Source organism: Coptis chinensis, chromosome 1, assembly GCF_015680905.1.
Source record: "Coptis chinensis isolate HL-2020 chromosome 1, ASM1568090v1, whole genome shotgun sequence".
NCBI classification, from domain to species: Eukaryota; Viridiplantae; Streptophyta; class Magnoliopsida; order Ranunculales; family Ranunculaceae; genus Coptis; species Coptis chinensis.
The window spans coordinates 12,893,562-13,037,740 of record NC_141456.1 but is presented as its reverse complement, the minus strand read 5'-3'; the positions used below and the strand labels follow the sequence as shown (position 1 = coordinate 13,037,740).

Genomic DNA, 144,179 nt, shown 5'->3' with positions numbered 1-144,179 from the left:
CCCTTGACTCTCTATCGTTAAGTTCTTTTGCAATCAACTCTTTCGGTTGTTGTTTCGTTAGAGTTAAAGTATTGGCTCGAACATTTGGGCTTCCGGCCGCGTCCATGTGGAGAAGGATACCTTCCATTATCTCTTATTGGAGTTAGAGATCTTTGGCGGTATGCACGATCAGCTCCGACCGGTGATTGTCTTTGTCTATCCCTGTAACCAGCCTGTCTAGGCCGGTAGTCACCCTTGGCCGGGTGGTCGGAATAATTATACCACTTCTCCATGTTTTGTTGATCTTGTCTGGGATGCCCGCCTTCCCAGTCGTGTCGGACATATCTCGGAGGACGGCGGTCTTCCCTGAAATTGCTTCTCAGAGGTAAATCTTCCCTTTGAGATCGGACATGTCTAGGATAGTAGTTATCCCTGCCAATCGATTCTCCCCATAAGTATGGGTAATAGGGTCATTACTCCTAGAGCGTGTAATCGGTTGATTGTGCTTGAGAAATAGCACGTTCGGTGACGACGGCGAAGTGGATCGTCAAGACGGTCCCATACATCTGGAATGGCTGCGTCCGCCCCTTCGTGGTCGCCTTGATGTTGTTGAATTTGCAACATCGTCCACCGCCCTTTGCCTCTTTGCCGGCTTCCTTCTCAAATTCCTATTTAAATTTTTGACTCGTCGTAACTTCGCCTCAACCAACCGTATTAGGGGTGAATTGGCTGTTGCTATCACCTTTTCCGCTAGTTGGCGGAGAGTAATGTCCACGTCCATATCCATGTCAACGGAAGGATCGACATGGATGACGGCGGACCGCATGGAGGATTACCGACTTGTCGATTTTCTTGTTGCAAAGGTGTTAAGGGGTGGCGGCACTTGTACTACCTTTTTGGATGAGGCGGAGGCGGTGGCGGTTCGCGCTGCTATCCGGATGTTGAGAATTGATCCTACTACTAGGAGCAACTTGATTGTTCAACGGTTCATGCATCGGCCGATTTGAATTTCGAGGGTTGCGATTCTTGTTAGTAGGAGGAATATGTTGACTATTTGGTCTTCTGCGTGCTTACCATCTTGATTGTTTCACGTGATAATGAATTTTTTCCCCAATGACGGCACCAATTATGTTTCGCAATAAACCGCTTCAACAACACGAGAGCAATGGGTGACTTAACGCACTAAGAAACAGAGGATTTTGATGTTGGGGAGATGAAACCGAACCAAATAATGGCTGCCACGCATTCCAAGATCTATTCTCTAGGGATCAAGTTTCCACGTAGTTCCTTATGAAAAATAATGTGGTATTTATATAGGTAGAGTAAAGAGTCCTTGTAGCTCAAGTAATCTTGTATCTTGAGTAATTGTGATAGAGTATAACCCGCTAACCGATAACTATCTCTTTGATAAGAAATGAATGACATAAATCAACGTACATTAGTGGCAAGCCATGTGGCTAAGGTTCAGCCTTAGACACATGAGTTAACGCTTTGTACATTGATCCATGATATTGCGAATTGGGCTTTAGCCCTGTTGATTAAATGAATAAAATAGAGACCCCTACTAATGGACGTTTGCCACGTAGGTGGGGGTCGAAACACTGACTATATATATAATAGAACAAACACCTCTGTTATTATGGATGCTTGTCCTCTTAATCCGGATATAATAACGGACACTTACGTGCATTGTACATTGCTTTAAATCATCAATGAGTGAGATTCATTTGTGAATCAACAAACTCGATGGATTGGGTAATGACATTATATGTAAGGTGTGCTATTGATTATAGAAGGAATCCGTGACCCATAGGAAGTCGGGTTGATGATGTCCCCTTGAGGAGCTCATAAGGATTGTCATGTAAACCCTGCAGGTGGATTTAATCCGACATGACAATGAGATTGAGTGGTACTACTCAAGGACATAAGAAGTTGATTAATGTAGTTGTCAGTAACTTGACTTAATCAACGGGCATTCGATATCTTAAATACGGGGAGATCAACGAGTATATAATATGGAGCCCATACACGTAATTTGGGATTAGGGCGGTAGTGCAACAATGGCTTTTAGTGGAATAAATCATTTTTTGACAGACTTGGGCTGTGTGTTCTGGGCGAACATGGGAAGCCCAAGCCCGTCAGGAGGCCCAACCCTAATTTCTCCTCATGGTCCCTGTTGTAGCCTATAAAAAGAAACCCCTCTTTCTTGGCCGATTTAATACTAAGAAAAACTTGGGTTTTGCTCAAGAAAAGAGAGTTCCAAAATCGGTTCTAACTTTGTGAGTGAGAGAGGCCAAGAGAGAAAGAAGGGGCTGGTAGATCGTTGCCCACACAACGTCCATTCCGAAGATAGGAATACAACAGAAGATCAAAAGGTTGCTGATTCGTAGAGTTTGGATTCTCAGAGATATCACAGCTGATCAAAGGTATGATTCCTAACCAAATCGTGAGAACCCTTTATTCCGCTGCGCATGGGTTTTGGCGGTTTGTAGTAAATCATTCGGTGAAACCATAACGGTTCCTACATTACGTGCATTGTACATTGCTTTAAATCATCAATGAGTGAGATTCATTTGTGAATCAACAAACTTGATAGATTGGGTAATGACATTGTATGTAAGGTGTGTTGTTGATTATAGAAGGAATCCGTGACCCGCAGGAAGTCGAGTTGATGATGTCCCCTTGAGGAGCTCATAAGGATTGTCATGTAAACCCTGCAGGTGGATTTAATCTGACATGACAATGAGGTTGAGTGGTATTACTCAAGGACATAAGAGACATAAGAAGTTGATTAATGTGGTTGTTAGTATAACTTGAATTAATCAACGGGCATTCGATATCTTAACATGGGGAGATCAACGAGCATATAATATGGAGCCCATAACTGTACTACATGCAATTTGGGATTAGGGCGGTAGTGCTACAATGACCTTTAGTGGAATAAGTCATTTGTTGACGGACTTGGGTCGTGTGTTCTGGGCAAACATGGGAAGCCCAAGCCCGTCAGGAGACCTAACCCTAATTTCTCCTCATGGTCCCTGTTGTAGCCTATAAAAAGAAACCTTTTCTTCTTGGCCAAAATTATCAGTTTGGTGATTGCTAAAGAGAGGCAAAGAAAGAAAGAAAGGGCTGGTAGATCGTTGCCCACACAACGTCCATTCCAAGGATAGGAATACAACAGAAGATCAAGAGGTTGCTGATTCAAAGAGCTTAGATTCTCAAAGATATCACAGCTGTTCAAAGGTATGATCCTAGCCAAAATCGTGAACACCCTTATTCCGCTGCGCATGGGTTTTCACGGTTTGTAATCGATGACATGCAACCATAACGGTTCCTACACTCCCCTCCTGCAAAACAAAGTTAGGTTTCCTAAACCTAAACATTTAATTCATGCATCTACTTTTAATAACCATGAGAATATACAATCTGACATAATATATCACCACTATTAACTAACATTCATGTCACACCACCATATCCATCATATCACGCTAACCATATTCACATTCCTTCGTAAGAAATTATATGCATCATATCATAATATATCACCAATCATATCCAACAACTCGCTCATACTTAAAGCCAATATTTTTCTTAAAAACCACTCGTTTACTTATGAGAACGAGGAAAATATCACAACTAGGGAGTACATTCATCCCTCGTGAGTATCAACTCACACAAACCACATAAACATTTCTCATAAGAAATCATATACATCATATATGCAATAACTCTATCACACGTAAAATCAATATTTTACTTTGCTTATTAATTATCTCGTTGACTCATTTATTAAAAGACACAGCCTAACCTTTAGTTTCTACTCCATGATTTGCACTACGTACACACATTTGCCAAATCACACATATCCGTGTGCCTCACTCACACCGAGTACCACTACAAGACATATGTCCCAAGCGGGGATTTCTCCTCCAGGAAACATATTTTCATCTTGTAAACTCGAAACTTGTGAGTCACAACCATCTATGGGCTTTCCATACACATACACAAAGCCTCTTTTGGGCATAACAAAATATCAGGTCATTCATGTCTCATTCAATGAATACCTTGGGTCATTCCCGCCACATTCAAGGAATACCAATCATAACACTAACAGGTCATTCATGGCACATTCAATGAATACCTTGGGCCATTCCCGCCACATTCAAGGAATACCCATACCTACATTCCCGTACACTCAAGGAATACAACCCACTTGCAAGGCGAATGCCTTAGTTCCTCTTTAAGGCGGTTTTTCACATGACATCATTAGTCATAAACATTTCTTTTCATCAAAGAGGCGTGGAGAGATCTAAAGATATGGGCAACACATTAAATTTTCACTGGACACTTTTACACCAGATTTTAACACTCAAGAGTTCTCATTTATTATAATATTTTCATTACAAAACAAACATCGTCTCAGACAATAGAATTATTACTAAAGATTCCAAACACAATAACTAATCAACTCACCTCATTATTAATTATATAAATCATAGATATCAAAAGGTTAAATTAGGAATAACACGTTAGTTAAATGTCTCGTGCATACATTTTAAACAACCACAATCACGTACATAATTAAGTACTAACTTTGTACACATATATATAGTCATCAAAATAACTAATAGCTAATAACTAATACATAATATATAATATAGTATAGTGTAGTGGCTGCACTTTTGCTCAAAGCTGCCTATATTTCAAGATTGAAATCAAGCCTTCGTAGTTCTTATCAGCCACATAGTCAAAATCAAAATCCATCAGTGACAATATATATATAATACCACGTCAAATATTTATTAGATAATAACAAACATGTTTATATAAGTTTCGACAACATCCTATTATTGGATTTGTTCACAAACTTCAATATGTCAAAAGTCTAAACAATTAACATTCAAAAAGTCAACGGTCAACAGTCCTAGTCACCAGTCAAAGTCGACCTTAGTCAACTAGTCAAAGGGTTGACTGGTTAACAACAGTCAACCTGCCAAGTCAACAGCAGTCAACCAGTCCTAAACTCATCCAACCAAAAACCCAAAGACTAAGGCCCAAAGTCTTTAGCCTTTCCTAAGCCCAATCTAAATAAACTTAAGCCCATAAGTGAAAATCAAAAATTAAAACACTCAAGCCCACATAAACTGATTTCGGCTCAAGCCCAACAAAAAAATGAGAAAGGAACAGGATCACTGTCTCTTCTTTTTTCTTCACCAGCACACCTCCACCACCGATCAACCACCACAAACCGCCAACGTTACCCTACTCCACTATAAACCCAATGGTTTTACTCCTCCCTAAAAACCCAATCTTTCTATACAATAAAATTTCAATTCCCTCACACTTCAAAAATCGCGTTTTTTACGCCATTAATGACTTTTCAAAGCTTCACCTCAACCCAAAGACCAACAATGGTTATTATCACATCCACACATATAACACAAAAAAATGTAGTTAACAATCAACCCATCCAAAAATCATAGTCTAAAAGTTCTGGACTCAAGTTTCCAACCCCCCCACAGCTATTACTGAACCTTTCCTAAGAAACCTAAACTACTGACAATAAAACTAGCTAAATACTGCAAGTCGATTCTATTCGGCTTTATACCTTACTCATCCAACATATATAAATAAAATATTAAGTCTATGTAAGTAACAGTTCAAAGTAACGAACATTTGCATATCATCGTCTACTTTAGGAGCTTTAGGTTAGTAACTCAAAATATGCGATATGCCTTTGGCTCAACTATATATAACAAGGTTCCACGAAAATCAAAGAATTAGATTACTAACCAGAAGAAATATATGCTAATCCATCAACTAAAATCTTAAAATAAAAAAGGAAAGCTGAAGAATTTGAAAGACCAAAGTCGACTGTCTCGTGAAAAAGACGATCTTCCTCATTCGAAACCTTTTTTTTTTTACTCTCAAACAACAATCACTCATTGATGTTACTCTCCTTTCCGTCTCTTATTTTTTTTTTCTTTTCTTCTCTGGGTAAAAAAAATCTCTACGTGTGAACTCCTTTTTGTTTTAAAACCCCCCAAAAATAGGAATGGGGTTTATCCTCTTTACCCTATCTCTTTCTAATTTTTATCCCTTTTATTTATTTTATTTGTTATTATTATATATTTAATAAAAATGGGAATGAAAAATAGGGTTATTATAATGGCGGTATACACAGCACGTTGGTTAGGGTTTCAATGCATTTGTGGTGTGTCTTGGGGAGTGAAACGGTTCACCCTAAAAGACTTTTTGTGAGAGGTTTGGGGGTACTGGTTCATCACCCTCCTCAAGCTAGTTGCCAAAGTTCTTGCTAAAGCTCTCTTCGAAGCTCTTGCCCAAGTTCTCTAGCGTTATAGGTTTGCTTCTACTTCTTTTCATTTTTTTTTGGTGATATGTAAGCTTAGTATGCTTCTTTTGCTGAAATTTATGTTGTCAACAGAGTTTAGAATGTCGAGAGCAGATGGTGATGATTTTGACTCTTTGGTCCCTCCAATGGGAGGATGAGGGAGACCTCTCCGCTTGTTTTGGAAGAGATGAAGTTCTTGCCACACTGTTCCCGCAATCTGGGTAAACAGAAGGTTGTTTCTTCTGACACTAAGGCCACGAAACGATCTAAAACTGTGGGTCGCTCTGCTTCTGGTTCGCGCAAGCGAACTGGAGGTGTGGTGTTCAGGACCCCGACTTCAAGGGGTGGGGCCGACCTAGGAACTCACGACCGTGCTGTGGCGGGTAAGGGAAAAGTTGTTGCTGGTGGAAGCTCTGAGGCTGGGGCATTGAGGAGGCGAGTTAGCAACCTGGGACCCGACTTCGTTTACACTGGGAAGACGGAGAGGAAGCGTGCAGTGAAACGCACTGACTACAGCTTTGGGTCGGCACCCATAGCGAACTGTCTCCTAGAAGGAATTGTCTTGGAAGGTGACAAAGAAGAGCTGGACGGCCATGACTTGGACAAGACTTTGAAGACCATGGATATGGCATGCTGTTTGGTAAGCTTTTAACCTTCTCTAGTCTTTTCTCTCCTATCGGTGAAAATAACGTCGTTGTTCCATTTGTAGTTTCTTACTGGGTATCATAAATTAAAGCACATGGCCCAAGTTATGGAAGGTGTGGAAAATGACGTGAGCAAGATAAAGCAGGACCTGTTGAGCTTGCAGCTCGCTCGAGAGGCTGAGAGGAAGGAACTGGTTGAATTGAGGAAGCTGCATCAGGACATTGTGTCCGAGAGGTCATTGCTGGTCAGTTTGATGCTTGACGTGCAAGAAAGACTGGGAGCAGTAACTGAGTACGCCAAGCAATGCAAGTCGGTTGCTCGTCATACTCAGCAGGCATATGACAAAGTGTACCAAGATTATGCGTTGCTAGAGGAGACGTACTTTGAAATGAAAGGAGAGCGTGAATGTGGGGCTCTAGGTATAAGTGTGTTTGTTGTACCTAGAGATGCTAGTAACGCTCCGTCTACCAGTGCTACTCCTGCTAATCGAGTTATATATCGTGCCTGCTGAAGATAAGCATGTTACTCCTGATGCTTGACCCTTGCTTCCACATTTCTTCTTCCTTGGTGAGGTTTCTTTAAATGTTTCTCGAATTTTAGAGTTTGTAAGTGGTTGTAAAATAATAGAACTGGTTTCCTAGGCTTGCCTGGGCAGTTCGCTTCTTGAAATGGTTGGGGCTCGACCCAGGTACATTAAGAGCTAATAACCTGGGGAAACCTGAGCAGTTCACTTTATCTATTGCTTTAGTTTTGAGATCGGGATGAACTAGTTTCCATATTAGTGGCAGTTCGGTAGCTTTAAAGAACTGGTTTCCTAAGTGTGTTAAGGCAGTTCATATTTGCACTTAGGCAATGCATGTGTACTTTGAAGTATGATCTTACTTTTGTCTGAATGCTTGTTGCATATACTTTCATAGGAACTTGACCTAGAAATGTATATCCCGTTGTCTAGGAAGACATTAGATGCTATGAAGCTTTTAGTCATTCAGAACGTTTGAGCTCGAGTGATCGTTTAGTCATTTAGAACGTTTGAGCTTTGGAGAGTGTTTGAGTTCGTTTGAATGTGTTTCTCTTAGATAGCGTTCTGCACTTAGTTTACCCTAGAAATATAGGTTTCCAACTAGCGAGAAGTGTTAAGGCTAAGTAGCATGTGAGCTATGTAGCCCTGAGCTCGAGTGAGCGTTTAGTCATTCAGAACGTTTGAGCTTTGAAAAGCGTTTGAGTTCGTTTGAATGTTTTGTTCTTAGAGAGCGTTCTTCACTTAGTTGACCCTAGAAATATAGGTCTCCAACTAGCGAGAAGTGTTAAGGCTGAGTAGCCCTGAGCTCGAGTGAGCGTTTAGTCATTCATAACGTTTGACCTTTGGAGAGCATTTGAGTTCGTTTGAATGTTTTGCTCTTAGAGAGCGTTCTGCACTTAGTTGACCCTAGAAATATAGGTCTCCAACTAGTGAGAAATGTTAATGCTAAGTAGCCTATGAGCTATGTAGCCCTGAGCTCGAGTGGGCATTTTAATGAGGAGAACGTTTAAGCTCTGTAGAACGTTTTAGTTTGTAGACTTGACATCATTGGGATATTGCAGTTCATTGATGATGAATAAAACTATATGGATAATGCTAAGAGACGGAATTCATGGAAATGGAATTTTTATTGATAAAATTTCTTTAACAAGAAAGTATTCCAAGGACATAGAAGTACCTGTCCTTCCTGGGTTTTGATCTAGTATGCCTCACTACCAACGACTCGTTCCACTATATAAAGGTCTTCCCAAGTTAGTGCCAGTTTCAAGTCATCCTTAGTCTTTTTCAAGACTAGGTCGCCTGGTTGGAAACTGCGAGGGTTAACTTGCTTGTTGTATGTCTTCTTCAGAGTTTGTTGGTAAGATGCCACCTGAATAGCTGCTAGGTCACGTCGTTCTTCGAGTAAGTCGACCTCACGAGCAAGAATGGCGTCGTTTTGTCCAGATTCGATGATCTCCAATCGAGTCTTTGTAATTGTTAGCTCAGTAGGGATGATGGCCTCAGTACCGTAACATAGTGAGAATGGTGACTCGCCAGTGCTAGAACGAGTTGTCGTTCTATGAGGCCATAAGATGTTTTCTAGCTGCATTGGCCACTAGCTTTTGTTCTTTTCGATCTTCTTTTTCAAGTTTTCTAGAATTGCTTTGTTACTAGTTTCTGCTTGACCGTTGCTATGAGCGTACTGGGGAGTGGAGAATGCGTGAACGATCTTCCATTTGGCCAAAAATTCATTGACTATTTTTCCTTTGAACTGAGAGACATTGTCCATCACCAATGTGTGGGGGAGGCCAAATCTGGTAATGATGTTGGTCCAAATGAAATTTCTGACATTAGCCTCTTTGACATGTGCCAATGGAATCACTTCCACCCATTTGGTGAAGTAGTCTGTTGTTGCTAGGACGAACCGAAAGCCTGTGCTTTTCTAGTGGAATGAATGGACCCATGATGTCCAAGCCCCACCTGTGAAATGGCCAAGGGCTGGCAATGTTGATCAGTTTGCGAGCTGGCTAAATGATGTTGTGGCCAAATGTTTGGCACTTAATGCGTTTGAGTACATATTTCTTGGCATCGATATGCATTCGTGGCCAGGAGTATCCATGTGAGATTGCTTTGTGAGCCAGAGAGTGATCTCCTGCGTGATTTCGACATTCTCCCTCGTGGATCTCTGTGAAAATTGCCTGACCCTGTTCTGGGCTTATGCACCTCAGATAGGGTCCTCCAGCGGATTTTCTAAAAAGTTTGTCATTTATGAAGCAGTAGCGCCCTGACTAATACTGAACTTGTAGGGCCTTGGCGCGATCTGCTGGTGCCTTGTGGAGCTGGATATAATTTATGATAGATTGCATCCATGTTTAACTCATCTGAGTGTTAGAGAGTGGGCATAGGTCGGTAACTTCTAGGACGTGCTTCTTTTGGTAAGCAGGCCAGTCAACTACTTCGATGAGTAGTTTCCTAGGGTCACAGTTCGGTGTTTGGGTCGCGAGATAGGCCAAGATGTCAGCATGGTGACTCTTTTGAAAGATGGTAATAATTGATCTACAACTTGAAGGTACTTAGAAAGGTTACCTTCATTGGTGGTATACTCGTGGGCGACCTGGTGAACTATACCAATTGTGAATCGCTGAAGACCTTGAGCTCCTGCACATCAAGCTTTAACGCCATACGGAATCCCATGATCAGGGCTTCGTACTCTGCTTCATTGTTGGAGGTCGCAAAATCGATGCGAACTGACTTTTCCACCATAGAGCCATCTGGTGACACTAGGACTACTCCGACTCCGCACTTCCCCCTGGGTTGCTAGCTCCATCCACGAATAGTGACCAAACCGACGGGTCTAGTTGTTTGGCAGTAGTGGCATTGTCTTCTGGTTCCCAGTTTAGGTCATCAACTGGGAAATCTACTAAGAAATTAGCAACAACCAGACCCTTCTGAGAAGTTCTTGAGGTGAATTCAATATGGTGTTCACCGAGTTCTTCTACCCATACTGCCATGCGAGTCGTCTTGTTGGGTTTAAGAAGTATTTTCTTTAGTAGCAGGTCGGTAAGCACTTTGATTGGGTGTGCTTGGAAGTATGGCCTAAACTTTCTTGCTGAATAAAGTAGTGCTAGTACTGCCTTTTCAATGTGGGAGTAGTTCTTTTCGGCTGGCAACAATGTCTTGCTGGTGAAGTAGATCGGTTTCTCTATGTTATGTTCCTCTTTGAAAAGAACTGAACTGATAGCGAAGTCAGAAACAGCTAGGTAGAGCCCCATCATTTCGCCATCAATCTGTTTTGCCATCACCGGTGGTGTTGTCAAATAGTCCTTGAAAGTAGAGAACGCTTGGTGACATTGGTCATTCCATAATAATTGTTCACCTTTCTTGAGAATTTGTAAGAAAGGTCGGCACTTGTCTGATGCTCTCAATATGAATCGGTTTAGGGTGGCCACCATTCCTAACAATTTATGTATTTGCTGCTTTGTTTTTGGGTCAGGCATGTCCAAGGACGCTCGAATCTGATCTGGGTTCGCCTCTATCTCTCGTTGAGATACTTGATACCCCAGAAATTTCCCGGAGGACTCGCCAAAGAGGCATTTCTTTGGGTTGAGTTTCATCTGGGTTCGCCTGAGTCTGGAGAACGCTTGTTCGAGATGATCTAAGTGATCTCCAGATTTCTTGCTTTTTACAACCATGTCGTCTATGTAGACTTCCATGGTGTCTCCTAACATGTCCTTGAACATTTTGGTGACCAATCATTGGTAGGTCGCTCCAACGTTCTTTAGGCCGAATGGGAGGACGTTGTAACAGTAGATGTCATGTTCTGTTACGACCGATGTTTTCTCCTGGTCTTCTTCTGCGAGTGGGATCTGGTTGTAGCCACTGTAGGTATCCATGAATGACATGAGTTCGTGGCCAGTGGTTTGGTCCATGAGTTGGTTGATTCTTGGTAAAGGGAAGCCATCTTTAGGGGTTTCTTTGTTGACATTGGTGAAGTCAACACATAGGCGAACTGTGCCATTCTTTTTTGGGACTGCTACTATGTTAACAATCCATTCGGGGTATTCCACTTCCCTAATGAAGCCTACTTTTTTTAGATTGTCGATCTCATCGTTTATTGCTTTTTTTAACCTAAAAGATAGCTTCCTAGGTCGTTGGTGAACTGGCTTGGCATTAGGGTTAATATTTAACTTGTTGCATGCAATATTGGGATCAATTCCAGGCACATCGATGTACGACCAAACAAAAATATTTTTATTTAATGATAAAAAGCTTACAAGTTGTGCCTTGAGAGTAGGATCAAGGTAAGCTCCTACATAAACGAACTTGGGGTCGTCCTCAGTTCCTAGGTTGACTTTTTCCTTCATCTCGGTCTGAGTAGCCGTTTCAGTGGGCTGAGCGACCTCTGGGGTCTTGGTCTCTTGCGGTGTCTCTTGCACTTGAAGGGGTGGGGCGACCTCTGGGGTCTGCCTTTAGCCTTTCTTTTTCAATGCCTTTAACAAGCTTGATGTACTTCTCCACGCGTGCGTACAATTCGGCCAATGTTTAAGGGTGCTCTTTCATGAGCGACCTGGACAGATCAGTGTTTTTCCTGATCGCATTGGAGAAGGCCAATGTGGCAGACGACTCCTTGAGGCCGCTCTCCATGGACAGTAGCTCTATCTTGAAACATCCTAGGAAGGTGTGAATTGGTTCGTCACTCTTTTGAGAGAATTGGAAGAGTGAGTTGAGGTCGGCAGTCTTACATTTGTTGTGGACGATCGTACTGATTGGCGAACTGGTCAGTGAGCTTCTCGAGGCTGCCGATTGAGTTTGGTCCTAATGAGTAGAACCAGTCGAGAGCTCCATCTTTTAAGCTTGCTGGGAACATACAGGTGGTCGAACTCCTATGCACTATAAAGTGCAAGGCTCTGAATGTAGCGAGCTACGTGATAAACAGGGCACGTGATACCGTTGTACATTGAGAAACGAGGTTGAATGAAATCCTGGGGGGACGATTTATTGAGTACCTCGAGCGTGAACGAGGGATGCTCGGTACGTCTTCAGCATCTTTTGGACGACCTGAGTGGCGACTTTCTTCCCAGTGTTCAGTTCGATCTGCTGGGAGAGGCTGTTGATATGTTGGTTAACCTCATTGATCTCGTCCTCAGCAGTAACCCCATTCGGGTTCTAGGACTCAACCTGGGTTTTGAGAGCAGCATTCTCCTATCGGAGTTGGGTGATGCTGCCATTCATGGCTTCCATCTTGGTAGCCATAGCCTTCAGTTGATCTTGGAGGCTGTCCGTGCTTCGTGGGCTTGAGAATTTGTTCGAAGGTTTTTTGTTTGAAGATTTGTGAACTCAAGAAATCGAGCCACAGATGGCGCCAATGTAAATGATGTTTTTGGTTCTCCTTACAAATGTAGGCTTGATCAAGGGATTGGGATGTTTGGATTGAATTAACCGAGTTCGTATGGATGAACTGCCTATGTATTAAGTTCTCTCTCGGGGGGTGGGGAACTTGAATAAGGTCAGACATAGTTCCTCATCTTCTTTATATAGGCAAGGGGTTGCGCCTCTTGCCCTCGCGCGTCAGGTCAGATCTAGGTTTTCATGTCACTCCCGAGCCATGATGGCGAGTTATTATGAAGCGTGCCTGAAGCTCCGGTCTTGATGGTAGTAATAAAGACATACGTTACCGACTATTGAGATGAGTGAGAGTTTGGGAGATCGTTACCATGAAAGGTCGTTCGTGTGTAGCGAGTTACTATGAAGCGAGCTCGTGTGACGAAGACTCTCGGGTCGGTTGACTACAGATTAGTCAGATCGGTTGCCCTAATTGAGTCGCTATGAAGCGAGCTATGAGGACGAGGATCGGGAGTCGATCTGCATTCATGTTTGTGCTGGACACGTACTTGATATTCATTGGATGTGAATATTACTCCCTCACACACAAGATTAATCTTGTAGTGTGACCGGCCACCAAATGTTCTATATTCACTATGATCATCCTTTAAGGACTTCGAAGACCAACTTTGCATTTGTTATTTATTCCACAAAATGTGAAATTGGGTAACTTTGAGTCTTTGAGCTCCCAACAAGCAATTGTTCTCATACACGATACACCATATTTTAGTTTATTTTTAAGTTCCTTCATGATATATACAAAAAGCATCTTCACAACTCACGAGCAAGAAGGACTAAAATATGCAAGTGGGCTGATATGTAAGAGGGCCCAAATTCCAATATATATCGAGGATATTAATCTTTTTGGTCATGAGTCAAAATATTTTTGTATCGCCGATATAATGATATATATCTAAAAATATTAAAAATATCACCAATATATAATATTATATATCATAAATATCAGAGATATAAGTAAAACATCGGTCAAAAGTCAAACGATATATATCGAAAATATAAGATATATCAGGTTATTAAAGATATATATCCAAAATTGTGATATAGCTTGAAATTGGTTCAATATTCAACACCCATATATCACATATATCCATATCATGTACCTCATTCCCCGATATAATATGCGTTTAAATAAATGCGGGCAAGTAATGGATGTTAGAATAGTTGTATGAACACAACAACTAGAGTAGAACATAAGGAACAGTAGTAGACGAACAGTGAACAACCAAGGCGTGTATTAGACTATCTTTAAGGAAAGATTTCGCCCCTTCCAGTGGTGCAGAAAAACAGCAGTGGTGTCTTCCTCACAGGATTCAATGGTGTACAATAGCTTGACTTGCACTAGAACAAACTACTCTCTAGAACAGCAATATAATACTCTCTAGCGGCTATAATAAGAAGAGAAAAAGAAGTAGGTAGGATGTGAGTTTCTATTTCTCTGAAATACCTCTATATGGACGCATGGTCCTGTATTTATAGAGGTAAGGTGGTCGGCTTCCAGATATGAGAAGGACTCATACTGTTACTCTAAGTCGGTTTCCCAAAAGGAGATAAACATGGAAGAGAAACCAACTCGAAGTAGAACACCCACCGAAACTTGCTGCTGAAGTGAAAGCAAAAACAAGTTTAGGCAATTGGTAAGCCACTACCCACTAGACAGTAAGCCTAAGCCCAAGCCTGAACCCAACCCGACACGACTTGGTGTGGTGCGGGCGTGTGTGTGTGGCTTTGGGTGAGTCCTCCCTCCTAACACAAAAGCATTTGTACCCTAAGGGCACGCCCTTATGGTAGAGGAATGTCTCTTATTTTGAAATAGTGGGGGATTGTTGGAATCTCTTATGTATTTCTAAATACTAGTGTGTGTGTGTGTGCAAAGTGGAGGCGATGAACAAAGGGTGTTCTCTCCACTTTAGTGCATAATAGATAGTCCCACATTGGTAAGCCACTACCCACTAGACAGTAAGCCCAAATTTACCAATTTGGGACTATCTATTATGCACTAAAGTGGAGAGAACACCTTTTGTTCATCTCCTCCACTTTGCACACACACTAGTATTTAGAAATACACAGGAGATTCCAATAATGGATGCCTTCTTTATTAGGCAACAATACTACCCGGATGCATGGCGCAAACAATATCAAGGAATTGAAGAACATGATCACATAGGTCTCTACTCTCTATAAAAACACTGAGAAAGAAAAGTTTGTCATACTTGATGTGTGTGTATTCCACGATATTTCCAATTCCACACAATTTTTCTTACACCAACCTTTCTACAAAAGATAGCAAGTGTTCCCTAAAACAGGCGATTGATGAGGAGAGGGTAAGGGGGAGGGGTGAGAGGGAAAAGCAGGAGTCGCAGTCGGAATCTAAGTCCCAGAGTTGACACGAAATGGTTTTTTATATTAGGAAGGAAAAAAGCTGAGATGAGAATAACAAGAAGAAAGCATATAGAGAGGAGACGAGCTTTTCTAGGACAAGGGAAAGAATATGAACAAAAGAGTGGGAGAAAGGATTACCTAATGGGAGAAATAATGTGTGACAAGAATGCCTAATTTTCATGCCTCTCCCTAGAACAAGTTGTTGGAGAAAGAAAGCTTACATAGAGGTCTTCAGAGATGTTGGAGATCTCTTCTTCGGCTTTTTCAGAGATCCAAAAACTCCCAACTTTTATACTTCCTACTTTTGTTAATGCTTTCTCTATTTTTTTTTCTTTCTTCTTCCTCAGAAAAAAGAAGAAAGTGTTGTTGAGAAAGAAAAGAGCACTTTTCTCTAACTCACTTTCTTCACAGTTCATCGCACACACTCTAATAGGAAAGATATATGACAATAATATATCTTAGAGCATCTCTAGGTGGACGTATCCGTGGTCGCATTCTTCAAATTTGAAGAAATGCGTCGGAATTTTCCGGAATTCCAACTCTAGGTGGTAGGTGTGGTCGCGATAACCCGCTCCGCATTCGCATTCTTGTTCGCAAACTGGAGGTTTGGATGCGGATGCGGAGCGAATAATAGTAATGTCAGCGCCCGATTACTAATGTCGCCCCCAAGTTTTTTGACTTTGACCAACACCACGCCCGATGAAATCGGGCGCCACTAATGTCGTACAAGTTATTTTTTTTTACTTTTTCAATTTGGTGCGACAGTGGGAATGTCGCGTGAGTTTTTTTTTGAACTTGGGGGTTGTAATGTCGCTACGACGATGATATCTTGGCCGCCCGATACTAATGTGTCGCGAGGGTCATCTCCAATGAATTTTGCGACCACGAATTTGCGACCACCTAGAGTTGGTCGAAATTTGCTATCAGATTTTGTGGTAGCATTCTTCAAATTTGAAGAATATGCTACCACCACCTAGAGATGCTCTTAGGAATGATATGATATATACATAATAGGCTAGATTTTATCTTTCCTCTTATATATTATGTTGTAATCTTTCCTCCTATTCACTTATGATTTCTCCTATTATTCTGTAAATGATCCTCCATTGTATTGCTATATAGTGTCTTCTGACAAATGAATAAAGATGATAGTCTCCTCCATCAATGCATTTTCTTTGTTCGCACTACTATTGTAAAACACTCTGACACATATCTATATACTAAAGGGCAACATTCGTCCCACTCCCAATAAAGGACAACAGAGAAAACATTTGCTGACATATTGAAAATGTCAAAAATGTTTCGATATTTTTTGTTTTTCAGCTTGCAAGACAAATACTATCGTGCCAATGCTTCAAATGGGGGCAGAGAGCAAGAAAAGCAATAGAGCATTGAATGTGTGTGGGATTAAAGCGGAGACTTCATTTAGTTACAGTTCAATGTGAAAAATATGAAGGCATCTCTTTATCATGATAAAAAGATACAGCGAAGTAGTGTGACATTTCTTCAAAGTTCGAACACTACCACACAAGATAAAAACTTTGTGGTGTCTTATGTGATGGAAACACAGACAACTCACCATACACATTCTATACCTAATAAGTTTCATCGAATGATGGAAGGTGAATCAGATTCTCATCGTCAGCCATGTTTTGTCCAGCTTGGAAATTGACATTTATGTTGTATTTCTGTGCAAGTCATAATTGGGCAACTATAAGGGGCACCGACAATGCCACCAGCAAACAATCCAATTTGGACTATTTAAGGTTAACTATTATTACCCCAAGCCAATTAGGATTCTCCCACTTCTCTTCCAAATTGACCATTTTTTTGTGTGTATTGGGGGAGAAATCCTAATTTTCCATCTAATAGGAAGAATCCTAATTAGCTCATCTAGTGGGAGTAATACTATTTACTATTTATACAAGTCACTGGTTCAGTTATAAGAACACGAGCAAGAACGTCCAAGGACAGTTATTGTATCTAGTTGATGAAAATTTTCAGGTTGATGATCCTTCTCGTTGTAGTCCCCATGGCAGTGCTAATATGGCCTAACGAAGGAAAAAGTTCTCACTATCCACATTAAGATTTGTCCAGTCCAGTTTGATAGTTTTCTATATGCACTCATGAGATTTTAGGTATACGTCAAATATTGAAGACATGTACATCAAAATTGAACAAGTGACATTTGGACTCAGAAAATTCGATTAGTATTTTGGGGGCTGCACTTATTCAATTTTTGGGATACACGAAATATTCACTTCCTTCTCCAACTTTTGACATGTATCATGTATCATGTATGAGGTCTAAACAGCATGCTGTGACAAACGGAGTTGGGTGAGACGAAGGCTATGTCAATTGTCAAGGAGACAATGAGACAATGAGACAATGAGACGATGAAGGAAGCAGAATGAGAGAGTCAAAATGTGGTGACGGACAGTGGATTTTAGCTCCCTAACCTATAAGGTGAAAAAGACCTACTCAATTTTGGGTACCTTCTATATTTGTGAATATCGACCCATGTTGTACAATGTACTCAACACAAATTTAAGCCCGAACTAATAAATTGATCAATAATTCCGGTTTTAGGCATGATTGACCAATAATTACGGTTTTGTGACAAAAACGGGATGACATTAGCATTTATTATTAATAATTTCTCTATAAAAACATTTTTGGGCTGACGTCAGCAAGTTTTTTTTTTTATTAATACCAATTATGACATTCTCTGATATATATAAAAACATCATTATGCATGTATGATATGCACTGCATGTGTATAACATACATGCAAACATCATTATGCATGTGCATAACGCACATGCAAATACTACTATGCATGTGTATACTACACATGCACACGCCATTATGCATGTGTGCAACAAATATGCAAACACTACTACCACACATGCACACACCAATATGCATGTGTCCAACAAACATACAAACACTACTATACATTTATGATATGCACTGCATATATATATCAACATGCACACACCATTATGCATGTATATAACACACATGCAAACATAATTATGCATGTGTATACATGTGCATAACACATATGCAAACACTACTATACATGTGTATACCACACATGCACACATCATTATACATGTGTGCAACAAACATGCAAACACTACTACACATGCACACACCAGTATGTATGTGTTTAACAAACATGCAAACACTTTTAGGTGATGATACCACAGGTCTGGGGTTCGAACCCCACTACACACAATTGAGTTACCGATCTCTTTAAAAATATGCTTGCCCACACATAATGCAGGTGTTGACTAGCAAAGTCGGTAAAACCTTTCGGTGATGATACCAGAGGTCTGGGGCTCGAACCCTGCCAGCATCAAAGAGTTACTGATTTCATTTAAAACAGGTTTGCCAATAAATAAATAAATAAAAAAAAATAAAAAATAAAAAATAAATAAAAATAAAAACATACAAACACCACTATGCATGTGTACAACATGAAATAAATGAAATTTCTCATGTTAGTCCTAACATAAAATGTGAGTATGCTGAGGTGGTCAAAAACAAAATTGAAAAGTCAAGTGGGATTTTGATTTAACTGAAAAAAACTTAAATGAGGGTAATATCATCTTTCAGCAGTGGTCAACCCGGTTTGTCCTTGAGCCATAATTATCTGCCAACCCAAACTAGAAGCTAAATTAATCTCCATTTCTGTCCTATGGGTCTGCTTGTTTCCAAAACTGCTCGGTGCAAATTTAGAAAATTTTGCCTGTAAACTTTTGTTGAGCAAAATTTTGCATAATAAAGTTTTCCCCAACTTTCCAGGTGCTTGGTTCGCTCTCCGCGCAATTTTTTGTCGTATTCAAAACATTGAAAATAAACTGATAAGAAGAGCTTAGTAAGCTCACACAGGGAGAAATTTTAATTTCTACCCAAATAATTCTCAGGCATTAGTCCCCAAAAGTAGGTACTCAAAAAAAAAAAAAAAAAAAAAAAAAAGGTAGGTATTGGAATTTTACACTAAAGTATTACTTGTCCAAATAAAATCCAATAAACATAAAGTAATCCAGTAATAACTGTTATGAACCAAAAAATCCTTTCCAAAAAGCATAAAAAACAATCCTTTCTAAAAAGCATCAAAAGCAATTACAATCTCACAATTCCCCATTTCGTCCACGCAAGTAATGTAATATGTCTTTTCTACCTTCTTCATCACTCAATATAAATATTTCAGCTTCACTACGATCCTTCATCAGAATTCGAAAAACTGCATTTAAAAATCGCACACTAAAGCCTTCAACACCAAAAACACCATCTCTTAACTGTTTTCCAAATGTCAATGGGTCAACTGTTTCTCTAAGCTTTTCAAGATTTTTATTGATGACTCCTTCTAGAATCTCTATTACCTCGTCTGTATTTCACACTTTCTAAGGAGGTGGTTTTGTAGACGAAAAAGATGGTCTCTTTTTAGTACTTTTGGATGACATGCTATCTTCCACTTCTTCCACATCATTATTCTCACAAATTGCTTGTTGATCGTGTGAATCTTCAATGGTGTTGCTATTGATATCATCCATACCATTAAGTGCAAATGAACCTGGAAACAATCAAATTATAATGGGATATGTAATAAAGTAAATTGGTATTTGAAATGTCAAAAATCAGTCAAGACACCTAAGTAAATTGATGTATGTATGCACACCTAAGTAAATTGATGTATGTATGCAGTTTAAGGAGACTATCACCTGTTGAATGAGACTAGCCCATGACAATTGTAAGCCTCTCAAAGTCCCACTTGATCCCTCTATCTCTAAATGTCTTGAATTTTTTCGACTCTTTCTGCATTTCAAAAATAAAAGTAATGATTTAAAATGAAATGAAATAAATGACCATATATACCATAGAGAATGTTTTCATTGAATGTTTTCAGTTACATGCAACAGTCAGTTACATTAAACAAGGAATGACACGTACACACACACACACACACACAAAACTATACTCAAACAAGTTATCATAGATCAATGAATGACACACACAGAGCTACAAGTTTAAGATACATTCATGCTGCAAGTTTTAAATCAACATATCTAACACTTATAAAATAAATCACTTACCTCATTTTTCATATTCTCTCTCCAATAATCATTTGAAGCCTCCAACTTTTGCTTGGCTGGTATATAGGCGACCACGCTCCTTCCTTTGAGCTCAAGAAAATTTCTATATTCAAGCCTCATCTGTCGTAGTCTATTATCTATGTGACTTTGTTGCACTTCTTCCTCAGCTATCTCCGAAAGAGCAGGTCTCATAGATTTCCACACAAAATCTTGCCATTTGGTCATACCACACCTTTTGCCATCCCTCGTTGCTTCCACTAACGTACCAAGAAACACATTGTCCATTGCAGTGGTCCACCTCATTTTCCCCTTCTTATCTTCGGTTTTCACACTAGATTCACAATCATTTGCCATTCCTGAAACAAACTAAATTAAATTTACATAGAAAAAACAATACAAGACCAAAATAGAACATGACAAACGCCTTGGTTATTAGCCCAACTAGAGTTACTATGAATACACAATATTCGAGCAATTAATACACATCTTAATCAAAACTTATTTAAGTCAGCCACATACCTAAGCTAGTCCTCAAAATATATAAAGATAAAGCAGAATATAGATTCACTTATGCTTGGTTTCTTCTATAATTATTGTAGTCTTGAAACATCCTTCATGCCATGTCAAGCCTAAATTGTACCCATCTATTTCTTGCGTTGCGGCTTGACTGACACATACTATTTGTACTTGGTACTTGATCTACAGCTACAGCTATAGTTGCAACAAGTTCTCGATCAACTTCTTCCAAAATTTCATCATTTGGATCTACCCCCATGATGTGATTATGAAGCACAAAACATGCTAATGTCATCTTAACTTGCATCTTATATGAGTAAAATAAAGAATTCGCAGACAATACAGCTTACCACTTCTTCAAAACACCAAATGCTCTTTCAATTGTGTTTCTAAGATGTGAATGTCGCTTGTTAAATAGTTCTTGCTCAGTCTCTGGAGTACGGCCTACTTGCTCAGAGAGATAGTAGCGGATACTACGATAAGGTGCAAGAAAACCAACGTCATTTGCGTAACCTGCATCTACAAGATAATACCTCCCTACAAGTAAAAAAAGTTTAATCAAGACACTTTAATAAACCTATCCAAGTAAGGGTAACTAAATAATCATAAAACCTCGACAATTGGTGTTACCTGGAGGAACAACGAATGGGTTAGGTCGCACAAGAGCATTATCCAAAACTCTTTGATCATGTGTCGTTCCTTCCCAACCAGCAAATACATACGTGAATTTTAAATCAAAGGAACATGCTGCCAAAACATTTTGTGTAGTTTTTAGTTTCCTCCCTCGAAACTTATCTTGTAATTCAATAGGTACAGTGACTGTTACGTGTGTTCCATCCAACGCTCCAATGCATTCCTTTATATATACCTATATTTATAAGAATTTATTTTTCGAATAAAATGTTAGATGGAACTCAATAATTTTTGTGCTTACCTTGAAATAGTTTGAGAAACGCGGATCATTGGTGATTTGTGAGGGTGTTCCTCTCCCATGTACGGCTTGTAAATGATTAGCCACTAATAGATTATACAAGCGAACCACACAATGTAAAATTTCATTAAATTGACGACTAACTGTTTCCCGAAATCAAAAAAATCTCCATGCCATCACCCTATGCTTTACATTGTGACCAAGTATGTGAAGCAACCGCTCATCACCATCTCCTCCAAATTACAGTTATGGTTCTCCCTTATAGTTCTTTGTTCTCTAATTAATGTACATAACCGCCTAAAAGTATCCAGTCCCATTCATAAATTATCACGACCAGTATCATTGTCATTTAGGACCCAATCCATATACCTTTGTCTATCATCATCTCTGTTAACATGTGGCTCTTGAGGTATATTTAACAAAAAATGAGTTGAGGCTATAGCATTTGCTGCTGCTCACTGCAGCAACTATAACGACATTCTTTATTCGTGCATTCTCATATATAGTCATCCATCTAAGATTCAACAACCAAAAAGCTAAAATATTTAAAGCTGACCGAATAAACATCTATAATCCATCAAACTACACGATAATATACACTAGTCACAGCCAACAACCACCAAATAAAGCATGATTTCATACTATAAACTACAACTAATAAAATATTGGGTGTCCTCTAATGCGCCTAAAAGTAATTAAAAAAATCAAATCTTATAGCTATGCAACACGACACTCGAAACCAGCCACTAGTACTATGAACTATGTTCACAAATTCAAAACCCCCAAATACAAATTTAGTCAAATCAACTAACAATTGATAAATACAACATACAAATCATACCCTAGAGAAAAATGAAAGAGCTTTACCTTGAAAAAAAAAAAACCATATTTACATCCATTAGTGTTGCATATTCAGTCTACTTGTCATTTAGAGTTACAGGCATGGTACTTAGATGATGGGACTGTGATTGGTGACACAGAGCAGGTTGCGACAGCGTTACACATTATCCAGAAGGTCGTCATTAGGGCTTGCCCTTAATGAGACCAAGACAGAGATCTTTTGGCCATCAGTGGACCCACGATGCTCTAACCTTGCTCTTTTTCCTGCTAGTATATCTAGGCCGCAGCTTGGGGTCAGGTTACTTGGAGGAGTTGTCAGCATGGATACATCTTTTATCTCTGGTCTGGTTCATATATAAGCGTGTTGAGAAAAGTCTTAAGCTGCTAGATACACTTGCACAGTTGAAAGACCCGCAATGTGAATTGACTCTTTTACGAGCATGTGTAGGGTTGCCTAAGTTGATTTTCGCTCTACGTACTTGTCCACCCGCGCACTTATTTTAGGAAAGCAGTAGGCATGTTTGACCATGGTCTTCGGTCTGCTATTCAGGGAATTGTTGTTTCTAATGGACCTAGTTTTGGGGATCTCTAGTGGCGTTTGTTGACCCTTCCACTTCGTCTTGGTGGCCTGGTATCTGTTGTGCAGAGGATGTCATCAGATTTTCTTTTGTAGCCTCACAGATTCAGACTGAGAAGCTCCAAAACCACATTCTTAGATATCGTAACACTACGCTTATGGGTGATGTTTTTGATAGTGCCACTGCTGAACTGCATATGCATCTTCCTAATTTTGACCTCAGTAGTCTGACCTCAGAGGTCGCCGCCCCCAACAAGCCACAGAATGTCTTGGCGGAAGCCTACTACGGTAAGATTATTATAGGACTTGAGAGGGAATTTGATTTGTTTGATCGGCAGAAAGCCGTTATTAGTTGCCTACAGTCTGGACATGTCAATGACTTTCTCCTTACTATTCCTATGGATGGTCTTGGACAATGCATGTCACCGGTTGAGTATCGGGCTATCCTTCGCTACCGCCTCATGATCCCTTTGTATACTAATGGTGATCAATGTCCTGTGTGTCTGAAGAGTTGCCTTGATGCTTTTGGAGATCATGCAGCACAATGCAAACACTTTCCAGGGTTTAAATACAGACATGACCATGTACGTGATATTTTGTATGATGCGGTCTGGCGTGCTAGTATACAAGTGAAGAAAGAGACTCCTGTCAATTTCCTCACTGATCCTAGAGAAGGTAGATTGATGCTTCGCCCTGCATATATCTTGATATATAGCTGGTCTGATGAAAAACATGCATGTGTGGATGTCACAGGGGTATCCCCTTTTGTTGGTTTTGGTAATGGAGTTTTTGGAGTAGGACAAGCAGCTAGTAGTGCAGCTACAGCGAAGGTGGAGAAACATGAAAGAGCCTACATGGTTAACCAACACTGCTTCATCCCGTTTGCGTTTGATACATTTGGTTTTTTTAGCTCCAGATGTAGTTGAGTTGTTTAGGAGGATGTAGAAAGTGTTAGACAACAATGTGATGACAGCTGGTTCTCATGAATATGTGCTTAGAAGGATTGGTTTTGCCATTCAAGAGGGGCTAGCCGCTTGACTTCTAATTCGTTTGTTTGATTTATTTTTCATATCAATAAATATATATTGCGACAAATAAAAAATAAATAATAAATAAATAAATCGTAGAGTTAATGGCTGAAAGAGAGAAGCTTCGAACTGCTTCAATGGAGTTTTAGTGGGCGTCGAATTTTAGATCGTGAGAAGTTAGAAAATTGTCGGGAGAGAGAAGTTAAGAAATAGTGGTAAAATTTTCTAAAATAAATATTTGTCACATTTTACATGCGAAACAAGCGGACCCTATGTGTACTCAATAGTCCAGGCCTAGAAAAACAGTGTATATAAGTTGAGTTTCTCAATCAAACCTTACAATACACAATCTTTTGTGGGATTATATTCTCCTAATGTATTCTGAACTAAAAAAATATATCTCAAAGTGTTTTGTATGTAATGCGATGATGTGAGATCTGCGACGCTCAATCAAAGTTTCCTGGAGGTACTAAATTTTAATTTATTTCAGATTATTAGCTCAATTTAATGTGTTCCTACTTTTCCCAGCCGCCCAACAATATTTTTGCATGTTCTCTTTAAATTTACGTATCACTGAATTTTGTTCGTAGAGACAAAACTGTTTAACACTACTAGAGAGTAGAGATCGTATAACGATGATCAAAATTTCTAACCACATAAATTCAACGTTACTCACAATATTCAATGAAAGTTTTCGTAACACTTGTCACTGTTGACCATGCTAGAAAAGTTAGATTACACGCAAGTGATGAGGATGTTCTCGTGCGACCATCAATTCAAATATGGCTTCAAAAAATTCGACCGGGCTAGAATCTGGATGTCATACACTTTTATCACGATTATAATTAAAAGACGAGATCCATGTTAATAATCTTGGCATTGTAATTCATTCTTACTAAAACAGTTCCAGAATAATACATCCTACAGGAGAACGACTATGTTCAAATTGTTCAAATTTTTAGTTATGTTCCATAGAATAGATCATCAAGCAAAACACAACATTAGATCTAGAGCTCCACATCCACATGGAGAAATGATGATAATTGATGTCAAGCTATAACTATATTCTGAAGCTAGGATGCCTTTCTTTTTATAAATTCCGGCCAGTACAGTTTATATTTTGTTAAATGTTGTTTTCTGTTTCTCTCAAATTGTCCTATATATATGATTGAGATAGCTAGCGTCCTAAGTTGATATCTGTGCAAAGCTATCAGATTCTGATCTTATAACTGTCTCTTCACCAATTTTTTTGAATGTGCCATCAGGAGAATTCATAATGGTCCAGAAAGAAAAGTTGCAGGAAGAAAATGTGACGAAGTTTGTAGATAAAGATGAAAGTAGTGTGGATTTATCCTCTTATGTGAAACAGATTGCAGCTATTATATCTTCGGTATGTATAGATGAAAATAGTTTTGCGGATTTATGCTTTGATATTATCTCTTGATATTTTTTTCAGACTCCCCTATGATGATCTCTTTCGATGTAAGAGTGTGTAAAACTTGGTACAAATTTATCAGAGATGATTTCACCAAGTTACAAATGATTAAAGCGCTACGTCAGCCACGATGCCTAATTCTTGAACCGAGAGATGACTATGGTAGGCCCCGAAACTCTCTGTTCCTGGTAGACAGAGACGAATGTAGAGAGATCCCACTGAAACAACAGGAGCTGAAATTTGGAAACAATATTGCAGGTTCTTGCAATGGCTTGCTTTGTATAGGTTCATGCTTAAGGGATAAAACTATAATATACAATCCAATTACAAGAGAAAGCATGGAACTGCCTAAAATGAGCCCCAAGGATTTTGAAAAGCTAGAAACCATTTATGGCTTCGGTTTCGATCACGTCACCAAGAAATACAAGGTGGTGTTTGTATACCGTTTCATTGATATAGATTATTACGGTGCCAAAAAAGCTCCGGTGACAATGGGCGAGATCATTACTGTGGGCGGTTCATGGAGAAAACTAAAGTTTCCATACAAAGTTCAATTTAAATGTAAACCGGAGACAGTATTCCTGGATGGATCCTTCCATTGGAAGATTGATAAGGATCGTCCAACTGGGTCAGAGGCGCGTATTCTTGCCCTTGACATTAGCACTGAGAAGTTTCACACTTACAGTTTTCCTCCTGCTCTTGAGCTTCCTAACTACTACTCTCTGTGTTTAATCAACTTTGCAGGGTCCCTGGCATTCGTTGACACCAAGATTAGATGTAATGAGTCATCTGAAATATGGCGAATTTTCGATCCGAAGACTAACTATAGACGCATTTACAGATATACTTGCAAACCCCTAGGAGCTGTTGGATGGTGGAATCGTTGGAAGGTGTTAAATGTGGCAAGTAATGGATGCGTTCTTTATCAGGCAACAGTACTACCTGGATGGTATGAAGAATATCAAGGAATTGGATAACATGATTGTAAGGGAGTGATATCCTCTTTCAAGAATATCAGGCGCGTACTCAACATGATGGAAAAACCTCACCAACCTGTAGATCAGATCGCGTCCCCAAGATAAGAGAATGTTCCAGAACAGTTCGCGCCAGCACCCGAACTAGGCTATAACGTGACTCAGCTTATCTTCTAGAAGCAATCATGAACAGAGATGCACATATACAAATCACGCCATCAATCATCGACCCAGCCGCCGCAAGCTACTCGCCCGGCACTAATAATCCACATCATCACAAATGGACCTATAAAGACAAAGATTCGCGACGCCTCCTTAATCGAGACCCCTCATTTGTGATACACTTTACACGTGGTGGACGAGGATTCACTCTCAACATTTATAAATACCCCTCCTATGAACTATGTCAGACCTGATTCTTCTCTCCCTCCCAAATCGAGAGCAAGATACGTAGGCAGTTCGCTCCTAAGCCGAACTCAGTCCCAATAATAGCCCTTTTCCAGTTCCCATTCAACTGTGTATGTAAAGGAAAGCTAAATCACGCATTTACATTGGCGCCGTCTGTGGTCTCGATTACTTGAGACATCATATTCATATAAACCAAAAGAACCAAACACCAAAAACCAAATATCTCAAGCCCATCGTCAAAAAGCATGGCAAGCCTCAAGCTCAAGTTCAAGGCCCGCGAAACCGGTTAGTTTAACAACCAAGAGCATTTCCTTGCTCAGTAAGAAAATGCCGCTCTTCGCGGCACAAGTTGACCCTCAACAACAACTAGGGTAACGCCAATGAGAACGACATCAACGGTTAATCGCCAGATTAATGAGTTGTCGCGAACGGATCGACCAAAGGAAGAAACGAAATACAAAAAGACGCTGGCCCCGGATCGTCGTGAAAATGCTCAAGACATCTGCGCCTCCCGTTCACCACAGAGGTAACTTTCGGTTTTTACACTAAAAGAAAAACCCTCTCCTCGGGATTTTGTCCACCCACGCTTCCTAATGTAACGATGGTAGCACATGCCCCGCCAACATGTATCCCGCTACATTCAAAGCCCGCCCTTTACGGCTCGAGTTTGACCATCTTCACCGTCGGCTTCTTTTCCGCCAAATTTCAAAGATGGCCCATTTGATTGGTTCTTTTCACTTTCGAGTCGGATTCGATCAAAACTTTCGAAAGCTTTCATTTTCGATCTATTTGCGAGAATAAAAACCCAAGACGCGGTGAAAAAACGAACTCAATAAACAGACGTAAAAAGCAGATCTGGATTCACTCTTCCAATTATCATTTGGAGAGAATGAAACCATTCGCCAGCCTAGTCGGTTCAAAGCCGAATCGTTATGCATGGAGAGTGGCCTCAAAGAGTCTTTTGCACGGCATTCTCCAACGTCGTCGGTGCGTAATACGACCTCCGTGTCACTGATGAGATTCGCCCGAAACCCCGCCGAGTCGTGTATGCTCGGGTGCCGACAAATATATTAAGCAAAGCAAGAAGGTTTGCGACACCACCGATCTATCGACGACCAAGAAGTCGCGGCAATCTCGGCGACATTCCACCGCCAAAAACGGTCCAAGTCTGAAGCACCCAAATCAGGCAACCGATGGATAACAACAGAGAGTTCAAATTTGTCCGACACGCTCTCCCGCCTACATAACCGAAAAGATCAAGCGAGCCTCATACTTCCGGCCTTTAGCGCATGGCAACCCGCAGACCGACCGACATGCCCCATCTGCGATTCCACAAAGCAAAATGTCACGACCGACGATCTTTGGGGGCTCAAACATTATCTCCAAGATCTCATTGAAGCCGACAGATAAAACAAGATAACCAACATTGTCGACGGGCGTGTGGTTTGCGCCACAAGCTTATGGCCCGGCCGAGTGAGGAGCAGATCTCCACCCCGCAGGAATGCCAAAACATCCAAGCTCACTCCCGCAGCAGAGGGGATTTACATCGACCGTTCCTAAAGATGATCGCCGCCCACAATTTCGTCGATCGATGGACAACGGCGAGAATCCATCCATATGATCACTTTCCCGGATGATTCTATTACTTCTTCCAGAGAAACGATTGGTTTGTCGGTGCTCTTCAAGAAGTCTATCATTTTTCTTCACAAGCAAAGGCACCAGCCCTCCGCGACATTCGGTCGCCATTCGGGGGATATCACCTTCACAGAGGCCTGACCTCACCAAGGTCCGCCTCCTCATAACGATGCGCTTTGTCGCCCACGCCGATCGATGGTGGATCGGTTAAGCAGCCCCGATAGACCACGCGCAGCTCATGCGACATTTTGTTCTACCACACAATTCAGGAGATGAACCTACCCAAGTTAGTCTTCATAGATCCTATCGCTCCTCTTTATGGGTTCAATGGCTCCAGAGCCGAGCCAATCGGTGACATTATACTCCCAGTTTCAGTGGGATCAATAGAGGATAAAGTCAGCTTCAACACGCGTTTCAGCGTCTTGGACATTAAGTCGTCCTACAACGCCATCCTAGGACGGCGTTGGATTCATCAAATGCAGGCCGCATCGCCTACACCGTGATCAAGTCTTCCGTTTTCCAGCCCTGGGGGCATGATGGAGCTCAGAGAGCAACCCAACATCGCCTATCATCAGAATCAAATTCTCTCAACAAACAAGACCGTTGAGGCCCCAATCAAGATAAGAGATGAGCCCACCAGCCTACACTATGGCCAAAGACACGGTCACCGGTCGAGGCAACGCAAATGCGCCGCGACTAACTCTGGAGGCTCCAACAAGAAGGCCTATCCATCCGAACAGACTCGAAAGTCGCAAAGGCAGCCACTCACTCACACTCGTCCAAGACACCGTGAGATCGCCCCAGAACCCGATTGCTCCCATTGTTCGGACTACGTAGATCGCCCCACCAGATCCCCTACCGCCAAAACAGCTTCTGCAGCATAATCCAGCTTCTGTTGTCATAACCACAGAAGTCATCCCAGACTCTGTGGTCATAACCACAGAAAACGCTCCAACTCCTGCAGCAACTCCAATCACTCATCAGACCAACAACGCATCCAGAGCTCAACCCCCCAGAGGACGCTCTCCCAACACAAGCTATGGCACCAACTAAAGAGAGGCAACGAGTGAATCTAGGAACAGAAGACGACCCTAAGTTCGTCTATGTAGGGGCTAACCTCAACCCCACACTCAAAGCCCAGCTTATAAACTTTTTGTCCATGAATAAAGATGTTTTCGGCTTTTGGTCGTGATATTGACGCGTGCGGTATAGATCCTAGCGTTGTCTGCCATAAGTTGAACGTCAACCCTAGTGCCAAACCAGTTCGACAGCGACCTAGGAGACTATCACTACGGTTCCAAAAAGCAATCAACGATGAGGTCGATAAACTCAAGCAAGTCGGGTTCATCCGAAAGGTCGACTACCCAGATTGGATCGCTAACATAGTGGCGGTTCCACAAAAGAATGGCACGGTCCGCCTCTGCGTTGACTTCACCAATGTCAACCAAGAAACACCCAAAGACAGCTTCCCGTTATCAAGGATTGACCGACTTGTGGACCAGACCTGCGGCCACGAGCTCCTCTCCTTCATGGATGCTTGTAGTGGGTACAACCAAATACCACTTGTTGAGGAAGATCAAGAGAAAACATCCTTCATTACCGAATAAGGGGTTTATTGCTACAACGTTCTCCCATTCGGCCTCAAGAATGCTAGAACGACGTATCAATGAATGGTAACTGACATGTTCCAAGATATGTTAGGAGACATCATGGAAGTATATATTGATGACATGGTCATCAAGAGCAAAAAAGCAGGTGACCACCTCACTCACCTCGAGCAAGCGTTCTCCAGTGTTCGCCCGAACTTCGCATGAAGTTGAACCCAGAAAAATGCCTTTTCGGAGCGTCCTCCGTCAAATTTTTGGGCTATCAGGTCTCACAGCGTGGGATCGAAGCTAACCCAGATCAAATTCGCGCATTCTTGGATATGCCCGACCCGCAGACAGAGAAGCAGATACAGAAGCTATCAGGCATGCTTGCTGCACTCAACCGATTCATATCCAGGGCATCAGACAAAGTGCCGACCATTCCTGCAACTCCTCAAAAAAGGCGAGCAGTTCTCATGGAACGATCAATGTCACCAGGCATTCTCCACTCTCAAAGAGTATCTCACAACACCTCCTGTCTTAGCCAAACCAACAGATGGCGAAACGCTGGGGCTGTATCTAGCAATATCAGACTTTGCTATTAGTTCGGTTCTATTCAAGGAAGACAACAACTCAGAAAAACCAATCTACTTTATGAGTAAGACACTAACTCCAGCCGAAAAGAACTACTCTTACATCGAAAGAGCAGTTTTAGCACTGTTATACTCTGCAAGGAAATTCAGACCATATTTCTAGGCACACCCAATCAAAGAACTTACCGACCTCCCGTTGAAGAAGATACTTCACAAGGAAAACAAGATAACTCCCATGGTGGTTTGGGCCGAAGAGCTCGGCGAACATCACATCGAGTTCGTCCCACGCACCTCACAGAAGGGACAAGTCGTGGCTGATTTCCTTGCCGACTTCCCTGTGGATGATCTACATTGGGAGCCAGAGACAGACATCCTACCCCCCAAGCACAGCGACAAGACTATTTGGTCCCTCTTTGTAGATGGTTCCAGCAACCCCAGCGGAAGTGGCGTTGGCATCGTATTAATATCGCCCGCCGGAGAAGTAATGGAGAAATCAGTTCGCATCGACTTTGCGACCTCCAACAATGAAGCGGAGTACGAGGCAGTAATTATGGGGCTTAGAATGGCGCTATAGCTGGGTGTACAAGAACTTCAAGTCTTTAGTGACTCACAACTGGTCGTTCGCCAGATTGCTAAAGAGTACACTATCCACGAAGGTAACCTTTCTAAATACCTTAAAGTTGTTAATCAGTTACTTCTATCTTTCAAAAGGGCCACCATGCACCACTTTTTACGCGACGAGAACTGCCACGCAAACAGTTTAGCCTACTTGGCTACTCAAACACCGAGCTACTCCCCGAGACAACTCCTCATTGAAGTAGTTGACCGATCTGCCTACCAAGTAGAGCACGTCTTAGAAGTCAGCGACCTATGCCCACTCTCTGAGGATTAGATGAGCCAAACATGGATGCAGCCCATCATAGAGTACATTCAGAAAGGCACACTCCGGCGAGAGCGAGCAAAGCCGGGGCGGATACCATATCAAGCACGTCATTATTGTGTTCTGAATAACAAGTTGTTTCGAAAATCTGCTGGAGGACCTCACTTGAGATGCATAAGTCCAACTCAAGGTCAATTGATTTTTGCTGAGATTCATGAAGGAGAATGCGGCAATCATGCTGGAGGTCGTTCTTTGGCCCACAAAGCGATCTCTCAAGGATACTTTTGGCCTCGCATGCAGATCGACACCAAAATATATGTGCTCAAATGCATCAAATGCCAAATCTTTGGCCACAACATCATCCAACCCGCTCGCGAATTGATCAGCATTGCAAGTCCCTGGCCATTCCACATGTGGGGCATGGACATCATGGGACCATTCATCCCACAGAAGAGTACCGGGTTCTGCTTCGTTTTAGCTGCAACCGATTACTTCACTAAGTGGATCGAAGCAGTTCCTTTGGCACATGTCAAGGAGTCACATGTTAGAAATTTCATTTGGACTCACATTGTCACCAAATTTGGTCTGCCACACACCTTGGTGATGGACAATGGTTCCCAGTTCAAAGGCAAAACGGTCAAAGAATTTTTGGCCAAGTGGAAGATAGTTCACTCATTCTCCACTCCACAGTACGCTCAAAGTAATGGTCAAGCAGAGGCCAACAATAAGGCCATATTAGAAAACTTAAAGAAAAAGATTGAAAAGAACAAGAGCCAATGGCCAAACCAGCTAGAGAACATTCTGTGGGCTCATCACACCACAGCTCGCTCCAGCACAGGCGAATCACCATTCTCCTTATGTTGTGGCACCGAAGCTGTTATTCCCACCGAACTGACAATCACAACAACTAGATCCGAGCTTGTCGAGTCAGGAAATAATGACTCGGTCCTAGCCCGAGAGGTTGATTTGTTGGAGGAGCGCCGCGACCTGGCAGCTATCAGAGTGGCATCATATTAACAGATTCTAAAGAGGTCCTACAACAAACGAGTACATCCTAGATCCTTCCAGCCTGGTGATCTAGTTCTGAAAAAGACGCAGGATGACTCCAAACTAGCCGCAACATGGGAAGGACCGTACATAGTGGACCGAGTTGTTGGCAATGGGGCCTATTGGATCAAGACACAAGAAGGGAAAGCACTTCCACGACATTGGAACACTTACTTGTTAAAGAGATTTTATCAATAAATATTTAGTTTCGTACACAGTCATGTTCTTAATCTTCGATAATTCAGATAGTTTAGTTACATTCGTATTGTCAACCACTCTATTCAAACACTTCTAGGATCAACTCCAAGAGAACGCTCTCAGTGAGCAAAACGCCCTCAGGGGCTACAAACGCTCTCAACGAGCCATACGCCTCCAGCGGCTTAATACGCTCTTCGCGAGCAAAATGCTCTCAGGAGCTTACAGGCTCATAGCCTCTCCAACTCTCACTAAGTTGAGGACCTATACTCCTAAGATCAACTTTGTGAGAACGCTCTCAATGAGCAGAACACCCTCAGGGGCTACAAACGCCTCTCGGCCGAAATAATACGCCTCAAATAATTAATACGCTCTTAGCGAGCGTAAGCGTTCTCGGGGAGCTTACGGGGCTCATAGCCTCTCCAACTCTCGCTAAGTTGAGGACCTATATTCCTAGGATCAACTTCGTGAGAATGCTCTCGATGGCGAGAATGCCTCGGGGGCTACAAACGCTCTCGGAAAGCAACACGTCGCCGAGGAGGTCAAATCGCTCTTCACGAAAGACGCTCTCAGAAGCTTACAGGCTCATAGCCTCTCCAAATCTCGCTAAGTTGAGGACCTATACTCCTAGGATCAACTTCGTGAGAACGCTCTCAGCGAGCAATACGCCTTCAGAGGTCAAATATGCTCTTCACGAGCAGCACGCTCTCAGGAGCTTACATGCTCATAGCCTCTCCAAATCTCGCTAAGTTGAGGACCTATACTCCTAGGATCAACCCGTGAGAGCTCTCTCGATGAAGCGAAGCGCCTTCAGAGGCTAAATCACGCTTCTTCCCAGTGAGCGGCTCGGAACTTACCGGCTCATGGCCTCCCTAATTCTCAATAGTTGGGGACCTATACCTCTAAGATCAGCTCAGGGAGGTTACTTTCCTGAGCAATAATTCACAAGCATAACGCTTTCTTAAACTAAATCTCAGAGGCGTACCACAAGCGCCATACACAAAATAATAACAACAAGCAGGCAAGCAAAACATGGCATTACATATACAGTCACCAATCGAACTGCCCGGCCAAGGCCAGGAAACCAGTTCAAATCCACCGATCTGCTGGGTCTACCCAGAAAATCCAGATCGGTTCTTTGAACAATGGGAGCAAAATTAACGAACTGCCACTTCCGTGGAAACCAGTTCTCAGTATCAACTAAGGCGAGCTGTTCAAGCAAGCCTGAAAACACAACTCTATTGTTTAAAACTCTCATAGAGAGGAGAACACACAAAGCAGTTATCCAACTTAAACTTTTTCAAAACAAGATGAGAAGTCACCATCAAGGAGCAACCACAACATGTTTATCTTCTGGGGCAGCACTGGTCGACGAAGGGTGCCTTGCCAATCTCAGCACAATGCGCATACCCGTACCCTGGTCCCCTTGTGCCTTCTTCAACTGGAAATATTTCTCATCCAGTTCGGCATACTGAGCACAGGTCGTGGTATATGCATCTTGAGCTTTGCGTGCGACCCATAGCTAGTAAATTCGTGGACGGCAAAAGTTCGGTACGTCAATTATTCGCCTAAGATTCAAAATTTTCAACAATAATACTTTTAAATATTCGGTCCAATAAAACGCTAACGGTAAAAATACGATATACGTGTTTTAAACGGGTATAATACGAATATATTTCTTTAAAATTCGGCTATATATTTTACATTTAAAATTTTGATATATAAGTATATAACGTTTTTATTTTTATTTTTACAATTTTATTCATGAAAAAATAATACAAATGTCATTTTATTCGCCAAACCTTATAATTCGTGAATAATTCGCGAATAATTCGGCAATTATAAGCCCGACCCAACCAATTCGCGAATTAAACCGTATCATTCAAAAATTCGCCGAATTATTCGTTTTATTCGCCAAACCTTATAATTCGCGAATAATTCGTGAATAATTCGGCGAATTACTAGCTATGCTGCGACCCCCTGACATTGCTTGGCGTACTCGGTGACTTCCACTAACTTTCCTTGCAGATCAGTCATTGCTGCAACAAGCTTAGCGTTCTCATCCACAGCCGCACGGTACTTATCTGTCATCACGTCCAGCTTCGTCTTGTCAACTCCCCACGCAGCTCGTAGACATCCCAACTCGACTCGGGAGTTGACATCAGTATCAGCGTGCTGCACAGCGCTCTTCAGTTTGTCGTACCCCACTAGAAACTATAAGGACAAGTTCAAGGTTACGATCCCTTACTAAACAGAGTGACAAGCCTAGCAAGTAAACACTCACCAAACAAGTAGCCATGTCCATGGTGCCCAGTAGCGTATCCATATCTTCATCCTCAACCTCAGCTTTGTCGCCGTCCAGCACGATCCCCTTCAGCAGACTGGTCGCTATAGGCGCTGAGTGGAAGCTGCAGTCAGAGCGTTTCACCGCACGCTTCTTCCCCGTTCTTCCCATATAGTAGAATTCGCTCCCCACATCCCCGATGCGAGGAAGCGAACTATCACCAGCGACGTGATGGCCCTGCCTTAGGTCGCTAGCTCCCTCAGCAGCCCGACCAGTGTCGTTAGCTTGCCGAGGCGACCTGAAGACAATGCCACCCATCGAGCGACCTGAACTCCTGGGTCGCTTGTGGCTCTTCGCCCTTGACGCTACAGCTTTTCTTTTGCCATGATCTCTATGAACGTGCGGATGGAACTCCATTTCCTCCATTATCAGAGAGGAGCTCTCTCTCAAACTCCCCTCTCCCCTGACATATTTGCGGCACCTGGCCATAAAGAAACCTACGCAGGACACAGGTTAAATAAACAAGCCTCAGGTTCCCTTTCAACAAAACAATAGAGAGAGATAGTTAAACAGAGAAGCCAAACGTACCTGAGTAAACCGATGAAGTAAACGCACAACACAGGCGAGAGAAGAGCTGCAGCAGCAAGAAGAAGAGCAAAGGAAGAGCAAATGCCTTTGCTCTTCCAAGAACACTCCTACTTATGGTAAAGTAACGTATCTTCCCAAGACAGGTCATGATGGCATCGAGACGCCAAAACGGCACGCCAACTGGCAGCCATCATGTCATGACTCCCGCCCACCCATATTCTTACACGTGCCACGCACGCGCTGTAGCTCAGGTAGCTCCAAAGTAAAGAACGCCCCTTGCGTCCTCAAGACATGTGCGACCTACACAATTTAAATCGGATAGCAAGCACGACAGACCAGCAAAGTCACAGGTCATTTGACACCGTACCCTCCGTACGACAAGTCGCAACAGCATACCCATACTTACAGAGTGCAAACATTCATATCATACACAATACTACTTATATAAAGCAAAGCAACATGTTTCACATTCACAAAAAGGAGCGAACTGACGACATCAGGGAAGCCTCAGTTCACGCAGACTAACTGAGCTGCTGAGAATACTCAGGAAATCCAGCACAGTTAGCCACTAGTTATCATGATCACTGGCAAAGAAGAAAAACGAGTTGCCCAGGTCAACCCAGGAAACCATCTCTATTATTTACGGCCAAAGGCCAATTATAACCACAAACACCAACAACTTTTTCAAACGACATCATCAACATTTTCTGCAAGAACGACATTCAACACTGGGGCAGAGCTTCGGATCACCAGTAGATGCCACAACTGCCTCGGTAATGGCCACATTTAGCTCGCCAGAACCCTAAAGCTGATCACTCACCACACCAGTAATAGGGGGAAGCACAACTGCAGGAACAGTGCTAGCATCTTCGAGTGGCCTGCCCCCGCTTTCTCCCGAAGCTCTTCGCTCCCGCTCCTCCTACAGGTCGTCAAATTTCTTCTCCAGTTTCTCCACCTCAGCACGGATGGTGAGATGGGCCTCTTTCGCTTGCAATGTGGAAGTCTTACATCGTTCAGTATAGGTTTTCGCTGTGACTAGTTGGCTCTTCAACGCCTCCACCTCATGCTTCAGCCCGATCGACTCATTCACTGCAAATGTCTTCTCCAACGTTAAGGCAGTAAGTTGGGGCTTCAAAGCGTCCAGTTCTTCCTTCTCAGACTGTTGTACAACTCGCAGATTCGAAAGCTCATCCCTCGGTAACTCGACTTCCGTCTTCTCCAGTTTAGCGAACTGAGCGGCCGTCTTCAGCTTTTGATACCCAGTGATTAGCTGCGACAACTCGCACAACATACCACGTTAGCATCAAACAACAACATATAACATAATAACACAGCCAAGTTTGAACGCAAAAGTTACTCACTAGGCACATCACCTTATCCATCCCCCTCAGATTCGACTCCAGCTCCATCGCATCCAGGTTTTTCCTATCACCGTCCAGTGTCATACTCTCCAGCAAACAAGTAGCTATGGGTGCGGACTTGTAGCTACAGTCAGACCTCCTCACATAGCGCTTTTTCCCGGTCACTTCATCTATATACATCAGGTTGTGCTCCAGCTCGTCTTTCCCAGCACTAGAGTGCCCCTTACCAGTCTCTCTCATACCAACCTTCCCCTTCATCTTGCCAGAAGCATCTCCAACAACCCTAGTCGGAGCGTCCTCACCTAGGACGCTGAAGTCGGGCATCGGTCTCGCTCTCGAGCTACGAGCCGCCCTTCCCCCAGTTCGCCCTTCACCACCCCCCAGCGTGGTCTCAGCTACCCTCGCAACCTTGGAAGGTCGAGACTTTGGGTCGTTACCCTTCCTCGTCGACAAGCAAGGTTCAGGGATTTCAAACAGAGAGTCCTCCAAATCGAAGGGCGAGTCCTCTTAACCCTGCCCAACTCCTGACCCAGACGCACCCGCACCTCCTCCGTGGTCGCTTTCACCCTGTGACGAGCGCGGTTCTTATCTTCCCTAGTCACCAGATCACTCCGACGTTTTTCCATCACAGACTTCTTCGACGTTCTCCTGCTCACCTTACCCCGCGCCCTACTCTTTTGCACCTCCCTCTTCTCCCTAATCGCAGGTCCGCCCCGTTCTTTAAAGAAATGTGCGATTTCTGGAAGCTTCGTCTGCTTCTCAGCTCGAGTCAACCTAGCAAACTTCTCAATCACCTTTCGGCTCGTCTCCTTTTCTAGGGGGATATCTGCAAAGATAACAAAATAGCAATATCAGTACAGCTCAGTTAACGTAAGGTCAATATTCTCAAAGAGCATACCGGTACCCACCAATAAAGTCGCATATTTTAGTTTCCACACTGAACCCGCTCGCGCAGTAGTTCCCACAAGCAGAAATGGTCTTTTATCCCAAGACTCGTTACTCACACCATCCAGAACGCTCGACAGCTTAGCTCAGGTTTGCAAGCTAAAGTTAAGCGACCGAGATCGCTTTAGAGAGTAATGCTCAATAATATCAGCGACCTCTATACGGTATTCACTACTAGCGTTCAGCAGGTCGAACACCTTGAACAACCGCCACGTGTTACCCCACAAACCGAGCAGCGCTTTGCTTTGCGCAGCCGGTTCAAGAACTCACAAACCAGCTTAGAGAACGGGATCGTCATATGCGCCCTCAACTGCCCCTCACAGACAATAACCCCATAGTTCGGTGGGGTATACCTATTGCTAAAAACCAGAGCGTGCTGTTCGGGCTAATGGATCTCCAGACCGCTTACGATTATCCCATATTTTTTTCTTAAATAGGGGAACGTCCTCAAAGCGTATCGTCCCGCGAGTTTTTTAGACCGGTGACCGACGCCGACCCTCAAATGGCGATTTGAAGTGCTCGCCGGCACCTGAACGATGCAGATCGAGCCTCATCGTCCCCACTTCCAGCCTCCTCAACTGCTTCATCTTCATCACCAGCCTCACTCACCCCATACACCGACTCATCTTTCTCTTCCTCCTCATCAACCCAACCAAGAGAAGCTTCGCGAACCTCATCAGATCGTGTATCATCTGAGTCAGACATCTCTCTCTCACCCTAACGATTCTAGCCGCTAATTAATAAGCAAACGTCCTAACAACTCTAGAGCAAAGATTAAGCACGAAGCAAGAAGCAGGAGTTCAACAATGGTAGAAAACTAACCTGAAGTTTGTTGCGGTACTGACTTATTTTCTACAAGTCGAAGCAGCAAAGTGATGTTTCAAAAATTGCAAGCGTAATCTTTGAACAACCGCTCCTCCAGTTTCCAAGGCACCATGATTACACCCTAGCCCTAACCGCACACGACTTCCAACAAGCTGTCCTGTCTTTTCAAATCCCAAAAAAATGGGGCGGCACGTTGTCCCTGCAACTGCTCAAATCCTCTCACGTGACGAACACGTGTCAAACATCCGTGCCCAATAGCTCACAGGATAGCACAAGTTGTTCTCCTTAGCTCGTCAGGTATTTCCAATTCTAAACATGCTCCGCACGCGCTACCATTTTCTCTCAGCAAGCTGCTTCCATGACCAGCACGCCCTACTGAGAGGGGACTATGTAAGGGAGTGATATCCTCCTTCAAGAATATCAAGCGCGTACTCAACATGATGGAAATACCTCACCGACCTATAGAATCAGATCGCGTCCCCAAGATAAGAGAACATTCCAGAACAGTTCGTGCCAGCACGCGAACTAGGCTATAACGTGACTCAGCTTATCTTCTAGAAGCAATCATGAACAGAGATGCACATGTACAAATCACGCCACCAAGCATCGACCATCGCCGCAAGCTACTTTCGCCCGGACTAATAATCCACATCATCACAGCGGACCTATAAAGGCGATTACTTCGACGCCTCCTTAATCGAGACCCCCTCATTTGTGATACACTTTACACGTGGTGGGCGAGGATTCACTCTCAACATCTATAAATACCCCTCCTATGAACTACGCCAGACCTGATTCTTCTCTCCCTCCCGAATTGAGAGCAAGATACGTAGGCAGTTCGCTCCTAAGCCGAACTCGGTTCCAATAATAGCCCTTTCCAGTTCCCATTCAACTGTGTATGTAAAGGAAAGCTGAATCACGCTTTACAATGATCAACTAGCTCTCTATAACCCTGAGAAAGAAAAGTCTGTCATACTTGATGTGTGTGGTATTCCACGATATTTCCAATTCCATACATCTTTTCTTACACCAACTCTTCTTTCTCCAAAAGATATTAAGTGTTCCCTAAAGCAGGCGATTGATGAGGAGAGGGAAAGGGGAAGGGCGAGAGAGAAAAGCAGGAGTCGCAGTCGGAGTTCCAGTCGCAGTGTAAGCCCCAACGTTGACATTGAATGGTTTTATAGGAAGGGGAAAGCTGAGATGAGAGAAGAAGAAGAAAACATATGGAGAGACGATTTTTTCTTGGACAAGAGAAAGAATATGAACGAAAGAGCGGGAGAAATAATGTCTGACAAGAATGCCTCATTTTCGTGCCTCTCCCTAGAACACTTGTTTTGAGTGAGTTTGTGTTGTTATGGTTCAAAGAAGGTGAGTGGGTGAATTTTTTTTTTCTTTCTTGTAGAATTAAACACCTGATTAAAGAGACAAAACACAATGATTTATAGTAGTTTGGTGCCAATGCGGCGACCTACATCCACAGGAGAAGAAAGGTTTTATATTGCTTGGTTTTGCTTTTGTGTTACAGAGGTGTTTATATAGCACAATATGAGTGCATGTTCGTGTCTGTAGTTTTCAAAAGGATTGGAAACTTTCCTTTATATAAAACATACAAAACTGACAAATCTCTGTCAAAACCGACTAGGGCGCGCCCAGCGCTCCAATTAGCCTTGCTCAAGGCGCGAACCACGCTCTTGCCTTGGGTCGACCTCCGATTACCGCCAGTAGCGACCCCGACTTGGTTTTGCCAAAAGCGACCCGCGCCTTCTCTTTCTTCTCCTACACTCCCCCTCAAGTTGGTGCGAAGATATCCAGCGAACCCAACTTGGAGAGAATATCATGGAACTTGGAAGCTGGAAGTCCTTTGGTAAAATGTCGCAAAATTTTGTTGGTCACTTCGAACAAAGGAGGTAGTGACAATGTTAGACTGTACTTTTTCACGCACAAAGTGACAGTCAATTTCGATATGCTTAGTTCTCTCATGAAACACCGGATTTGCAGCAACGTGCATAGCAGCTTGATTATCACAGTAAAGTGTAGTTGGCAGATGCAACCCAAAACACAAATCCTTCAGCAGAGCGCAAAGCCATATGATTTCACTGGTGGTGGAAGCCATAACCTTGTACTCAGCTTCTGCACTAGAACGAGCCACTACATTCTGTTTCTTGCTCTTCCAAGTGACTAAATTACCTCCCACAAAAGTACAATAATCGGAAGTAGACCTCCAATCAACTGGACATCCTGCCCAATCAGCATCTGTGTAAGTAGTAATAGATGTATGCACATTTTTCCGCATCCAAATACCTCTGCCTGGTGACCCTTTCAGATACTGCAGTATTCTAGAAACTGCATTCATATGTGGAGTCCTTAGAGCATGCATAAAACGACTAACCAAGCTCAATGTATAAGAAATATCTGGTCGGGTAATAGTTAAATATATTAGTTTACCAACTAATCGCTGATACTGACCAATGTCAATAAGAAGATCACCAATGTTATCCAACTTGGCTCCACTGTCAGTTGGAGAATCAGATGGTTTTACCCCCAGTTTTCCTGCTTCACTCAAAATATCCAACACATACTTTCTTTGATTTAGAAATATACCCTTTTTTGAATAAGCAATTTCGATCCCAAGAAAGTACTTCATAATACCCAGATCCTTGATAGCAAACTTCTTGTGCACTAACTCCTTGAGCTTAGAAATCTCGATAAGGTCATCACTTGTGATAACTATGTCATCAACATAAATAAGAACAATAACCAAGCCTGACCTGCTAAATTTAACAAATAAGGAAGGATCAGCATCACTTCGCTTAAGGTCGGTCATAGCTAGAACAAAACTGAGCTTGGCATACCACGCTCGTGGAGATTATTTAAGTTCATAGATAGCCTTTTTTAACTTGCATACTAATCCGACCTTAGTCTCCTTCGGATGTCCAGGTGGAATGCTCATATACACTTCTTCTTTAAGATCTCCGTGTAAGAATGCATTTTTCACATCCATCTGAAATAATTTCCAGTCTTGATTCACAGCTAGAGATTCAATACAAGAACTCTAAACGTATTCATCTTTGCAACTGGTGCAAAAGTCTCATTGTAGTCCTGACCATAAGTTTGGGTGAATCCCCTTGCAACAAGTCAAGCTTTAGACCTCTCTAATCTCTAAGGAACCATCACTGTTGAACTTGTTTCTGAACACCTACCGGCAATCAACAGTTTTCTTTCCATACGGTAGCATAACAATATCCCAAGTGTTATTCTCGTCTAGAGCACGAAATTCTTCTAGCATCGCCTTTCTCCATACTGGACGAGAGCTAGCTTCTCTAAAGTTTTTGGGTTCTTGCACGTCATCGGCTGTACTTAAGAAAGCATGATGAGATGAAATGATATTGGCATAAGTTATATACTCCTGTAGAGGATATGTAACATCATGCAAAGAATAAAAATTTCTGTGAGTCACTGGAGGATGTCGTTCTCTATCAGATTTATAGTAATCCTTGAGAGTTACTGGAGGTCGTCTCTCTCGTTCAGATTGTCTAGAAACTGGAGGAGCTAGAGAAGCACCAGAGCGCACCCCATCCTCAATATACTTAGTCTATGAGTGCGCCCTTGCTTCAGTAGAGCCCAATTCTTCAGTGGCAAGAACTATACCTTCACCAACCATTGTGACAGGAATAATGCCTTCGCCAACTGCTGGGAGAGGAGCCAAATCAGCCGTAATAATAGCTAGGAGCCTTGTTAGCAATTCGCTGAATTATTCATGAATAATTCGCAAATCGAATTTTTGAATGACAAAACATATAATACTTCCGAATGTTTGAAACATTCGCAATAATTCACGATTTTTTGTCTTGAAACGAATAATACCAATTTTTCAAAAAATCGGCTCCAAAAAAAATGAATGAATGAAAATTCGGTTGCATTTTTGTTATTTTTTATTTATTTTATGTCTCACTCTTACTTTAAGTTCCTCACTCTTACATTTTTAGTGATAAATTAATCCAAAAGCTTTGCTTTTATACTTTTTGGACAATATTTAAATTGTTATGTCATGGTGTGTGTGTATTTTGAAATTTGAACGGTAATTTCAATCCAATAACAAATAAATGAAGGTACCTATGTGGACCATTTAATTGGTTTCAATGTTTTTGTAGCTAAATTGTTTAGATATGTTTGTTATGTTGTAAAGAATGACAACTATTATTAATATTTACTAACATAATATCACGAATTTTTGACTTCCGAATTTTTGCAACCAAACGTTTAAAACGCGTATTAATTAAACATTTAAACACCGCATAATTACCGTATTGCGAATTTTTGACCGAATATTTGACTGTACCGTTTTTTTGAATCACCGAATAATTCTACCGAATTTTTGCGGTATCCCGAATTGCTAACAGGGGCTGGGAGAGGTGCCAAATCTGCCAAACACTCCCCCTGGGACCGATTCCCAGGCAGAGCTGAATTGTGAAAGAAAGCTTCATATTCCACAAATCGGACATCACGAGAGACAACCAGTTTCCTTGTCATAGGATTGTAACATATGTAGCATTTCTGTGTGGTAGAATAACCAACAAACACACATCGAGTAGCCCGAGCATCAAATTTATCTCGATGAATAGCTTGCTGATGCACATAACAGACACACCCAAACACTCGCAGATGAGAGAAATCTAGCGGCCTAGCTTTGAGCACTTCCAATGGGGATTTAAAACCAAGAACCCGACTGGGAAGATGATTAATCAAATAGGCAGCAATTAAGACGCCATGAGACCAGTAGTGCTTAGGAACATTCATGCCCAACATAAGAGCACGAGTGGTCTCCAAAAGGTGTATGTTCTTTCTTTCAGCCACGCCATTCGGCTGAGGTGTGCCAACACAGCTAGTTTGATGAATTATCCCCTGGCTACGAAGATACTCAGGTAACATACCTTTACAAAACTCAGTGCTATTGTCAGATCTAAACGTCTTGACATTAGCACCAAACTGGTTAGTAATCATAGTATGAAAATCCTTGAATACAGTCACAACCTCAGTTTTCGATTTCAATAAATATAACCATATAGCACGAGATTTATCATCAATGAACAACACAAAATACTTATAGCCATCATAAGAATTAATGAGGCGAGGCGGAGTCCCCATAAATCAGAATGAATTAACTCAAACAACTTATTTGACACAGAATTCGAGTTTGGAAATGATAAACAAGTTTGTTTAGAAAATTGACAAACATCACAAACATCATCAGAGTTTAAAGAAACATGTGGAAACAAATTTGACAGGACATGACTAGATGGATGCCCAAGTCTTTTATGCAAAATACGACTCTCAAGTAAATCACTAGCTTGACACGCTTTCTTATGCGACTTCAACAAATAGAGTCCATTGGAATAAATTCCTTCACCAATCATCCTCTTCGACTTTCAATCCTGAAAGACGACAGAGTTAAGAGAAAAAATGACATCACAATTTAAAGAATTGGTAAGTTTTCCAACAGATAGAAGGTGAACAGGGAATGAAGGAACAACTAGAGCATCACTCTTGAGTTTTTTATCAAAAAAATTCACTTGACCACTACCTAGAATGGGAACGGTGGAACCATTTGCTATGAAAATATTATGATTTTCAGTTTTTGACACAAATTTATGGACAAATGCAGGGCAATTAGCCATATGATCAGTAGCCCCTTAATCAATTATCCATGAGTTACTGTTTTATGGCACAGTAAAATAGGCATGTAAATTACCTGACACATGAGTTGAGGCAAACTGACCTTTGCTATAAGACATGGACTTAGTGAGTTGTTAGAGAATTTGACTCAACTGATGACTAATATCTGAGTTGGACATTGATGTCTCCAAAGAACAAACATGCATGCTCTTTCTTGGACAGTTTCTTTTCCTTCTTAAGATGTGGATATAATTCCCAACAACGATCCTTGGTGTGCCAGTTCTTTCCACAATGATCACAGTGAGACGGTTCCATTTTTCCCTTACCATTTTCAAATTCCTGTGACTTCTTTCTAAAATCGTTTTACGCAAGTATCTGATTCGAGATTGAGGACTTTACCTCGGAGTTCATGGTTTTCTTCCTTGTTTCCTCCCTCTGAATAGTTTCACAAACAGCAGCAAGTGATGGAAGAGTGCTTTCCATTAGAATGTTGATTTCCAGATTTTCATATTATGGTTTAAGACTACGAAATACTGTGAAGATTTTATCCTCTTCAGCCCGTTTCAATAAAGTCTTCGGATCAGTGGTGTGTGGACGATATATGTTTAACTCATCCCACAATTTCTTCAAATTCCCAAGGTGTTCTATAAAAGTTTTCTCACCTTGTTGCAAAGCACCGATTGCTAGTTGAAGTTCAAACACACGGGCAGAATTGTTTTGGTTTCTGTATAAATCTTCAATTGAATCCCACATCTCCTTCGCAGAATCAGAGAAAGTAAAAATCCCAGCAATAGTAGACTCCATAGAATTGAGTAACCAAGATCGAACAAGCTGATCATTGGAAACCCAATTCTCATATTCGGTATTATCAATGGCAGGGCACACCTTTGCACCATTAATGAACCTTAATTTCTTCTTTCCACCAAGCGATAGCGAAACCGCCCTAGATCAATTAAGGTATATAGTTCGTTCCATTCAAGAGAATCATGATGATGTGACTTCCAACCAGATTAGAATCATCATTGTAATGCCAGACTTTGGGTTTGGTTTTGGATCTGACATAGTGTATTGTGTTTATCTAGATTGATTTAGAGAAAGATTAAGCGCTCCGCTCTGATACCATGTAGAATTAAACACCTAATTAAAAAGACAAAACACAATGATTTATAGTGGTTCGGTGCCAATACGGCGACCTACGTCCACGGGAGAAGAAATATTTTATATTGCTTGGTTTTGTTTTTGTGTTACAGAGGTGTTTATATAGCACAACATGAGTGCATATTCGTGTCTATAGTTTCCAAAATGATTGAAGACTTTCTTTTATAAAAAACATACAAAACTGACAAATCTCTGTCAAAATCGACTAGGGCGCGCCCCGCGCTCCAATTAGCCTTGCTCAAGGCACGACCCACACTCTTGCCTTGGGTTGACCTTCAGTAACTTCAGGGCAACCCGCGCTCGACTTGGCATTGCCCAAGTCGCGACCCGCGCCTTCTCTTTCTTCTACCACATTTCTCTATACTGATTTTGTAGAAGAAATAAATTCAGTTGATTAAGCTTTACTGCTTTAATATTTTGATCTATTATATTTCATGTTGTGTGACAGTCTGAGATTGAATGACAATGGTAAGAAAGTATCTATTTGAAGTTAATTCACTCTCTGTTGAGCAATAGTGCAAAGAATTCTGTATTCCTACATTTGCTTTTGAGTTTTGAGTGTCAGTGCTTAACTGCTTATTATTAACTGCTTATTATATAACTAAACACATCCCAACCTCAGTTACACCTGACTGAGTACAAGCGGACAAAACACTGACACGAGTCCACCTCATTAGGCGATTTTCTTCCGAGTGCATCATCCTAAAAAAAACCTTAGTGCCATGCCTGTACAAATAGACCGTTCTGTGACTGAGTAACCTGCAACTACTGTATTCCAGCTCACTACATTCCTTTCCGCCATTTGACTGAAAAACTCCCTCTGTTATCTACACCTTCAATTTGCGACACAAAACATCCAACGTAAGGAAATAAGTAAGGGAGACTTCAAGACACTCAGATTTTGAGAAAATTCAGTCATGATAACACCTGACTCGCTTTGTACGGCTGAACCAAGATGTGACGATTGAAGGAGAACCTCTTATGCCTCTAGGACAAGGAAAAATTTAAATTATCAGAAGCTAAGCTATGTGAGTATTTCGATCAAAAAATTGTTCTATGAAGTGATCAAGTGAATATTACCCCTATTAATCCAACGTACCTCGCAATTCTAAACTTTGCAGTATCTAGTACACCAAACATTTCAGTAACACGTCATTATTCGGCCACCTTAGTATATTAGGCATCTCACATCCGTAAGATTATTTGGCACAATGGTCGATCACAGCAGTAGGCAAGTGAGTGGTAGCCTACAACTATGACATAGTAATCATTAAGTAACGCTTTAACAGTTACCAATCAATGGAAATTACGAAAAGAGGGCAATTTGTTATTCTCCAGGATCATCACTAAATATTACTATAGACATAAAGAGCAAATCCACACTCAGTGATGACTGCCTCACTTCAAATCTGAACTTCTCAACAGAAGCATCATAAAAATATATTAATCAAAAACCATACCCATGAACAGAGATGTCTAAACAAAACTTTTATAGACTTGGAAGGAATGTCTGTTATATACGAGGCATTTTAGAGAATCAGGACAACATAGCTAGAGAACTGCTGCACTGACTTAATTACATGGCATATATGTACCAACATTGGCATGAGCACCTCTGTTTTCCTTCAGTCCCATTCCTCCCAGATCAGGGAGTCTTATTTGTTCAATCCAATCTTCTCAGTAAATATTCAACCTGCACTTCCTTTGTCAATGGCATGATCCATTCTCCATACAGATCAGCAACTAAGCTTGGTGTGATTTTGCATACTGGATCGGCTCCATCATTTTCACAGACAACCTCCTGCCCATAAGTTTTAGTCTTCATCTCTACTCTTTGTTTGACTACTTCTTCCACAGCCTCATATGTCAGCAACCTCATTAGTTGGTCACTGTCCTGGAAAACCAACCACCACAACCACCGCATGGGAAGACAGTGTTCACCAGAGTATCAGTATAAATCAAGTAAATTACAGGTAATAGAAAAAACATAAAGCGCACTAGAAATAATACTTGTGCTCTGATTGCATCCTCGTACACAGCAGGCGAAGCTCGAAATTTAGCTTCCGCGACAAATTTTCCATAATGGATTCTCTTGGAGAGCGCCTACATGCAAAATGAATGAGTCATCTTCTGTGGAATTACACGCATACAGTAAGATTATCTTAAGACCACAACCTCAATACTAGTCTCTCAATTAGCTCAGAAATCTTCCATGTTCATAACTTGGATTCTATCGACTAGACAACCAACTAGTGAGACTGGTGAAAGCTTCATATGAAACTCATACACGTCTTCGTGTCAAATACCGAGGGCTCCAACACACCACACACTTCAATGTTCCGGACAACTTGAGCCTATTCTTACATAAATATATTACCAAGGAGAACTGAATCTGAAAATATGAAGCTAAAGGCGCATCTATTTATGTTTATCAAAACTTCTTGTTCTACGTATTTTGTTGAACTTCTCATATAAGATTTGCTACACAAGGTGTTTTTTTACTTTTTACAAACATGTACAGAGGACTTTAACACTAACGTCAATTAGTGGTTTGGACTCTGTGTATGGTTGACAACAACATCTTTACCCAAACACTAGGAATTAGCATGCGGTTAGACTAGTTACATATCTCCGCTATGCTAATAACCTAAGTATTATCGTCTGGTTCTTCCATTTTTATGTGAAAATACTAATCCCCATAAATAAGAGGACTATGATTTGTACCACGTCAGCTACTAATCTCCACTCAATTTGATATTTGGGCATTTAGCTATGAAAAGGCAAGAGAAAATACAAAATTAACTACATAATAATAAAAGATGCACCTAACATCTTGTCTGACCAAAGGAAAGGATCAAACAGAATCAGTAACATAGTGTTAGTCGTGGTTGTCGTCTTACTTTATCCAAATAGAGCTGATTAAACTAATTTAAATCAGATTGACGTAGAAAACTCATGTCCGGAGCATACCTGCAAACATGTGGTGTCACAAAGTGCAGTTGATCCACAGTTGCCATCATTTCCTTCTTTAACCAATCTAGGAAGAAGATTGCTGAAATACATATCCCAGACCTTCTTGTTTATATTGATAGAAACAGCAATAGGATGCAACACCTAGATGGAATCATAATTCAAGATCAAGTTAGAACAGGCTTGCTGAAGTAAAGACTTATAATTCGACATTATGATAGAAGCAAGAAAGCCATGAAGATTAAATAAACAATCAAGTATAGAAAACAATGATTACTTCAGGTACATAATTCGACATTTGGACCACATTCGAGAGCAGTCCATTTGACATTTGGAGTTGTCATGCTCAGTATACTATCCAAAGTTTCAGATGTCACACGAGAATCTTTTATGTTTCTAATGATGTACGGAGTACTGAATTTGGAAAACTTACTTCAAGTTCTTGCTTATTAGAGTAAAAAACAGGTAAGGTGGTCAATCTGGGTCCTCAGTCCTCACTAAACCGACTTACATATTTGACATTACAAAGAGGGATTTCTTAATCCAGCACTCACAATTGAATCTTAGCAGCATAACCGTCATCTCTCTAATTCCAACTTCTAACAACCAAGAATAAAACACATAATTGACTCCCAGAAACTTTAGTTGAATAACTAACTATTGTTCCAATCCTCTTCCAATATACAAGCTTACCTGTGGATACTGCAAAGGTGGTAGCATTGGCTCAGGCAAGTCAGCAGGAAAGAATGGATGCTCATCTGGACTCTTGTATCTTCCTACCTGATCATAATAGAAAAGTATGAACAAAGGTGTAACGAAATCACTATTCTTTGCCTATGCATATTTCGATCTTGAGGTCTACTTACCTTTGCATGAAGCTTTTCAGTTTCCCTGACCATGAACTCAACCAAGGATCCGTGAAACCCATCCATAGCAAATGCATTATGATCATAAGCATCAGCATTATAACAATACTGAGATCTCTCCAAAAGGCCATATATTATGCTGTCCTCTTGGCGGATTAAAGCATTTCTTATGCTGTCCAGGGTCAAACTTTCACTCTCGTCCACTCTTTTCTTCTTCTCCACTCTATACACAATGAAAGTTAAGCTTCAGAAAGTAGTCTATGAAAACATTGAAGTTCAATATGCTCATACAAATCTACTGATGTAGATGTTCATATGATACGCTCATCTATGATAATGCATATTTGTGTAAACGTGTTGCTGCTTATGTCTGCATATGAGAATGTTCACAGATAATGATACCCAATTCATGGGTGAACAACTAAATACTTTAGGGCAGAGTCAGTCGTATTTATGCATGTGTGCATACGGAAATAACATACAATTGAACATGTTCCTGTCTACAAAATGACAAATAGATTATCGTATGTCTGTTCATGTTCATTGTGTACTCATGACTGTCTAAACATACATTCTTAAACAGTGTGTGAGAATCAATACATCGATTAGCTGGTGGCAAACCACAAATATCTTTACCCGGAAAAACTAAATGGTCAATTCCAGGTTTACAAGTTAGTGCGTGCATGTGTTTATTTTCGATTAGAATGTCTCCTAGATGGAAAATTTACTGGAAAGAAGCATCACAAGACATTAGATCAATCTACATCAGACAAACAGAGAATATAGGTCCAACAAGTGAAATTCTACATCAGATCGGTCACCACTAGTCCCCTAAGTCCAATAATTGAACTTAACTCGGACAGAACAGGTCAATCTAATCGTTTTTAATTTTCCTGAAACAACAACCTGTTTTCTCCGTATTCGACTTAAATTGGTATTTTCAGTCTCCTAAGTCCTGACTATGATCCCAATCCATACAAGGTCATCTCATCTAGAGTAGGCCGGTTTGGATCACCACTATACAAGTGGACTTAAACAGAACAACATGCAACCACACCAAACCAAATCAGACAATCAGACACTACATTGTGTAGAAACACATAAGGCCAAAAGGGTGTAAATATATTTCAAAACATGCGATAAGGCGTCCCCGTGAACAAACAAACATCTTCAAGTTTCCTTCTATGGAAAGAAAACAAAATTACACCGTAACAACCATGAAATGAATGTTAAACTAGTCTAGCAAGTTTTCCGCAACCCCCTTCTCAAAAAACTTAACAAGTCTACCATAAACAGTAACTTTCAAATAATCTAATAACAACAACTATGAACTAGTTCAAATAAAGAGAGAGATTTTTTATCATACGAAGTAATAGAAGTTGCAGAAGCATGAAGTGGTTGAAAGCTTATTCTTGCTGAACTCATTGGCGTTAACTTCGTCAAGTTAAGATTTTTCTTGGTTGGGAAAGAATATAAAGATTTGGGTAATGAAAATTTGTGTATAAGAGAGGTTGGTGTTGTAGGAGAAGAAGATTTTAAAAGCTTGAACTCCATTTTTAATGGTGTGTGGAAGCAGAGAACTGAAGAGCAAGAAACAGAGAAGAGAAAGCAAAATTATGAAAAATGAGGAGACGTCTGAGTTTTGTGAGGGAAGAAAAAATAAAGTTGAAAAGTTGCTTATTTTTTGGTGGCAGCAAAGTTTTTTTGTTTGTGCGTTGAACTGTTTCGCTATTTGGGTTAGGTGGGAAAAATTGACAAAATTTTCTTTCTCTAAAACTATATAATATAAAAATAAAAGGGAATGATTTAATGTAACCCAAGTTACCCAACTCATCCAAAGTTCCAAAATGAGGATCTGTGTAGTACTAGTGTTGAGACATTGTTAAGCACCACTGATTAATCAAATGATGAGATTGGTACATCCAAAATGAAGATCGAAATTGGGTTTTGAACAACTTATTAGTTATTAGATGTGGTGCAATGTTATATTGACTTCAGATCTAAACTGCATTATGCTTGTAGATGATTTAATTTAAGGGCTTGGATTTTAATCAAGTGGAAGTCATAGAAGGTGGGTGCGAGTTATGACTTTGTGCTAGTGAGTATGAAATCAGGTGCACGGTTTAGTTTATGCGTCACGTTTTGGTCCGTGTTTACCCACGTTAGTACGTTACAAGATCCTATTTGCACTCCGTCCTTCTGGTTAAGCTCAAGTGCAGGGACCCGCCATGGTGTCTTAATCAAGGTTGGTACTAGAATTCATCAAAGCCAATGGTTGGTGAAGTTCAAAATCCATTTATGAATAATTGGAAAATAAATTATTTTATATTTTTTTCCCAACAATATTAGTTTTAGGGTACGTTTGGCAACCGTTATGATAATGCATTAGTCATATAAACATATTTCTAAAGAAATCTACAAAAACAAATCGAATCTTTAAATTTGGGAAAAGTTATTGCATTGATGACACGTCTATACATGAATACTACAATTAGGTGAAATGAATGGTGGTCGCGTGGTAAAGATGCCCTTAATTTTCACACGAAAACGACAGTGTTAGAGCACGTCTTTAATATTTTAAAAATCTCGAGCCCATCTACAATCATAGAATAGTGTTTTAATATTATTTTATATATCTCTTCAGCTCAACTCTTCTTCCCATTTTAAAGCAAGCAATGGGTCGCAGCCCCTCATTTCGGTTCAGTTACATGTAAATTTCTTGTGTAGGGACATATCCATAAAACCTATTATTCACGTTCAACTAATTAATCTCCCTGCTTTTTATAATGGACGCAAATCTCGTTCTAATTTTTATCTCCACACTTATTTGTTTTCTTTTTTGCCCTTCTCAATAAATAACCACCTTATATTTTTTCTTTGTTGAGTTTGCTTTAACGAAGAAGCCAACGAAAACACTGATTTTAACTTTATTTCTTTCCCATTGAAGAGAGCCACTGGTATTTGATTCTTATGTGAAAATACTATTTACCACATACATCTTCATGATGATATTTATAAGCCAATGAGGGACTTTGAACTAGGGCGTTATTATCACTCGATGATTGATGAGAGATCAATAGATTGAGTGGAATTTGTTTGATGAAATGTTTGTAGGAAATAAGTTGGATTTACGTGATTTGAAGAGGTTAGTCAAGTAGGAGATCTTGTGTGGGAGAGAATGATCAATTTAATCTACTCAAAAGTAACGGGTAAGGAGAAACCAAAGCAAATGCAGAGACAAAATTGGAGAGTTGAAATTGTCTGATGCCTTGACAAAATATATGTAAATATATATTTACATAGTAATTTGACATATGTAAATACAAATTCACATATGTAAATGCAAATTCACATATGCAAATACAAATTTACATAGTTTATTTAATTTATATGCAAATACAAATTTGACATATGCAAATTTGAATTTACATATGAAAATTTAAGTTTACATAGTAGTTTAATATAAGTAAATTGGAATTTACATATGAAAATTTAAGTTTACATAGTAGATTTGTGAAACAAAACAAGCCTGATGAAAAAATGTATAGAAATTTTATATTTTCATAGTTGTTTAACTTATGCAAATTTGTATTTACATATAAAAATTTAGATTTTCGTAGTAGATTACTAAAATAAAACAATTTTAATATCGGACGTATGCTATGAAAATCTTAATTACACAGAAGATTAACCTATGAAAATTTTAACCCGCATAAGATGTAGAAGTTCTTTTTGTTCAAGATTAACATGAATTTTCACAAACGTTTGTTTTTGTCATCTGACAGATGCGTGACACAATCTATACAAATCGGAATTTACATGTGCAAATATGAATTCTCATAAATTTTTTTCTAACATGGCTATAGAAATCTGACTAACTAACAAACGCATCAAGCTCATTTTTTGCATTACATCCAGAACTCAAAGATCAAGAATTCAAACAAAATTAGTATCCAAAAGTTACATTCAGAATTCCAAAACAAACTGACATTACATAAAAGATCAAAGATTTACATCCATAATTCAAACAAATTTTTTTTATTTTGATTTTTTTTGTTTTGTTGGATGCTTCTCTTTTATTTTTCGGTTGTTTTGTCATCTTATCTTCTATGTTAATTTGGTTTTGCAGGAAGTATAAGGTTTACAAGAAGAGAGAATGGCGGCAAGAAGAAAGAGATAAGAGAAATTTGAGATCTAGGGTTTTATGCGTGGGGGGTATTTTAGTCAGTTTGAATATTTTAGAAAAATAGGGATTTTTATGGGTTAGTACATAATGAGGGGGTTTTTATGCTGGGTATGTATCAACCAGGGAGATTAATCCCAAAATCTGCATTTCAAGGACAGTTTTGTCTCTATTTGAATATTATTAAATTTCAGTGGGCTGTTTTGTCAAAATATTGTAATATGTTGTCACGCCCCGAGACCCCAGCACACATCCCGAGGACGATGAGTGAATCTCGAGGCCGACACCATCACAATTCTGCCGAAATTTCGGCAGAGTTTTCTTTGTTTAATCGACATTCGTAAACCCTAAAAGGTATCATAAAACCTGTCATAACCCCTGAACATCTCATAATTCATTCTTCCAACCATATATATATCCAACAACCATATATACTACTCTTAACTTTAAATACTACAGGGATATGACAATATCTACAAAACAAGGAGAACTGTTGCCAAATACGATTATTACATCAAAATGACCTAGCTCTCTATATATACAACAAAAGAAACTAGTCTCTCTCTATACAACCAAAAGTATGAACTTGACTCTGTCCTCGTCAAGCATAAGGAAATCCTCCCAAATCACCATAACCGTCATCACTAGGGTTAGGGAAAACCTCCTCCGCAACTGGCTCGTCTGAAATGTTAAGTAGGATGAGCAAACAACTATGCCCAGTAGAAACGCACATAGCCAATAAATAGTTACTTATAGAAAACATTTAAAACATGCAGGGTTTCCATAAAAGTATTCAAATATCGTGACTATATATATACATCACTAACTAGCAGAAATCATTTCGACATGCTTCATTGATATACAAAATATAGTTTTTCACAATCATCATACAACTATTGTGGCCGTTGCATCCTATTAGAATGGCAATCTCGGTTCAGTACTTTCCAGTGTGAACCATGCACCGTTGTTTTCCTGATTTTACCGGCAGGGAGCTGAAATGCCGTTGTTATGTTCATACACACGAAATCCCCAAAGCTTTTAGGGCTCAGGTGGGCCTGCGGACCACGACCCCATAATGGCTGTCACCTAACTTACGGTGGTCAACTGTTCGACGACCGCAGACCGCCGGGATCCGGGACACATCCAGGAGTGGACTAAACTCTCACTCCTCGCGTCTAAACCTCATCGAGGTAGCATGTAACCCCACACAAGCTAATCACCATACAGCGTAACACGTACAAGCATGGTTATCTAGAAAAGTAGAAAAGGAATTCCCGGACTACATCCAATGATGCATCCCTTTAAAGGTGGCCCACCACCTCAAAAGGTGTACACCACATTTGGAATTTGACTGCCGCCTCCGAATTGCGACAACAGTTCCTTCTTTATAGGAATTCACAATTCCTTTTCTAAATCTCCTCGTGATAAGCATAGTAATATATATTTACTCGTATTACCGGTTATTTCCAAATACTATAGATACATATTTAGTTTTTCTTTTAAAACTGTTGGTTCCGTATGTGTGAGTTCCTGGATTTCCCCCATCGATCACATACAACCTATGACTCCCAAACGGGCCAGTCATAGTAAATGACAACCGATGATTCCCAAACGGCGAATCATTGTAAATAACAACTAAACTCTATCCGGGGACAATCCGAACCTCACCCATATTTTACAAACAAGGGTAATCCTTACCCGATTACAAAATCCATCTCTCTCTCTCATTACAGAGACAAGAGACGAGAACCCTTCCCAAAACCAGTTTTACTCTTTTAACAAAGAAAACAAATCCCCGCTACCCCGATTTTACAAAACCCATTTCACACGAAAGCTATCTATATATATAGTTTATAGCGAGAAAATACAGTGCAAAACATGAATATCATATATACATGCATGGTTGATACGCAACTATCTATTTCCAATTTAAACAATTCAAATCATGCATGAAAATAAGCATGCTATATATTGGTATGTAGGTTCCTACATTAGCAAGCACTACTACAGAATGACACTTATACTACTGTTTTTAAGTGTGGTATAAATATATTTATCACTGTTATACAACCGTGACAATAGGTGGTGTGGTATATAATAATAGCAAAACTGTAGTATATATGTTTAACGGATACCACGGTTTTTCAAAGAACCGTGGTTTGTATGCCCATTATATACCACGGTTGTCAACAAAACCATGGCATATAAGCTATTGAAACCATGGTTTATATTAGTGTTGTTGTAATACCGTGGTATATAGTTATACTAAACACTACGATTTATGCCAAACCGTGGTATATATATATATATATATATATATATATATATATATATATATATATATATATATATATATATATATATTTAATAATAATGCTAGTAACAGGTCTTCCACTTAAAACCGAACCTGCATAACAAAATTTACACAATTTTGCCTACATACAACATTTCCATCTTCCCAACAAATTCCAAAATGTACAATAAATTATCAAACATTGCAAAAAAAGATAATAATAAAAAAAAAAAACTTCCATTAATTTTTTGAGTGCACTAAGAAAGCAAACTTCAAGTTCCTTTTCATAAATTAAAAATGTAAGACTCATAAATTAAACTGGAGGGATCCGAACATAGCTAAAACTCATCCTCATTCGCTTCCGACTGAAACACCCCATTTTCCTAGATGAACTGAATTATTATTATTATTATTATTATTATTATTATTCAAGATACAACTAGCCCTAGCCAGCACCGGTTGCTATATGAACTAGCCAAGAGCCCAAGATACAACTCTTTTCAAAAACAGTTCATTCCATAAAATACACAATCACACCATCAATCCCATTCAAGAATAAAACATTCATTCCATCACTCAAAATTATCAAGTCACTTGTAAACACCAAGTACTTCAATTTTCCAAGCGAAAAGTACAATACAAATCACTCGTAAATACCAAGTACTTCAATTTTCCAAACGAAAAAGTACATTACATTATGCTTACAACTAGCTAGAAAAAAAGTCTTATTATTAGAAAGTGTCCAAGTGGCAATATCGACCACCTCTATCCTTCAAGGTCGGCAACAAACAAATGTCACGTGCATTACCTGTTTCATTTAACAAAAGAATTTAAATAGACTTTTACCTTAAAATGTAACGAGAGATATATACAACAATAGATTCACTTATACTAATTAAAACTAAGTGACATAGTTTCTAGTCTACCAAATTAGTAACATAGCAAGAAGGTAATCATGCCACTAGGATATCAAAGAAGCTATAGGCTATTACTATTTGATAACACAACACTAATACAACCGTAAAACCACTTATGGGAGCCCTCTTTAGCCCTAGAAGCTATATGAATAACAAGGTGACATATATACAACTAAACGGGTAATCGCCTCTACCTTCTAGTAATGTGTGAACAACTATTAAGGATAAATTCCAACCATTAAAGATATATACATCCTTAAGTGACAAAAAAGTAATCGTGAACAACCATTAAGAATAAATTTCACATTGCCAAACATATTTAACACAACAACAAAGCAACAACAACAAATTGTTAGCTATTCTAGACACGGCCACTAAATGAAATGGAAATCTCCTTCTGTTAAATACTTGCTACTTGATTCACAAGCTTATTAATATCGCAAACTGAACAATACTAGTCCTAACACCAAAAGACGGTCAAAATGATAATTCAACAAATTACTTGCACCTCGGAATCTATAACCATTATTCTTGGATGTCTTTCAATGAATTCAAAGACTTCAAGTTCATAAGTTGCTTTCCGATATCGGTCGAAAAAAAGTATTTAATCTTTGAAGCATTTAAAGATACAAAATCATATATATACATTTAAAAGCGGTGTGTAACACTTAACTCAAGTCTAACTTTTAATTTAAAAATATACGGAAAATTATCATATATATACATACGCATACTGACGATAATAGAACAAAAAAATGTGTATAGATTGAATGCTCAAGGCATGTGTAGTTGCAGGTTTTAGTCAAGTAGATAACAGTATAACGTAAGGGAAACTACAAGACCATAACTTTCTTCTTCATTGTTTTCCTCCCCTTCTCGAAGGACCAAGTTTAATAGGTTGGAAAACCCTATCTAATTTCCATTTTATGCAATTATGCAATGAAGATGGTGATTAGTGAAGTACAAAGCGTCTATTGAAAAGAAGGTATAAAAAAATGGTATGTTCTATTTTTGTTTTTCTTTCTATTGGGAAGAGTTTGATTTTGGAGAAGGTGAATTGGTAGAATATATATGAACTCGTAGAGGAAACAAAAGATACAAGCTCATAATGATAGGTAACCCAACAAGCACACACTCATCGGTCCAAGTGGTAAAACCTTGAGTAGACAAAAAGGAATTACATCACTTGGAATACCGGTTTGCTTCTTGGTTGTGAGGTAAGAAGAGTATTAAATTAGCTTAAAATGACTAGAATATACAGATGACGACATGGGTAACATAGCATGAAGTGAAAATTTTAGCAGACCAGGTACCTAGTGTACAATTGCACAAATTTCTTAAGGTACCATATTCTCTTGGATAAACAGTATCTGGCAGATCTGACTGCAACATCATTCCCCCTTGGCCACCCTCCTCGGGCAAGATGCTTTCAAAGAATAGTCTCCCTTACAAACCTGAGAAAGGAAAAAAAAACAACGTCCAGAAATTCTCTCAAGAATGTAAGCAAGAACAGATAAAAGGATAACTAGATTACAAAAATGCCATAAGATGACTTTTAGTTTGGATCAGATGTATAGAGCATTACCACAAGAATGACTGACAAAGGACAAGTAATACATGAATGCCTTGAGCAATTCGTTTTCTTGATAAATGTGACAGATACACTTACCTTGCTAGTTTGTCTCGGGAGGATTGCAAGATATAGATCACAAGAATGAAAGATAGCACAAGTCCTGTTTCACATGCAAAAACAGAAACTTATTCAGCATTTGTTCACAGAAGCCTAACTCTACTCCTATTGATGCACAGTTCCGTTCCATCCCTGATTGTTTGTAGCTAAAAGGAAGCTTATATCACAAGAGTTAATCACCAAATTCCACTAATTCCAGTTTCTTGGAAACATCAATCCCCGATTCTTAAATTGCCGGAGAGTAGCAGAGGTATCACATATGTACTATAGTTTCAAAATGTCCATTTTCCTCAATAACTTGCTTTCTTTCTTTGCTATATAGAAAATACAATTATTAATAAGTTGATAAGCATGACATGTCTTTTACGATCCAAACAATACATAAAATCCAAAGAAGAACATCTATCTCGATCGCTCCGCACTCGTAATATTTGCCAAACCATCAACTTTGGAGAATGGAAATATAACACCATATTAACACCATAACAAGGCATGGCATGAAACACGATCGCCTAACTTCTAAAATGCTGAGAATCAACTACTACTTAGAGAGAATACATAATGTATTTGGCTATTTGCAAAGCTAAAGGCATGTAATCGATATACTAACCATGTATATCGATAAGAACATGTTTTGGCCATCGCGGATCCCAAAACCGCTACGTAAGCGGGGATGTGTTTCAACAACTGCCGCATCAATCAATGAAGGTGAATAAATACTAGATTGATGCATCATAAACGAAGTTGAGAGCTTAAAATTTTATTTGAAGAGAGAGTCGACAATATAGTCGAGAAAAGTACTTCTCAAGTAGTTAGAGTAATGTGAGTCTTGCATGGAAGCAATACAAGATTAATCATCAATAGGATTTCAACATCAAAGCCATTCGACATAATAAACCCACAAATTTACATCTCGAGAGAAATACACATAGAAGCGTTACTTAATCTAGAGATGCCCAATCGAAGCATGGTCAATATGGATTGCTATGTGGCTCACATCATAAGAACTTCAGTACAATGTGCATTCAAGAGCTTGAAGCACTAAGGAGACAGTGAACACCTTATTGAAGTGATGGGCCATGAAACCTAAAACAATATATGATAATGATGTAAAGACTTCGAGGTTAAGTTTAAAATGTGCATTCGGTCTACTGTTCCATTTACTCAACCTATGCTAATACGATGAACCATCGTCTAAGTAATACTCTAATCGATCGATACCAAGTATATTATCTATAAGATCAATTAAATATGTACCAAAGTATTTTCAAATGGTTATATCGATATGTACCCAAAACACGTGGATACTTTAATGTCTACCAATAAGTTCCTTTGAAAACAAAAAGTCAACCACAAAATGAAAAGCACGAAACCATATTTAGTACTTGGACAAGAAGGAATGATACAAAAGGGATGGAAGGGAAGTATCACATCTGATGGTGGGGCATGTCTATAACTTTAGCTGTGACCCCATGTAAATCACTTCCTGAGTACATATACAGAATCTACTCAGAGTTTAGTGCTGCGTACCTGGGAGGAAAGAAGTATCCTGGCGCTTTTGTGTCCAAGAAACCCTACATATAACAAAGACACAAGTAATTAAGGAACAAGATTGGAATTTGATTTTTCTTTATTCTACCAGATCACCTTAAATATTCAACGAAATATTGGATTTGCTTTGAAGACAAAGAAATGATGGTATGAATGAAATATGGAAATCAGGGAGAACAATTGTATAGTTGTACACATAAACTCCACCGGATGGCAACAAGTACATTAAACAAGATTGACATTGAAACTGTGGTCAACCTTCCACCATTTCCTTTGGACTCGTCATTCTAAGGTGTGACTTAAATAATGTAATGGTGTCACATGTTTGAATGCTCATTATATATCATAAGAAAGAACTGGTATGTTAAACAAATGATCTGAGATATCATTGATATGATCTTGGATTACACTAGCGAGGTTGCATCATGTTGTATGAGCTAGGAAGATGACTCTAAATTTGTATCTGTCTAGGTCAAACAGGAAGCACAAAACAGAAAGCTGTTCTATTGGCCTATATTAAAACGACTCCATTTTTGTGAGGGCTCTATGGATTTCACTTGGTCTTCAAGAACAAATTTAATCGTGAGTCATTTCGCTAGGGAAAATAAAACTATAATGTCATCGTTTTTTAAGCTAGAAGATGATACAAATGATTATATATTGAGAAATTGTTGTATTCATGTGCAAGTACATGTCATTGTCGTAACAAAATACTTCTTAAGAGTACTTACAGAAAACCTCCTATGGCCAGTCCAAGACCTCTGAAGAGAGACATCCCAGTCATAGCAATTCCATTTGCAGCTCCTCTTTGCTTCTGGTCCTATTCGTATGGTAATAAATGCCAATCATTCTAGTGAAAATGGCACAAACAAGCCAATAGATATCAATGCAAATATGATAGTGAAAAGTTACCACCGCATTGTTCTGTAGTACGGATAGTCCAGTGGCAATGACTATCTGTTAAAGAGAGAAAAACAATATTAAATGACCATCATTAAGTTCATTTTTTTCTTGTAGGCAAAAAGAAAAGAGAGAAAAAATGACCATCATGAAGTTCATACTTATCGTTAAAACATTCATCGAAGATAGATGCAGTTCAAAGACAAAATTAAAAAGTCGAACCCGGATAACATAGCTATGAAGGGGTAACTTTGCAACACCGTACAGATAAAACCTACATTATAACATAAAGGGAGCACATTCAATCAATAATCTGAGCTGAATCTTAAAGATAAATTTTAAACCATGGAAAATCTTGACACCTACCGCAGAACGCGCGAGAAACCATGATTTGACCGAGAATTCTCTCTATCAATGGATATAGAAAAGTTTGAAAGACTAAAAGGCCCCCACCTATACTTGAATAAGTTAGTAATTTAATCCCAAGAACAAACAAAGTCATTAAACTACTTCTGACATTATATGTACATATACAAAGTAAAGTTGGTGAATTTCTTTTTAATACTCCTAGATCACTTAACCGCTAACATTGCATTTCTAACAAGACAAATTTGATTTTCCAAGAGGGAGTTGAAGGAAAAGATTTGACTTGAGTATCTGTACATATAATATATTATTGCAAGTAAGCATTATAGATACTATTCACAAATAAATTCTGAAGCAATACTTTATCTAATTGAGTAAATAGGTTTAAAAAAGAGGTTGGAGAATTTTCTAATTTCAGAAGCACTTCTAATTATAAGTTATAAGAATTAAAACTATGATGATAAGTATCCAACTTACCAGAGATTGTGAGAACAACGCCAACCTTATTAGTCGAAAAACCTAATCCAAAGGTTTTCGAACTGACAGCCCATAGAGAAAATACCTGTGAAAGAAAGTTCAAGCTTCAGTTATACATAGTAATTAGGAGACATTTTACACCCTCGGGAAAATATCCAACTCAAGAACATTCGTATAAGCTCACTTGATGAAGTACTAGAATTGAGATTGACTGAAATGAAAGTAGAAAGAAAAAGAAAAGAAAGACCCCATCGGCTCCACGGAAGTGGGTGACAAATGCCCGTTCATCCCTTTTCCCCTTTTGTTTTGTTTACTCTTTTCCGTCTTGACAGTTGACCTAATGAGCGGCGAGGTGAAAAAAAAAATCCCACTAAAATTTTAAGCCTTCTTTCTTTTATTTTTTTAATTGGTCTCAAATTTTCTAATTAGATTTTAACATTAGTCACGCTTTGTGCATCCGTTAGTTAATATCTCTATAAAGCGTTACAAAATAATTCGGTAATTTACTAATGGTTAAGTAATTATGTAACGGAACACTAACTGTTATTAACTTACTAACGGATGTATATGTGTTACAAATGAGAAATTACAATTGTTAGAAAATCCTTGTTATGGTGTAGTGAAAAAAGCTGTTATGGTGTAGTGACGGTAGGTTTTCTCTAATTCTTTGGGAATCCTAAGAGTCATTAGAACTGTAGAAGTTGTAGGGAGAGACCGAGAGAATAGTGGGAATCCAATTTGAATGAGTTTCGATCGCGTGTGTTTTTTTTCGCAGTATTTGACTATTTGGTATAAAGTCATAAATCACGGTAGAAAGTGGAAAATTTATATACCACTGTTTATGTTTAAGGTAGTGGGGATGTGGAGTACTCTCATGCTGAAAAAAAAAACTAACCATGGTATATGGCCCAACTTATCTCACGGTTTTCATGTAACTGTGGCATATACTAGTAAACCAATGACCAAAGAAATTTCCGCCGTGGTATATAAGTATTTCCCACGGTTTTTGGAAGAACCGTGGTATAAATGTTCTTATTGACCGTGGTATATGTGTCATTCTGTAGTAGTGAAGCTCCGTTCTCCTCAAGCCCACTTAACTAAATCCAGCCCGCTTAACCGAATCAACTCGAATTCACTCCTATAACAGCATATACATATACGTCGATTATTAGAATTAGTCAAACAACGAGGAATTCTTATCTAGTGTAAGCCGAGAAGAAATCTCGACGTTAAGAATTGGGTTTCGGATAAATTTTCATCTAACTACCGTTAACAGAGCTACTGAGGCCATTTCGCATTATTACTCGACGGTCTCTGACTATTTCGGGCCATGGCGAGCCCTCATATTTAATCCTATCACATCCCAATTCCAAGTCCAAATTTCAACTACAACCAATCCCACGCCCTTCGATTCATATTAAATCTCTCGAAATTCACATTAACAGTTATAAATCGACATGAATCTCTCGAAATTCACATTAACAGTTATAAATCGACATGAATCTCTCCAAATTCACATTAACGGTTATAAATCGACATGAATTGCTCGAAATTCACATTAACAGTTATAAATCGACATGAATTGCTCGAAATTGAAGTGAATAACCAAAATTCTTACCAAGTCAGCAAGATCCCTCCTTAGTTTTCGACTCCACCTCTATTTCACTCCACTCCAGCTCTTCCAACTGCTACTGCCGACCTTCAACACCCCCAATACAATCAGTTACAATCGATATATCCAATTCCATCGAAATTTAAAGCTAATTATCTAATAGAGACGGAATCGCACTCACCTTTCTTTGTGATCCGACGAAATTCCAAGAGTTTTTGCATCTCCACACTCGAATTCACGGTTTCTAAGGTTTGGGTGTTTAAATTTTTGGTTTGAATCGATTGGATTTGGGTGATTTGGGGTTTCTCTCTCCTAGGGTTTAAGAGGTGCGAAATTGGGGAAGAAGAAGAAGTTGGGTGCGATTTTGGTTTGGGCCGATTTTTGGTTTTTCCTGTTTCGCGATTTCGTTCTATTTGGGCCGATATATTTAGGCCCAAGCCCAATATATTCCAATTAAGCTTAAGGTTCTAATACTCCTAACCACTAACTCATTTGACGTCGCGTCGTAATTATTTTTCCGGCCCATCCCGCTAAATTTAATCTTCTATATTCTATCTCACCACAGGCTATAACAATAACCCACTCATGCGTGTAAGCTGTTAACTCGTGTCAGCTTCGAACGCAGAAAACCGCTAACCGACATTTTTGGTCAAATTTTCGTATAAGATTTGCTTATCTAACGTGGCTTAGGAGTCGGAGTTAAGTTTCCTTAAGTTACGTACGTTTGAAATATAAACCCGACGACCAATTTACATAAACGACCCTAGATTTAATATGAAATTTACAAAAATACCTTTAATAATAATTCAGGACTTTACATATGTGTTGTTGTATTATAGGGATATAAAGAGAAATACAACATTACAATTGGTGTTGTTGTCGGGGATTTGTTATTGCATGTTTCATGCAAAGAGTGTGTGGGCTCCATATTAAAAAGATTTGTGCACCACGTGTTACTCTCACATGCGTTGCAACATGTGTGTCTGCACGTGCATCATATTAATCTTTATAAATATCGTTAAATATCAATATTTACAAAGAAAGAAAATAATGGATAGAACAAGCTTCAGATAGAATTTGGAAGCTTAAAGTTTAAAACAACAGAATAAATTTGTGGACAAGCAACTGTTTGCTGTCCACAGGACCTCAATTTCTTATTGGTGGAGTGGCTGCCCAAAAAAACTGTGTTAATGCCCAAAAACACTGCGTAACTGACCGAAAATGGATTTAACCAATGGGAATGTGCTGTTTGTGGACAATTCTGTCCACAAATTCGGACTCTTAAAACAAAACCATCTATGCAAATCAATGGTCGAGCATTATACTCCGCCACATGTTATACCCTATGCAGTTTAAGCGCCTATTAATCGGTGAGTAATCCATATGCGTTACCTACCGATCCAATCAGCTAAAAAAAATAAAGGTCTGAGCAAATACCAAAAATCATATTATTTCGACCAATTAATTAGTCAATTTTCGATAAATCGACATAAAAAATTTGTCGCTTACCAGCTATGGAGTTTTTTTTTTAATTACCGTGCATAAATATGGTAACAGAAACAGTAATGAGATTTTTCCACAGATTTTGGGTTTAATCTCCCTGGTTGAAACATAACCAGCATAAAAACCCCCTCATTACGTACTAACCCATAAAAACCCCCTATTTTTCTAAAATACCCAAACTGACAAAAATACCCCCCACACATAAAACCCTAGATTTCAAATTTATTTTCTCTCTTTCTTCTTGCCGCATCTTCTATTATTGTAAACTCTAGATATCCTGTAAAACCAAATTAAGATGACAAAACAACCGAAAAATAAGAGAGAAACACCCAACAAAACAAAAAAATCGAAAGTTTTTATGTCACAAACAAAAAGGAAAGCAACTACTGATAAAAAGACGAAATCGAAGGTAAAAATCATTTTTTTTTAATTTTGTTTGTAAATAAACGAAATCTAAGGTGAGAATCATATTTTAAGTTGTCTGAAATTGATATTAGTTGACACTCTGTAGTTGATATGAAGTTCACACTCTGTAGTTTATATGAAGATTTGAATTTGTATCATATTTACATAGTCTGTGCAAATTTGAATGTAAATTCATATTTCTATGTGAATGTAAATTTACATATGTTTGCTTTCATCAGTACTGTTTTGGTTACAATAATAACTATGTAAATTTATATTTTTATATGTTTACTTGCATAACTGAATTTGCTGTGTAAATTTGTATTTTCATATATGTGAAAGTAAATTTTGAAATGTCAGTTTAACAGACTTATTTATTATTTTCCCCTTTATTGCAACAGGAGGTAAAACCTACTAGCTCTACCAAGGTGTTTTGTTATACTGTTTTGCCTATGCTAGCACTTTTTCAAGAGTTCAAATGAAGAATTAGATATATTCATATCGCCAAGACGAAAGAAACTCTTTTTGGACAAATTTTTTTATAGTTTTTGTTGAAGGACATTGGAGAGACTGAGTTGAATGCGGAGGAAGAGGCAAAGAAAGAATATCATGAAATGATGTGTTGCGTTTTATTGGTGGATCACTTTGGGATACTAATTTTGTTTGAATTATGGGCGTAAATCTTTGATCTTTCATGTAATGTCAGTTTGTCTTTGAATTCCGGATGAAACTTTTGGATACTATCTTTGAATTCTGGATGTAATGCAAGAAATGAGCCTGATTAGTTTGTGAGTTTGTCAAATTTTCATAGCTATGCCAGAAAACATTTTATTAGAATTCATATTTATATATGTAAATTTACATTTCATAGCCTGTGTCACCAGTCAGATGACAGGAAAAAAATGTATGTGAAAATCAATGTGTACATGAAAATTCATATTTTACATAAATTCATATTTACACTGTCCGGATGTCGGAAAAAACGTCTAAAAAATTCTATGAAATTTCATATTTGCATATGTAAATTTGTATTCACATATGTAACTTCATATTTGCATATGTCAATTCATATTTTCATATGTAAATTCATATTTCCATAACCCGCATCACCTGGTTAGAACTCAAATGTCAAAAAAACATCTATAAAAATTCAATGACTATAAATATAGTTTTACAAAATGTGTCTATATAACATCAAAATGAGCAATCAAATATATTATGCATTGCTTCTTGAACGAGCCCAGCACCAAAATAGAGATTTGCCATGCACCAATAGTGGGCAAACTTGGGCTTCAAATTATACACAGATGACATTTGGTTGAAGTAACTTCTTCCATCCGACAACAATCCTCCACGAGCACAAGCACATAAAACACCGATGAAAGTAATCTCATCTGGGATAACAAGTTGCTCTGCTGCCTTTGATCTTTTTCTTTCCTTCCTACCACCACCATAATCATCATCGCAATGCATTATTCCAGTCATTTCATGAAGCAGACTTATGCCATCGTCTGGACAACCATAAATGCAATACCCCAATATCATTACATTCCAAGAAACAATATTTCTCACTAACATACTATTGAAAACTCTTCTCGCAGCATCCACCCTCCTACATTTACTATACATGTCTATCAAAGTTGTTTTAATAATCAAAGTTGACATGCCAAAGTTCTTGATCATCGACCCATAAACAGATTTACCTTCCTTCAACCTAGCCGATCGACTGCAAGCAGTAAGCACAACAACAAAAGTCATATCAGTCCCTCTGACGCCCATCTTAATCATCTTGAGAAACAACTTCAACCCACATCCCGGGTGCGTGCTTTGTTTAAATATCCAGATATCATAATATTCCAAGAAACCACATTGTTCATTGGCATTTGATCAAAAATCCGGTGTGCAGTATCCACATCGCCCACTCTTACATAACCATTAATAATTGAGTTCCAAGAAACAGAATCTCTATTAGACATAGAATCAAACAAACGGGACGCGGAATGTATAAGACCGAAAGAAGCATACATATGAATCAAAGAATTGTGAACAGGAACAACATTGTGGTAACCAAATTTAATGGCGTGAGAATGAAAGATGAGTCCGACGTGGGTATTGATGCAAATTTAATAGGTGGGAAAGGGAAGAAGAAGAGTATGCTTTAAGTACAGTATTGATGCAGAAGGCATCGAAAAATTTAAGGTTGAAATCGGCGTGTTCTTCGCCATTGTTGCCGGTAAAAAATATTTAGAACAAACCCAAAAACGAACGAGTGGTCTGGCTAAAAAGAGCAAGGGTAAAAAAGGAAATAAATTTTGTTTCAAAATAAAAAATAGACCGAGATTCATTAGTTTCACAAAAACAGGGAGTTTATTTAATGGGGGGTTAAGTGGGTTGGGCCGCCATGAGGGAGGTTTAGCATAACAGGATAGGAAGTAGGGGTGTGAGCCCCATTTCTTAGATTTTTCTAATACATGCAATATGGTAAACAACAAATACTGAGGAAAGTTCAAAGACGTTGAACCCAAACATAAAAAATTGAAGATTACCAAAACTTAGTATTAAGAAAGGTACTTGTCTAAAACCCAATTAAAGAAATCAAAATGTGAGGTTCAATCCAAGTGGCTAGAGTTTCTTTCGGAGTTTCCAAATTATCTCATAGGGGAAACACTATTGGAACCATTCATGGTCGAGTTCACTCCTCTAATCCGCATAGGCAATACTACCACTTAAGCCTATGAACTTGCTAAAATATTCAACTTTACCCCATGTACTTTTTTTTAGAGCGCAAACCACCTTAAATTTGCAATAAAATTCCATTTTACCTATCCGGCCCATTTCAGGCACCGGATTGCTGATGTGTCTTATTTTATGCCTACGTGTTTTTAGTCTATTATATCCATGTCATGTATCATTATGTAAGAGTGTGATATATGTCATGTATCATTATGTAAGAGGGCGATACATGTCATATATCATGATGATGCATGACATGTATCATCCGCTACGTCACTGTGTAGCATGAATGTGTCAATTTCCTGTGTCGATCAGTATAGAATTATTGGAGAAAATTAAACAACCATTCTTTGATTCAAATTAATCTATTCGATTACAATGACGGAGAAAAAGGAAAACAACCACATAGAAAGAACTACTACATAGAAGCATATTTCACTTCAATGAAACCAACTAAATACAATCATAAAAAAAAAAAGGAATAACAATCAACCATTTATTCATTTATTCATTTCGTTCTTCTTCTTCAATTGAGAATTTTTCTCCTTTAACTCTTCCACTGTCTTCTTAAGCGCCAAATTTTTCAATATATATGCAGGAGGAAGGTTGGGTGGATCAACCCAATCCTGCATTTCTTATTGTTGTTCCAATTTAGACACCCTCGAAACTTCTTCCCATAGTTCTCTTCAGTCCAATATGTTCGAAGAGGAGATTCAACTCCACACTCACACAAAGCCGATAAATTGATCGATTGCAAAGACATTATTTCAATAGAAACAAAACCACGTAAAATAGGTAAAACAATTTAGAGCAAGGATAGATTTGATGCTTAGAATTGAACTAGGGAACAAGTTTGGAGAAAATGATAGAGTGGGGCAATTTTTTTTGTTTTTGATAAACAGAGTTGGGTCGATTTTATTAGACTCACCTCACTGAAGAGCACGTGAAGAACATGTGAGGGAGGATGAGGTGTATTATTTGCTTATGTAATTTCCTATTTTCTTATTTTTGGAATAATAGACTAATAACACGTAGACATAAAATAGGACACATCAGCAATCCGGTGTCTGAAATAGGCCGAATAGGTAAAATGGAATTTTATTGCAAGTTTAAGATGGTTTGCGCTATAAAAAAAGTATATGGGATAAACGGTAAAGTGGAATATTTTAGCAAGTTCTTAAGCTTAAGTGGTAGTATGCATATGGTTGACTATAAAATAGCAAAGAAGAACTAAAGAAAGAGACACTGATAACATCTTATACTCCCCATCTGTCGACCAACTTATATCTCTTATTGGGTAACCGATTAATAACAACTGTCGACAAAACTTGGGGGAGGGGAGCTATCTTTATCAATAACTTAATACAAAACTTTTGGGGTAATTTGCTAACTTAACCAAAGGAAAAATCAGTAGTAATTAACTAATTATTAATATTTATAACTTAAGTGGGTGTTTGGTTCTCATTTTTTCAAAAAATTATTTTTTCTTAAAAAACACTTTTATGAAAAAGTATTTATTCTAAAAACAGTTTTTCAATAAACATGTTTGGTTGTGACTTTTCTTAAAAGCTATTTTATCAAATCGATTTCACACTATGTTTTACCGATATATTTTTGGCATATCGTGGCATAAATCACTAAAGTCTAAAACATCCGGGGAGTTCATTTGCCTTTAGCACCAAAAGTGTTTCCTTCAAAGAAAAATAGTTTTTTAACTTAAAAAACAAGTTTTTGGGACCAAAAAGCGTTTTTTGGATGAAAAACTATTTTTTTTTAAATAGAAACCAAACACATTTATTTTTTCAAAAAATATTTTTTCACTAATAAACACTTTTTGACAATAAATAAATAGGATCCAAACACCCCCTAAAACTTCAAGTTTATCTAAGGGGAGGAATCCCCGATTAATTCCGATTATTAGGATTATCGCTATAAGCTTCTGGAGCGATTTGCTATTGATTAACTAACGATTAAACTGCGCAGATTATACCAACCACGTTTCAAGTTTCAACTGTTAGGTGATGACCCGTAGATACATGTAGGGATCATACGAATGATTTTTCAACATTGGGATGGCATTGCATGTTAGTGGTTCGGTTCGGTATTTGTTGGATACATGTGACCAAATGTCTTCTATATTTTTTCGGGTTTTTTCTTGTGCAAAATATGAAATAAAAGAATATTAAATTAATTTACGAACGCCACATAAGATAAGAAAACCTCTTTTCATCTAATTAATCAAAAGCCATTTATTGGATTTGATCCGTTTTTTTCAGTAAAGCAACTCAAAGATTGTAATAGGCATTTTTGAAAAGCTTAAAAAAGCAAGCAATTCCAAGACAATAAGACTAAATAAAGTTTTTAGTCTTGTGGTGGTGTGAATCGTCCTATTGATTTGACAATAAGATTAATGGCTTTTTGATTTTTGTGGTGGTGTGAAGACGTTGATTTGACATCTTTATATCTTTTAACGAGATATTTGAGGAATCGCAAATTTTCTAAGTGAATGCAAACTTAAGCAAAGACCATCAAACCCACCAATCTCTTCATCATGAACGTGTGATTGGGTTGTTTGTTTTGGGGAGTTGATGGGAAGAGAGAGAAGAGTCGGTCAAAGGTAATTTGTCTTGAGCACCAAAAGTAAATAGTAATGAGCAAAAAAAGTTTTTAAAATAAATAGATAATAAATGAAAATATAGTTGTTGGGAATTATGGTCCGTTCGGGTTTCTTTTGGTCGGGCAACCCTAATTTGGTTTTGGGTTCGGGTTGGTCGGATATGGTTTTGGGCTTTTTAACCCTTTTAACGGGTTTAGAGCCAAATTATCGGTCGGGTTTGGGTCGGTCCGGTTTAGATAGTGTGAAAAACCCACCCTATGTATTTCGTCCGGGTTCGGGTTCGGTTTTGTCGGGCTCGGGCAAAAAAAAAGAATGGACATCCCTAGATACATGAATTCAACATTGAGATGGCATGCATGTTAGTTGCGCGTGTACCCAATAAGATGTCTTCAATTTTTCAGTTTTTTCTTGTGCAATACGTATGAAAGACTAACATTAATTTACGAAGACATAAATAAGCAAGAGAGGGTACAAGCATTTATTCAATAGATTTTTTTGCAACTCTTGTAATAGGTTGGCTTATAACTTAGCTAAGACTAAATAAAATTAGTCAGGCGTCCTATACTCCTATGATTTTCACAGATCCTTTGACATCTTTATATCTTCTAACGGATCTCAATCCTAATCAACTAAGGAAGTCATCCTACCTACATTAATATCGGTTCTTCCAGGATGCTCATAGTGAGTCACGTCAGCAAAGTTTTTAAAATAGTCTCTATTTGAAAAGTAATTACTTGTCTTCTTACCAAAACAACCCTAAATTTGGTGTCATCTCTAATTTAATATGAGGCCTATTACTGACGGACCCATTGGGCAGACTCCAAAAAAAAACAATTATTACAAGTGTGTCATTGGTCCTAAAAAGTCAAAAAAAAAAACAAATATTACAAGTGTGCTATTGGTCTCAAAAAATTGAATTCGAAAACCCCAAGCTTAAACGACCCGGCTAGGTCGTTTATTGTGCAAACCCAACGATGTGGTCACACCGTTTGGACTGAGTCCCCAACGATGTGGCACACCGTTTGACTAAGTCTCAAACGGTGTGGCCACATCGTTTGACTAAGTCCTTAAACGACTTGGCCACATCGTTTGAGACTTAGTCCAAACGGTGTGGCCACACCGGTCAAGATGCCAAAAAACAGAACTTTATATTTTTTCAAAGTTCAAATCCCAAACGGTGTGGCCACACCGTTTGGACTAAGTCTCCAACGATATGGTCACACCATTTGGACTAAGTCCCCAACGATGTGGCCTCTTGACCGGTGGGGCCACACCGTTTGGACTAAGTCTCAAACGCCAAAAAATATAACTTTATATTTTTTCAAAGTTCAAATCTCAAACGATGTGGCCAAGTCGTTTGGGACTTAGTCCAAACGGTGTTGGCAAGCGACGATAATGGTACACACCGTTTGCCGACTTTCAACGATGTGGCCACACCGTTTGAGACTTAGTCCAAACGGTGTGGCCACATCATTGGGGACTCAGTCCAAACGGTGTGGCCACATCGTTGGGTTTGCACAATGAATGGCTTAGCTGGCCGGGTCGTTTAAACTTGGGGTTTTCGAATTCAATTTTTTGGGACCAATGGCACACTTGTAATATTTGTTTTTTTTTTGGATTTTTTGGGACCAATGGCACACTTGTAATAATTGTTTTTTTTGTTGGAGTCTGCCCAACACAATATGGGGTCTGTCAATAACAAATACCTTTAATATAAGTCAAAATTGTCTTTTTATGTGTGTTGGAAAAAAATAAAATAAAAATATGTCTCTTATTTCAATTCTACACCCGTTATTTCAAACCTACATTAATATCGGTTCTTCCAAGATGCTCATAGTGAGCCACGTCAACAAAGTTTTTAAAATAGTCCCTACTTGAAAAGTAATTACTTGCCTTCTTACCAAAATAACCCTAAATTTGGTGTCATATCTAATTTAATATAAGTCAAAATTGTCTTTTTATGTGTATTGGAAAAAAATAAAATAAAAGTATGTCTCTTATTTCAATTCTACGCCCGTTATTTCAATTCTACCGCGGGCTATTTTAGTAAATATCAAATAAAAAAGACTTGACCCTTTTTTTTTTCCCGATAAGAACTAAGATGATTTCCGTTAGGTGTGGAGCGAATCTGAATCGATTTCTTAAACCGAAGTTAAAGATCTCTAGCTTCTGAAGTATGAAAGTTCTTCTTTGTAGGCACTTGCTCAGTATAAGATCAACTTGAACAAGTTGGTTGTTGTCAAGGAAAGCGTTGATGATAAATACTGCAGGTGCTGCTCAAGTGATCTATACAATGAAAGTATTGAGTATGCATCCAGATTTGCAAGAGAAAGCGAGGGAAGACGTATTGCAAGTCTTTGGGAGAAAAGCTCCAGATTTTGATGGGTTGAACCACTTAAAAATAGTAAGTGGTGCACTTCATGAATCCTATTTTCTTGAACTTATTAATTTATTATATCCATTAACATAAATACAAATATTTTGATGTACTGATGTGGTCATCATACCTTCTTCTCAGGTTGCTATGATTTTGTATGAGGTTCTTCGGTTATACCCTCTGATTGTTTTACTTATAAGAGGTACTAATAAGAAAATGAAACTTGGAGAAGTCATTCTACCACCAGGCACTGAAATCGCACTCCAAACACTTTTAGTTCACCGTGATCTTGGTCTTTGGGGTGAAGATGTTAAAGAGTTCAATTCAGAGAGATTCTCTGGAGGAGTTTCTAAGGCTACAAGGATATGCCTTGGCCAGAGTTTTGCCTTGATAGAATCAAAGATGTTATAGCCATGATCCTACAACGTTTTTCTTTCGAGCTTTCATCCACCTATGTCCATGCACCATGCACGTACTGTCATAACTCTTCAACCCCAACATGGTGCTCATCTCATCTTACATAAACTCTAAGTTCTGTTCCATGTAAGTCCTGTGAAGTTGTTAAATATAGTTTTACAACTACTGTCACATACCTGGAGGTTAACTTAAGCCATAAAATGGTATCTAGCAGTGTTAATGTAGTCTAAGAAAAGTATCTAGCATACAATTTTCTAAGAACAGCACAGAAAATACAAGTCTGTTATGCTTTTGGTCAATTTCCGTACTAGAATTGCATGTGGTTTGCTTCCGTACAAGAATTGCATCAATGATATTAGTTGATGATTATGTTTTGAGCTCTTCTTCCAGTTACTATTTTGGCATGAAATAAGAAGAGACAGACAATTCTGTGAAGCAAACTTCTTTATTATGTGTTATTTTAGTATTTTTGGTCTTTAACTGCAGTGTGTGTGAAAACGCAGTAGTTGATTAAGCACTACACCAGACTTGCAAATTCTCACTGATTCTCACACAAATTGAACCCCATAAACAATTGAAATTAAATAAAATAGAAATGAGGAGTACCTTCAACGATGACTATGGTCTTGACCAACAACATAGAGAGTAATTCTTCCCATATTATATTCTTCTTTAGAGAGAGAGAGAGATAATAGGTAAGTGAGTCACAAGAGACGAACACAATACTAATCAACACATATAAAATAAATTTATTTAGTTATATTAAAGTGGGGGTTAAAGTGAGGCTAAAATTGGGAAGAGAGGATGACTCTTGCCTATTTGAAATTATTTAACGTAGATAGCGTCCCCTGACCTTCTTCTTCAAACGATTAAAAGAGAGAGATGAAGGTGTTAAACCTATAACTCTTTGGTTAACTTATATTACTGTGAGCTGCTTAACCAAAGAATATGTGTACCAGTTGGTAGTGTCAAGCAATTTAAGAGATACTGGAGCTATAGCCAGTGAAGCTGCAGAGATATATGGGCTCTAATAGAGCACAGAACACACTGTTGTGTTAATCTATAGCTCAAAGACTTGGAAGACTTGGTCTTATACAAGTGTCAGTAGATCCCATTTTCTGTAACAACTTAAAAGATAACTCTTAGATATCCTGCGGAGATTGCTTATGTAGAGTCTATATAAGTCCAACACTTTCACTTAAAAAAATTAATAAAAACAACTTGCTATTATCTATTTCTTTATGGTATCAGAACTTCTATAGTCTCCAACGAGTAAGTAGGATCCTGTTTTTTATTCATTTAACAATTTCAGCCAATGGCCAACACATCAATACCAAAGTATCCGTATCCAGCAAATCTCAATGTAGCCAATTTCATCTCTCTTAAACTCTACTCTACAAACTATCTTCTGTGGGAAACACAAGTTTTGTCATTGATTGAAAGTCAAGATCTACTTGGTTTTGTTGTAGGTGATACAATTCCACCGTCTACTGAGATTACTGATTCTAACAACACCAATATAATACGGCAACCATCTTTGAAGAAGCTCTAGGAGTCGTAGTTGGTTTGAAAACATCACATGATGTATGGTCTGCATTACAAAATGCATTTTCTCAAGGTTCTCAAGCTAGGGAGTTCGAACTACTTCTCAAACTTCAGGAGAAGAAAAGGGATTCAATACCTTTATCTGACTATATCAAGGACTTCAATGCTATATGTGATCAGTTAAATGCCATTGGAAAGCCACTCTCTGATGATAAAAAGGTATTCTGGCTTCTTAATACTCTTGGACTAAGGTATGAATCTTTTGCAACCGCTATGTTAAAACCTCCAGTTCTATCTTATGTCGATCTTATTCCACTTTTGCATAGTCATGAACTCCGAAATAAGTCAATCTTTTATGAAAATGTCAATCTTAATGTGGCATTTGTGGGGCAACGTCGTAACATTCGACCTCAATGGGAGCGTGGCTCGTCATCATTTAGCTCTAGAGGTCGTGGCTTTACACAGACTAGCAATACGCCTAACTATAACAACAGGTCACAACCTACATCACCAAGGAATCCTACTCCTGCTCAGGCTCAACCTCATGCTGCTCAACCTACTATCTTATTCTGTCAAATCTGTAACAAAAGAGGACACAATGCTCTCAAAGTGTTGGCACCGATTTGATAACAGTTTTCAAGATGAGGACGTTCCACAAGCCTTAGCTACTCTCCATATGAATGACTCTAATGATGGCGAGTGGGTTCCAGATACTGGAGCTACATCATACATGACTGATAATCCAGGTACTCTTTGCAATTTACAACCATATATACTGGATTTGATTATGTTATGGTTGGTAATGGAGATTGTCTACCCATCACACATACTGGTGACGCCACTTATAACTCTTTACTACAAATTAAAAATGTTCTTATGGTACCTGATATTAAGAAAAAGTTGATGTCTGTTTCTCAATTAACATATGATTATCTGTGTTATTTTGAGTTTGACAAAAATGGTTTTCTGATTAAGGATCGAAAAACGAACCAGGTAATGGCATCGGGGAGTAGACAAGCAGGACTATATGTTTTAGCCAATGCCAAAACTAAAGCTTTCTTCTCAAATAGATTTCAAGTTATGGATGAAGTACTTGGCACAGTCGGCTAGGCCACCCTCATTCCAGAATCATTGCTTTTCTTAAGAAGAATAACTCTATTTCAGTTAATAAAAGTTCTTTTGGCTTATGTATGAGCTGTGAGATGAGTAAAAGCTCCAAACTCCCATTTTTTTTCGTCAAGCAGTAGGTCTTATGAACCACTCTTTAAAGTTTATTGTGACTTTTGGGGTCTTGCACCAGTTTTATCTAATCAAGGCTTTCGATATTATGTTGTCTTTGTTGATGATTTTTCGCGATATACATGGCTTTATCCTATCAAGCAAAAGTCTGACTTTTACAGTGTATTTCTATTGTTCCAAATGATGGCGGAGAAATAATTTAAGAAGAAAATCAAAAAAAATTAGTAAGATAATGGGGGTTAATTCTTAAAACAAGAGTTCCTTGATCATCTCAGTGGTGAAGGCATAATTCATCAACTATCATGTCCAGGTACTCCTGAACAAAATAGCATAGCATAGCGTAAACATCGTCATGTTGCTGAACATGGCTTAGCTATGATGTTTCATGCGTCAGTTCCTAAGAAATATTGGGTCGAGGCTTTTAACACGTCAACATTTCTAATAAACCGATTGCCTTCACCAACTCTTAACATGGTCACTCCATATAATATACTACATCAAAAACCGCCCACATATGATTTCCTTAGAACTTTTGGCACTCTATGCTATCCTTATCTGCGAGGATATACAAAGGATAAACTAGAACCAAGATCTCTCCCTTGTGTATTTATGGGTTATAGTGTTAAACACAAAGGCTATCAGTGCCTCAATCCTCAAAATGGGCGTGTTTGTATCTCGCGTCATGTCGTCTTTGATGAGTGTCGTTTTCCCTTTGACAGGCCCATACAATCCCAAGATACACTCGTTGACACAAGTCACACAACTCACTTTCAGAATTGGTTGCATCCTACTGAATTGAACCTCATTCCAAAACTCCTCCCACTCAACTTTGCTCACCTACTGGCCAAGAACTTGCTAGGCTATTTAATTCAGCTCCTATCAATCCATCACTACCCTCTAAACAGTCGCCTATCATACCACATCAAAACGAACCACCTATTCCATCTCAAAATAATCCACCTCAAAATGAACCTAATATTACTCAAACAGCCCCAAGGCTAGTACACATATCTTCTTCCACCCTTCCTAGGCCTGCACAACCACACTTAATGATAACTCGTATGAAAGATGGCATTCGCCAGCCAAACCCGAAGTATGGATTACTTGCTACTGCTCCTCCTATCCCCACCACACCAAAATCCACAAAAAGTGCTCTTAGTCACCTAGGATGGAATTCTGCTATGCTAGAAGAAATGAATGCTCTCTCACACAACGAGACATGGGTACTTGTTCCACGACAACTCTACATGAATGTCATTGATTGTCGGTGGGTGTTTAGAGCCAAACTCAAATCTGATGGTTTATTGGATTGGCTAAAAGCAAGACTTGTAGCGAAAGGCTATAACCAAAGGGAAGGAGTCGACTTTCTCGAAACATTCAATCCAGTAATAAAACCTGCTACTATCAGGATTGTTCTCACCATTGCAACTGTTAAAGGCTAGAATTTCCGGCAACTTGATGTTAAGAATGTTTTTTTACATGGACATCTTCAAACCACAGTTTTCATGGAGCAACCCCCCGGCTTTGTAGATGAACTATTGCCAAATCATGTGTGTTAGCTCCAACGAACATTGTATGGTTTAAAATAGGCTCCACGGGCCTGGTTTGACAGATTCAGTTCTTATCTCATTGCGTATGGTTTTAGATGCAGCCCAGCTGACTCATCATTATTTATTTTCAACAATGGTGTTAATATCATGGTTCTACTGGTATATGTTGATGATATAATACTCACTGGTGACAATAATATTTTATTAGATGAATTTGTTGCAGAACTCGGGGATCAATTCTCCATAAAGGATCTTGGCCCTCTCAGTTATTTTCTCGGAGTACAAGTACAATATTTCAAAGATGGACTCTTTCTATCTCAAACAAAATATATACTGAACTTGCTTCATAATACAAAGATGACTGACTGCAAACCGACATCTACTCCTATGGCTGCTAAACTTGCTCTCATTTCAAATGGTGAAGCTCTCTATCATGATGTTACCAAGTATCGAAAGATTGTCGGCACACTTCAGTATCTCACCTTGACACGACCCGATTTGAACTATGTTGTGAGCAATGTTTGTCAACATATGCATGCACCTACCAATGCACACTTCCAGATGGTTAAAAGAATACTCTGTTACATCAAAGGAACTATCTCTACTGATTTGCGCATACTCAAGCACAACAATCTTGATCGCTATGCCTTTTTCGACGCCGATTGGACTGGGTGCCCCCTTACTAGACGATCTACTATTGGTTTGTGTACCTTTCTGTGGTCTAATTGTATCTCCTGGAGTGCTAAGAAGTAGCCTACCGTATCACGTTCCAACGCGGAAGCCGAATATCGAGCAATGGCATCTACAACTGCTGAACTCACATGGATTTCTTTCATCCTACGTGACCTTGGAATTTTCCAGTCAAAACCACAAGTTCTATTCTGTGATAATATCTCAGCACTTCACATGTCAATCAATCCAGTGTTCCATGCTTGAACCAAACACATAGCTATTGATTATCATTTCGTTCGTGAGAAAGTTGCTCTCGACACACTCGTTACTAGATTTGTTCCTTCAGCAAAACAACTTGCAGATATTTTCACAAAACCTCTATCTCAAGCTGTCTTTGAAGGATTTAAAAGCAAACTTGGACTTTGGCTCCAACCCACGTCAAGTTTGAAGGGGAGTAATAGAGCACATAACACACTATTGTGTTGATCTACAGCTCAAAGACTTGGAAAACTTGGTCTTATACAAGTGTCAATAGATCCCATTTTCTATAACAACTTAAGAGATAACTCTTAGATATCCTGCATAGATTGCTTATGTAGAGTCTATATAAGTCCAACACTTTCACTTAAAGAAATTAATAAAAACAACTTGCTATTATCTATTTCTTTTGGCTCAACATCCTTGCAGAAAGAATTGAGGTAGTATGTCTATCAATGTCATGTTAGGCTTCTTTCAAGCTCCATTTTGTTTTCCGTATCTTGGTTGACGCTCGGACATAATGTTAAACTACTTGATTTTTTATAGTAAGTTGTTGTATCCACGTGAGTTGGACAATCAAGTTGTTCTCCCTTAGCTTCCAATTTAGTTATTTTTTGTTATATCTCTTACATTCTGGAGGGATCAAACAGATACCCACCTTCCCCAAGGAAAGAAATTTGATATGCGATATATAGTCTTGGTATATTTGTTAATGGCTATTACTATGAATTTGTTTCTTTCCTTGCTGAATGTTATGTCGCAATATTATTCCAAGGAAAGAAATTTGATATGCGATATATAGTATTGGTATATTTGTTAATGGCTATTACTATAAATTTGTTTCTTTCCTTGTTGAATGTTATGTCGCAATATTATTGTTAGTGCTTCCTCCATGGTTCCTCTTCTAAATTTCTTTGCTCTGTATACACAGGGAATCAATGTAAAATGGATTTTACAGAGGCTACAAAAACTGTTTACGATAGAATTCAAACTTTAGAGTCTGACCATGTTTCTAAGATCATTGGGTATCTTTTATTACAAGACAATGGCGAAAGAGATATGATTCGGTTGGCCTTTGGCCCTGACATTTCAATTCAATCATTAATTACCCAAGCCAAACTTGAGCTTGGACTATCTCCAAAGCCTGGAATCTCAGCACCAATCCCCCCACTTCTATTAATCCGGCACCCTCTTATAATATCATTTTTTAAATAGTATGTCTTGAAAGCTACCAATTTCTTATAATCCATGAATTGCATTGTAATTTATTAGCACTTTCATTTTTTGTGTCGATTTTGTAGGTTATGACAATAAATTGGTGAATGTTTTGTGAATACAATGCATCCTAACCCTTCGGATTGTGAGCCACAGGTAATTTGACTCCCAATCATACAAATAATGGATCTATATGATATAAAGTTTAATATTGAATAAATGATTTTTCAGGATATTTTGTTTAGGTGAGTAATGGAGCAAGGTCAATCAAAAAGCCTTCCCATTCTTCACATTTTCTAATGTACGTCATATTATGTTCTATTATTTTTCTCTAATTAATTGAAATTGATGTGACAAATTTCAAGGTACATGCTTATTTACCAAGATTAATACACATCATATTTCAAGCCTGCTCATTGCTTTTGAAGAGAATAACAGTAATTGAGATATTTTTACAGTTTCTTCATGACACCTTCATTATGAACTGATGTGACGTATTCATTGGTTCAAACAATAGCCTTACGTGTATTTATATCTCAAGAACAAAATTATGCTCTATCATGGGTTCAAGGGAAGCTCTTCCTCTTTGTATAACCCCCTTTCAGTAAATCAAGGCTAATGTAGCCTTTTGATACAAAAGACAAGTAGTTTTGTGCTTTTCTTTTTGTAAATCATCAGTTAACAATAGTATGTACCTGTTACTAATAGAGTTGACATTTTCGATGGATTTTAAAGCATTTTATATGGGTTCAAGGCATTTCTCAAGTGACGACTCATTGCACGTTCGTTTTTGTTGAGACTAAAACTTTTAATTCTATCATCCAATATTATTAGTTCAACAGGCAACTGTAGTTGAGTAGTTCTCTTCCTTTTTGGAACCCAACTGTGAAAAAAAAAGACATATAGTAGGCTCGGTGAAATACATGAAAACTATTTTGCAGATAGGAATATTTTGTGTGTCACCTTCATCGATCATTCCACTTCACAATCATCCGAGAATTCTATTGAGCAAGCTCCTCTTTGGTTCATTACAGGTAAAATCATATGACTATCTTGACTTGCTTGGGCCTGCTGATCCATCAGATGGTATGTTTCTCTTTCCACCCAAGTACTAATTTATATACTAATGTACTTCAGTTTTTACTTTAAAAAAAATAGTATGTAGGTAGAAACAACTCACACTGCAATCATATATATATATATATATATATATATATATATATATATATATATATATATATATATATATATATATGCTACCAAATAAACATGCACCTCATTTCATTGTTTTATGTATTTTTGCGTAAGTGATATCTAAAATATTTCATATAATCGAAGAAAGAAGTAGTGTTTGACGTGAAAAGAAATGATGTCCATATGCATATAAGGTTTCCAATTATACAATATAGTGGCATTTATGTTGACTTAGGAAAACTATCTAAGAAATTTATATGACTTACCATGTGACCATTTAGGAAGACCTTATACTCAGTCCATTTCTCCAATGGTACATATCTTACTTCAAAATTACTCTTTTATATTTTCTTTCAATTAGTCAATAGTTGTCTTATGATGCTTGAATTCATATGTAATGAGAACTAAATGAGAGTCTTCAATGAAAGTAGTAAAAAATAGTTAAAATAAGAAAATGTATTGTGTTACATTAAATGGCCCTTTTTAAGTTGATTATGATCATAACAATAGATTGACGCTGCTTTCTAGCACCCCTTTCATTGCAAACAAATAGATACTGAGCATCACTTGCCATTGCAAGTATTTGGTTTATTTATGCACTTCCTCAAAGTTAGTGATTTGGTTTGGCACTCTCATCTGTTTGCTTTTATACATTGTTGGTTCTTATTATCATGCATACAAGAATTCTAGCTTTGTTAACTATATTTATCACTTTTTTATCTGTTGCAAATTTGTCTGCACGAAATTATTGTCTTTGTGGAGTTGAGTTCAATGTGCAGTTCTATGGCAAGTCCAGTACTAGAATTAACATAGGGCATCCATCAATGAGAACTCAAATTATTAATTTGTCAATTGCAATGTGGGAGGGGACTGGAAGGGTATAGCTTGGTCATTTCCTAGAGTTACTTTTCATACACATCCACAACTAAAATCATCTCAGTTGAAGAATGAAATAATTTTTACTCATTGTTTGTAATTTATTTAGTGTCTGAATGACATGTTTGGCCTACTAATTAATATGTAATGATCTAAAGTCCAAGAGTATTATACTTACCATATCATTAGTGGTGAAGTGTTATTATTGTTACAATACATTGTAGAATTATGTTATTATTGTTATTTTTATTGAAAATTATGTTTACATATGGATGGGTACAAAACCAGACACGGATGATAACAACGTTATAAAAATAATTAAATAGATAAATTTTTACACTTGGCATTAATGATGGTGTGTTATTATTTGTTACTAATTATTACTAATTTAATAAGAAATGTATAGCAAGCCTAGCCATCGGCACGCAGATTTGCTATTCTGTCGAATAACTCAAATAACTGGTGAAAATGTTACTACGTGTTCATTATACAAATGGGCAGCACATCGACCAAAATTAACCCTGAAAATTAACGGGCCAGATATAATCGGTTTTGAAATAGCATGCCCCGCGACAGGTAGGGCTGCATGTCTAGTAATCTAACTAATGATGGGAAAAATTCACAATTTTATTTATTTTATACACCAAAATCAAAGCAACTCTACTATTGTATAAACCACTAAGAAGGCTTCCCATTCAAAAGGACTTGAAAGGAAACAGTGGATATACATTGTTTAATCAAGCTTCTCCACCTTTGGCTAAACCCCAACTTCTCAAAGATGTTATCCATCAAAGACCATTCTACCCTATCATAGGCCTTAGCCATATCTAGTTTTAAAGCAACCCACCCATTCTTCTTATCTTTCATGTTTTTCATATGGTGAAAGAGCTCACAAGCCAACCCAGTATTATCCCCTATATTTCTTCCCTTTATGAAAGCCCCTTGAAAGGGGGAAACAATTTTGTTTAGGTGTCTCTTCATCATTGGCTAACAACTTAGAGATAACTTTATAACAGAAGTTACAAAGACTTATAGGTCTAAAATTAGAATTCTCCGGGTTATTTATTTTAGGAATAAGAGCAATATAAGTTTCATTAAACATAGGGTTAAGCTCCCCTTGGTAAAGAAATCTTGAACAAAAGCAACAATATCTGCTTCTACAATATCCCAAGTGTTTTGATAAAACACCCTTGGAACCCATCAGTCCGGGGAGCCTTAAGTGCCCATCTTTTCAATGTTCTCCAAATATCCTCATAAGAAGGGATAGCCGTAAGACTCTCATTTTCCTTATCGTGATACAAGGGTTGAAAAGATTTAGGATATACTCATTTTTGGGGATGATCGAGTGGTAGAGATTTCTAAAAGTAGGAGTTAATATTCTCCCCTACTTGAGTTCTTCCTACACTCCATCCTCCCCTTGCCTTAGCTTTTCTATACTATTCTTCCTTCTTCTAAAATGGTTGCCAAGTGGAAAAACTTAGTATTCTTCCCCTCCTTCAACCTGAATAGTGGATTTTTGTTTCCAAACTTTCCTCCTTTTTTAACCACTCAAACAAACTTTCTGGTTTTTTAAACCTTTTTTTTGTTTCATAATTGGCTAAAGAGAAAGGTTTCTTCAAAGACCTCTTAAACTTTTTATTGATTTTTTAATATTGGTAAAGATATTTCCAAACACTTTCTTGTTCCAAATGGAGAGATCTTTGTTTAGTTATCTTATGTTTAAAAATGACATTGATATCCGGCAAATCATGAGAAATAGAATTCCAAGCTAAATAGAAATAACAGGCATGCAAGTACTATCAGTGAACCACATGTTATAGAATCTAAAGGGTTTTTCATGGTCTCCTCTACTCTCCTCTATGTCATTTAGATTTATCATGATGGCCAGGTGGTCTGAACTAGCATTTACCACATTATATACATGCATATTAGGAAAAAGAAAAACCCAAGCATCAGTAGCCATAGCTCTATCCAGTCTTTCAATTATGTGACTTTGAGGAGCTCTATTATTGCTCCAAGTATACTTAGGGCCCTTAAATCCTAGGTCAATCAAGCCAAGATCATTTATCAAACCATTGAACTCCTCCATACTCCCTTCCAAAGTTTCCCCAATTTTTTCATTGAGAGATGAAATGGCATTTCCCCAAACATGCACCAAGGCCAGGGGGATCAGGGCACTACAAGCTCAGGACCGGACTTTATGTCTATTACATGCTAAGGGTGCCCCATACACAAAAAAGAAAAAACCATGTTTGAGAAAAAAATAATTGTTTAATTTACTGCCAGGGTTCCTTGTTTGGATAGTTAGGTCTACCCCTTCCTTTACACTCCGAGTAAAAAAATGGAACACAATATTAGTACTTTATCATCCTACTTATCCTTTGCATCTTTTCCAAGCCTACTTTTTGTTTTTGGACAAACAAATAATATCCGGATCAAATCTACCTATTAAGTCCTTTTAGATGAATTGCCGTGGAGGAGCTTATTCCCGGCAATTCCAAGCTATATCATATCTGGCCGAGGTATTTGTTAAATGCTTACATGAACCCCGGAGGAGACATGACCCCCACCGCTTCCACTACCACTAGTCGACTCTTTCTCTTATCGCCTACCTCTTTCTCTTTTCTATGAACATTCCCCTTATATCTGTTTTACGCTCTATACCGGATCCCTTTTTGATCACCCATGAATCATCCGCGCTATTGGCTTTGGTTGTGGGAACTGATCCGAGTAATACTAGAATCATACTCCCCTCCTTCCACACTGTTGCCTTGAGCAAGTTCCATAGGCATGTTCCCAACCGACACCTCTTCTTGTCCCCATTATTCTCAAGATCCAAATTTGCTCCTTCCTCTTGAGAGTTGTAGTCTTCCCCCATTCTAAAAGCATCGAGGAGGGAATTTGGTCCTCGGGGATGGAGTGACTGAAGTCTTGAGATGGGATGGTAGAGTCCGGGGATCTATTAGAGATTGATGGGTCGATGGAGACTTGTGAATCACTTTGAAATGCTTATCACCGGTGCTTCATCGGGGATGAGCATATGCCCCAACCCTCTAGGCAAATCATCGGCCTCTCTTTTTGCTTTTTTTGATAACTTTTACTACCTTCCTAATACAAGATCGTTCCCATTCACCATCATCCATGTTTCCAAGCCTTCTGCTATTGAAGTTTTCTTTTTTCCCCACTTCAACCCCTTGTAATGAAACCACACCTCTTTTACCCACCCCTTACCTTTACCTTTACCGAGACACCAACTTCTTAAAGCCCCTACCCACGTGTGCTTGATCCGGAGAAACTAAAAGGGTTGGTGTTGTTCTTCTTGAGGTGTTGACAATTTGCACCCATCTTGTTTGCTATTCTCAAGATATGGCATGAATATTCGAAACCGGATGGGAGAGCTTTTGGCGTGCACCTCTTGGAGAAGTTGTCTAATCCCACAGATCCACTTCTCGAGCTAGCACCCTAGGTCACGGTTTTGTATCTTCCAGAGAATTCAATTTGTCCACCCTGGACTTTATTTGCCCCATCTACCCTATCCATCTTTTGGGGATCCAGATCCATTTGTGAGTTATCCAATCCCCAGGTTACTAGAGCTTGTTCCTGTGGAGCTGGCCCAAGGCCCAAACTCAGACAGTCCTCCTGGGCTACCTTATGTTGAGACTCCAGGCCTTTTGCCCAAACCACTAATTGATTGTTTCCCCCACCCTCCTTCTGACCCTCCATGTATACATTTCCCCAACGCTCGACATAGGATCATGCGGAACCCTAATCTATCCGTTCGACTCAATCGGACCGGATCTGTCTTCCTCAAATCTCGGCTTCCCTCTGTCTCCCTTGTCCTGTTCTCCTTCCCAGAAGCCTCGTTGGCACCCCTTAGTGGAGTAGAGAACAGCCCCCATCCTGCCGATTGTCGATCGCCAGAGAATCATGGCTGGAATCTGGCAGACCTTGGTTTTGGGGTTCCTCTTGATAAGATCATCCCCGAAATTCGAGGCAAGGGATCCTCTATCCCCTATCTTTTTATCATTCTATCTCGAGGCTCTTTCAAGGATGATTGCCAAATTTGGAAGAGGAGGGGCAAATCCATGGGATTAAAATTAGGAGAGCTTCTCCTCCTATATCCCATCTTCTTCTATCTTTGATGACCTTATCCCGTTCACAAGAGGGAATCTTGAGGATGGGGACACCTCAAGAACATCTTGAAGGAATTGTGATGCTTCGGGCAATTGATTAATTACGATAAGTCAAGCATTTTCTTTAGTAGGAACACAAGTTTAGAAACAAAATAAAAAAAAAAAGTTACGGAAGATGAGGCTTTTGATCCAAAGGATAAGTATTTAGGGATTCCTATTATGTTGTCTCAAAGGAAGGCAGGAGGATTTGACTTTTAGTGGATAAGATCCATAATAAGATTAAAAATTTTGGAAAGGCAAGGTGTATATAATGGAAGAGCTACTCTCATCCGGTCGTGTGGTTCAAGCCCTCCTCCTAGATATAATATGTGAACTTATATGCTTCCTAAGTCTACATGTGACAAGATAGACAAAGCATGAGAGAGTTCTTTCGGCATAAAAAATTGAAAAGTGTCCACACCATTGGGTGGGACAAGTTATGCAAACCAAAATCTTGGGGGTTTGGGTTTTAGAAAGATGATGAGACATCAATGTAGCCATGTTGGCCAAGCTTCCTTGGAAAGCGACTCTTGATTTGGATTCAATATGGACAAAGACTCTTGCAAGTATATATGGAAAGAATTGGATTGGGGATGTTTGGAAACCACCTGGGTATGCTTCCTACTTTTGGAAAGGCATACACAAAACTTTCAACTTGATTAATGGGGGTTTGATATGGGGATACATAGTGGGACTCCCACCTTCGGATGACCCTTGGGTGACATCAATGGACAACCCAAGACTCGAGAGAAGCTAGGGGTGGAATTTGGGAAGATCTTCATGTGGCAGACTTGTTCCAGGAGGACAAGTCAGGATGGGATGAAGCAAAGCTCACTGACTTCTTTCCTCCTTTCTTAGTTGCAAGGATCAAGGAAGTTTTAATCAGACCCTTGGGACAAGGAAAGGATAAGATGGTTTGGAGTGAGGAAAAGTCAGGAAAACTCACTGTGAAATCTGCTTATAGACACATCTCAAAGGAGAAGAATATAGGGCAAAGCTCTAATATTAATACTCATACTGTGAGGCATATATGGCAAGCTAGACTCCCAGCTAACCTCCAGCTGTTCCTATGGAAAGTGTATATGGATGCTTTGCCAATAGGGGATAGTCTGGAGGCTAGACATATGGAGGGGAGTTCTCCTGCCCTTTGTGCTACAAGAGTATGGAAACAGATAGTCATTTGTTTTTTGATTGTGAGTGGTCCAGACTGCTGTGGTTCACCTCAGGCTTAGGTCTGAGAATGGAAAGCAAAGGCAGCAACAATGCAAAAGTATGGATCACTAAGTTTCTTAGTTGGAGTAATAACAAAAGCCAACACATATCTCAAGGTGAGGAGTCGGGCTTGTTATCCGCTTAACAACATCCGGAAAACAAAATGAAGCCAAGTTTGAGCAAAGGGCACCAAACGAGGGAAAGAACCATTAGAAGAAGTGAAATGGAGGCCTCAAAATGCATCAATAGCTTTGAAGAGAATAAAAACGAATGAGATCTCTAACCCCCGAGGCTTATTTTAGATAGAGTTAACTATGATATGGATGCACTATTCCCGGTGATTCCTAATGATTGTGTTAATTTAAGATTTGATCTTTGCTTTTTAGGGCTTGCTCGAGGAGAGGGCCAATTTGGGACAATAGCATGGGACTCGGAAGGCAAAGTGATAAAAGGCATTAGGAAATTCAAAGCCAAATCTGCAGAGGAAGCGAGATGGATGGTGTTTTGGTGAAGCGGCAATAGGAGGCCATTGCTTTTGGATGGAATGAAGTGTATATAGAAGGAGATTGAGAGGTTATAAAGGCACTTAATTTATTGTTCATGGGTGTATGAGAGCTTGAGAGACTATGTAGTCAAACTCTGTTTTTGAGTCTAAATTTATGGATAAACAGGAGTCTAATGGTGAGGCTCATCGAGTTAGCACAATGGGCCTTCCATATGCAACAAAGGGAGAAGCTACCATTTTGTATCCTAACAAACAAGATAACCCCTGTAATGCTGTAATGCTTTAATTCTATAAATATATGTGGTATTATCGAAAAAAAAAAAAAAAAAAAAACCACTAAGAAAAGGGAATTTCATGCTAGCGAAATTGAATTAAGAAAGCTCGACAATTTTCCAAAAACAATTGCAAGAAAATTTATTTCCCCACAAATGAATCTGTTTTCCAGGAAAATATTTTCTTTTCCCGCCAAATCCAACTAACAAAACAAGAATACAAACGGTTTTTCATCGATCACTTCAATGTTGATTGTGAGCCATCATTATCTTGAATTTTGTATTCTTCGATTGCGACGAATTTCTCTCTTAGAATTCTCCATAACAAATATTAGAGCCATGTCCATTTTTTCCATGAAGAAGAAAGAGCTTCTTCACTCCTTCTCGTTTCACATCAAATCTTCTCCTATTCCCTTCTCGATTTCGACTGCGATTTACGGAGAAAATTTGAGGTGAGAATTTCCCAATTTTCGACTGTGATTAAGCTCGATATTTTGCTGATATTTTTAGTCACTCCATAACTTTTGCTTTTAAGACTACACGATACGAAGCAGTGCTTATAAAGGATAACTGATGATTGTTAGTTTTAATGGCTTAAACTAGAGTTTTATACGCTAGCCAAGTAGCCAATATAAATTTCTACCTGAATGATTAGTCAATATTTGCGCTTCAGAAAATAAGTACTTTCTGGTTCTTCTGGTAAATGTTGTGCGTGTAAAATGCTTTATTGGGAAGATTATCTCTGTTTAGAGTTTAAACTTTGTCATTTATTATTTGAGAGCATAAAATGCCACACAGTTTTAGATGTTTTCATTAACTTTAGGCACAATATGGTGGCCAATCTTATGTTACAATTGTTGAAGAATGTCCTTTTCTACCTTCTTTTGGTATTCACCCTGTTCCCATTTACCATTTTATATATATGATCTTTATGACTAAATAAGATATCAGCTCAAAACCTTTATCGTATTAATTTCACAACTGTCATAACTCCTAAGTATTGTTTGTATGTGTTACAGGCTTCACACTGCCGTTCAAGTTCAATTCCGCAAGGTTCATACTGAACTTAAAATAGCAAGCTATGGGTGAAATTGATACAAAATCAATTGAATCGGTTCAGGCTGCACTTTCCTTGTTTGGGCAGAAAAATGATCAAAGAAAGCATAGGTCAATAAGCACTATTGAGGTACAATTTACAAAGTTTAGTGTGATTTCATGGTTAACACTTGTTTGGAACTGTATAATTAGACCACTAATGTGCTATTACTGTGACAGGATCCACTTTGATGTTGGTCTACCCAATATATTCAGATGTTGTTCGTGATTAATGATTTAAGACAATTGATTTTCCTCATTTTTCAGGGTAAGATGTGGTCTGAGAATCAGGAGCTTCTGCTAACGGACTTAGCCAACTACAAGGTGCAAGTGGAAGTAAAAGAATATGCTTACAAGCAAGCTCTTCTCAAGCTCGAATCATACAATGTAACTGTTGATGAACTGTCTGCTCAGCTAAAGAACTGTGAGGCTGAAAGAGACCAAGCCATTGAAGATTCCAAAGAAGTAAGAGAACAGATTGACAAACTTGAGTCCAAGGTCAAGGAGATGTCTGATCTGCTCCTTGAAGCTCGAATTGCTCAAGAGCAGCTCGTCCATGTAATAAATGAGTTGAATGCAACTAAGGAAGAGCTTCGCAATGCTAAAGCTGAACTTTCTGCCGCTGAGGAATCAAAGGTTTCTGCCATGAAAGAAGTGGAATTAATGGCAACAGCTGTCGACATGGAGAAGGAAAAGACTGAGGAGCTTTTGACGTGTGTATCTGAATTTAATGATGCTGTTCTTCTGTCAAAAGTGGCTGCAATTGAAGCAGAGAACAAGTACTCTATAATTTTATCAGAAAAAGAGAAAGAATTGCAGGTGGCAGCAGTTCACGCTCAGGAGCAGTTGGAAGAGATGATAAAACGAACCGAAATGATGCAAGATTTGGAGAATCATCTGTCAGAGAGGACCCTATTTATTGATTCTTTACAATCAGAGCTGGAACAAGTAAAAGAGCTCCATGCTTCATTGGAGGAAGCTGCATCTAATGCCATGGATAACTTGGACAAGCTAAGATCAGAGCTGAAGCTACTGGAAAAAGAGAACTCTGATCAAGCACGTTACATCATATCAATGGAAACAGAGCTGAGGCAATCAGAAGTAGAATTAAAAAGTGCAAAAGAGGAATCCATCCTTTTGAATCATGAGCTTGATATGCTTAGAAGTGAAATACTGAAGGCAAAGAGTGATACTGATGAAATCAGTGGAAAAGAGTCCGCAGCACAGGTTGAAATTGCATTACTTAAAGCACAGGTTCACAAAGGGAGGTCGATGATTGCAGCAGCTGAGGCCGCCGAAGAAAGGGCAAAGAGTGTTAAATCTGGACAAAATATTGCTGTGAAACAGCTAGCAATAGAAGCAGATAAAGCCAAAAAGGAAACTGAAAAGGTTGAAACGAGAAATGGAGAAAGTAGATACAGAAGAAGAAATTGAGAGCTTTACCTTGGTAAACCAAACGGAAAAAACTGAAGCAGAAGATGGATTAGGAAGTTTTACCTTTTTCAATCTCCAAGCTTCTACATATACTCAATATCTAGAACTCGAAAGAGATGACAGTGAAGCCCAGGTTACAATTTCAGCGAAGGAATATGAATCCTTGATCCAGAAAGCTCAGGAAGCAGACCAGGTCGCACCATCATCACCTCATGTTACATCACACTTAATTGATTATTCTGATACGGAGCGCGAATTGCATGCTTTGAAGACAGACCTCGAAGCTGCAGAGTTTGAGATTAGGGAGCTCAAGTCCGTTGCAAAGAACGCTGTGAACAGGGCTGAGCAAGCTGAAAAAGCTAAGACAGCCGTTGAAGCTCAACTGAGGAAGTGGAGAGAGCAAAAGCAAAAGAGAAGGGAAGCAGCAGCTGAAGAATCAACTCCTAAAGGAAGCAATCTTCCTAAAACCAATATTGCTACGTATAATAAGACTCCTACACCATATCAACCTTTGAGTAAAATTCTCAACATGAAATTCTAGTCTTGGACAAATTATAACCAGTGCAGTCGTGTTTTTTCAGTAAGCAAATGAATCTTGAGCTGTTTTTATGGTCTTCTACTGTACATTTTCTTTCTAAAATTCTAAGTTCAGGGGGCCAAAAAAATCTATGTTGGGACTTGGGAACCCGGACCTAACTGTCCACGTCATACACTAAGCCCAATTAGCTTTGAAATGCCCATAGGCCAGAAGCCAGATTGAGGACAAGAATAGCCTTATCTCCCTCCCTTTCTCTCACTCTCTCCAATTACAGCTTCAAACTTGTGTAAATTTATCCAACTCATTCTACCATTATGCAACTCTAAATGCATATAAAATGTCCAATGCAATAGGGACACCAACATGTGTATCAAGAAAAACAATATTAGAAGAAAAAATATCAACTCTTCACAAATGTTCAAACTTCAACCATGTAAAACAAATACAAGCTCAAATCTTCAAATTCAATCTACACCAAGACCCATTTATAGCTCCAAAACTCATTGCTGCATTCTCTCTTTGTAACCAATTGAATTTAGCTGTTAATGTATTCTTTTTAATACAAAAGCCAAATGTATTTCTTTATAATACTCTTATTAGAGCATATACTCAAAACTCATTACACACTCAAGCATATTTTACTTTCTTTGAAATGCAAAGAAATAGTGTTTTTTCTGATAATTTCACTTACCCTTTTCTTCTTAAGGCTTGTTCTGGTCAATTTGGTCTTACCCAAGTTGAAATGATTCATGCTCATATTGAGAAATTTGGTTTTTCGACGAATATTTTTGTTCCCAATTCTCTTATTTGTAGTTATTCAAAGTGTGGGTGTGATGGTGTTGACATAGCTAGGAGAGTTTTTAAGGCAATGACAGAAAGAGATGTTGTGTCATGGAATTCTATGGTCGCTGGTTTGATTAAATGTGGGGAGCTTCAAGAAGGTATTCGGCTTTTTGAACAAATGCCTAAGAGGGATATTGTGAGTTGGAATACTGTTTTGGGTGGTTATGTTAAGGCAGGGGAATTGAGTAGAGGTTTTGATTTGTTTGAAAAGATGCCGGAAAGGAATGCTGTTTCTTGGTCAACTATGGTTTCGGGGTATAGGAAAGTGGGTGATATGAATATGGCGAGGATGTTGTTTGATAAGGCACCGATTAAGAACTTGGTTCTTTGGACAATTATGATATCTGGGTATGCTGAGCAAGGACTAGCGAAGGAGGCGTTTCTTTTGTATGATGAGATGGAGAAGGTGGGATTGGAACCTGATAGTGGAACTTTCACTAGTATTATAGCTGCTTGCGCGGAATCAGGTTTGCTTGATTTGGGTAAGAGAATTCATCTATCTGTGGAAAGGAGTAGGTTCAGACATTGTACCAAAGTGTGCAACGCGTTGGTTGATATGTATGCCAAGTGTGGCAGTTTGGATACCGCGATGCATATTTTTGATGGGATGGTAGAAAAGGATGTAATCTCTTGGAATTCTATGCTTCATGGGCTTATCTTCCATGGACATGGAGAAAGAGCACTTGAGCTCTTCTCTAGAATGAGACTCGAAGGGGCCTTACCTGATGGAGTTACATTTGTAGGTGTATTGTGCGCTTGTATTAATCTTAGTCTTGTCAATGATGGCTGTCATTACTTCTCGAACATGGAGAAATACTATGGGATTGTTCCTGAGATTGAGCATTACGGTTGCATGGTTAATCTTCTTGGGCGCCAGGGGTATCTGAAGGAAGCATTTGAACTTGTCAAAAGCATGCCTATGGAGCCAAATGCCATTGTATGGGGCACTCTGTTGGAGGCTTGCCGAGTTCATAATGATGTGGGGCTTGCAGAGGTTGTCATTAATCAGCTTGTCAAATTGGAGGCCTCAGATGCTAACGCCTACGCTATCTTGTCCAATGTATATGCTGCTGCAGTCAATGCGGATGCATATAGATCACATTCTCAATCTTCAAGGATGTATAACTTGATAGATAGGTAGATGGCTCTTTAAGTTATGTTCCAAATGCACATTTTTAAGAATTTTTAGTGCAAAAAACTATATACACTGCTGTAAATTCTTGCAAAATCTGTTCAAATAGCAATCAATTGTCTCCAAATGGCTGTAGAATCTTGTAGACCAATTTCTTGCTCAAAGTGAATTGTCGACAACATTATCTTTTCTAGGTTCGCTCCAGCCCGAATGACACATGACTACACAATATCACCGACGGAACAGATGGAGTATAGCTTGAAAGATCTTTATGCAGTGTGTATACTCATTCACAACGCTGGAACGTAGTTGCTTGGTTTAGTTGAATGGACATCATGTCATAGGGAAGGGTTAACTAGTATTATCCCCGTTAGATGAGCCAATTAGGATTTCCCCTGGGAAATTAGGGTCTCCCAAATACACATAAAAAAAAGGTCCGATTGGAAGCAAATCTTATCTCATTAATGTAAATCTTTTCGCTATTGATCTACATGTTTAATGGTGATTTTAGTCCAAGTGAAACCAAGAACAAGTTTAATACATCGAACTGAAAACATATATGAGCTCAGCTAAATCTGAATGGAAGAACGTTTGTACACTCTGAATCTTTAAGACCTCAGCAATTTTCTTTGTATATTAGATGATTAGTCGAACATAATTTCATGCTTGGAACAACTCATTTTGCATCACAGACCTGTCATGGTGATTCATATTTCAAGCTTTATCCAAATAATTATAATGACAATTTTTTATATAAATTTAGACCATTTTATAGAATAAAAGTCTAAAAACGTCAACACGTGAAATATGATTTTTTTTCATTAAAATAGAGCCGTGGCACTCTTTAGTTTTTAGAATGGTTGGCTTTTTTGGATGCGTGTTTGTCTAAACTAGGTAGCGTTCTCGCTCTCAAACTGGGTGATTTTAAACGCAAACCTCCATAAAGTGCGCATTCGAAAACCCGCAATTTCAGTTTTGGAAACTGCTTTCTACATTTAAGTTGGCGTTTGTTTACTCACTTAGCTAAGGAAAAAAAAGGAAAACTATAAAATAGAATAGAAACTAAATTTTGACATTGTACCTTTGGTAAAATGGAGAAAAGAAAGAAAACCAATGGATGAATTAAACCATGTTTGTTATGCAAATACTAAAGAAAATGCAAATATTAAATAAATAAAATGTGTTTATTCATGTTTTTCTTTTATTTTTCTTATTTTATTTATTTTTTTCCATTTTATTTTTGTTATTCAAAAACTAAATAAAGAAAAAGAAAACAACCATTTTCCTTTTCATTTCCTCTCAAATCCGTAGGTTGACCCTCGGAATCAAAAAGCCAACGCAACTTAGAGATGTACAAATAGTTAGTTTTCCTACAAATATGCCTTCTACAACAAACAATTATAACCAAATTCAAGTTGTTGAAGAATATAGGCTGTAATTTGATAGAAATTTTGAGATCAAAATGGATTCAAGAATGAAATCCTCAATTGTGTAATTGGTGTAATCTCATAAATTTAACATAAAGAATGTCTAGTATGTGCTTCTCAATTCTCACTATCAAGTCTCAACAAGAGTCCCCAATATTAACCTCAAGATTTCGCTTGGACTTGGCTTTTGAAAAGGGAGTGCACGAAGTGTTCAGCGTGGAGTGTTGATATTCTTGAAACGGGCATGCGGCTGTCTATGGATTCAAAAGAAATCTAATAAAAGTTTTAAAACTTGTAAAGATGCAAGTAAGAATGGATGTGGTATTTTTTTCAATTTCTTCTAATATCTCACTCATGTGTCAAAATAATTCCTACTCTTCCTCCCACCCAATCAGTGCAGTTGTGCAAAATGCAAACACTACCCTCCATAATCTCTATAATCATAGTACTAGCCATTAAGCCCAACCTGTAGTCGGCATGCTACCTTGATAGTCCAATATATAGTTGAATAAAAATTTTAAGTATGTATGTATTTTACAATCCTGCCAAAAACGGATTGCATCTTCAGACTCTAATTCATATTTCATTTATTGGGCCTATAGTCTATTAAGTTGTTGAAGTGTTTTTAAATTGTTTGGGCCTCATTATTTATTTATTTAAAAACCCAATTAAAGCCCATTAGATAGAATTATTTTCTTATTTACGGAATAATTTTAGTCTTTGGGCGTCTTTCTTTTTCTTGTTGATCGTGGAGGAAAGAGCATAGTTTGTTCAAGATTCTTGGAATCAGCCTTGCTTCTCCCCTATTCTTCATTTTCTTAGTGAATTTCATAGTAAGGATAGGAGTTCTACTTCTTGCTTTGATCTACGCCCTCTTTTTCTTTTCGGAACAATCATCGATCCTTTATAAATTGAATGTACTATTTTTTTTTCCAGATTATCTTGCCATTTTATCAAAATGGAAGTGTAAGTTGAGTTAATATTGTTTTATATTTAAATGTTTATTTTTGTTATGATTACTATTTTTTTTTTTTTAAAAAAAATGTTTTGTGGAGATTGTTCTTGTAAATTTTGTAATTTTTTTTGTTCTCCAAAAGACAAATGGTCAGCAAAATTGCATGCTTGATATAATTATGAGTGCATGACTGTTTTTGGTTTTTTTGAATATCTCATTAAAAAAATCAAGCAGAAGAGGTGTTGTATACACCGTGGGATGAGGAATATATTAGATGAGTAAGTTTTTTTATTTATTTATTTTATTAGTAATTTAATTACTTATATGTTATTAATTTGATTTATTATTATTATTATTATTATTTTGTTTTGTTTTGTGAAGTATTGGTGTTCATTCGTATGCTATAAAGATGTTTTGGGTAAATAATAAAGCAGATAATTTATGCGCATATTATAGGGAAAACTTTAAAGGATTAAGTTTCTTGAACTGTATGGAATATTTGGTTGAAGTTCTTACGAAGTATATTGATTTGGATGAATCTGATGAAGAGGTTGTTCCCTTTATATCATCTACTTCTTGTTTTATATTTTTCTCCTAATTTTTATTTTGGTTGAATTGAATATTTTATGTTTGATTTGACAGGTTTGGTAGTTAACCTGCGTTAGGAGTAAAATGTCAGAGTATGTATAGGGAAGACAAATGTGTGTTTAATTGTTTTTTTTTTTGGATTTTGCAAACACTAATTTTTAGCTTTTTGGAAATGGATAGAAAGTTGAAATAAAGGGCGCCGTGGGTATTTTTGAAGGGTTTTTGAAAAGTTATTTTTTTTAGTTTTGAATTGTGGGTATTTTTAAGAAAGACCTGATGTTTTTATAGTTTTAGAAAGTTGGTGTTAGTTTTTTGGTGTTTGGATGGCTGTTTTTTTCGTTTTGAATTGTAATATGTTTTGATACTTTGTAAGTTTATGTGTTTCAGTCAGATTAATTATTTTCTAGCTTATGTTGATTTTATGTTATTCTGTAATTGCTCCAGTTAGTAAGTCTTTTGGCGTTGTTTGAGAATCTTGGTCCGGTTTAGACTAAAGTAATAAATGGGAGTTGCTCTGTGGAAACTATGAATCATAGGTATTGAAACAATTTGAATTGACACTCAATCACTTCCCATTACCCGCAGTGACCATGCCTTAATTGGCTTATTGCCAGTCCCTGTATAGAGATGTTCAATTCCAAAGACAGCCAATGCATGAATCCTATTCTAGAGGCAATATTTTTTTTTTATCATACTTGGGTTAATATGGGTAATGGGATTCATGGGAAGGTTTTGAAGTTTCGGGCAGAATGGACATCCCTAGGTTAATATGGGTAATGGGATTCATGGGAAGGTTTTGAAGTTTGGGTTTGAGTGGAATACGTTTGTTAGGAGTACCCTTATTTATTTTTATAAAAATTGTTGGGGTTGAAGGTTGCGAGGATGCTCTCTCAATGCTGCCATCTTCCAAGTTGAAGACACCCGTATCATAAAATACATCTGGTCCCGCTACGTCATGTACTTCAAAATAATCATATGTGAAGTATATGCAATTCATCTTGCATCCAGGGAAGTCTGATGGAGATAGACATATTGAAGAATTATCGCCCAAAAACAACCATCTAAACTTATGTCGCAAGTCCAAGTCATGTCTCCAGGCATAAAGAAGACCAATCTACTACAACCACCATAAACAGCCATAACTACACAATTGGCATTTGATGCAGGGTTGGCAGACAAAACAACTTTGTATAGGCAAGTCGTATCAAGTTTAAATTCAGGGAGCTTAATGTCATTATTGACAACCAAAAACGGGTTAAATAATCGAACATCTCTATAATTCAGGTCCGTCATAACCAGCCATCCATGGCTAGAACCACGGCAGACCATATTGTGAGGCAGTGTAACTCGAATATTGCAAACTTTCCTCTCAGAAAGACTGTAGAAACTCGGAGTTTGATTTTTGTCCTCGTTGGTGTCTAGTTTAGTAGTAAGCATTAGAAATGGAAGTTGAGGTGGTGGACAATACTGACGCATATTTTCAATATAAACAGATTGCCACAACTGACAAACAACACCGAAACGAATATAATCTTTGATGTTGATTAGTCTCTTTGATGGTCGGCAAGAACTTAACTCTTTTTCTTGACGAAATTCCAGAATTGCAGGACAGTTGTTCAAGTTTAATGAGTATCCCTTTCACCTTGGTTGCTGCAGCTTTATTAATACTTCTATTATCGCCCCCATTCTTATCACATTGTCCAATTCCCAACCTAAGGGAAGCAAGTTCTCCCTTGAGTGCCTTGAGTTCTTCTGCTGTTGCAACTACATCCCAGTCATCCTCTATGTTGGTCATTGTAGTCCGTGAGCTCCCATGGGAACCACCATTTTCTTGGGGCAGTAGGGCTCTGAGGTTACCAGGAATATCAGGCGTAGAACTCCCAGAAGAAGTGGCTGCCCTAACCTGCTCAAAAAAGAGGACCTGCACCACCACCCGGAGAGGAAGCCACTCATTTTGCACAGCATGCATGCAAGCAATTGCTGTTAACTTTTTGCAGTCCATCAGTTTGCAGATCCTTTTCCTCTCACTCTTGCTCAAACCTGGGTGCTCCTGAACAAAAACATGAACAGTTGGAGCAATCAGTGAGTTATCCATAATCACTAATATATCGTGTTATTGTGTATAACATAACAGACTGACACATTGTAAATAACTGTTATACACAACAGTTCAGAACGTCATCAATTAATATGGTTTCATTAAACAATCTCTGAGCTATTTGTACATAACAGTTCAGAAGATCATCAATCATGTTACAATTTTAAACAAAACCAAAACATCAGGAAACATATGGCTGGGCTTTTTTAGAAAATTTGTGTGATAAGGCTGCCTACATTCATGTAAAACTAATTTTAAAACTTTGTGGATTCTTTTAGAGGTTAGGCTAATATTTGTGCTTGTAAGAATAGAAACATGGTTAACTTGCTTAAGTGGGTTAGACCAAGTTCCTTTTCAGACTGTCAAATTTTGCTAGGACGTGATCAATATACTCAAGTCAATTCAACTCTATGTTCCACAAAGAAGTGTGTCACGGTTAATATATTTGAACAGCTATACGTAAGCTCGAGAAAAGAAGTTTCTAGAATCACAATGTAAACATAAGGCAATTAAATTAGGAAGCTACAACATAGAGCAAAATGGAAGCAATGAACTAATGAACTTATCATTACCAAAAAGTGATGGCGTTTCGAATTTTTTCTCGCAACACTAATGAACTTATGTTTTGGGCTTTAACCATTTTGTTTCCATAAGTCACACTGATTGAGGTAGATTGATCAATGTAAGCAAGCTTGGTAAAAATCCCATTATATAAATAATTCTTTTTGTTAACTTCTTTAATTCCAGACATTTCAAAAAGAATTGAAGAAGCAAAAGTTTGTGTAAAGTTGGTAGGTGAGGACTACCTTAGCCACTTCACTGGCGCAGCTATAAACTTCATTAGACGCTAAAAGAAAGTGCCACCAATTCAACAGTTGTAAATTTTGACAGGAAAGTACTTAGTCAATTAAGATCATTTGAGCTAATTACCCTTGATCTGCTAACCTTAACTTTTAACCATTTTGTTTCCATAAGTCACACTGATTGAGGTAGATTGATCAATGTAAGCAAGCTTGGTAAAAATCCCATTATATAAATAATTCTTTTTGTTAACTTATTTAATTCTAGACATTTCAAAAAGAATTGAAGAAGCAAAAGTTTGTATAAAGTTTGTAGGTGAGGACTACCTCAGCCACTTCACTGGCGCAGCTATAAACTTCATTAGACACTAAAAGAAAGTGCCACCAATTCAACAGTTGTAAATTTTGACAGGAAAGTACTTAGTCAATTAAGATCGCTAACCTTAACTTTCTTAATATAGTGTGAGGCCATCCCATCATCAGAATGGACTATCATGTCAGAGGATTAGCGTACAATTCTGCTCGAGTGTGAGATGGGCTGTGATCATACAAAGAATCATATAAGAAGTATAATCATTCATGTGTACAAACTAATAAACTAACTACCCTAGATTACATTAATGCAAATATTCTCATTGCAATCTTTTAAGTTTTATAAGCGATAACAACATAATGTTGAATGGAGCACATGGATAAACCAAGAAAAACCAAAACATAGTAACTGTTGAGATGATGTATATGAGCTACTACATGATACTACATCTGGATTAAAGGATGCCATTCAAGACAATTTAAATTTTGCATTGTAAATGGTGTTCGTACTTTGTATGTTCACCTGAGTCTAGTATTCAAAGAATGATGTTATCTCAGTACATGCAGACCAACTTAGTACCTAAAATTTTACCCATACTGAAAAAACAAAAATTAAGAAACCACAATCCCATAATATCACAAATTCACAATGATTAAAGTGTTCTTATTGCTCAAGTAATAGTTGTTTAATTTTCTAAATCTGTAGTTGCAATAAATACTTACACATAGTTACAAAAAAGATGGTGCATTTCCTCGTTCAGTAATTCTGTACATTTCCAATTGGATATTGCAGATCACTCATATTAAATAAGGTGAAAGTATATGAAATCCAATTCAATATCGCAAACTCATAGTAATAATTATTATAAAAATATATCAAATAAGTTACCACTTCAAAGCAGACCGACAACTGAAAGTTCAAAGTAAATAAGATCCTGATTTCTAACTAATTTGATACATTGAACAAATGTCCGTGTAGCTACTTCCAAGGCCATGGATAATCGAATTCCATCTACATAATGATAAGAATTTAATTATTCTATCGAGTTTTCAGAAAAAGAAGCTGAAGGATAAGAGCTGACATGAAGGAGCTAATGACTAAAACACCCATGTAGAAGGTCTATATCTCATTTAAGACGTACAATAGTTTTCATGAATTGAAGCTTGAATTCCTCTCTCATCTATGGAGGTCGGGCTGCTTGGGACTTAGAACCCAAGACAATAACTTACTAACCAATGACTTCTTTCCCAAGAAAAGAATTAAGGTAAAGAAAATATGTCATAAGGAGATACTAATCAATTACAGTGTTATTTGCACATGTTGTTCAAACTAAGCCGAGACTTCAATTTATCATCCATGAGAGGAAAGAAATAGTGTAATAGCAAGCAACTTACTCTTTGCCTTTTCCAAGTCCCATACATATTTTTATCATGCCAAAAGAAGCTACCTAAATGCCTTCAACAAAAGGGAAAGCAAGGCACTTAATTAGCCAACATAATTGTTAATGCTAGAAATTAAAAACTTTATGATGATTTCATCAAAACGACGTGAAACAATAACATGAAATTCAAACTTAGCAAGAGTACTTTTTAATTTCCAAATTATCTAAAACCATGTTTAACTAACCGTTGACTTCAAGAACATATAGCTTCAAACCAAGTTCTAATTAATCAATCAACATGTAGCTTCTAACATGTATAATAGGCATATCTTCTTTCCCACCCTTTTTTAACATTTCCCATTATTGTTTTGACCTTTCTTACTATACAATATAGTGTAATGCTTTCATATAGATGTTACCGATAACAATATAGTGTAATGCGTTTATATGTGCAATATAGACATTCTGTGTTTATTCAAGGTTTGACATCAAAGTAAATTGAATGAATAATTCTAACTTTGCTACTTAATTGATGAATCATGAATAGTGTGAGATCTTGGAGAAGATTACTCACCCATATTGAGTGTATGCAAACCCTTGTTAGTAGTTGTAATTGATTGGTTGGTGGTAAGTGGGGCTTCCAATGTAAGGCCTCGAGTTTTGCCCACTTGCAAAGTAAGGTGTCATTGCCCTCAAATGCCCTAGGGGAAATAGCAGAAACATAAAATTATACTTGCCACACGGAATGCAAAAAAAGCTATTGTACCTATACATTTTACACCTACTGTAAGGGTAGCAATTAAATGATAGAAAAAAGAGAATTAGTTCTGAGGTGACTCTCAAACACCTATCGTATACATTTTACACAGAAATGACATTTTTTAGCCTTCCATTTAGTAATCACGAAATAATGAGGAAATAAGATTACCATAAGGCAGTGGAGGGTGAGGTCGTCCAAGTGAAGCCAAATTCCAATTTGCTCGTCTCCTGGGACTTGGGTCAAGACAGGCTCTTTTGGTAGCTTTGGGATCACCAAAAGTCACCTAAATAAATAAATTTTTTTAGCAAAATGAAGAATAATAAGTCAATCATTTGTTTAAAATAAAAAAGAAGGAATACTGACAAAACCATAGTCTTTGGATCTTCCAGTGATCCTATTGGTAATGACGACAGCCTCAAGGATGTCTATGAACTGGTCGAAATAACGACACATTCAGAGTCTCCTATCTTAAAGAACTAACCAATTCGAAGCCGCTTTCAGAGTCTCCTATCTTAAATAACTAACACTGCCAATCTGATTTCTACCTCATCTAAAGAAGAGGCGGAAATCTTTAGAACCATTCGGTGGAATAGTCACACTTGAGTTGTTCGATCTTGTCGTCTTGTAATATTCTGATTTTGCACAATTGGGTATACTGATGAAAATATTTGCAATAGCTATGACATTGTAGTAAACATATATATACACAATAATTACAGTAAGAAAGATTATATATTGCAATGACCCAAATAATCAAAGCAATTAATGGAAAAGAGCCATGTAACAACCAAAGAAACTATAACCTCTAAACTTAGTCATCTGAGTATCTGACTAATAAGTAATAAATTTTAAGGTTTCATAGAAAGAGAACAAATGTCTCTTTGACAGAGTATTATTGTCCTGTAAAATGGGTTCAAACTTTCATCGTGTAATTGAAGGGATTGTTAATATAAGGGCTGAAAAAGAAAAGGCCTTGGGTGTGGAAGATCGCAAGTAACTCATGGTATTTTCGAGTATATAAACTCGAGGCATAAGCTTTATAGGCCTCGAGCTCTAATTAGCCACCTAAGAAAACCTTGTTTGCTAGACAAATTCCGCCTCTATATTTTAAAATAAATTAACCATATTACAATCTCAACATAGCAATAGCAAGGGCAGGAACCAACATTCAACAGACCACTTTTTACTTTCTAATGAGAACAATATGAAAAAATGAATGATAACAATCAAAAGACAAACTTGTTTCCTAGATTACATCCCGCTTTTAAATTCAATTAATAATCTTACCTCGAACTGGAAGCAAAGCTCCAAGGCAGTGTTTTGACAGACCATAGCCTTAGCTTTTGATTTGCTGCGGGTATAATTCTTAGGGGTGAATCTCAATTTGAGCCAACAAAAGCAAACTCATTAAATTTACAAATAAGATTGGTCTTATTTCTGGCATTGATAATTCATTGTGACGACTCTTTGTAACCTTCTAATATATAAAAGTCAACCTTGTAACCTTCTAATATATAAAAGTCGACTCTATTCTTCTTCTCTGCTTACTTTCAATTTGAAATGGGCTATATATTCTCTGTTTACTTTCAATTTTGTTATGTTATATTGGCTTTTGGGTTTTTTTCATTTCTTACACTTGTCTATATATCTATTCCAGCTAATATACCTGGTTGTGTAACTTGTGTATGTAAAACTACAAACAAAACAAAGGAGTAATCAAAAGAGATGGAATTTATTAATAAACATTATTAGGATGTTAATAACAAAATTCACTGCATAAACTAAGAACATGGATATTAAGAATCACATTGTTTTCCTAACATTGGATCTTCCAATCGGTTGTGAATATTTACTCGGGAATTCTTAGGTCGTCAATTTCCATATTTGGTCCGCCTATAAGCAAGTATTCATTTATTCCCTTTAAATAAGCATTCTCTTTTTTCAATGCTTTAATTTGCATATGAAGTTCTTCTACTTGAATATTTGCTTCGTAGAGCTCTTCACGTCTAGTCATGAGTTTGTTGTAGTTCACATCTAGTACTTCAAACTTGTATATTTGTTGTAAATAGAGTATGACATTTCCTGCAACAACATTTTCTGAGTCGACTTTCTTGGTTTGATATGTTCCAAATGATGTTTGTATGATAGGATAATTTGGATCTTTATGGTATTCTCTTAGTATAGGCACATTGATTACGACATCCGCTACATACTGATAGTTCTCAAATATTGAACTGTAAACTGGTTCTTCATAAATCTTTTCTTTTTTGAGAATTTCTGTAAGTGCATTCTTCAATGAAACATTGTGTTTTGTTTCGTACTCCATGATCTTCTTGTTGTATGTTTGAATCTCCATGACCTACATTTTTTAATTATAGTAGTTTAATAAAAAAACATATATTGGAAGTGGAATAAATTATGTTGAGCACGTATGTGTTTGGTATATATATATTTTATAGGGTGAAGAGTCCATTTTGTTTTGTAATTTGACTGTAATTAGAAGTCTTTTTAATTACATATGGAGATAATGATACTATCCTAAAGTATATAGTTATATGAATCTTATAAGATTTTATTGCAACTGATGTTAAGACTCCTTTTTTTTTCCAGGGTCATGGAGATAATCCCTATATAGTGGGGTTTGAACCCCAGACCTCTTGGTATCATATCACCCAAAGGTTTTACCAACTTTGCTAGTTGGCACTTGTATCGTTCTAATTTTGGTAATCTTGGTAAGCTAGAAGGTGCCTTGACTTGCAACTCTCGGCAATCTTGTGATATTCGCAGTGGTGGACAAAAATTATTATACTCTGTGGTGTAGCTGGATTCTGGATGCCGGCTAACTTTTTCAGGAATAATACAGCCACTGCGGCAAGGAATAAAGCCAGCATGACATCAATTGTGGATTACGAGCTGAAGCTTGATTTAAATCCTTGGGTTTAAAGTTTCGACAAGCTTCACTGTGATCAAAATCCTTTGTAGAGGATCATAAGAAGGGGCAGAAGAAAAGGTTATGCTCTGTCAAAAATTGCCAGAAATCCTTTGTAATCATTGTCATTGTAATGCTGACAGCGATACTACTGTCCTGATCATTCTACTACGCTGGGTATGTTTTGCAAGATGTTCGGGTTTGGTTTTGGTTAAATCCAATTTTGGATTTTTGTTTGTTTTGTGGAAAACCAATTTGGTTGTTCGGTATTTTGAGGACAATAGAGTTTTGTTATAGAATTGAAAAAGATGTAACTTGCATGTCATTGAGACTCTTCTACTAATCTTACTACGCTGGGTATGTTTTGCAAGATGTTCGGGTTTGGTTTTGGTTAAAACCAGGTCCTTGGCTTTAATTTTGTACAGATGCCAGGTTTTCTGGAAAACATACATAATCTTATGCGACTCTACAATTTCTCAAATATAGAATTTGTAACTTGCATGTCCTTGAGACTCTTCTAATCTTTTAACCGGCCAGTTACAGAAAAGTGGGGAACATGCAAGGTTTTGTTAAAGTTTGTACAGATGCCAAGTTCATCTTCTCTGTTGCCTCTATTTCTCAAATGGCGTTTTTTTTTTTTTTTTGATGGTTCTTTTCTGAAATTTTAACTGCGCTTCATGTTCCATTTATCTCAAGTTTTTTGCACAGACGCGACACCAGAATGCCAAAACTATCTACTTTTAGGGTCAGATAGAATAATCTGAACAACACTTTTGTACTAAAAAAAGTTGATCACTATTCCCAAATTGTAAATAAGAGTAACCAGCAAATTCGCCAAAATCCAACAAATGGAATTAATTGCATAATCGATCTAGCATTGAGAAAATGGTAAGGTAGGGCGTAACCACGGATCCTACCGAGAAAATACCATTGTATTCGTTAATTTCGCTAACAGATTCTGTGTAGCCATTACCATGCAGTGACTCCAAATGTCTACCTTGATCATCAACTCGAACTCCTATAGTTTTATCAGTATATGATGGTGTCGATTGTCCATCATTGAGAGCTACCCAAAAGTCTCCCCTAGCATTTCTCTTAATGTTATGAGGTGCACCTAGAAGTTGAGTAAACAATTCAATCGTATTGGCTTGTGGACCTTCAAGCCAATACCTTAAAACTCACGCAGCGCACCAGTTTCGCCGACGAGAGTGCGAATGTATAATCCTTGCTTAATGCAACTCCATTGGCAAACTTTAGACCTCTCTACAACACGGTCACTTGTGCGCCGGGGATCATACTTCATCACCTTCCGCATGTCGCCGCTTAAGCTTACATAAGTGTTCCCTTCTTGAAAATCGGGTCTTTGCTATCTGTAAAATATACTATGCATTTATGCGGGTGAATATCCATATTATTAGTGAATTTGAATGGCACACCTTCAGCGCTAGAACCAAGTTGGGTCGCCGCCCCACCATTCTTTCCAACACTCATAAGGCCAAAATAAGCATCTGCTATATAAAGTTCGCATGCTGCGTTGTTGAATTGCAAACCCAGTGGCCTCCCACATATGGATTCAAGACTAGGATCAGTAGAGCCATCACACACGTCCCTTCTCCTGATTACAACCAAAACAATAGCAATGAAAATTCTATCAAATTTTTGGAAAAGTATAAAAGATTCGGGTATTTAGCGTTAATTATTTGGGTAGAAATACAGTTCGTATTGGAAATTGCAAAACAACATGAATACATTAAGCTTAATAATTTTACAAGAGGGAAAATAAAGATATTTGAAGCATGGTCATAAGCAGAAGGAAGTAGAAGGACGAAGTTTGAGAAACTTGCTTTTTGTGACTTGTTCTTAGGCCGAGAGTTCAAATAACACATAAATATGAAGTAATGCATGGAAAATCAATCATAACGTAGTCGTACCTGTATGGGGCCGTGTATGCGAACTCGCTCCAACCACGTCCTTGCCATTTAAAAATCCGACCATCAGAAACGCCGACATACGGACCTTCTCTATTACAATCAAAAGCAAAACTCTCTGGTCCAGTCACTCTAGCTGGTAATCGAATGGGTTGGTATCTAGGGTATGTAGGATAAGAAACTGTTAAGATGGGAGAAAATAAAAAATAAGTGAAGAATAACAACACGAAGGAGAGATTTCTTATTGAACAGAATTTTGCCATGGTTTTAGAATGTCAAAGTTCATGATATCGTATCATATTTATAAGCACGTAAGAACTTTGAGTCCTGAGAGTTTATGAGTTCAACTCAAACTATGACTCTGTTTTCATTCCTACTCGGTATCAGTTGTTGATTATCTTAAACACTAACCATTTGGCCCGGCCTATGGCCGGACTTGCTACGTAGATAATTAAGTTGTTGATTATCAAAAACCTAAAGTCCGGCCTATGAATAAATAAAAATATATGTATATTGATAGTTAATGATTCATTGCTTATAATATATATATACTTTGTTTGATAGGTTTATGTTTTTCTAAAAAAATTTGAAGTATTAATGTCCTAAATAACAATTCACTATCAAAATATAATGCAACAATCAAAGAATAGAACACTCAAAACATAAGCATATCATATGTTTAAGCGATAACCGAATCATATTCATTGCGCGCAATGGTCTCTCTATCTGCATACCATATCCTTGAAGGAATGAAATAGGCCAATTTCAGTACTAACACACTACCCATAAACACTTAAATATATAATAATGGCTTGGGAAAAAACAAAGTAATTCTAAAATAAAACAATAGATAAGAAGGCATATATATAGAAAGTCGAAACTTAAAGTATATAAGTGCTAAAATGTTATAATTAAGTTAAGTATCCATGATAACAATCTCCTGAAAAATTGTTCCAAATTTGGGTGTAATGTTACCAACGCTTCAGTAGGCCAATAACGTCTACAATTGTTTTCACATAAATGTCGGGAGAAACCTAATCAACAAATAATAGAAGAGGATTATTTTTATTTAAATGATTATTTAATTTAAATATTAAAATGATCAAATTATTACTTATCACACATGATTTTTGGGTAATTGGTCTTAAAGTTATGGTGGGTGGGCAACAAAGAAACCCAAGTTTTATATAATTACATAACCAACAATGGTAATCATACAGAATGGTAAAAGGGTATATATTTGGTCCATGCAATGTCATGCTAAAATTATGAGTGATCAATTATTAGATCGATAAGAGTTTCTCATGACAAAATATAACGCAATTTCTTCATCATAAAAATAAACATAAAATGTTACATAATGTGCAATATACGGATAATACATTTCCTATTTCCTTGCAACCAATAACACATGATTTCTTGAGGAATAAAAACTTTCCATTAACTAATTTCCTTCAAAAAATTTTAGTGATACACGTGTGTAGAGGCCTACTTTACGTGTTTTTTAAAAATATTTGGTTTGTTTTTACACGTTATAAATCATTGACTTGATAAAACACTTATAATCGATAAATGGTAACCCAAAATCGATTATAAACATGGATGCTAAAAAGCCATTCATACTAAACATTTTAAGTAAGCCATTAAAAGAGTTGCATCAATGACAACCTGTGTCATGCACTCATGGGTAAGAAATATACCTAGTGAACAAACACAACAATAATTTTGTAGCAATGATAGCAACACACCAAGTAGTAACGACTGTGAATGAGAACACAACCTGTACCTTAATAGGTAGGTAAGCACTATATTTGTACTAATAAGAGAAAATAAGAATCGATAGATGTTAGACTTAAAACATCTTAAAAAGAGAAGTGTAACACTTTTCTATACAAAAGTTTGATCTAGCTAAAGAACAAAAAGGTTGCTATAAGCCTATAACTACGTAAATATGCAGTATTCTTTACCTGCAACCTCTAACCTATATATGAAGTCATAATGGTCTTTCCTTCCTCTAAAATATCATTACTATTATCAGCTACTAAGGATGTTTTGCTGCACTATACACTGCCATGTTTGCTACCCTCTATGTTTTAGAGATCAAATGTTCAAACATTATAAGTTTGCATCTTTTTCCATCTAGTTAATAACCACCATTGTTTGTCACTCCCATAAGACAATACCTCTCCAATAGAATCTGATTCCGGTGAATATTGTTGTCGACCCATTATCGTCTAAGGGTATTCCAATAAGCTGCATCATATCAAATACATTACGCTCTCATCCACTTGGAGATTTTGCAACGAAAATAGTTTCACTTTTAATTTATAATAGTAAAAAAAAAATCACATCTCCTACAAATGGAATAATAACAAACCATGTCTGACAGTTGGTTAATTAGTTTTGCTATATGGGCCATAGTCCATCCATAGATGAGGTACTTAATAGTTATTTTTGAAGCCTTTGAGCTATCTACTAATGTGTTCTTGGTCAATTCCTACAAAATTATAAAATCTATTTAGGAGGGGGTTGTAGTAGTTTCAACTATCAAGTTACCATGAGATATCAAGAGAGACATAAAACTACAACATAAAATTGAGAATTAAAACAAAAAATATGATAGATTAAAAAGAAAACCAAAATTTTATTTAATGAGGTACCTGAAAATTGAAGATATCAATATATGGATGTTTGCTTCAAAAGCCTGTGTTGGTGGTCCTTTGCTTCAATTTTTCTCAACCATTTTGGCACCCCTTCATTATTCATACCAGGTAGAATTGGCACTTGCGGATGTCACTCCCATTGGCGCTAATGTAATAATTGAATACCCTGTAGTGCAAGCTACATGCATCATATCCGCATTCTCAACTACTCAATGTAACGGATTCAGCAACAAAAGAGAATAGCAGTAAATGCACCGAAATATAAAAAAATAAGTATAGGGTAATGTCAACACGGATATGATAAATCAGTAGTCTATATAGTCACGTTGATGCATTAGAGAATCCCAGTAAACTTTGAAAAATAAAAATTAGGAAAAAAAATATTAAATGTAGTCTTTAATCACAAATAAAAACTGAATAGACACATAAATGAATAGACACAAAAAGAGAATAAAGAAGAAATATTACTAAACAGAAGGCATGAGTTCCAAAAGTACATCAACACAATTTCTATGACCTTAACGCGTTGTAGGACTTGAACACTTCAAAGGCTTAATTTTAGAATGTAGTACCATCACATGGCATCATATCTATTACTTATAGGAGAGTATTACATCACTAAATTTAAAATATTTGTACGTAGATTATTAGTTTAGGGTTTAAGTGAAATGCGTAAAGGAAATCTAGGGTAAATTTTAGGATCAATAAATTAGAGGATCAACATGTAATAGAGAATATAACTTGAAAGTTGCATTTGAGTAAAAATCATATAAGAACTTAAAAACACTCTCTAGGCTATTGCGTGGGTTGTTTTGTTTTTGTTTGATAGTTATCCTAAGGCTTTTTAAAAGCGGACTTCTAGTTCAATAAGAAGGTAGCCATTCCCAGATAATAACATAATATCTTTATTTAATCAAAGTGCCAAAACCAATAAATGATTGATTATTTTAGTCATATTTTTAGTTTAAATTTATTGTGAAAAACATAATAAATGATTGATCAAGATAGATTCTCTAGAGCAAAATTTCATTTTTCACCTAGCTTTAATTTTTTTTTCAACTTAATCCACACAATTAAATGACGAGGATGAATCAAATTGTAGAATCATACCATGGTTCAAAATTTTCGTGGAGGGATGAATTGCAATTTCAAATGCAAGTGAACACCTAGAACCAACAAAAGGAGAGGTTTGTAACCATGTAAGAGAGAATGTGGGCTGCCACTGATGAGATAATCCCTATAGGATCTAAAGGTAAAGAAACCTTTTCGGGGCCATAGACAAGACTACTTTAAAACCATTCGCTGATTATTTTTGGGTCCATATTATTTGACTTTCTCAATGAAAACAAGATATCAAGGGTTGTTTAAACCCAAACATTGATATTGAATCTATTTCAAAAAGTATTTTGATTTTGCATAATGATTGTTTGAAACAATCAATTTAGGAGAAGATATAAGGATTGAAGATTGTTCTTTGACATTCTATCATTCTACGATCCATACAATTATATTAGGTTCCAATTGTTTTCAAAAATAATTAAAAAGTCATACCTTGATGAATTAATAGTCTTTTATTAGTTCAAGAGCAGTCATTTGATTTTTCATATAATGAACCAAGGTGCTCAAACAATTCACTGGGATGACTGTGAAGTGGAATGATCAATGAAGGTGGTATACAAAAGAACAGTATTTGCAGGAGGGAAGAACCCAACATATATATCCCAACACTTCATTAATCCACACCTCCTACAATATCCCAACGATCGAAATTAAAGTGGAATTAAATTCACAATCAAGGACATTATCAATATGATTGTCCAATGTAGGAAAAGAAGGAGAACTATTGGAGTTTGATGAAAGAGAGGAGATCACACTTAGGCAAGTGTGGAGATATTTCATTATAAATAATTTATGGTTCCTTGATTCTCGTTCCAGTAAATCCATTGCGGTGATCGCCTCTTTATTTTGTGATTTGGATGAGAGTTTCACACACATAGTGAGGCTTCGGAAATAATATGAGGATGAATGTGGTTGGGAAAGGAATGTGAGATGTTTCATTTTCGGAGGGTGCTAGTCACGTAGTCACGGAGGTCTTCTATGTGCCCGAAGTTACAAAATCATCTTCTTAGCATTGGTGCAAGAGAAAGGCCTAATTTGTCTTCGATTCAATCCAATGAATGTCGAATTTATCATCCCTCAAGAGGCTTGTTTATCCATTAATCGACATGACTGCAAATAGAATGTTTGCCTTGCTATCCGGAAAGTCCGACCGGCCAGAGAAGCAATTGAAGAAGGAGGTATGTTTGCAAGCGAAACTCAAAAACTCAAGACATGACCGATCTTTGGCATCGGAGGTATGGTCACCTTGGTTACCAAAGCCTCAAAACATCAAAAGAGAAAGGTATGGTGAAGGGTTTGCCTACGATCGAGATACCGTGGTCGCAGGTATCGATTGCTTAAAGGGAAAGCAACATCGGAGACTCTTTTCCAAAGAAGAGTACATGGAGAGCTTCTTTAAACTCGAACTCATTCATGCCGATATATGTGGGCTGTTACTCCTATTTCAAAAGCGACCACAAGAGGTACCTTATCCGTTTTATTGATGATTATAGTAGAAAAGCTTGGGTACATTTTCTCGATTGATAAGTCGATGCATTTGCCTCTTTCAAGTTATTTAAGAATGGTGTAGAGAAAGAAACAAGGTCTTGATATTAAATGTTTAAGAACGGACCGTGGTGGGGAATTTACTTGAATGAGTTTAATGATTTCGTAAAGAGAATGGCATTAAAAGGCAATTGATGCAGCATACACACCGCAATGTAATGCGTCGCAGAAAGGAAAACCGGACGTTGATGAACATGGTGAGGAGTTTGTTGTCGAGAAAGGTGTCCCCAAAATATTTTGGCCGGAGGCGGTCAATTGGAGTCTCTATGTTCTCAGCGGGAGCCCCACTTTATCCCCACGCACATGACACCGGAAGAGGCGTGGAGTGGGGTAAACCTTCATAACTCATTTCGGGGGTTTTTGGCGGTGTTGCACATTATCATGTTCGGATGCACGAAGAAACGAAAGCGGAATACAAAAGCGGAGCTGTGTTATGTTGGGAGTGAGTGAAGAATCGAAGGCCTATAGACTTTATGATCCCTGCTCAAGAAGGTAGTAATTAGTCGAGATGTTGTCTTTGAAGAAGACAAGAAATGGAACTGGGATGACAGGTTTGAAGAGAAGATTGCTCTTGATTTGAAGTGGGGTGGCGATGACGAAGTTGCATACTTCGGATGAGTCAAGAAAGAATGCAAGAAGCAACGAAGATGAAGTTGTACCAAATCTTGTGAACCCAGAAATCTCGTCTTCTGGATTTTTAAGTGTGAGAACGAGAAGAACCCCTGTATGGGCGGGGGACTATGTCTCTGGAGAAGAGCTTTCTGATGAAGATGTTGTGGCTAATTGGGCATTTCTTGCCACTACCGATCCAATGACCTATGAGGAAGCAGTAGCTGATGTAAAATGGAGAGAAGCTATGGATTTAGAGATAAACGCCATTCAGAAAAATAATACATGGTACTTGACAGAGCTGCCAGCAGGTGCTAGAAAGATTGGGGTTAAATGGGTTTACAAGACAAAAATCAATGAGCATGGTGAGGTAGAAAGATACAAAGCCCGCTTGGTTGCCAAAGGCTACGCATACGACAATCACGGCATTGACTATGAGGAAGTATATGCACCTGTGTCCCGTATGGATACTGTTCGAATGTTTCTTGCCTTAGGTGCACAAAGAGGATGGTCTGTTTATCAACTTGATGTTAAATCAGCCTTTCTTCAGGGAAATTTGACCGAAGATGTTTATGTCGATCAACCAAGATGATATGAGGTGAAAACTGCAATGCACAAAGTCTATAAGCTCAATAAAGCATTATATGGGCTCAAGCAGGCGCCGAGGGCATGGTTCAGCCATGTTGAAGCTTATTTTTTGAACGAAGGCTTTGAGAAGTGTAAAAGTGAACAAACACTCTTCACCAAGGTCAGTAAACAAGGTAAACTCTTGGTTATTAGCCTTTATGTTGATGACTTGATTTATGCTGGAGACGATGAGAATATGGTCGCTGAGTTTAAGAGATCGATGATGAATGAATTTGACATGACAGATCTTGGTAAAATGAGGTTCTTTCTTGGGTTAGAAGTTTTACAGCTTAGTGAAGGAATTTTTATTCACCAAAAGAAATATGTCTTTGGAAGTTCTAAAGAAATTTGGTATGGAACATCAGAACTCTGTTCAAAATCCAATGCCCGGGTTTTAAGATTTTTTCGAGATGATAATGGAATAGAGGTAGATAGTTCTTATTACGGACAATTGGTCGGTAGCATGATGTATATGACACCCACAAGACCGGATATTATGTATGCAGTCGGTTTGATCACCGATATATGTCGAAACCAACAGAGCTTCATCTCTTGGCTGCCAAAACTAATTTTACGTTATTTACAAGGAACTCTCGGTTTTGGACCGTTGTATAAGAAGGATGGAAATAAGGAGTTGATTGGATTCACCGATAGTGATTATCTTTGGTGATGTGGAAGATAGGAAGAGCACCTCGAGGCTATGCTTTTGTCTTAAGCTCACCGCAGTAGCTTGGTCCTCATAAGCAGCCGATCGTTGCCTTAAGCACAACCGAAGAATCACGCGGCTGGCCGGCTGTATGTTCAACTCAAGCGGTATGGATGAAGAGGGTGTTGGAGACGTTGGGGTATGAAGGGAATGAATACACAGTCATTTTCTGTGACAATAGCTCAACCATTAAGCTAGCTAAGAATCTGTCTTACATGGAAGAAGCAAACATATACAAGTGAGATTTCATTTCCTTTCGTAACCTTGCAAATGATGGAGTCGTGAATTTGCTACACGGGTGGTACACATGATCGTGGTGATGTGTTCACAAAGCCACCGGGTTGGAGTCTTTTCAAAGAATGAGAGAGCAGCTTGGAGTTTGTGACGATCTTTGATAAACTAGTTTGTTTTGGACCGGTCTAGTTTAGGGGGAGGGAATGAAGAGGTCGGACCTTGTAGCCCAATTATTAGGGGGCAGTTTGAGTAGTTGCATTTGAGTAAGTCATAGTTGTTACCACGCCTCTAGGCTATAAACGTGGGTTGTTTTGTTTTGCTTTGATAGTTATCTGTAAGGCTTTATAAAAGCCAGTTGAAGTTCAATAAGCAAGGTAGCCATTCCCAACTGTTAGTGTTCTTCTTAGTTTTTCTTTATTTCACAGGATCAACATGTAATAGAGAATATAACTTCCAAAATGCTACAGTAAAAAATCATATAAGAACTTAAAAAACACTCCCGCATGTAGTTGCTTCTGGGTACCTTTTACTGTTAATGAGAAGCTCCTCCCGTTTCTTTTTCAATGCAGACTCCCTCTAGCAGTGAAGTTGTGACAAATAATAACATAATATAATAACTAATCAAAGTGCCAAAAACCAATAAATGATTGATTATTTGAGTCATATTTTTAGTAGATTTATTGTGAAAAACTAATAAATGATTGATCAAGATAGATTCTCTAGAGCAAAATTTCATACTTTTCACCTAGCTTTAATTTTTTTTTCAACTTAATCCACACAATTAAATGAACAGATGAATCAAATTGTAGAATCATACCATGGTTCAAATCCGCTTACGCTCTTCTTCACTGAGGATGAATTGCAAGTTTCAAATGCAAGTGAACACCTCCTTTGAGGGGAAATGAGTGTTACCATGTAAGAGAGAATGTGGGCTGCCACTGATGAGATAATCCCTATACCTGGTTGTCGTGCCTAGGAACAATTTCATATCATTTGGAGACTAATTATTACGCTGATTATTTTGGGTCCATATTATTTGGACTTTCTCAATAACTATTTTAAGCCCTTATGTGTTGTTTAAACCCATACATTGATATTGAATCTATTTCAAAAAAGTATTTTGTTTTGCATAATGATTAATTGAATTCAATTATACAAAGTATAATTATTGGTCCTTTTGTGCTGACATTTTGTCATTCTACGATCCATTGCTAGGTTCCAATTGTTTTCAACAATATTTAAAAGAGTCATACCTTCTGACGGATTAATAGTCCCAAGCAAATCAAGACAGTCATTTGATTTTACATATAATGAACCATAGAGGTGCTCAATACAATTCCTGGATGACTGTGAAGTGGAATGATCAATGAAGGTGGTATACAAAATTTTCGTATTTGCAAAATAGGGCAGAACCCAAACATATATATCCCAACACTTCATTAATCCACACCTCCTACAATATCCCAACAACTCGAAATTAAAGTGGAATTAAATTACAATCAAGGCAGAACACTAAATTAGTAGGTCTTGATCAGAACTTGAAGGCTTACAAAGACTATATCACACTTAGGCAAGTGAAGATATTTCATTATAGGCGGGTACTGGAGGTTCCCATTGCGTCTCGTTCCATTAATCCATTGACTGGAACCTCTGCATGTACGTATCACTGTGTCCTAATTCAAACCCACGTCAGATGGCTTGATTTGTCCTGTCATAAATACCTTTGTCCACTCAACACGAAACCGCCGGTCCTGCCTTCCAAATTCTGCCCTGTCAAGTCTTCGAATTGCATCCTCGGTATCTCGCTGATCATCCATATAGACAAAAGCAAATCCTATAACAGCGACAAAAGGAAATAAAATCTGGTAGATACCTCACAACTACGAAAGAGGAATAAAAGAAAATCAAGGATCTCTATGTAAGGATCCCATTATCAGAAGATATTGGCTGCAGACTGTACCAATAAATGAGTCACAACTGACCCACACTGCAAAATCTAGAATCTAAGTGACCATAAAAATCAGGAACAGAGTCAACAGACCTTGTTTGATGAAGTAAATTATGTGAAGGAACAACAGTCTTGAAATTCAAGTAATACCTGTTTGGCTGGCCAGTTGTATATCATCGACATCATCTCTCCTTTGTCCTTCGCACTAAAATACATCCCTCGCGGCCGTCTGAATAAGCCACCGTAATTTTGACATACCAATCCAACTGTTGGAGTGTATATTACTGGAGCAAACTCTTTAATGTTATCAATAAGGACCTGGATGCGCCAACTTAAGGATTAGAAACTTCAGTTTCTGAAAACTAAAGGACAATCTTAATCTAAACATTCAAGCCTTCGGCCACCAAACCTACTCTGTAATACAATGTCTCATTTCTGTCGTGCAGTCTGTTCAACATCCTCCATTTCGCTAAAGATACCACTCTCTCAGATTCGTGAGAAGTATTCTTCTCCAGAGATCGATATGCATCCACTGTGATTTCATAAAAAAGAACAGTGCTCTCAAATTACCATGTAGTAAAGAAGATTTCGTTATGCATCAGTTAAAGAGTTTTATCGCATAGTTACATCTATTGTATAGTTACAACTTAAGCAAAAACATATGATAATGAAAGATTTGCAGTGGTAAAAAAAACTGTCTTTACAAAAATAATAAAAACACATATTAACTTGCAAATCTTGTATAGAACATTTCAACATTTTTTTTTGGGGGGCATAATAGCTGTTAGCGTGTCAGGTGAATCCAATAGGCAAGTGGTTTCCCATTACTATTTAATTAGCATGTGCTATTGTATGTTCCAAATTAATTATAGTCAAAAGTAAAGTTTACATGATGCTATCTATAAAAAAAAAGAGGACAAATGGTACAATTCAGAATACGGAAGTGTAAGTAGCAGTAAAATCTGAGAGGAGCGTATTTGGAATTTGAAAAACTCACTAAAACGATCATATTGCTGCTCAAATGTTAGGATGCGAGGAGGGAGAAGGCCTCGAAGACCAAGTTGATCTCTTTCTGTTGGTGGGAAAGCAGTGTCCTACACGCAGAGAAAAAGTCTACTAATCTGATCAGAAGAAATCAGTAAATTTCAATCATATGACAAGAAAAAGAAAGTATGACAAGTGCTAGCAGGCAATGCATGTAGTCAGCTGCAAGGATTGTCTTTTTAATCAGATTAGTAAATAAAACAATTAGCACAATTTGGCCGAAACATTATGATCAGATCACATGTTTCAGCCACTTTCCCATAGACTTAAAGATTCTCTTTCTCCCTCTTTCTAAAACACTTCCTCAATCAGTCAATCTTCCTTTCAAGGATATCAAGCTACAGAGTATGATTCAATCGCGACACAGACCCAACTGATTCTTAGCAATATAGATCCTAAATGTGTGCGCGTGTAAGTGGTAACGACCACTTACACGATAGTAACAACCTAGGCAGCCCAACGTTTAACGTCTTGGTGCAAAACCATTGATATCAAAATCGACAAAAGTGAGCTATGGAAACTGTTGTCACTTAAGAACCGCCTACAACCAATTCTTCATGGCGCCTGTGACATGTTTCCAGTCATTCAACATGACTAAGAGGTGACTTACTGACTAATTCATTCACGGCATTGATTCCGACTGACCCTGTTATCACGATAAGATTTCCACCCCTGCTTCTTCTTTCACAAAATTGCATCTAAACTGGAAGCAGTTGCCGCCTTTCTGAAACTCTACTTCTCCAGTGTGTTTCTCTATATGATGTGCCTAGGCTATCTTTTGTATCTAGAATTCTAGACAAACCTCGGCATCAATTGTCAACTCTTCATTGCCATTGCATATGACGGTACATGTTCTCAGTAATTTTTTGCTTCTAACCTCAAATCCATCTTTCCCAGCTTACAGAATTGGTTGTCACTTAAGAACCACCTACAACCAATTCTTCATGGCGCCTGTGACATGTTTCCAGTCATTCAACATGACTAAGAGGTGACTTACTGACTAATTCATTCACGACATTGATTCCAACTGACCCTGTTATACGATACCGCCGGGAGACCCACTAAGAATTGAATTTCATTTCCACCTTACAGTGTCCGGTATAAAGAAGGCTCTCTAAATATCACTAATCTACTGCCTTCAACATCATCCCTACATAGCGGTTTTCTGTAAATTCACCACAAGTTTTTGGTGTGTTTGTGCATTGCACTTCTCAAGTCATAGTTACAATCTTACAGATAGTGCAAAACTCAGAGTAGCGTTTTGGCACATATTCCAGTATAGCTATTTTTCAAAATCAGCATACTTGCTATATTTGAACCTTAAAATTATATAAGACTAAGCTATATGTAGAGCAAACCCTTCTTCTTCTTTCACAAAATTGCATCTAAACTGGAAGCAGTTGCCGCCTTTCTGAAACTCTACTTCTCCAGTGTGTTTCTCTATATGATGTGCCTAGGCTATCTTTTGTATCTAGAATTCTAGACAAACCTCGGCATCAATTGTCAACTCTTCATTGCCATTGCATATGACGGTACATGTTCTCAGTAATTTTTTGCTTCTAACCTCAAATTCATCTTTCCCAGCTTTTGATGCATATTCTGCAAGATTTAACAGTGCTCGTACTCACTCACTCAAGTATATAGGAACTCAATTTCAAGGAAAGAAACTAACCTGGAAGAGGAGGAAGAATTTCATGCTCCTTGTAGTAGAAGCCTAGTTTCCCACCTGTTGCGCAAAATGGATGAAATAAAGAACATACGAACATGTGCTAGGTAAAAATCCAACTACATTGATCACATAAGATCTACAAACCATTTAGTGGAGGTGTACAGGTCTAAAAAATTTAATTGGGAGAACCACCAAAGCCGAGTCTGAGCCTTTTGTTGTGCCAGGCTTGCCTGATCGAGTTGAGTTAACTAAAGCTTGTCTACCAGCAGGGTTGAGTGATCCCTCGTCGGACTTGCAAGATATCCGCAACCAAATCAGAGAGGCTGAAGAAACAGCATATGGTGTTGTTGTAAATAGTTTCAACAGGTTGGAGCCCAAATATGTTGAGGCCTATGAAAAGATTAAAGGCAATAAAGCTTGGTGCATAGGTCCAGTGTCTTTATACAATAAGGAAGACATAGATAACGCTGAGAGAGGTAACAGGATGTCAATTGATGACCGTGAACTTTCAAAATGGCTTGATTCAAGGAGCCAAATTCTGTTGTTTATGTTTGCTTAGGCAGCCTTTGTCGTCTTAATGAGCCGGTACACTTAGGAGCCAAACTAAAGCGACGCAATTAAAATAGATGGATCAGCCAATATATCTCCACTTGTAGATACCATTACAGGATCAACCACCAAAGCTGCCTTCAAATCACGACCATATCAAAATAGATAAGAACCAATACAACCAACTAACTTGTTAACAGCACAAACTTTGAACCGGGAACTCCAGTGACATAACAACTTCACCACACCAATAGAAGGAAGCCATATCATACGTTTTGACTGTGTTTAATTTTGGAAGAAGAGAAGAATAAGAGAGGGTTTGAAGAGATGATTTTTTTTTTAAGAGTTAGGAGTGTTTTGTTATAGAAAGAGATTTTTATCTATTTTGGGTTAAGAAGCAAATTGAAATCGCGCAAAAGTGGAACCCATTTTTATGTATGAGAGGGTTTGAAGAGATGATTTTTTTTTTAAGAGTTAGGAGTGTTTTGTAGAATTGAAAAAAAAGTATAGAAAGAGATTTTTATCTATTTTGGGTTTTTATCTATTTTGGGTTACGAGCTATTGAAATCGGCAAAAAAAAACGTAGAATTCATTTTTTTATGAAAAAAAAGCATTCTCAACTACTCAGTATTAATTGTCTTTGATTCCACATATACACTAACAATACAATTCAATATAATTTTATATCTACTCGCTCCATGTCGTTAAGTTTACACGAAGGTTCACAACATATTGATTTCATTCACTCACATAAAACTAAACTATCTCTCTTCTTTTTTCACACCAGATGCATCATTTGAGATATTCCTGATATATCTGTTTCAACAAATATCTCGATATTCCTTACAACTTTCGATTTTTTACCAAAATATCACAAATTCCGGAATTTCGTTTCTCTCTCTTACCTCCAAAACCCATCACAAACTCTTACAAAAAATGAGTACACGCCTCATTCTTCCATTTCTCTAAAAAAACAAAAAAATGTCTACAGTTGCAATAAGAACACCAACATGGGTATTAAGAAGAAGACTATTAGAACAAAAAATCTCAGACCTTCATAAATGTACAAACCTCAATCACTTAAAACAAATCCAAGCTCAAATCTTCAAATCAAATTTACACCAAGACCTTTACATTGCACCAAAACTCATTACAGCATTCTCTAACTGTCGTCAAATAAGTTTAGCATATAATGTATTCTTTACAATACTCTTATTACAGCTTATACTCAAAACTTATTATATAGTAAAGCGTTTTCTATTTTCTTTGACATGCAGAGGAATAGTGTTTTTGCTGATAATTTTGCGTACCCTTTTCTTGTTAAGGCTTGTTCTTTATTTAAACAAGTTCAAATGATTCATACCCATGTTGAGAAATTTGGTTTTTTGAATGATATATTTGTGCCCAATGCTTTGATTGATAGTTATTGTAAGTGTGGGTTGGGTGGTGTTGATGTAGCTAGGAAGTTGTTTTATACAATGAGTGAAAGAGATGTTGTGAGTTGGAATTCTATGATTTCTGGGTTGGTGAAAAGTGGGGAGTTGGGTGAAGCTAGGAGACTTTTTGATGAAATGCCTGAGAGAAATACCTGGAGTTGGAATACGGTTTTGGATGGGTATGCTAAGGCAGGTGAAATGAGTGCAGCTTTTGAATTGTTTGGGAAGATGCATGAAAGGAATGTGATTTCTTGGTCAACTATGGTTTTGGGGTATAGTAAATCGGGTGATATGGATATGGCGAGGATGATGTTTGATAAGATGCCGGTTAAAAATTTGGTTCCTTGGACTATAATGATATCTGGGTATGCAGAGAAAGGGTTTGCGAAGGAGGCATTTACTTTGTATGATCAGATGGAGAGGTCTGGCTTGAAACTGGATAGTGGTGCTTTTATTAGTATATTAGCTGCTTCGTCAGAATCGGGCTTGCTTGGTTTGGGTAGGAGGATTCATACGTCCGTTGGGAGGAGTAGGTTTAGACATAGTACTCAAGTGTGCAACGCATTGGTTGATATGTACGCAAAGTGTGGGAGTTTGGACAAGGCAATGAAGGTTTTTGACGGGATGGTGGAGAGGGATGTAGTTTCTTGGAACTCCATACTTCAAGGACTTGCTATGCATGGCCATGGGGAACGAGCGCTTGAACTCTTCTCTAGGATGAGATGTGAAGGGTTCACACCTAATGGAGTCACCTTCATTGGTGTATTGTGTGCTTGTACGCATGGTGGTCTTGTCGATGATGGCCGTCATTACTTCTCTATCATGGGGAAAGACTACGGGATTGTGCCCCAAGTCAAGCACTATGGTTGCATGATTGATCTTCTTGGGCGTGGGGGGCATTTAACCGAAGCATTTAAGCTTGTCCAAGACTTGCCCATGGAGCCAAATGCCATCATATTGGGAACCCTCTTGGGTGCTTGCAGAAAGCGAAATAATGTGGAACTTACAGAGAAGGTCATTGATCAGCTGATCAAATTAGATCCCTCAAATGCCAACAACTATTCTATCTTGTCTAATATATATGCTACTGCAGGCCATTGGAGCAACTTCACTAAGGTGAGGTTACAAATGAAGAGTGCAAGCACACAAAAGCTGCCTGGGGCAAGTTCAATTGAGTTAGATGATGGAGTTCATGAGTTTACAGTGGCAGATAGATCACATCCTCAATCTTCTAGGATATATAAGATGATGGATAGATTGGGACATCATCTCAAGCAAGTTGGTTATGTACCAAGGGCATATTGACAGGGATTTTTGTTTTTTCATGTAACAAGCTATCTTTTTGTACTGCATTTCTCAAACAATACATTGCATATAAAACACCCCTCATTCGATAGTGTCTGAGTTTCTTCATTGAAGGGAGCTCCATTTGATACTGTTGTCTTCCGGGCATTATACTACCTTGGGTGACATTACTTATGATAGCAGAGATGGAGTAGAGCTTCGAAAATGATTTTCCCAGATTCAGGTTCTATTAAACCTATTGCTGATTGGTTCTCTACTTTGCCAAAGCCAAATTTGAACATGCTCGTGGGGTTGTGGCTGTTCTATACCGTGGAGTGGGTTGTTTAAAAGATAGGAATGCGCAAGTTTTGGAGTCAACACTGTCTCTAGGGAGGATGTAGTTTAGCAGCAAAGGCATATGCTGGTATTGGATGCCATCTCAGACTGCAAGAAGAGGTATACACTTTTAAGGCATCATTCAGAGCAAAACCCTCTTGGTGCACCTTGATTGATTTGGATCTTACAAATGCAGGTTTCTCTTCTTCCTGTACATTATTGTACCATACTCTGGTACTGGTCCTGTTGCACCGTCTAGCTAAAAGCCCGATTCATCGGTTTTGTATTCTCCGCTCCTAAATGATAGTCTTGGGTTCATGGTCAAGTACAGTAGCTCACCGCGCAAAGTGGGATGATGGAATTGGAAGGTGATTGGAGGTATTTGGGGTGATTTACGGGGCACTTGCCTTTTACTTAAGGTATGTATTTATTATTATTTAGCATTTTTTTTTCTTGTTTATTAGAAAAACGAATAAATTCTGTTTATATGTAATTACGTACACTCATCAATATCATGGATTGTAAAATTAATTATACTTATGTTGAACACTTAAAAGAGATTCCGATACCCGGTTCATATAGGTTCCCCCCCCCTTTTCTTTTTCCTGGAAAATCGATCTGTTTAGTTGAAAATTATGGATATCATGTGCTATAGAGATTTAGTTTATTTATGCGTGCACTGGATCTTGAAACCTAAAAGAGATTTTGATAGTTAACATATCATGAGTGTAATTGAAAGTCTGCGGTTCCTTTGGCAGTTTAAATGGATAGGTTATTTCGACATTACACATGGTGAACATAAGGGGCGTTAGACGTTAGGACCGCTTCTGAATGTTCTTTGGAGGAGTGAAGCCTGGTGTTTCAGAAGTAATAAATTTTTAAGTTACAATTTAGCTCCCCTCAAATGTAAATTAAAAACTTTATGAGCATCTCTAAGTGGTGGAGGCATCAACTGCATGTTTGAGGCCAAAATTTGAGGCAAGTATCCACAAATTTTGGCCAACTTTAGGTGGAGGCAAATAACAGTCGCAAGTTTGGAGTAGGACCTACCACCCGTGACACTCCCAATGTCGCCCTAAGTTGAAAAAAGTCTAAAAAACAAACCCACGCGACATTCCCACTGTCGCGCCAAATTGAAAAAGTAAAAAAAAAAAATCCATGCGATATTGGTAATGGCGTGTGACATTGTCACTGCCACGCCGCATCCGCATCCGAAACTGCAAATTTTCCTCCATGGATACGGCTAGACAATTGATACCTCCACATTTGTCTCCACCTAGAGATGGTTTTTGGCGAAATTCCGAATGGTGGAGACAAATATGCAGTTGATACCTCCACCTAGAGATCCTCTAAGATCCATATAAAGTTACATAAGATGTATAACAGACAACTTTTGAAAATGCAATCCTCTTTTTGAAAGAGGACATGAGAGTAGATTGATCTAGAACTGGAGCAGAATGATTATGAGACTGGTATTATATCGAAAAGAATGCATTGGATGCATGGGTGCGCAAGCATTGCGAAGAAAATATGTTTTTAGATGCAAAACTTTTAGCAGTCTTAGGAAATTAGTTCGGTGCCTATAGCTGAACAACTTAAACTACATATTGGTGTTGTTGTACTTATTGCAGTTGTAAACTTCTACTTAATTAGTCTTGGAAAAGAGTGACAGTATTGAGTTCCTTTCTTATGGGCTCAGATTAGGCTCTCATGTACAGGCTCCACATTTGCCTCCACCTAGAGATAGCTTTTGGCGAAATTCCGAATGGTGGAGGCAAATATGCAGTAAGGTGGATTTTATTCCAAGTGAAACCAATAACAAGTTGAATAAATCGAACTAAAAACATATATGAGCTTAGCTAAACCCGAATGGAAGAACTTTTGTACATTCTGAATCTTTAAGACCTCAGCAATTTTCTTTGTATATTATAAGATTAGTCGAACATAATTTCATGCATGGAAAAACTCATCTTGCATCATAGAATTGTCACACTTATTCATCCAAATAATGATCCAAACAATCATCGTGACAATTTATTGTCCCAAAATTTAAAAAATTCAATATGTGAAATCGAAATTATTTATTTTTGCATGTGGTAGTATCATCAAATATTATTAGAATTGGCTGCTGTTCAATCTTTAATTTTTGGAATTCATAATATTAAGATTGGCTTTATGCTCAGAGTCAGCTGGCGCTCAATAAGAATGGCATTGTGGTTCACAACAAATTTGACCTTATAAATACTTATGTGGGTTTGGAGAAGGAGTGAAATTTGACCTTATAAATACTTAGGTGGATTTGGAGGAGTGTATGAAGTCTTCAACGTGGGGTCTTCTTCTTCTGGAAGTTGGAAGTGTGCTCATAGATGCAATTTAATAAGGATATGTAGCTGAGAAATCAAGACAGAACGGTCAAGTCAATATAGTTTGTAACTAACTTGTCAGTCTTAGCTGTCAAAGAAGTGTATAAATAGAACATTCCTGTAATAGAAACACAAGTCTTTTAATCAAAATTTTCTTTTACAGTTTTCCGTCATTTTATTATTCTTTATGGTATCAGATCATTTCGCTCAAAAGCAAAGAATGAGATCGATCTTCAAACCCTAATTTTCACAAATCATCAAATTTTATCGTAATTTTCTTGATAAATAATTCAATTCAAGTTTCAATCATTAGATCTTTCTTTCGATCAACTCAATTAAATTGAGCTTTTATCTCAAATTCGTATAGTTCACAGGATCTATCTTCTTGATTCAAATCGATTGAAACAATGACGAGAACAAATCAAGTTAGCAATCAAATTCAAGAAAGCAACTCAAATCTCAATCAGAATCAGAACAGTTTTTCTCAGAATCAAAATGGAGCTGAAATTTAAAATGCTTTCAGTAATCCTTCATCTATAATACAGAATATAGCAAAACTGATCTGATGTGGATGAATTTAGAAAGAAGATTTGCATCTATTTCTAAAGCACATATAAATCGGCTAAAGGCTAAGTTTCAAGATGTGAAGAAAGGAAATTTATCAATGGCTATGTATATGCACGATTTGGTGTTTTATATACTTAAAGGTTTGACAAGTGACTACAAGCCCCATTTCCCACATCAGTGAGATGAAGACAAGAGGATGTAACTTCAAATGAAATGCATCTTTACAATTAAGAAAGAACTGGTTTTTTTTAGTTTCCTCTAATATCTTGCTAATTTGTCAAAATAATTCTTTCTCATATTCAGTCTGCCGGTCTGGCCAATCAGTCATTTAATATATTCCACATTCACACTAACAAATCTGATTTTTACATCTACTCATTCCATGTCGTTTTACATGAAGGTTCACAAAATATGGATTTTGCTCACTCACATAAAACTAGCTCTCTTCTTTTTTTCACACCAAATGCATTACATTTCGAAGACATTTCCCGATATATCTGTCTCAACAATTATCTTGACATTCCTTACAACTTCCGATTTGTTACTAAAATATCACAAACTCCGAAATTTCGTTTTCCATTTCATATACCTTATCTCTCTTACCTCCAAAACCCATCACAAACTCTTATTACAAAAAATGAGTACACCCCCTCATTCTTCCATTTCTCTAAAAAAAAAAAAAAATGTCAACAGTTGCAATAAGAACACCAACATGGGTATCAAGAAGAAGACTATTAGAACAAAAAATCTCAGAACTTCATAAATGTACAAACCTCAATCACTTAAAACAAATCCAAGCTCAAATCTTCAAATCAAATTTACACCAAGACCTTTACATTGCACCAAAACTCATTACAACATTCTCTAACTGTCGTCAAATAAGTTTAGCATATAATGTATTCTGTTTAATACGTGAACCTAATGTTCTTCTTTACAATACTCTTATTAGAGCTTATACTCAAAACTTATTATATGGTAAAGCGTTTACTGTTTTCTTTGACATGCAGAGGAATAGTGTTTTTGCTGATAATTTTACGTACCCTTTTCTTGTTAAGGCTTGTTTTGGATTGAAACAAGTTCAAATGATTCATACCCATGTTGAGAAATTTGGTTTTTTGAATGATATATTCGTGCCCAATGCTTTAATTGATAGTTATTGTAAGTGTGGGTTGGGTGGTGTTGATGTAGCTAGGAAGTTGTTTTATGCAATGAGTGAAAGAGATGTTGTGAGTTGGAATTCTATGATTTCTGGGTTGGTGAAAAGTGGGGAGTTGGGTGAAGCTAGGAGACTTTTTGATGAAATGCCTGAGAGGGATACCGTGAGTTGGAATACAGTTTTGGATGGATATGCTAAGGCAGGTGAAATGAGTGCATTGAATTGTTTGGGAAGATGCCTGAAAGGAATGTGGTTTCTTGGTCAACTATGGTTTCGGGGTATAGTAAATCGGGTGATATGGATATGGCGAGGATGATGTTTGATAAGATGCCAGTTAAGAATTTGGTTCCTTGGACTATAATGATATCTGGGTATGCAGAGAAAGGGTTTGCGAAGGAGGCATTTACTTTGTATGATCAGATGGAGAGGTCTGGATTGAAACCGGATAATGGTACTTTTATTAGTATATTAGCTGCTTCGTCAGAATCGGGCTTGCTTGGTTTGGGTAGGAGGATTCATACATCTGTTGAGAGGAGTAGGTTTAGACATAGCACTCAAGTGTGCAACGCGTTGGTTGATATGTATGCAAAGTGTGGGAGTTTGGACAAGGCAATGAAGGTTTTTGACGGGATGGTGGAGAGGGATGTAGTTTCTTGGAACTCCATACTTCAAGGACTTGCCATGCATGGCCATGGGGAACGAGCGCTTGAACTCTTCTCTAGGATGAGTCGTGAAGGGTTCACACCTGATGGAGTCACCTTCATTGGTGTATTGTGTGCTTGTACACATGGTGGTCTTGTCGATGATGGCCGTCGTTATTTCTCTATCATGGAGAAAGACTACGGGATTGTGCCCCAAGTCGAGCACTATGGTTGCATGATTGATCTTCTTGGGCGTGGGGGGCATTTAACCGAAGCATTTAAGCTTGTCCAAGACTTGCCCATGGAACCAAATGCCATCATATTGGGAACCCTCTTGGGTGCTTGCAGAATGCATAATAATGTGGAACTTGCAGAGAAGGTCATTGATCAGCTGGTCAAATTAGATCCCTCAAATGCCAACAACTATTCTATCTTGTCTAATATATATGCTGCTGCAGGCCATTGGAACAACTTCGCTAAGGTGAGGTTACAAATGAAGAGTACAACCACACAAAAGCTGCCTGGGGCAAGTTCAATTGAGTTAGATGATGGAGTTCATGAGTTTACAGTGGCAGATAGATCGCATCCTCAATCTTCTAGGATATATAAGATGATAGATAGATTGGGGTATCATCTCAAGCAAGTTGGTTATGTACCAAGGGCATACTGACAGGATTTTTTGTTTTTTCATGTAACAAGCTATCTTTTTGTACTACATTTCTCAAACAATACATTGCATATAAAACACCACCCCTCATTCGATAGTGTCTGAGTTTCTTCATCGAAGTGAGCTCCATTTGATACTGTTGTCTTCCGGGCATTATACTACCTTGGGTGACATTACTTATGATAGCAGAGATGGAATAGAGCTTAGAAAATGATTTTTCCAGATTTAGGTTCTATTAAACCTATTGCTGATTGGTACTCTACTTTGCCAAAGTCAAATTTGAACATGCTCGTGGGGTTGTGGCTGTTCTATACCATGGAGTGGGTTGTTTAAAAGACAGGAATGCGCAAGTTTTGGATTCAAAACTGTTTCTAGGGAGGATGTAGTTTAGCAGCAAAGGCATATACTGGTAGTGGAAGCCATCTCAGACTGCAAGAAGAGGTATACACTTTTAAGGCATCAATCGGAGCAAAACACTCTTGGTGCACCTTGATTGATTTGGATCCTACAAATGCGGGTTTCTCTTTTTCCTGTACATTCTTATACCATACTCTGTTACTGGTCCTGTTGCACTGTCTAGCTAAAAGCCCGACTCATCGGTTTTGTATTCTCTGCTCCTAAATGATAGTCTTGGGTTCATGGTCAAGTACAGTAGCTCACCGTGCAAAGTGGGATGATGGAATTGAAAGGCGATTGGAGGTATTTGGGGTGGCTTAAGGGGCACTTGCCTTTTACTTAAGGTATGTATTTATTATTATTTAGCATTTTTTTTTATTGTTTATTAGAAAAACGAATAAATTCTGTTTATAAGTAATTACGTACACTCATCAAGATCATGGATTGTAAAATCAATTATACTTATGTTGACACTTAAAAGAGATTCCCATACCCGGTTCACATAGGTATAAACACACCCCCCCCCCCCTTTTCTTTTTCCTGGAAAACCGATCTGTTTAGTTGAAAATTATGGATATCATGTGCTATAGAGATTTAGTTTATTTATTTATGCGTGCACTGGATCTTGAAACCTAAAAGAGATTTTGTTAGTTAACATATCGTGAGTGTAATTGAAAGTCCGCGGTTTCTTTGGCATTTTAAATGGATAGATTATTTCGACATTACACATGGTGAACATAAGGGGCGTTAGTACCGCTTCTGAATGTTCTTTAGAGGAGTGAAGCCTTGTGGTTTCAGAAGTAATAAATTTTAAGTTACAATTTAGCTCCCCTCAAATGTAAATTAAAAACTTTAAGAGCATCTCTAGGTGGTGGAGGCATCAACTGCATGTTTGAGGCCAAAATTTGAGGCAAGTATCCGCAAACTTTGACTAACTCTAGGTGGAGGCAAATAACAGTCGTAAATTTGGAGTAGGACCTACCACCCGTGACATTACTACTGTCGCGCAACACTCCCAATGTCACCCCAAGTTGAAAAAAGTTAAAAAAAAACCCCACCCGACATTCCCATTGTCGCTCCAAATTGAAAAAGTAAAAAAAAAAATCCACGCGACATTGTCACCGCAAATTTGCCTCCACGGATATGGCTAGACAGTCGATACCTCCACATTTATCTCCACCTAGAGATGATTTTTGGCGAAATTCCGAATGGTGGAGACAAATATGCAGTTGATGCCTCCACCTAGAGATGCTCTAAGATCCATATAAAGTTACATAAGATGTATAGAAGACAACTTTTGAAAATGCAATCCTCTTTTTGAAAGAAGACATGAGAGTAGATTGAACTCGAACTGGAGAAGAATTATTAATAGACTAGTATTATATCGAAAAGAATGCATTGGATGCATGGATGCTGAGGCATTGAGAAGGAATGATGCTTTTAGAGGCGAAACTTTTGGTAGTCTTAGGAAATTTGTTCGGTGCCTATAGCTGAACAACTTAAACTACATATTGTTGTTGTTGAACTTATTGCAGTTGTAAATTTCTACTTAATTAGTCTTGGAAAAGAGTGACAGTATTAAGTACCTTCCTTCTGGACTCAGATTAGGCTCTCATGTACGGTACTACCAAAAAAACAAGTTTACCCGACAGACCCCATAAAGATTACCTGACAGGTATTATTTTGCCATCTGTCCAGTGAGTTCTTTCAGCACTTCATGTGTTTTGGTTATAACCGACGGTTGTGCGAGATCCGTTGGTTATTGTGACGGTTTTTAACCCTCTTTTCTTTCCGACAGACGCCTTAAATATGCCAATTGTTGATTAAATTTCCGTTGTATTTATTAACCGTCCGGTTTGTTCTTGCGAGTTCAGCTGTTGGCATATCTATTCCAATTATCCGGGCGCCAAACCAATTTCAGTTCCTACCGTAAATTTTCTGAAAAAATAAAAAAATAAAGAAAACCCTAACTAATAACTATTATCCCTCTCACTCAAGCTTGTTGTCGACTGCCTTCCCCTCACTCGCTCTCACTAATGCTTCAAGAAGGTAACACCTTCTCAAATCCCTTACTCCCTCTCTCACCCACGATTTTGTAGGTTGTTTTGTAACACTTCATCAAGTTGAAGCCATCAAGGTAAATAATTGGTTAAAATTTATAAGCCGTCATGGTAATAAATTTGATTATTTTGATTAAAATTTGATTTTTTTTCTTTTGCATTTGGTTTTTTTGTAGTAGCTGTGCCGTACAACTTCACCTCTGCAAGTAAGCGTCCCTCTTCTGTTAAACAAATACTTCATCAACGTTTTAGTTCTTGAAATTTGATTGAACCTGTTTTTTTATTTCATTACATGTTTTCCAATTTTCTGGTAAGCTTTCTGTATCTTGATTACCGTTGACGATATGACGGTACTACTGTTGTTGTTCCTAATTAAAGTACTACTATCATGTTTGTTTTGTGTTTTTAGTGTTTTATAAGTAGGATTTAAGTAATACCAACTGTGGGTTTAGTTTCTTTTTTGGATTACTATGTGTGAAATGGTTTAGATTTGTTGAAACTTGTTGTGTTTTGATGGTCATAAACCAATTTGAGGTTTTGTTTATTATGTGTTACTAATTAGCTTTTTATACATGTATAAAAGTTATAACTTATAAGATGACTTTATATTTAGCTTGTTTGTATCTAATATAATTGCGAAAAATATAAGTTGTTCATTGCATTGATCTATTCCAAAACATGAGTATGTGGTTTTTTGGGAAATTATTTAAGATGTGTTTTCCTTTTAAAAGATGCATTAATATGTGTTTGACTCTAGTTTCATCTAATTTTGTACTCCACTTTGGTACTTAATATTAGGTTAGTTTATGGCGTAGAGTTAGTCTAAAGTCAATGTATACCTAGAGTTAGCATTGTAACTCCTTGGCCTAGTTAGTGTATGCCTCTACATAACTATTTAGCTATTTTTCTTGTTTTGAGTTTCGTTCGTTTTTTCTTATCACTTAGAAGTACATCATGGAGTCAACGTGCTTGATAGATAAGAGTTGGATTGATATAGACGATTTCCAGCATCCGTGTTTTATAAGAGGTGTTATAGAGTTTGTAACCTTAGCCTTGAGACACACATTAGCAAGAATGTCATACCATGTTCTTGTCGAAAGTGTCGAAACCAAGACGTGGCAATGAGTAACGATAATGTTGTCCTACACTATTTTAGCTATGGGTTTGACAAGACATATAAAATGTGGTTCTTGCATGGTGAGAAAGAAGTGGAAGAACAACACAATGAAAGAGGGCAGGTGCTGACTAGCAAAGTCGGTAAAACCTTTGGGTGATGATACCAGAGGTCTGGGGCTCAAACCCCGCCAGCATCAAAGAGTTACTGATCTCATTTAAAACAGGTTTACCAAAAAAAAAAAAAAAGGTCGGGATTTCAAGAGAATGTGCATGTGGTTGACATGAATGCTGACTCCATTGCTCAAGAGTTTAGTCTTGACAACTTGGACACTTTTCTTGGAGATGATCCAGGAGATTGTATAGAGGGGGAAGAAGTCGTAAACGGTGTTGTTTTTAACGCTAACTTGCGTGAATCAATGACTGCATTATATCTAGATGTGACTTCAATGTTCTTAGATTTGTCGTGAAACTTCTTAACCTGAAGTACACAAATCGGTGGAGTGATAAGAGTTTTACTGTATTGCTTCAACTACTCCGCATGGTGTTGCCTGGTGATAACAAGATACCAAAGAATAACTACAGGGCAGATAAGATGATTAAAGACTTATAACTGAAATGCAAGAAGATTGATGCATGTAGAAACAACTGCATCTTGTATTGGGAAAAGAATGAATTTGAGGTTGGTTGTTCTACTTGTGGTGTTTCTAGATACAAAACTCCAACCATTGAGAATTTGAGGAAGCGAACCAGAGTGCTTGCTAAGGTCTTGCGATACTTTCCACTTACGGAAAGGTTGAAGCGATTGTATAGTGTGCCTTGGGTGGTAAAGGAGATGCGGTGGCATTCTACTGGAGAATCAAAGCCTGGCACAATGAGGCATCCTGTTGACTCAACAGTGTGGAAGCAAGTCAATTTAAAGTATCCAGACTTCTCTGTAGAGCCACGGAATGTTCGTTTGGGACTAGCCACTGATGGTTTTACTCCTTACAACAACTTTGAAGCACAACACAATTCATGGCCTGTATTGCTTGTGAACTATAACTTCCTGCCTTGGCTGTGCATGAAGTCTCAATTCACCATGCTTTCAATTCTCATTGAGGGTCCAAAGCAACCGGGTAAGACATTTATTTGCAGTCGTTGGTTAAAGAACTCCAAGAATTGTGGCGTGATGGGGTGATGGTTAAAGATGCATTCAAAGGTAAAGAGTTTCATATGCGTGCCATTTTATTGTGGACAATCTATGATTTTCCAGCTTATGGGAATATCTCCGGCTGTAAACAAAGGGAAAATTTGCTTGCCCTCCTTGTGGTCTGAAAACTACTTCTATAAGATTTCACCATGGAAGGAAGCATGTGTATATGAGAAGTTGACGGTGGCTTCCATTGAGATCCGAGGCTAGAAATGATACAAGAGAAAACACCTATGATAAGACAAAGGAACAAGGTGAGCAGCCTATGGTTTACTAGAGTTGAAATTAAGAGAATGACTAAGGAAACTCGGCAAGAATAAGGAAGGGAATAAAGGAAATTCATGGTTTTCGAAGCGATCTATCTTCTTTAAGCTCAAGTATTGGAAACACATTCTCGTCCGTCATAACCTTGATGTTATGTATATTGAAAAAAATGTTTGTGAAATTCTTCTTGCTTTGATGCTGAATATGAAAGGGAAAACTAAAGATGATGTCAATGCACGCAAAGATTTAAAGCGCATGAAGAGAAAGAAAAATATTGGGTGACTAAGCTTGGCGGGAAACAGGTTATGCCTCAAGGTATCTTTTGCTTCGAAAAGAAGAGAAGAAGTTGTTCATCAAAACCTTGCGCAATCTTAGTGTACCTGTTGGGTTTAGCGGTAACTGGTCTAATATTGTCAAAGGAGATTCAATGGATTTGAGACAAATGAAGTCACATGACTATCATATTCTAATTCAACATTTGCTGCCGGTATTAATACAACATGTTTATAGAGATGGCAACAGAAAAAAAAAAACTCGAACAATTATTACAACTATTTGTATTTTTTTTAGTGTTTTGTGTTCGAAGAAAATAGAGATTGAAACACTTGATGTACTGGAAAGGGGCATGGTCAAGGCATTGTGCACGCTGGAGAGAATCTACCCACCATCATTGTTGAAGCTTTAGATAGTGGTGGTAACTTCAAAAGAGTTTGTTTTAAAAGTGAGGTTCAGCCTAAATTGTTTAGATTTTGAGTGTGGGAGTTGTGAAAAAAAAAGGTAGACTCTTGTATAAATTATATTGGTTTTAAGTTAATGAAAACATGAAAGCTTTAGTTGTTGGTATTGAAATGACTTGAAAATATTGAAATAAAGATTGCTTGAAGATTGAAATAGAAACAAGTAAAATAAGATTGAAAATTGAAATAAAAACAAGTAAAATAACAAGTTTTGATTGAAAGGAAATAAAACAAACAATAAAGTAAAAACTTAAATTGAAAAACTAGACAAGAAATTAAACAAACCAAATGGTTTGAATCCTAAGACAATGGATGGTTTCTCTCTCCCTTACTTTTGGACTTTGTTGCATGGGTACGCCCTAATTTCCTCTCCGTATCACGTACCCGTGTCCTGCGGACACGGACACAAGCAAAACAGACCCTAATTCTCAGATCTCGCCGTGTCCAAATCGTCGTACCCGTGTCCAAACTAGACACTCCGTCCCGTACCCATGCAACACAACTTTTGGATTATATACCCCTACTTTTGCCTTTTACAGATTTGCCCTTCTCCATTACAAATTAGACACCTCACACTTCACTTTTGCTTTTAGTTTTTGATTTCTTCTTGACCAAGGTAGGCTTTAGGAGAATGTCATATTTTGAGATAAGGGCTTCCATTTTTGGTTTTCTGAGTTGAGGGCTTTAATCTTTGACCCTGATCTTTGACTTTGACCGTTGATTTTGACTTTTTCAACACTTTTCCATAGCAGTTTCTGGTATTTATAATAAGTGTGATTAAAGCTCCTTTTGGTGTTAAGACGCAACTTTTATGATAAGTGGTCTGAAATACTCCATAACTTGAAAAAGGCAATAAAAACTATGAGTTGTCTTTTCGTTAAGCGTAAGAAGAACTCTAATACAACAATATACGGATAATAAAATGCACATTTGGAAGCTGATCAATTGTCTTGGGAGGAAATCTGCAGCTGTAGCTAAAGTTGAAATGGCAAAGGAGAAAGGTGTCCCTGTGTCATCTATCACTAGATTGGACCAATATATACACATTCATAAAAGAAAGAATGGGGAACACCAGGACCCGGAGCTAGCTGTTAGTGTACTAACTTAATAAGACTTGAGATACTTAATTATTTTTAAGATAGTAATTTGAGATATTTTTGTTTATCCGATTTACTAGGAAAAATTTAATGGTTACACTGCTTTGCACCCGAAGTCACGAGAGACGTCGGTGAATGATACCCTCACAAAGGTCTCATATTTAATCATAGTTGTAATTAATTGTTGTTTGACATGATTTTAAGGGTACTAAATCGATTATCCATTATGTACAGGTTTTTGGGCAAGATAGTAGGGGTCGTTTTCGAGGCTTGGGTGAAGGGGTATGCAAAGCATCGGTGAAGAAGATGAAAGTTGTGGCGCAACAGAATTTGGCTTTGAAAAAGATGAACACGAACCTTGAGAAGAGGGTAGATGTGCTTCAGAATGCAGTGTTGGAGAATACAGCTTTGTTGAGAGAGTTTATGAGCCAAGGAAGAATGCCTACGGCAGATGTTGAATCGCCACGTTCTAGTCACGTTTTCCGGTAATTATTCGAGTTATTTTTCGAAAAACATATATGATCCACTCTTATAAGGAAAGACTGATAACACAATTTAATTTTGTAGGTTGTCAATGAATATATTGGTAAAGAATGTGATCTGCGTGGTGGTTGACCGCTTAGAGTCGTGGCGAGAGGTATCATGCAAGATATTGATCATAATACCGAGTTTGGTAATAGGAGATTGGAAGAGGGGAACTTCAAAGTTCATGTGAACGTGGTTTATGACGGAGGTGTTGTACTACCATTACCTTATGATGATTGGTGATCAAAGCTTGGCGAGGTCGCTCAAGGGAGTGTCATCTGGCCCAAAGAACTGCTAATGTTGTAATCATTGGGTCACCTTCTTGAAGCACTGCTAATGTACTTAAATGTTTTTATTGGCTTTTACCAGTGCCAAGTACTAAGTAAACTACCGGCTTTTTTCTATTTCCTTTTGGGTTTCGTGGTTGTGATGCATATTTTTTATCACTATGTAATATGGTTCTTAGGAAAGCAATAATTGAGTTGTGTTCTACTAACCACCTTTGTAACTCCGCCTGTGCAAACTTATGATAAGTTTGCATTGCTGGTCCCAAGCCCAGATAAAGGAGGAGGGAGAAGGATGGGGGGTAATCCTAAGTATTTGATATTTCACTGCTTAACATGCTACCTTTTTTCTTTCCAGGAAAATCTTTCAAAGGATGATGCAAGACAACAATTTCTCCGGATCTTGAGAACACTTCGTTATGGGAACTCGGTTTTCTTTAGTGTTAGGAAGATTGATGATCCTATTGGGCTTCTGCCTGGTCGAATTGTTTTAGGCATCAATAAGCGTGGAGTGAGTTATAATCTTTTGACTTTGATGTTATTGACACGTTCTAGATATTCAGTTTTTCTGAATGTTAAGTCTGCATGTGTTGAATATAGGACTAATTGCTTATTTGCACTCCAGGTTCATTTTTTCCGTCCCGTCCCAAAAGAATATTTGCATTCTGCTGAAATTAGAGACATAATGCAGTTCGGTAGCAGCAATACTGCTGTCGTTTTTAAGATGAGAGTTGCAGGTGTCCTCCACATATTCCAATTTGAAACAAAGCACGTATAGCACGTCACTGTTCGCGTTGAATTACGTACTTGATTGTTTGCAGGTCATGCATAAGGTTTATGACAGCTTCTTCCTATGTTGCAGGGGGAGGAAATTTGTGTTGCTCTTCAAATACATATAAATGATGTAATGTTGCGCAGATACTCTAAAGCTCGCACTTCTTCTAGCATCTCAATAAATGGAGACATTTCCCATAACCATAAGCTTCTTGTTGTGGATGATCACGACAAACGTGTGCAGGAATTGTCTAAAGCTGTTGAAAAATCTCAAAGGAACGCTGACAGAGCAAGTAATATTGAATTTCCATTTCCTCATTCCCACACCTTTTGTACTGTTTTCATTTTCGTTTTTTGTTTTTCATTTTTGGTTTTTGTCTTTTTTGTTTTAGTAGAGTACACGGTAATAATCTCTTTTCATACCTTGCAAACTTGCAGTTGCTTCACCCAATTTATAAGCAAATCGCAGAGAATCAAAATGCTGAGATATTTTCTGCATGCACTCTTCTCGTTATTCTTGGGACGAGTCTTCTTACTGCAAGGGTATGTGGACTTGTTTGATTTTTCGTCGACATATTTTTCGAACTATAAATTGATGATTGTTCCTTGGACAGGCTGGCCTTTCTATGGAACTAGGAGCTTTCTTGGCTGGTTTGCTTATTGCAGAAACAGAATTTTCCTTACAAGTCGAATCTGATATTGCTCCATACCGTGGCCTTCTCTTGGGCCGCTTTTTTATGACGGTCTGTAACATATCCAGGAATTGTTTTCAAGTTTAATTTTACATATCCATGTGTCTGCACCTCTGAGTTCGATGGGCAAGAGCCTGTAATAAACTTTTTCCTTCAACTCCGGCCATTTTTCTATTTTCTATTTTAAATTGAAGTTTGATTTGTCATATTTTCTTAATGATCACATCATTTTCATCGCACTGGTCTTTATTCTTTAAAGGGACATACATTCGACGTGTTAAATCATGAGTCCTGTAAAAAAAACATTGAGTTATATCTCTATTTTGATGCATATGTGGAATCATGCTACTTGCATATTGAGGACAGCATACCAGATCAAATCGTGCATAATTTACAGTGATTTCCAATTAAGTAGGAATCTCTATTTAAAAATAAAATGAATAAATGGGATTTCCATACTGATTGTCCTTTATGTAATTGACTTTGCCCTGTATTGTAATCTCAGCCTTGATGATGTTGAAGGCATAGACTCACTTCGATGGGAAGATCAGGAAATTATAAGTATATAGAGGGTGGTGTGTCTTCCTCAAATATTACCACTGTTGCTGCTAATGTAGGTGGTATCAAGGTTTCACAAACTCCTGGTGCTACTTGCAGGAGATGCAGTCAGAAAATTATGAAGAGAGTGGTAAGTTATATTTTCCCCGACAATAAAAAACCATAATTAGTGCTGATCTTAGAAAGTCACAGATGAAAAAGGACCTACTTCTGCAGAAACTTAGGTGGGAAGGGCATTTTAGTTGCATCAATTGGAAGACTTTTCGGTGTTTCAATGATAGCAGCAATAAGTTCTACTTGCACCTGGCGGGGAATTCGCATTTGTAGCTTTTGGAGAGGCTGTTAATCAGGTTTGTTTTTCATGCCTTAGGTACATTTCTTGTAAGTATTATTTCTTACAGTCTGAAAAGAAATGTAAATGCTCATTTGCTCTTTATGGATAATTTCTTCGATGCGAAATTCTTTCTAGTATTGAACACAGACAAGAGAAATGTTACATGCATATGTTCTACACGGCTTTGATTCTTTGCGGCTGACCTTTATAGGTAAGAGTAAGACCTTTATGGAATTTAAAATGGGAGATGAAGATGTTTTTAAGGATTCAGGACACCACTTTTAGCACTCTATTCTAATGAGAAGAAGCAGAAGAAAATGACCCAGAAAGCAACTCTCTGCAGCAGCCACTTCTTAAGAAAAACATAACTCTCCTCCAACCCACTAGCCATGGTTGGGTCTAAGGTCTCTCATATGGAGAGCTTGGACTATCAGTATGGTCATCTTATTCCATAAATCAATGCTAATATTCCTTGTAATACTATCTTGCTCAAATGATTCTTTTTTCTAATGTCCTTCTTGATGCAGGATCAATGAGAATGATCTCTTCAAGCGTGATTGGAGGAGTCGATCAAGAATCAAAGTTCTGCAGTATATTTTTCTAAAATGGACATTGGCTTTCCTTATTGGCCTGCTAACTGGGGTTATTGCCACCCTTATCAACCTTGCAATAGAGAACATTGCTGGATTCAAGCTTCTCGCAGTGGCTCGTTTTGTTGAGGAGAAAAGGTGTGCGTGCTTTCTGTAGGATCAGTATTATACTATTATCAAAGTTTTTCAGTAGGGTGTCAACAACATCATTTTCTTAGTCTTTTTCTCCGTTTAGAAGTTTGGAATGTACATTCTGATGGTTGCTGCAGGTATCTCATGGGTTTCATAAATTTCACCGTGGCTAATCTGGTTCTATCATTAGTAGCGGATGTTCTTTGTGTGATGTTTGCGCCTACTGCTGCAGGGCCAGGCATACCGGAGATTAAGCTTATCTCAACGGAGTTGACACACCCAACATGTTTGGTGCTCCTCGATTAGTTGTGAAGGTGAGTTCACCACTTCCTAGCCTGATAATTAAGTACATTTTTATATATGGCTTATGAAGAAATACACAGCAAAGGATATTGACATTAAATTCAAAAAATGGATAATTAGATATAGATGGTCTCAAAAAACCTTTTCTTACTCTTCTTTGCAGATAATTGGAAGCATTTGTGCTGTCTCTGCTGGTCTAGATCTGGGAAAAGAAGGGCCACTGGTGCACATTGGTTCCTGCATTGCTTCCTTGCTAGGCCAACGTGGACAAGACAAACACCGCTTGAAATGGCATTGGTTACGTTACTTCAATAATGATAGGGACCGTAGGGGTCTGATTACATGTGGAGCAGCTTCAGGTGTAAACGCTGCTTTCCACTCACCTGTAAGGGGTGTTCTGTTTGCCCTAGAAGAGGTAGCAACATGGTGGAGAAGCGCCCTGCTATGTGGAATAGGGTGAGTGTTGTCTTAGATTTAATTTCATACTTTGTAAATGTTCGTTTTAGAAAACCATTTCCTTGTAAGTTATTGGGAATAGCTTTAGCAATACATTCAGGGCTGTTTGTTCAGTCTTACATTTCTTGTTCGGTCTTAAATTTAAATTTTGCCTCGATATTGTTCCCATTTTAGCTTGAAGTCCTGTTTTTCCTTTGATCAGTCATGTTAGGCAAGATTATTATAGTCATGCAAGTCACAAACTATTCAATGTCTTTGAGCTGAGTACTTTAATTTTAACATTTTGTTCTAATTGTTTCTTTATGTATTTTATGAATACATTGGCGCTTGTAGCATTGGAGTGGGAACCTACAAGAATGTAATTAGAGGGGAAATAATGTAATGTTGGGATTGGGATATCTGAAAGAATTATTATAACTAATATTTTTTTAAAACCAAAAAACTAATACCCAACAGATACAATCTGTCTAGTAGTAAACTACCCCGACCGACAATAGCATTTGCCAACTGTTGGAATACCCAATGGTCACTAGCAGCTGACCTATCCGATGGCCTATAACAGTTGTCATATCTGCAACACCCGCGCTTTCCAACGGTCTAAAGCAGTGTCCGTCGGCAAAGATCATCAACCTGCGTTTTCCAACGGTCTTGCAGCAGTTTTGGCCTGTTGGGTAATACCTTTGGCGACAGCCATTGTTAGCTGGGTAAAGTCTTTCCTTTTGTAGTGTGGATTGGGCTTTGTTGAGTCGTCTTAAACTTGGACTGGACTTGGGGATATATATTTACATTCCACACCAACTGTCTAAGGCACAGCTTGCCACCTTGGCCCATTGTCGAAGACCCTTCTGGGCTCTGGCTTGGTTTTGATATGGTTAATTGGTTGTGGAAGGAACAATATTAGCAACCCTGTAAGTTGGTAAGTTGGAGAACAAAAGATACTCATGAATCAGAAAGGTAAACACCCACGACCCCACGTAGACTGTTTGAGCTACTGAAATGGTAATCTTATTTACCTACTCTACCAAGAGTCCAAGACAAGGTGGAAATTTTTGCTATATGACCATAGAATCCAAATTTAAAACAGTTTATGAGCCCAGAATTCCTAATTAATAACTTTCCTTGCAAGCAAACCACCTACAATTTTAAGCCTTTAGTCTACCCTGGTCATGTTCCAGTTTGAAAAGCAACCGAAGTAGATAGGCAGCAAAGAGAGAATAAATGGACGCATTGTTTTACCCTTTACCCTAAGGAAAAGGTGTTTGCTGCTCATACCCGTCAAAGATGATATCTCTTTTAATTGCTAGTCGGTCAGATGGGACATCAAATTTTTAGTCTAACAAGTTGAATAGACCAAAACGTCACAATCAATGGTATTAGTCCTATTCAGTTTTAAAATCTTGATTAACAGTAGCAGATTATCTTTTATGAGCTGATGGTTAAATGTTTGATAGAGAAAATTTTGTGTGGGTGGTGGTGGTGCTTGGGGGGGGTTGTTATGTGTTGTGTTCTGGAGCACAACACCCAGTTATCCTGTCTGCAGCAACAGATCAAAATTTAACAGGTACTGGGCGTCTACTCGGTCACACGGGCTCCTCAAGCTATTTTGATCCATGAACATTTAACTCATATAGTTGCATGGACCTACAGTATAAATCAAAAGAGTGGGTGAGTTATGACTATATATCTGATTATGAATAGGTAGTTTTTCAATCTTGCATTTTAATAAAATTGTTGGCCTTGTGTGTGATGTTTAGTATTCAAGCTTAATGGTTAAAAGGTCTAGCATGGAGTACAGATTCATCTAAATATGGTCGCAGTGAAAACGACTGAAAATCAGTGAGCAATTTGGTCATTGTGCACGAGGTGGCGAACTGAACTAAATGGTGGCACTCACAGAATCAGTTAAACTTGAAGAATAGTATGGTTGTTCATGTTAGTCATAATATCAACCAATGGAGTAATAGTGATAAGTTTTAGCCTTTAGGAACATATTCATATTCAGTTTTCTTCGTGACTTTCTTGGATTCACATTTAGCAAACTTCAAATTCCATAATTGGACTTAGGGGGTTGGGTTCAGGTCGGTTTTGGAGTAAATCGGACCACCAAACCAACTCGGTTGATTTATGTGCTATAAGAACTGAACCGATGTTCTAGATTTATCCGACTCCAATTTCTAATCTAATTGATATCCAAACCGATTGTTTGACGGTTTTAACGACAAATATGTGCTGCCAATTCTCTTGACGAATTCCAAAAATTAAATTCAATTTTCACATCTTGTGAACCGAACAATTAAAATTAGATAGAGAAAAACAAAAATAAATAAGATAAAGAGAAAAAAAGATAAAATAGATGAACTAGAAAAGAAAAAACAATAAAGAAAAGTAGTGAGTTGTTAATGGTGATGAACGGGTGGCAACTATGGTATAGAATAGAAGCGAAAGTGATGAGGGTTATATCGGTGTTTTGTTTTTTAATTAGGGTTCGATTGTGGTCAAAAGGTGAATTGAAAAGAGTGGACACATGACAAACACATATGTGCAAAAGGTTGACACTGACGTTAGCTTCTTTTATTCTTGTTTCATGCTATATATGCATATTTTGTGATTTTCAACGGAATTTTCAAAATTCTAACGAATATTTCAAGTTTTGAGAAATTTGGAATTCTGATCAAGACTCAAGAGTCAAAAAATATAAATTTTGGAATATGACGGAATAACGGTTTTTGGATTTGTCGGAATTTTAGAGATTCCGAAATCTTGAACTATGGCTATATGTATACACTAGATTTTGGACCTGAGCATACGCTCGGGATCTATTAAATATTTTGTGTGTTGAAAAAGCTTTACAAAATGTCTCACACAAATTTTCGAATCAGAATATATTTTTATTAAAAATAAATAGAAATACGTTAATGACCAGCGATTATGGTGCATAAATACTTGGAAACTAAGAGATCAAATTGAGATAGCCTCTTCACTTTGTGGTTTAGGATATTAATCCGTAATTTTCAAATAGAATTATCTTAAACTCTATTTAGCTTGTATAATAGTTTTATTAGATTTATGGTGATTTAGCGGCACATTTTTTAATAAGAATATATTTTTATTGAAAATAAACCGAAATACGTTAATGAGCAACGATTATAGTGTATAAGTACTTGGAAACTAAGGGATCAAATTGAGATAGTATCTTCACATTGTGGTTTAGAATATTAATCCGTAATTTTCAAATAAAATTATTTTAAACTCGATCTAGCTTGTATAATAGTTTTATTAGATTTATGGTGATTTAGCGGTAAATCATCACTATTCGGCTTACGTAATGTGTACAAATCACTAAAACAGATTGATTGTTTCCATATTCTCAAAGAATACACTACTCCCACTTGAAAAAATTTTTCACATGAACGTGTCCTACGAACGTGTGTCATTATATTAAATTATTCTAAAAAATATTAGCAACTATGCATAGCTATGAGATATGAAAATTATACTAATTACTCATTTAAATTTCTTGACCACTCTCTATAAAAAGGAAGCACCAAGCTTTGATAAAACTCATCGACTTTTTTTTATTGTTAGGTTTAATAATAGAAGTTTGATTGAAGCTTTGTGAGAATGCCCAATATGACGAAGATAATATTGAAGCTACTTGAATAGCAAGACATTCCCAATTACAATAAAAGAATTATAATAAACACTATTTAAAATGCAAAACTATATTTGTTGAGACATTTATTCCCCCTACATATAATATAAATATGTTTTAGGATTATTAGTTCAATGCATTTGCATCAAGTTTTTTTATTTTTCATTAATTATTCTTTGAGGTTAGTTTAATGTAGTACGTTGCATCCAGTTTCCAATTTCTCATTAATTATTCTTTGAGGTTAGTTCAATGCAATTGCATCAAGTTTCCAATTTCCCGTTAATTATTATTTGAGGTTAGTTTAGTGTAATTGCATCTACTTATTTATTATTTCCCGTTAGTTATCCATTAAGGTTAATTCAGTACAGTTGCATCAAGTTTTCGATGTTTCGTTAATTAGTCTTTGAGATTAGTTCATTGCATTTGCATCCAGGTTCCAATCTCCCGTTAATTACTTTTTGAGGTTAGTTCAATACATCTGCATCCGGGTTTCGATTTCCGTTAATTGCTTTTCTAGGTTAGTTCGATAGTTTATAATTTGTTTGCATACATGTAAGAGTCTGTTTTTATAAACTCACTTTCGTTTTGGGTTCCTAATTACTCGTAATTGCTAATGTGAGAAGGCTAAAAAAGTGGACATTTATGCTTTAAAGTCAGTGCGATGCAGTTACATCCGACTTTCGATTTTTAGTTAACTATTTTTTTAGATTATTTCAATGCATTTGCATCCAATTTCTGATTTCCCGTTAGTTAATTTCTGATTTTAGTTTAATGCAATTGCATCCAGTTTTTGGTTTCCCATTAATTATTTTTTGAGGTTAGTTCAATGTAGTTGCATCCAATTTCCGATTTTATGTTAATTGTTCTTTGAGGTTAGTTTAATGCATTTGTATTAAGTTTTTGATTTCTCGTTAATTATTTTTTGAGGTTAGTTCAATGCAGTTACATCAAATTTATAATTTACCGTTAATTATTCATTTAGGTTAGTTCAGTGCAGTTTCATCCATTTTTCAATGTTTCATTAATTAGTTTTTGAGATTAGTTCATTGCATTTAGATCTAGTTTCCGATTTTCTGTTAATAACTCTTTAAGGTTAGTCCAATACATTTGCATCTAGTTTCTAATTATTTGAGGTTAGTTCGATACAATTATATTCGGTTTCTGATTTCCCGCTAACTATTCTTTAAAGTTATTTCAATGCATTT

General features: G+C 37.9%; 6 protein-coding genes, 2 long non-coding RNA genes and 3 pseudogenes across 18 annotated transcripts; 4 read left to right on the top strand and 7 right to left on the bottom strand.

Annotated features, from left to right (window-relative positions):
* Positions 1–8,697: 8,697 nt before the first annotated feature.
* On the bottom strand, positions 8,698–9,087 carry LOC147522249 (uncharacterized). Its single transcript, XM_086567398.1, has one exon. The coding sequence runs from the start codon at positions 9,085–9,087 to the stop codon at positions 8,698–8,700; it is 390 nt and encodes a 129-aa protein (XP_086423524.1).
* A 38,230-nt stretch (positions 9,088–47,317) lies between these two features.
* LOC147522248 (chorismate mutase 1, chloroplastic-like) lies at positions 47,318–51,654 on the bottom strand. Its single transcript, XM_086592180.1, has 6 exons — positions 51,047–51,654; positions 49,681–49,903; positions 49,508–49,594; positions 48,815–48,958; positions 47,855–47,947; positions 47,318–47,738 (listed from the first exon to the last, which is right to left on the bottom strand). Exons 1-6 carry the CDS (start codon positions 51,232–51,234, stop codon positions 47,508–47,510), a joined length of 966 nt encoding a protein of 321 aa, XP_086448306.1. The 5' UTR covers positions 51,235–51,654; the 3' UTR covers positions 47,318–47,507.
* A 5,050-nt stretch (positions 51,655–56,704) lies between these two features.
* On the bottom strand, positions 56,705–58,484 carry LOC147522247 (uncharacterized). Its single transcript, XR_015195201.1, has 2 exons — positions 58,387–58,484; positions 56,705–56,964 (listed from the first exon to the last, which is right to left on the bottom strand). It is a non-coding gene; the product is annotated as an uncharacterized LOC147522247 (long non-coding RNA).
* A 939-nt stretch (positions 58,485–59,423) lies between these two features.
* LOC147522246 (uncharacterized) lies at positions 59,424–61,271 on the bottom strand. Of its 2 annotated transcripts, XR_015195195.1 has the most exons (4): positions 61,227–61,271; positions 61,046–61,134; positions 60,294–60,337; positions 59,424–59,450 (listed from the first exon to the last, which is right to left on the bottom strand). It is a non-coding gene; the product is annotated as an uncharacterized LOC147522246 (long non-coding RNA). The 2 variants fall into 2 exon arrangements; XR_015195194.1 differs by lacking the exon at positions 59,424–59,450 and having other exon boundaries at positions 60,208–60,337.
* Positions 61,272–66,771: 5,500 nt separating this feature from the next.
* LOC147522245 (pentatricopeptide repeat-containing protein At3g51320 pseudogene) lies at positions 66,772–67,356 on the bottom strand (annotated as a pseudogene).
* A 21,389-nt stretch (positions 67,357–88,745) lies between these two features.
* Positions 88,746–91,565, top strand: LOC147522244 (WEB family protein At1g12150-like). The gene is made up of 3 exons (XM_086592172.1): positions 88,746–88,883; positions 89,451–89,617; positions 89,794–91,565. Exons 2-3 carry the CDS (start codon positions 89,513–89,515, stop codon positions 90,958–90,960), a joined length of 1,272 nt encoding a protein of 423 aa, XP_086448298.1. The 5' UTR covers positions 88,746–88,883; positions 89,451–89,512; the 3' UTR covers positions 90,961–91,565.
* Positions 91,566–91,718: 153 nt separating this feature from the next.
* LOC147522243 (pentatricopeptide repeat-containing protein At3g29230 pseudogene) lies at positions 91,719–93,611 on the top strand (annotated as a pseudogene). Its single transcript, XR_015212740.1, has one exon. The product of XR_015212740.1 is annotated as a pentatricopeptide repeat-containing protein At3g29230 pseudogene (transcript).
* A 4,036-nt stretch (positions 93,612–97,647) lies between these two features.
* LOC147522242 (phototropic-responsive NPH3 family protein NPY2-like) lies at positions 97,648–103,542 on the bottom strand. 5 transcript variants are annotated; one of them, XM_086592141.1, is made up of 7 exons: positions 103,083–103,542; positions 102,159–102,450; positions 101,964–102,078; positions 101,610–101,736; positions 101,049–101,109; positions 99,784–99,879; positions 97,648–98,493 (listed from the first exon to the last, which is right to left on the bottom strand). In XM_086592141.1, exons 6-7 carry the CDS (start codon positions 99,835–99,837, stop codon positions 97,924–97,926), a joined length of 624 nt encoding a protein of 207 aa, XP_086448267.1. In that variant the 5' UTR covers positions 99,838–99,879; positions 101,049–101,109; positions 101,610–101,736; positions 101,964–102,078; positions 102,159–102,450; positions 103,083–103,542; the 3' UTR covers positions 97,648–97,923. The 5 variants fall into 5 exon arrangements, with proteins under 5 accessions (XP_086448267.1, XP_086448265.1, XP_086448263.1 ...); XM_086592139.1 differs by having other exon boundaries at positions 102,159–102,427; XM_086592137.1 differs by lacking the exon at positions 102,159–102,450.
* Positions 103,543–115,439: 11,897 nt separating this feature from the next.
* On the bottom strand, positions 115,440–119,718 carry LOC147522241 (NAD-dependent malic enzyme 59 kDa isoform, mitochondrial-like). Of its 3 annotated transcripts, XR_015212701.1 has the most exons (7): positions 118,961–119,718; positions 118,820–118,873; positions 117,950–118,746; positions 117,101–117,197; positions 116,517–116,635; positions 116,254–116,421; positions 115,440–115,989 (listed from the first exon to the last, which is right to left on the bottom strand). XR_015212701.1 is itself a non-coding variant. In XM_086592126.1 (6 exons), exons 2-6 carry the CDS (start codon positions 118,841–118,843, stop codon positions 115,829–115,831), a joined length of 540 nt encoding a protein of 179 aa, XP_086448252.1. In that variant the 5' UTR covers positions 118,844–118,873; positions 118,961–119,718; the 3' UTR covers positions 115,440–115,828. The 3 variants fall into 3 exon arrangements, 2 of the variants coding, with proteins under 2 accessions (XP_086448252.1, XP_086448258.1); XM_086592126.1 differs by lacking the exon at positions 117,950–118,746 and having other exon boundaries at positions 115,440–115,960; XM_086592132.1 differs by lacking the exon at positions 117,950–118,746 and having other exon boundaries at positions 118,961–119,715.
* A 711-nt stretch (positions 119,719–120,429) lies between these two features.
* LOC147522240 (pentatricopeptide repeat-containing protein At3g29230-like) lies at positions 120,430–124,952 on the top strand. Of its 2 annotated transcripts, XR_015212691.1 has the most exons (3): positions 120,430–122,541; positions 122,618–122,840; positions 124,605–124,952. XR_015212691.1 is itself a non-coding variant. In XM_086592114.1 (2 exons), the coding sequence occupies exons 1-2, from the start codon at positions 120,637–120,639 to the stop codon at positions 121,919–121,921; spliced, it is 1,206 nt and encodes a 401-aa protein (XP_086448240.1). In that variant the 5' UTR covers positions 120,430–120,636; the 3' UTR covers positions 121,922–122,028. The 2 variants fall into 2 exon arrangements, 1 of the variants encoding a protein (XP_086448240.1); XM_086592114.1 differs by lacking the exons at positions 122,618–122,840; positions 124,605–124,952 and having other exon boundaries at positions 120,430–121,815; positions 121,895–122,028.
* An 877-nt stretch (positions 124,953–125,829) lies between these two features.
* LOC147522239 (pentatricopeptide repeat-containing protein At3g29230 pseudogene) lies at positions 125,830–139,502 on the top strand (annotated as a pseudogene). The gene is made up of 12 exons (XR_015212685.1): positions 125,830–128,555; positions 130,448–130,477; positions 134,909–135,994; positions 136,109–136,220; positions 136,346–136,550; positions 136,696–136,800; positions 136,872–137,000; positions 137,455–137,637; positions 137,724–137,857; positions 138,369–138,569; positions 138,701–138,877; positions 139,030–139,502. The product of XR_015212685.1 is annotated as a pentatricopeptide repeat-containing protein At3g29230 pseudogene (transcript).
* Positions 139,503–144,179: the final 4,677 nt, after the last annotated feature.

Coding starts and splice junctions, on each gene's coding strand:
- LOC147522249 (XM_086567398.1), bottom strand. CDS start 9,087: ATGCAGCTAGAAAACATCTTATGGCCTCATAGAACGACAACTCGTTCT.
- LOC147522248 (XM_086592180.1), bottom strand. CDS start 51,234: ATGGAGTTCAAGCTTTTAAAATCTTCTTCTCCTACAACACCAACCTCT. Junction 49,595..49,680: donor CTGAAAAGCTTCATGCAAAG/GTAAGTAGACCT, acceptor TATTATGATCAG/GTAGGAAGATACAAGAGTCC. Junction 47,739..47,854: donor AGGATGCAATCAGAGCACAA/GTATTATTTCTA, acceptor TTGGTTTTCCAG/GACAGTGACCAACTAATGAG.
- LOC147522244 (XM_086592172.1), top strand. CDS start 89,513: ATGGGTGAAATTGATACAAAATCAATTGAATCGGTTCAGGCTGCACTT. Junction 89,618..89,793: donor GGTCAATAAGCACTATTGAG/GTACAATTTACA, acceptor CTCATTTTTCAG/GGTAAGATGTGGTCTGAGAA.
- LOC147522242 (XM_086592141.1), bottom strand. CDS start 99,837: ATGATAGTCCATTCTGATGATGGGATGGCCTCACACTATATTAAGAAA. Junction 98,494..99,783: donor ACTATATTAAGAAAGTTAAG/GTTAGCGATCTT, acceptor GTTTTTGTTCAG/GAGCACCCAGGTTTGAGCAA.
- LOC147522241 (XM_086592126.1), bottom strand. CDS start 118,843: ATGAAATTCTTCCTCCTCTTCCAG. Junction 117,198..118,819: donor AATTCTTCCTCCTCTTCCAG/GTTAGTTTCTTT, acceptor CTCTGCGTGTAG/GACACTGCTTTCCCACCAAC. Junction 116,636..117,100: donor GCAGCAATATGATCGTTTTA/GTGAGTTTTTCA, acceptor ATGAAATCACAG/TGGATGCATATCGATCTCTG.
- LOC147522240 (XM_086592114.1), top strand. CDS start 120,637: ATGCAGAGGAATAGTGTTTTTGCTGATAATTTTGCGTACCCTTTTCTT. Junction 121,816..121,894: donor ATGTGGAACTTACAGAGAAG/GTCATTGATCAG, acceptor ATGCTACTGCAG/GCCATTGGAGCAACTTCACT.